The 133,220-nt window shown below is 40.2% G+C and overlaps 2 protein-coding genes across 12 annotated transcripts; both read left to right on the top strand.

Annotated features, from left to right (window-relative positions):
• Positions 1-12,961: 12,961 nt before the first annotated feature.
• Positions 12,962-91,005, top strand: FAM107A (family with sequence similarity 107 member A). 10 transcript variants are annotated; one of them, XM_087923559.1, is made up of 5 exons: positions 12,962-13,222; positions 37,532-37,595; positions 75,581-75,755; positions 84,081-84,231; positions 89,146-91,005. In XM_087923559.1, exons 1-5 carry the CDS (start codon positions 13,199-13,201, stop codon positions 89,242-89,244), a joined length of 513 nt encoding a protein of 170 aa, XP_087779685.1. In that variant the 5' UTR covers positions 12,962-13,198; the 3' UTR covers positions 89,245-91,005. The 10 variants fall into 10 exon arrangements, with proteins under 10 accessions (XP_087779685.1, XP_087779691.1, XP_087779686.1 ...); XM_087923564.1 differs by lacking the exons at positions 12,962-13,222; positions 37,532-37,595 and adding exons at positions 41,437-41,548; positions 41,738-41,840; XM_087923562.1 differs by lacking the exons at positions 12,962-13,222; positions 37,532-37,595 and adding exons at positions 41,459-41,548; positions 54,016-54,112.
• Positions 91,006-99,659: 8,654 nt separating this feature from the next.
• Positions 99,660-130,091, top strand: ACOX2 (acyl-CoA oxidase 2). Of its 2 annotated transcripts, XM_087923554.1 has the most exons (16): positions 99,713-99,823; positions 100,644-100,714; positions 105,587-105,764; positions 107,604-107,766; positions 108,576-108,727; positions 111,257-111,364; positions 112,559-112,678; positions 114,180-114,295; positions 115,448-115,620; positions 117,753-117,915; positions 119,470-119,660; positions 120,559-120,720; positions 123,116-123,221; positions 124,708-124,925; positions 127,197-127,329; positions 129,943-130,091. In XM_087923554.1, the coding sequence occupies exons 3-16, from the start codon at positions 105,605-105,607 to the stop codon at positions 130,003-130,005; spliced, it is 2,028 nt and encodes a 675-aa protein (XP_087779680.1). In that variant the 5' UTR covers positions 99,713-99,823; positions 100,644-100,714; positions 105,587-105,604; the 3' UTR covers positions 130,006-130,091. The 2 variants fall into 2 exon arrangements, with proteins under 2 accessions (XP_026577434.2, XP_087779680.1); XM_026721649.2 differs by lacking the exon at positions 100,644-100,714 and having other exon boundaries at positions 99,660-99,823.
• The last annotated feature ends 3,129 nt before the right edge of the window (positions 130,092-133,220 follow it).

Raw genomic sequence — 133,220 nt, 5'->3', positions numbered from 1 at the left:
TCATTTTTTACCGGGCCACAAAGAAGTGGGCACCAGCATCTTGTTTCAACAGCGCTTGAGAAAGTGCTTCCCGGTAAGCTTGGGTGAGTTTGTCAGTCGTCGGTTGGAAAGCGGCGTTTGGGCGCTGAAGGAATCCTCGCGCCTTAGTTTCATCAGGGGGGTGGCTTCAAACGAAGAGCCGTCCCAATGGTGATGGAGTCTCGCATTAGAGGAGATTAAGAAAGAGCCCGAAAAGCCATCGACAAAGGTACAAAGGAGGAGTTGAAGGTGGCGGGGAGAAGCGGGGGACGGCTGGCTGGCCAGTCGCTCAGCTTGCCTTGCCTTGCCTTGGTCGTGCGTGCTGATGCCGGTACCGGGCCGTGGATCATTTTGTGATGCCAGTACCAGGCCGTGGGACAAAAATGGTTGGGGGCTACTATTTTAGGTAGTCACTCCAATTCTTCCCCCCACATCAATTATTTAAAATGCTGTTGCTCCTGATAGAATCTAAAATCTCATCCTTCTAGTACTTCTTGCTCACAGAACTGTTTTGTCTCCTCTTTTTAGGTAGGGAGGGGATAGAAAATTTCCTGCTACTTCTGCTTTCTTGGTTCTCATGAAGATACCTGGCTGAATTTGCCTAACAAAATAATAGATCCTGCCAGTCTTGTCCAGCCAGTTTGACTGCCACAAATCTCTTCTATTCTGAGTCTAGTTTGTTCAGTCATAAAATCTTAGCCTTGGAAGGTATTTGAAAGGCCTCCTGTCATTTTTTAAAATTTATTTCTTTTATCAGATTTGCAGAGCTGCCCAAATCGATCAACTCTGGTTGGTTTACTAAGCAACTTAAAAAAATATGTTAGATAGCGTGACTGAAACAAAATAAATAAAAACTCACAAAGTTAATACAAGACAACTATAGAACATAGAACATAGAATAACAGAGTTGGAAGGGACCTTGGAGGTCTTCTAGTCCAACCCCCTGTTCAAGCAGGAGACCCTATACCACTCCAGCAAGTGGCTGTCCAGTCTCTTTTTGAAAGCCTTCAGTGATAGAGCACCCACAACTTCTGAAAGCAAGCTGTTCTATTGCCTGATTGCTCTCACCATTAGGAAATTTCTCCTTAGTTCTATATTGCTTCTCTCCTTGGTTAATTTCCACCCATTGTTTCTCATCTTGCCTTTTGGTGCTTTGGTAAAGAAGTTTGACCCCCTCATCATGGCCTGAGGAAAGGACTAACTTCAAGGAAGACAGGGCCAAAGTAACATAAAACACTGAGTGAAAAAATATGAATATAATTTTGAAGAAGGAATGCAAGAACCATTAAATAAGTTAAATAAGTGGAAGCACTATCACAGGGGCGTCAAACTGAGGAGGTCCAGATCTGGTCCATGGGGTGCTTAGATCTGGCCCAAGGGGCTATCCTGGAAACAACAAAAGACTACCCCATGGTGCCTCTGGCAGCAAAAATGGAGCTCAGGAGGACCATGCTCCATTTTCACTGGTAGAGGGTTGCAGGACACAATTGCAGCTGAAAATGGAGCTCACAAGGGCCGCAGGTGGTCCTCCCAAGCTCCGCTGGCAGAGGGTTGCACTCAAAAATGCAGCTTGGGAGTATCTTTTCACTGGCAGAGCGCCTGGGCTACCACAGGTACCCCCGACACGAGTGAAATTGAGTTGACCATGCCCACTCTGGCCCCCCGAAGTCAAACAGAACCCTAATACGGCCCTCAATGAAATCAACTTTGACACCCCTGCTATCATGATTTTCCAGATATCCACAGACTAAAGCTTGAAATAGCTCACTTGTGATTCTAGCCTATCGCTTTGTTTAATATTTGGGGGGTAAAATATAATAAACCTTCTTTGTATCCCTACCCATTGCTTCAGAGGTAAATATTTCTACATGCTCTTCTAATTTCTCCATGGATAAAGCAACAAGTTACAATTTCATATTGTAACCAGCAGGTGGAAATCTTTCCTTAGGAAGAAATAGAAAGAAAGCAAATGTTGAAACTTTATTTTAACTTTACAGGCTGATTTCTTTAAATCCAGGGACCTCTTTTCAAAATGATGCAATCTGAAGGGACATAGAAGTTGTAGCCCAACTGAGGCTCTTTCATGCCCCAATCATTTAAATATGCAATAATACAGTTCATGAAAAAAAAATTGCACCAAAACAAATTCCTTGTGTGTCCAATCAAACTTGGCCAATAAAGAATTCTATTCTATTAAAATCAGTGCATTTAATTTAAATTTCTGTTTATAGCATATTTAGATGTTGCATTTCAGTCCCATATGTGGCAAATAGAATATCATCAGGTTAATTTGCCCAATTTTTGACATGACTCACCATTATCCCTCTCACCTGAAACCCTTCCTCTACCACAATATCCATTAACACACTCCCCTAATTCTTCTATCAGGACATTTTCCTTGGATCAACTCCACTGCCTTTCCTCCTAGCATATATTTTTCAGAAAAATCTTCCAATGTTCATTTCAGGACATAATTCATCACCATTTTCTCCTTTATCAACACCTAATTCTGCTTTATTTTCAATAGTATGGACTGTGGTACTAGAAACTTTTAAGGAGAGGGATAGAATCAAAGCTTCAGAAAGCAAGACTTTATCAGAATGGTACATCCTTTAAATTTTGCAAAGAGGAAGATGTTACATTAAGTCATGCTTGAGCCTTTACACAACTTCATGAGGACATGGCTTAAGATGTACCACTCTGACATGTGATACAACTTCAAGGTTACATGAATCATCCTTTTAGATAACAGGGAAACTTCCCTATTTTTATATATTGTATATCCTATATAATGGTTTTTGTTATACCAATCCTTTTTTAAAAATTTTTATTAGTTTTTAAAAACAAACATAAACAAACGAAACATAAAAACATCAAGCTATCTTCCATATGTGTACATACAGTGTGCCGGTTGGTTTACAAATTGTTTTGTGCTTCCATTTCGTAGTCTTCAATTACAATTACATTGCATATAATCTCATATTTTCAATCAAAAATTAAGTACCTTGGTATCATTATTAATCAATCATTTGACTATACTTTAATTCATTCATGTTTTACAAGATAATCATAATTTAATTTATTTTATAAAAGTTCATATTATCACCCCAAATCTACCCTAAAATCATTTTGTAGATATAATAAGAAAGAAGTACATCTTTATATATTTATTATTTTCTAAAAGTCTACAATATTTCATTACTGTATTTTATTGTCTAACCATTGATAGAAAAGATCCCAAATTTTATAAAATTGTTTATCCTCTTGTTCTCTAATTTCAAATGTCAATCTACTCATTTCAGCACATTCCAATATTTTCTTAATGATTTCCTCCTGTGATGGTATTTTCTCATTTTTCCAGTTTTTAGCAAATACAATCCTAGCCGCTGTCAACACGTTTACAATCAGGTATTTCAAGTCTTACAATCAGGTATTTCAGGTAAAATTCCCAATAAAAATATCTCTGATTTCAAATCTATATATTTTTTTGTCACTTTTTCCAACCACATGTGGATTTTAGTCCAGTATTTTTTAGCATCCGCACAAGTCCACCACATATGGTAATATGAGCCAGGTGTCTGATGACATTTCCAACATTTTCGGATTTATTCTTGAACATTCTTGCTATTCTTGTTGGGGGAAAATGCCACCTGTAAAACATCTTATACAATTTTTCTTTATATGCTGTTGACATTGTCATTTTATAATTTTGAGACCACAATTTTTGCCATGTCTCTAAATCAATCCCATATCCAAAATTCTTCCCCCAAGCAATCATAGTTTCTTTAACTTGTTCTTCTAATTTAATTTCTAATAAATATCCATATAGTTTTTTAATCACCTTTTCATCAGTACCTGTCAAAATCTTATCTAAATCAGTCAATTTATCATAGAAACCTTCCATTTTAGAATCTTTATCATACCTTGAATGTATTTGCGCATATGAAAACCAATTCATCTTTATACCTTGTTCCTCTAGTTTTTGTATAGATTTGAGTTCACCCTTTTCATTCAATATTTCACCATATCTAACTGTTTGTTCCTTTTTGTACATTATAGGATAAGAAAATGCTTCAATAGTTGATAACCAGACTGGAATTTTCAAATAACATTGTCTTTTAATCTTCTCCCAGTTTAACCAAAGAGACTCCCATATATAATGTCTTCTAAAATACCCCTGTATTTTGGTTCCTTTATACCATAAAAAAGCATGCCACCCCAACAACAAATCATGTTCTTCTAATGTCAACAATCTAGTGTTTCTTAGTGTTATCCATTCCTTAACCCACATCAGATTTGTAGCTTGATAGTACAACTCCCAATCAGGCAAACCAAATCCTCCTCTAATTCTAGCATCTTGCAAAAGTTTTAATTTTATTCTCGCTTTCTTACCTTGCCATATATATTTCAACACAATTTTATTTAGATCTTCAAAGTAATCTTTTCCAAGCCTAATTGGAATTGTTTGAAACAAATATAAAATTCTGGGTAATATATTCATCTTGATTGTTGAAATTCTCCCTATTAGTGACAGTTGTAAATTTTCCCATTTCGCCAGAACTAGCGCTATCTGCTGTTTAAGTTTGATATAATTATTCTCTTTTAATGTACTACACCTTGCTGTCAAATATTTCCCCAAGTACTTGATCTTATTCATGATCTGAATTTTCAATAGATCTGCCAGTTCTTCCTTTTGTCTTAATAGCATATTCTTTGTCAAGATCTTTGTTTTATCTTTATTTATTTTCAAACCAGCCACCTTTCCATATGTCTCTATCTTTTCTACCAATTTTGATGCTGTTTCTAAAGGGTCTTCTAAGATAAAAACCAGATCATCTGCAAATGCTTGCAGCTTAAATTCTTCCTTTTTGATTTTCATTCTTTTTATATTCTTTTCATCTCTAATATTTCTGTTTAGCATTTCCAAACAAACAACAAAGGTGATAGTGGGCACCCTTGTCTTGTTCCTTTTCTTATATTGGTAGAGTCTGTCAGTTCTCCCTCTATCATTACCTTTGCCGTCTGCTTATAGTATATAGCTTCTATTGCTTGAATAAATTTTCTAGCAAAGCCCATCTGTTCCAACAGTAATAACATAAATCACCAATTCACATTATCAAATGCCTTCTGTGCATCTAGAAATATCAGAGCCATTTGTTTTTCAGAATGTGCCTCGTAGTATTCCAAGGTGTCCAAGATTACTCTCATATTGTCTTTAATTTGCCTCTTTGGCAGAAATCCATTTTGATCAGGATGGATAAAATTATTTAAATATTTTTTAAGTCTTTCTGACAATATTGAAGCAAAAATTTTATAATCTGCGTTTAGTAGATAAATGGGTCTATAGTTCTTAATTTGTAATGGGTCAGCCTCCTCTTTTGGAATAAGTGTAATATAGGCTTCTGACCATGATTTAGGTATCTTCTTCTTTAACTTAACTTCATTCATAACTTCTAGCAATGGAAGATTCAACGATTCTTGTAATGTTTTATAAAATTCTGCTGGAAGTCCATCTGGGCCTGGTGCCTTTCCATTATTTTGCTTCTTGAGTGCTTCAGTTAACTCCATCATCATTATATTGCTTTCTAACATTTTTTCAGTCTCTTTAGGTATCTGAAGTAAATTAGCATTTTGTAAATACTGTTTAACTCTTTCCTCATCAATATTTTCTTGCATATATAATTTCCCATAGAAGTCTCGAGTGATTTCCTTCTTCTTTCCTACCATGGCAAACTTGGCCTTGATCATCTATTAATTGCAATATTTTCCTTGATTCTTTCTCCTTTCTCAATTTGTATGCTAACCATCTACCTGGTTTGTTTGCGTCTTCAAAATAATTCTGTTTATCACCTCTAATTTTCTGTGCTAATTCTTCTTTTTCTATTTGACCCATTTTATGTTTAATTATATCCATTTTTAGCTTGACGTCCTTTTTCTGTGGCATTTTCTGTAGCTCTTTTTCAAGTCTTTTATGCTCATCCTCTAGGGCCTTAGAGGCTAGTCTTTTCATAGTATTCCTTTTCCTTGTATGGTCTATTATCAAGCCTCTAACATATGCCTTCATTGTATCCCATACATTCTGAATTGATGTATCTTCTTTTTTGTTTTCTCTAAAGAAAAAAGCCAATTCTTTCTCCATCCACTGTGTGAACTCTTTTTCCTTTAAAATAGTATTATTTAACGTCCATCTAGATCAGGCTTGTCCAACCTTTCAATTTCCCTGGGCTACATTAGAAGATGAAAATTTAGTTTGGGCCTCACATAAAATAAAATAACAGTAACGATACCTGATCATCCAAAAAAAACCATAGAAAACATTTTTTTCATAAGATATCATAAAAAATAGTCAACCAGGGAGAAAGGAATGCGGGGGGGGGAGAAAGCTCGCCCGCTTCGCGCCTACCTCTCCTCCTGCAAATGGCCCAGCTGGATGCGGCAGGACTGGAAGGTGAGGACGGGGAGGCTCGGTGCAGCAGCAGCAGCAGTGGCGGGGGCGGCGGGGGCAGAAGCTGCTACAACAGCTCTGGCGGCAGCAGCGGCGGCGGCAGTGGCAGCAACAGCAGGAGGTGGCAGAGCAGGACTCTTGGGCTGCGGCTGCCTCGGCACGAGGAGCGCTCTGATGGCGCCCGCCTTTTCTGTTGCTGCTTGGCGTGGCGCTCACCTAACCCCGCCTCACGCCTGCCTCTCCTCCTCCTCCTCTCTGGCTCGTCCTCTTGCACGAAGGTTGGGGTGGGCACTGGGCCACTTTACGAGCCGACCTGGGCCGCATGCGGCCTGTGGGCCACAGGTTGGACAAGCCTGATCTAGATCTTCTTTTTTGTCCTTTCCATTTAATTGTCATTGGATTGTGATCTGCCCAAGTACTTGTTTCAATATTTATTTCTTGAATATTAGTTATTAATTCTGTTGACATCCATATCATATCTATTCTGGACCATGATAAGTGTCTATTTGAATAGAAGGTGTATTGTTTAGTTTTAGCATTTTTTTCTCTCCATGTATCTTTTAACTTTATTTCATCTACCATTTTAAAAAAAGACTTAGGGGGAGTCTTTCTGTTTTGCTTTATTGTTTTCTGTGCTGTATAGTTCAATATATTGTCTACAATTCCATTAAAATCTCCCATCATAACTATATTAGCATACTCCAATTCGATTATTTTCATATGTAATTTTTTGTAGAATTCTTCTTGTCATTCAAAGCATAAATTGCAAACAGGAGTGTTTTCATATTATTGTCCATTATTTCCACCATTAGTATTCTTCCATCATCATCGGTATAAATCAATTTTGCTGGGATGGTCTCTTTAATATATAAAACCACTCCTCTTTTCTTACATTGGGTCAAGGAAGTAAATATTTTCCCTAATTTTGGCTGTACCAACAATTGTTCATATTGTTTTTTAATATGTACTTCTTGTAGACAAATTATACCAAATTTTAATTTCTCTAATTAGTGAAAGGTTTTCCTTCTTTTAACGGCTGAGTTAAGTCCATTTATATTAATTGTAATCAATTTTTTCTCTCCCATGGTTATATTTTATAGTTAGGTTTAGCAGCTCTCGTAGATCTTAGTTCACGTTGTTCTTTGGCTTCCACCTTTCCACCTACTGCACCTTCTTCTTTTTCAGTTGCCATTTGGCAGTCCTCTTAGAATTCAATTGGTGAGATCTCTTTTTCTGCCTCTTCCTCTTTCCCTCCAAAAAATTCTGTATAAAATAATTCCGCTTTCTCAATTGAGTCAATTCTATGTCTCTGTTCTTGCCATGTAAACATTAAACTTTCTGGAATCAGCCATCTATAATTCACCTCTTTTTTAAGTAGCATTTTAGTCAGGAATCGGTATTCTCTTCTCATCTCTCTCATTCTTCTGGGTATTTGTTTCAAGACCAAAATCTCCTTGTCTTTATATTTCAATGTTTTCTCTTTTGCCACTTGCAATATTTGCATTTTAATGGCTTTCTTTGTAAATCTAATGTGAACTTCTCTTGGTAAACTATTTCTCATCGCATATCTTGTGAAAACTCAATAAACCTCATCTATTTCATCCATCATCTTCTCTTGAGTTATTTCCAAAACTTCAGCCAGTATTTCTATCATTATATCAGCTAAGTTTTGTCCTTTTTCTTCCTCTACATTTTGGAATCTAAGATAGAATTCTGATCTATCCATCTCCCATTTCAACATACTACTTTTATCTTGTTCAACCACCGTTAATCTATTATCAATATCTCCAATCTTCTTATCTCTTTGTTTATCTTCTTCAATTTTTGGGAATCTCTCATCATACTTCAACATCATTTGTTGGATGTTCTCCACTTTTTCATCGGTTTTCCCTGTTCTTTGTTCAATGTTCTCTGTTCTTTGTTCAATGTTCTCTGTTTTTTGTTCAATGTTCTCTATTCTCTTTTCAATATTCTCTGATCTTGCTTGAATATTTTGAATTCCTTGCATAATCATCTGCAGAGTCACTTTTTCTTGTTCTTTTTCTTGCTTTAACATTGTCTGTATTGAACATTGTCCTCCAAATGGTGGAGAGGAAGAAGTAGAAGTTGAAGAACCAGGAGCTGTAAATTTCCTACTCATTTTAAGCAATTCAAATCTTCAGGTTCTTCTAAACATTAATCTAATTGTGAAATGACCAATTATAGTTCGAAATAAAAATAGTAGAAAAAAGAAGCCCAGTAATAATGATAAAAAGAAAAAGAAAAAAAAGGGGAGGACAAAATTTCTTCAAGTTCTTGTATACCTTAATCCAATCAATAGTAGGATAAAGAAAAAGAGCTTAAAAAGAAAAAGAAAAAAAAGAAAAGGGAAAAATTCTTCAGGTTCTTCAACACCCTAATCCAATTGAAAGGTCTCAAATAGAAAAGAGTGCATGAGAATAAACCAGAAAGGTAGATGAAAAAATAAAAATACCAGGAAAAGGGCGGGGGGGGGGGAGGCTTTTAAGGCTTTCCCTTTAAAATAAAAAGCAAACATAGAGATTGGACTTCCAAAGAAAAAAAGAAAAACAAAGACAAGCTCCAACAAAACCAAAAACCCATACAGTTATTACAAGAAAAAAAGATAAAATGAAATACAATAAAGCTGGTGAGGAGGGATAGCACAACTTAGAAAAAGTAAAAAGGGCACATTACACTTTGTTTAATTATCCAAGCCTCTTATTATAGCTCTCTTCTCCAAAATCTTATCACCTTTTTTTCCCTCTAGGTTTCAACACCAGACTCCAGCTGTTGATAGAAACCCAGAAGAGCACCTGCAATAATACTCTCCCATGCTCTTCCCTCTATCTTATCAAATAGCAAGGTCCTTGAAAAAGAGTCTCAGTTCTTTCTTTCTCAGCTTTGTCTGGTCACAGGGAAATAGAATATTTTCAAGCCTCTAGTTGGCAGTGTTACAAAGTTTCTTTGCTCTCACTTTCCTCCTCCTTTTCCGAGCAAGATATAATAAGAATTAATTAAAAAAGAAAGAAAAAGATATTTTTTAAAAAAGAAATAACTAAAGGGAGCCTCTAGCCTAAAATATTACTAAATCAAAAAGGAGAAATAAAAAAAATAGATGTAAACAAAAAAACCAGTCCAGTTTCAAAATACAAGATCGTATATAGAAAATCCAGCAATGAGAGAAAAAAAAAACATTACTTTGACATTCCTGTTTAAAATCGCCGCTTAATCACTTCTGTCAAAACTTTTACAGATTCTTTCTTTTCCTTAGGGTGTCCTTTCAGATCTTAGAATTAAAAAAAGTTCTCACCAAACCGGCACACTCTCTCTTTCTGCTCTCTTCCATTTCGGAGCTGTCCCAACTTCAGCAGCTTTAATGGATGCCTCTTTGCCGCTGGCAAGAAGAGCTTCTCCTGGATCTACCAGGGACTTTGCAGTATCCCTGGGATTGAGAGGATGCGCTCTTCACTTTCACTGTCTCTTCAAGATGGTTTAGATCCGATAGGACCGTCCAGGAGCAAAGATATCAGCAGCGATCTCAGACCTCCAAGATCACATGCCATATCGTCGCGACGCCAGCTCCGCCCTCCAGGTTTTTGTTATACCAATCCTGAAGAGGCAATCTGACAATTTCCAGTAAGGAATAAAAATTGTCACATAGTACTTTCTAGCAGTCAATATATGGAAAGGGCAGAGGGAATAGCCTTGAAGGACAGGTAGAAGAGTCTCTACCAAGGCAATGGTTAGATAAGAGGGATTTGAGCCATGGCCAAGAAAGCATATTGAAAAAACGTCTCATACAAGGATGTCCCTATTTCGCATGAAGATAAAAAGAAGGGAAGAAACATATTCAGAATTTTAAGAGTCTTACTATAGCTGTTACAGTGAAAGTAATCCCGACCTACAGAATGTGGCACTGGGTTCTTAATCTGGTCTAGCTTTTAGGGTTGACAATACAATAGGAAAACAAGAATATCAGTAGAAATTGATAGATACTGGGAACCAGGGAAAGGGGAAACCTAGATCTATGCACAGATGAACCAAAGAGGCACTTAACTTGCTCAACTGCTCCTCTAGATCCACCGATTGAAGACACAAATTATTTGCAGTTACGCTAAGGCTCGGTGCAATTGATTCAAAGTCCTCCACCCTTCCAAATCTGCTGAAAATATAAAGATGCCCAGGAGATACCAGATGTAGCTACTCAGTACCATACTAATTGGTTCCTGGTACATCCCAAAGGTGCTTTTTCAGGAGGCAACTGGCCTTTCATGTTTTTTCCTTTCAAAGACATTTCACTTCTTCAGCTCTGATAGGATGGTGGGGAATGGAAGGATTTATATTCCTTGCAGACAGCTAGTCATTTGCATCCTTTTAGAGGGTTGTTGAAGCACTTGGAGCTTTATCTGTGTCCTCAGGGTCACAGGGCTGAGACTGGGAATCTTTACAGACTTCCTGGTGGGTGTTTCCATGAAGTCAAGGCCTTTTCTTAGAAGAGTATTTCAGATAGTCTCCAGGTAAAGGGACTTCTTGCCAGATGGTTGTCTTCTAAAAGGATTAAAGAGCTGACATCGATCTATTTTCTCGCCTTAAATATTATTTCATGTTCTCAAAACTGCTATAAAACTAGCATTGCATTCTTTGGCAAATCTAGCCTTTCCACATTCTTGTTCCTATGTTGAGTCCTTCCAGAAATCCAACATTTTGAAAGTATATCCAGTGCCTTGGATGCTGAAAAGTGTCGGAGATTTGTAAAGTTGTTGGAATAAAACAACAAATGTGACCTTGTTCTGCAGTGACCAATTGGCCATTGGTGGTAAATGACAGTTTTGGGAAGGATTGCTGCCATGGTTCCAAGCACTGCCTATAAGCATCTTCTTCTGTCAATCTATCCATTTACAGTTTGTCAGATCGATAGGGTTTGATGCCAGGGAGGGACAATAATGAATTGATCCAATAGTGGAATTCAAAAAATTTTTACTACCAGTTCTACGGGCGTTGCTTGGTGGGCATGGCAGGGGAAGGATACTGTAAAATCTCCAGTCAGAGGTGGTATTTGCCGGTTCTCCAAACTATTCAAAATTTCCACTACCGGTTCTCCAGAACTGGTCAGCACCTGCTGAAGACCACCTCTGAATTGATCAAATGATGTGGAGGTGGAAAGAGCCCTCTTTTCTTCCCTCTTTAATTTGAGCTATGGTTGTAATAATGGCTGTGATTGTTCCCAAAGGTGCTTTTTCGAATAAGCAACCGGACTTTCTAGTTTTTCTTTGAAGACGTTTCGCTTCTCATCCAAGAAGCTTCTTCAGAGTACAAGATGAAGAGTACAAGATTGAAACGTCTTCAAAGAAAAACCAGAAGTCCATTGTTTTTATCCATTACACTACAAAAATCATTATCACATATCCCAGACAGGTAGATGAAATTTTATAAACAGGAAGCAATAAGAGGAATGAGTTTGTATCAAACTACATGCAGCAGACCAGAGGTATGGTATTCAGCGGGTTCTGACCATTTCTGGAGAACCGGTAGTGGAAATTTTGAGTAGTTCAGAGAAATGGCAAGTACCACTTCTGGCCCCGCCCCCACCTCTTCCCTGCCTCCCGAGTCCCAGCTGATTGGCTGGGTCTTCTTTTGTGGCCCTGCACAGGAGAACGGAGCTGGAAAGCAGGCTAGTGGGGTGGGGAGGGAAGGGGATTTTGCCTTCCCCCAGGAGTGAGGAGAAAATGGAGATTTTGCAGTGTCCTTCCCCTGCCACGCTCACCAAGCCACACCACGCCCACCAAGCCACGCCCACAGAACCCATAGTAAAAAAAAAAAATTGAATCTCACCACTGCAGCAAAACCTTGCCCTGACCCTCCTTGTGGCTGTTTGCTTCACTGTGATGTTTTGCTACATTTCTATTGAGCAAGGCCACGTTTTGGGCCCTTCTTTGAAAAAGGCTGGGGCAGTTGGAGTTTGAAAGTCAGGAAGGAGCATACAGGATGCTTAGACAGCCAGAGTCCATCCAGATTCCCTCCTCCTCTTTCTTCTTAAAGCAGCTCTTGGGGCTTTGATTTCCTTGCTGTTGTTTTTTTTCCGCCCCAAGGCTGCACTGAAGTGAGGAGCAAATTGGGGGCAGAGGGAGGGGAGAGGAGGAGGAGGGAAGGGTGGCACAAATCCTTGGTCAAGAAAAAGGGCTCCCACTGCTGAGGCCCAGCTGTGTGGCACAGGTTGGGTTCTTCCTCTGATCAGCTCTGCTCCCAGCGACATCTTGCTGTGTCAAGTCTGATTAATCTAATCTTCAAGAGGCTTTCACACACACACACACACACACACACACACACACACAAAGAGAGCCATCCACAGCATGAAAGCTGCCTTTGTATGTAGCCCCGGGCAGCATGCAAACCAGTTGTTAGGTATATTCAAAAAATGAATTCTTTACATGCCAGGATCAGCAATCAAGGGGAAACTGCTTTGCTCGTCCCCTTGAACCTCTGGCTGCTATTTTCTGTCCCTTCTTACGCGATGAGTAAATGGGAGTGCAAGGAGCTGCATAACATCAGTCTCTGCAAGACCGAAAACCAGAGGCATCTCTCTGGGGAAAGCGCCCTGGACTTTTTGAACCTGGCAGAATAAGACGGCAGCTCCATATAGGGCTGGTGTTCTGGCTTTCTCACTCATCCACATGCAAGAAAACCCTGGAGGGAAATTCAAACTGCTGCAGGGGGAAGAAGTGAACTACTAAAGTCATGGGTGCAGCTCAAGGGAAAAAGGTAAAGATTTTCTGTTTTGCCTTTGGAGTTGGGTATGAAGACACCACGTAGCCAGCAAGGTGGGGGGGATTGGGGTTATTTCATTCACTGAAAAGGGTCAACTCATGATAGAACAAATATTTCTGTTTAATCAAAAGGGGAAGGAAACAGATCGTTGGGCTGGAAGGAAAGTTTCATAAAACAATGAAGGGGACACAGTAAGAATTACTGGAGTATTGGACATCATTGGGGATCCATTTTGAAAAGCTCCTTAGAGATATTCCTAATGAATGCCTGCTAAGAAAATTACTTTGCTCCCAATAAGATACCCAACTAACATAGTAATATGCGCTTTAATGAACTGGAAGCCTGTAAGATTTTTATCTTATTCTCTATGGATAAATATGGGAGGAAATGGGAGAATCTGGGGAAGCGAATATTATCCACTAAACTTAAGCTTCCCTAACATATCCCAGTATGATTCTGAAAATTAATTTTAATACATTTACACTGGCAATTCATAATTATACTGTACAAGAAGGGGAAAGGGAGGAGTAGAAAGAGGAAGGTGAACTCAAGTGCACCTCCTAAGAGTACTTCAGTGGGCTGTTCTAGGAGAGGAAAAAGTCAAGTGGCACTTAGTCCCACTTCTCCCTCCATTGGAATCTGGTCAAGTGGCTGCTGATGGAAAGAGTCCTTGGAAGGGAGGAGTTGCCAGCTGCTTTTTTCCAACCCAATCTGTGATTCTACCCAATCTGAAGCTTCAAATATCATATTAATTGGGCCACATCTCCACTTCTCAAAATTGGAAGGAGTTGCAGGAGGAAGCTCTAATTGGTTTTCTTTGAAAGAGAAATCACTCAAACCATCACATTCGCCTTATTCGGTATTCTGATTATCACAAAGGGGTCATTTCATTCAATAAACCCTGAACATTCCCACACCTCTATGAATTCTTCCCTCTTCCCTATTTTCATTTTAGCTTTCTTCTTGATTGGCCTGCCCGTCCTCTCATCCTTGGCTCTTCTAACATCACAAGGTTGAAATTGAGAGAGCGAGACAGTATTTCCCAGATGAACTACTCTAAAATTGAAATAACCACCTGCCTTGTCCTAGGAATTGTAGGGTTGGGTTGAGTGGAAGGCTTGACCTGAGCACCAAGGTGTTCTGATATGAAGCTGTGGCAAAGACATGTTCCATATTTTATAATGCAGTATAGGACAGTGGTTTCAACCCCTAAAAGATAGGAAAGGGTTGCAACATTTAATGAAACATACCTTGCAGTCCCCAAAAAATCAAATTATTCCTCATTATCCTGAGAATTGACATTTGGAAATGGCCTTCAAACTGTCCCTATAGTCCAGACTGATGCATTCTGACCTGCAACAATCCTCCAGATTCTAAAGCAGATAGTTTCCCACCAGGCTTTTAAAATTAAAAGTACAAGAGTTTGAATCAATACAAAGAAAAAGTTCTGGGATTAAGGTATGGCCTCTTCCCTCCTATTTGGATGTTAAAATGCCTTCTTGCTCCCCAACAATCCTGCCAAGGGTACTAGGGCACCTTGGAGACACAGTAAGTGAGGTGAATTTTATTTCACAAAATCTTATACCTTGCTTATGTGATTCATGGAAGCCTCTGCTGTTTTCCAGCAAGAGCTGTTCTCTCTCTCTTATGGATAACAAAGCAAGTTTCCTAAAAACTATTCCAGTTCTGATTTCTCCTTTAAATTTTTCCCTTTTGCCCTTTCCCTTCATCCAGTCCCCCTCTCTCCTATCTGAGGGAGAGAGTTATTTTAAACCAAAGCCTATTAGTTTGGCCAGGTTGCCTCCTAATCTAATCTAATCCATTGTCTGGTGTCTTCCTTCTTGTTTACAATTCTTGACTGTCAAAGGCCTAAGGCATCAAAAGCCCAGAATTGGTTCAACCTCTGTGGTGCATCCCAAAAAGCATAGGTGGACAACCTTTTAGCAAGGATCACATTTTACTTCAAGGGAGAGAAAAGTGCAACATTGCTTGTGATGATGTGGGCAGGGCCACAGAGCTGGAATATTCTTTGTGGGATGCTGACCTTTTTGCCTTCATTCGTAATGTTTCTTTATTAACTATATAAAGCCACAAAAGCTGTTTTAGATTGTACAGGATGTCTGCTATATTTCCAACCTTGAAATGGAAGAAAATTATACCCTACCTTTTGGGGCAACTAAGGTATTTGAGAGACCCTGATAAATGCCCAGGAATAAAGTGTTCTAAGTGGGTATTTATATGAAAGTGCAGAAAATTGAATCCATTTTTTTGCAGTTGGCACTGCAATTTATAATGAGGCTCTAAAAAGGATGCCTCTACTAAAAATATATTTAACATCATATACATTTGTTTAAAGTAGTGTGAAGGAATAAAAATAGATCTCTTAAAATAAAAGTCAGACTCAGAGTTAAATTCATTTTAATCACATTTATCTTACTCTAAGTACTCAAACAAGTTCTAGCTCATTTGTCTAGATATGCTTTTATTTGTGTTAGAGTAGAGTTTTATCCTGAGCTCGGTGTACCTTATTACAAAAGGGATCAAATGCCAAAATATTGACCTGGAATGACATGATCCTATATTATTTGAAGGTCAAAATATTACTATGAATTGGGACTGGAAACAGATTGATAATCAGTGCAAATGTAATAAATTAGAGTAACTTGCATTGTACAAAAATATCAGGGAATTAATTGACTGCTACTTTTGGACGGATTATTTGTAGGCCTTTTAAAATTGGAGTAATTCTTCAAAGGCAAACTTAGGATAGAATAGAATAGAATAGAATAGAATAGAATAGAATAGAATAGAATAGAATAGAATAGAATAGAATATTCTTTATTGGCCAAGTGTGATTGGACACAGAAGGAATTTGTCTCTGGTACATAAGATCTCAGAGTACATACAGACAGCAAAGTAATATAATCAGAAGATACCAGTAAAAGAAGGTAAGAGGAAAGATTAGAAGGATGGTAGTAATACAACACTACTAATGGGTACATATCCTTAGACATAAGACAATGCTGTGGAAATTAGGTGTTCAGCAGAGTGTTGGCATGAGGGAAAAAACTATCTCTGTATCTAGTTATTTTGGCATATATAAAGCACATGATTCTATCTGTTCTCATGCCCTCTGGTGAGCACCAACCTTTAAAGCCTCATATTAATATTCCATCTGCTTCTGATTCTTGATCTAATTCTGGGAAGGTCATATCCAATAGGGATATATGGCCTTGTCTACATTTGGTAAGAAATCTAAAATATTTGTCCCTCAAGCATCAAACTGCCACCTGTAGAATTTAAGAAACAATCTAACTCCAAATCGCACAAAAATGTTAACACTCCTACATGAGATCAGGTTTTAGCAATCTCATGCAAGACCTTCAGGTCTCATTTGAGATCATGCTGGATCTCAGGGAGGAGACTGACAGAATCTCATGAGATTTTGCTTACATGTCTGAAAAAGGTTGCCCAGAATTCCTGGGGATGAATCAAACTATTTCTAGTTTTTCAGTCGTACCTTTTCCATTGCAATTTCCTCTGAGATATTTATTCCATATTCTTTTTGCTTCTTCTTGATGTACTGTATCCTTTTATCAAGGGAGCTTGGAGAAAAAGATAGAGGGGCAGAATTAATGCAAGCAAGCAGAACACAACATATGATGCCAGCGGAACAGAGGAAAGATTTATAAGGAAAGGCCTCTTTCCATTCCAAGGAGCGGGTTAACGGTAATGTCCAATGTTCCCAGGGGCGAGCATATTAGGCAGGCCACTTAAGACACTTCAGCCATATATTTTCTGCCAGAGAAATGGGAAAGATGCCCTAATTAAAAACTAGACTCCTCCATTCCTCTTGCTTTTATCTATTCCTCTTCTTCAAGGCAAAGGTTGACCCTGAAAATAATGTCTCCCCCCCCACCCCCCCATAACTGAGATGGCAAGGTAGGTTCATTCATTATTAATTTCCAGCTAGGGTAGAAGAGTTTGGCTCTCCCTGGTTGAGCATTTAACACAATGCAAATATTATTTCCGTGGCCTAGCAACAGGTAAGGCCAGCAGCAGCAGCTGGGCAACCTGGCAGATGCCCAGACTTATTAGGCTGTGAAGAGGCCTGTTCCAGCAGCCACTGCCAGCCAAGGGGAACCCAGAGAGGGCTACGTTTTGTCCTTTTCTTTGGGTTTTTAATTGCAGGAGGAGAAAAGCATTCATTGCTGGCTTCTTGAAGCATAAGGGCTTTGGATAGCCCTGAATGCAGGATGCTGGCAAGAAAAATATTGGATGCTGGCAAGCAAAACCAGGGGCAGCAAGATACTAAGCCCTACTAGTGACAATAGCCTTTCTGTTCTGTATTTGTATTTGCATTCTTGTAACCCTGTGTTCTGATTGGCTAAAACGCACAGCATTCGGATTGGTCGAGTGTGCAGCACTGATTGGCCGTTATGAAGCAACCGCGATTGGCCGAGCCGATCGCGGGTGATTCGAACGGCTGTCATTGGCTGCAGCACCCTGTGCGAGTTCAGTATAAGCAGCCACTGCTCCAAGCCAGCAAGCAGATCTAACTTGAAATAAAAAGAGCTTTTAAAAAGTCACTGCTTCGCGTCTCTTCTTGGGACCGATCGACCGACTTAACACTTTCAATATGGGGCTACAGAAGAGACCAAGTGTGCCCAAATCAGTACTGTGAACAAAGGAATGAGATGGAGAAACTGAGAAGCTCTATCCAAGCAACCTATATGGCCTCATCATTAGAAATAAGGAAGGTGGGTGGGGATCATTCTTCTTGCTTCACCATCTCTATCATTTGATGGAGGTTGGATAGTTCTACAGGTGTAAGAGTTAGAATCCACTCCCTCCAGGATATGGGGAAACTACACGTACAATGGAGGCTCATCCACATGGCTGTGTCAATGGACCTTCTTCCCATCCTTAACAGTTGGGAGGAAAATAAGTCAACATGTTGATCCCACAACTACTTCATACTAGCAAGAAGAGTAGGCAATGCTGCAATTCCATGTTGTCCCTTTTCCTTCAACCCCAAAATCACATACTTAAGGTTAAAAATAACAACCACCAGCCCACCTTCTAAATGACAGAGGGATTCCAGGTACTTTTTACATCTTCCTCTCATGGTCCTCTTGTACTCCATCAGCCAGCCACTTGAAATAGTACTATTATTATTATTATTTATTCTCCTTCTCTTTCTCCTTCTCCTTCTTCTCCTCCTCCTCTTTCTCCTCCTCCTCTTTCTTCTTCTCCTTCTCATTTTCTCTTCCTCCTCATTTCCTCTCTCTCTCCATGAAAGGGTCTATAGGTCAGTGCTGATTGATTGATGAATTGATTGTTTGTCACATGGTTTCTGTCTTCTGGAAAGATAGAAGATGAAAGTCAATATTGACATGGTAAAAATATGTATTTTTCACAGCTATTGCACCAAAGAATATTTCTGGTTTATAATCTATATGTTGGTGTTTTCTAACCCCACCCACAAGAAAGCCCCATTGAAGATCTGTCAATCTATTTAAATCTGAAATATCATGATCTGCCAAGAGATCAAAAGACATACTTCCTGGTATGTCTCAAAAGCATCATACCTCAAAAAGGCAGTGTAAAGAATCACAGAAGTTACCTGGGAGAAACTGTGGAGAACATGTACATTTGCTTTAAGCCCAAGAAAAAGAAATGACTGGGAAAAAACTCAGTCTCATGCTGCCATAACTCCCTTGGATACAAAACGGAAAGGAAAACCCCACTGGGCTTTCAAGATTCTGTTGTTGTAGCTTATATTGATAAATACAGTTGCAGTCAAACTGACTCCATAGTCAGTTTCCTGGTTTGGCCCACCTCCAATAGCTGACGGTTTGATTTAGTATTAATATAAAACTATTAGTTGGGGTACTGATGTGTTGATCACCCGCCAATTATTTTATCTCTGTCCGAATCAAAATAAAGTGGAAATTCTGTCATACAGTAGGGCTCAGTGTCTTCGAACAAGTCCTCTCCAGGTTTGTCATCCCAGATTATTTGGATGGCAAGCTTGGCGTACTGAGAAAAATGAAAGTCTTGCTTCCACACTGGAACTAGTACAGCCAATTCTGGGTGGTCTCAGCAATGTTTCGAAGTCAAGATGGAGATGTTGTCATGAGGTTGTAGCCTTCAGAAACCGGTAGTGGGGCATCTTCTTGCTGTGGCGAGCATGACACAAATATGAGCCTTAGGCTGGCTAATAATGTACTTAAATTGAGGAAGAAAATGCCCCAATTAGTATAAACTGTGGATTGCTCTCAGCCCTATGTGAGATCAGAAACCAGATCAGGAAACTGAGTTCAAAAGAAGAGTAGATCTATCTTCATTGAAATAGGCTATCGTAGTAGAATCCAGTTATTCCACCTGTGTTTTCCTTTTCCTCCATCTTACTCCTGTCTTAGTCCTGTTTTTTTCTCATAAGTTCCACTTTTCCTGGAGGGCTTACTGAATAATTCTTCTGACCTGATTGTCCTCATGGTGTTTAGATTGCCTTCTACAAGGTCATCTACATGGCTCCCTACAATTGCCTTAAGGTTGCACATTACATTTATTACATACAGGAATATACGCTTAAAAATGAATGAAACAGAATTATATGACATATATGAATGTCATGTGGAAATTTGAAACCGGTGATGTGTTTTCTTTCTCCATTTGGTATCTGGGCAACTAGTTTGCTTGCTAGGTTTTTTTCCAAAATCTTGATTGGCGGGGAATATAATATGCTATTATACGAACCCTTATACTCTTTCTCTACTTTCTTTGCAAGGAGACATTACTAGATATTTCACTGGATAAACATTGCTTCGTAATGAAATAGTGGATCTAGGTTGTTTTTCTTTCCTGTCATTTACTGAAAGTCCAAATATGGTAGCTCTAGTCTATATTTTTAATCCTTTGATTTTGAAGTCAATGATCTAGTAAGTTAGAAATTCAGAATTATATTTTAACTCATTGTTTTTTATATTTAGAACTATAATTAACTATAATTTTACACTTAAAATTACATGTTAATTGATCAGATAAAAAGTATCAACTCATCGGACATCTTAAAATATCAAACTACATTTTGAATGGGATCACTCTCTGTATTTGTAGAGCCCAGAGGCACTGTCTCCCACCAAAATGACAGCAACTTTGTTTGCATCTCTGTTACCATATCACAACTGAAAGTTAGACGGAAGTTAAAGGATACTATACTTTGCTATTGAGGAAATTATTTTTCTCTATTCTCTTTTAATTTTAGATTTGGGGTGTATAAGCTTCAAAGAGAGGATAATAAGTTCCCCACTCAAATATCTATGGAGATTCTCATCCAGGTCACAGTTGTCCCAAAGGTGCTTTTATAAAAGGCAACTGGATTTCCTGGTTTTTCTTTGAAGATGTTTCGCTTCTCATCCAAGAAGCTTCTTCAGCTCTGACTGGGTGGTGAGGAATGGAAGGAAGGATATCGACCATCCAGTCAGAACTGAAGAAGCTTCTTAAAGGAGAAGAGAAATGTCTTCAAAGAAACAAACAGGAAGTCCAGTTGCTTCTTGAAAAAGAACTCCACTCAAATACTTGACCCCCTAGTTTCTAGGACAAGCAGCAGAAAGGATAAGAATAAAATGTTTAGGATTTCTCAGAAAGAAGCTCCTCCCTTCCTACAATAGGTTTATGTGGCTGCTTACAATTCAGTAAAAAAATAAATTAAAAAAATGCTTTCCCACAGAAATTCTGCTAAACTTTTGCATTAATTGAATGGGGAAGAAGTCTTGGAGCAGTCACAATATGTAACTGTACATTTAATTCTATTTTATCTTGCTTTTCCCCTTGAAATGCACTCAAGGCTAGATTGAAATATGCACACCAACACACAATGCATTGATTCGATAGATCAGTCAGAAGTACAAGACCTTGCTAGAAGGTCAGTGAAATTCCAAGCAGGAAAAGCTAAAAAGAGCCAAGTCTTCACCTTACACCTGACAACTGGAAATGTTGGTAGCTATGGATGCCACAGAATCGGAGTAACCATAAGAAAGGCCTGGTTCCTTGTAAATACAAGTTGATTCTTAGAGAAGAGGAAGACTCAGAAGGAAGCCTTTCTGGCCGTTCTTATAGACTTGACCAAAAAGAAATAAAATCCCGAGCACAGAATGAGCTTGAATTTGAGATCTTTAGCATGCCAAACATGTTTTACTACTAAGCAACAGGCTTTTCCTCAAGTACTTCTCCTCATTGTTCCTATTAGGAGGGAGCTCTTGTACATTCTGAAATTGTACCTTTCATATGCAAAGAAGTCCTTCCATTCTGAAGAACACATCTCAGATTTGGTTTCTTAAACTTCCATCAGACCACCCTCTCTCCATTCTTCCAGCAGTTCCCCATTTCTGTGGAACAGCTTTTCAGTGGTCATGAGGATTAGTGAGGAGGGGGGGAGAAAAAAAGCCAAAAAAAAGTTGGTTTATCCACATTCAACCTGTTATCCAACCCAGAGAGCATCAGTTATGTTTAACAATTTACTTAGAATTATATAATGTTACTGTAACACTGGTGGCATCTCTTGGACGGCTAATGAATGATTGACAAGTAAGAAATAAATGCATAAAACCTCACTGCTATGTTTTCAATGTCACCTTGACATTGACGGCTACAAACAAAAGGCACTTTAGCTTAAACGACTTCCTTGTTTGCTAAGTGCTTAAACGACTTCTCTGTTTGCTAAAATATAACATGAAAACAAAATGATAGTCTTCCTAACTCAAGTCCTGTGAATTCATTCACATTTACTATTTCCAATGGGGAATGTGCACTGGCACTAGCAATTTTAGTAGGCATTTGGCAATTCCAGTGGCAACAAGGGTAGGAGCAAAAGCTTCAGACTTTCTTTCATTTTTGAGTAGCAAGTATAGGAAATCAGAAGAGTAGAGTAGAATGTAGAGTAGAGTAGAGTAGAGTAGAGTAGAGTAGAGTAGAGTAGAGTAGAATAGAATAGAATAGAATAGAATAGAATAGAATAGAATAGAATAGAATAGAATAGAATAGAATAGAATAGAATAGAATAGAATAGTTCTTTACTGAACAAATGTGATTGGTCACACAAGGAATTTGTCTGCAGTGCATAAGCTCTCAGTGTACAGGCAAGCAGCAAATTAATATAATCATAAGATACCAATAGGAGAAGGTGGTACAAAAGATGAGAAGGATAGTAACACAGCCATACTACATGGATAAATATCTTCAGAGATAAGACAGTACTGTCTTAAATCAGGAGAATGGTACAGACAAAACAGCAACACTCCCTTGTTCCATTATATGATCCCAATCCATCCCACTTCTTGTGCTAGCTCGGGGATGTCAAATTCAAGGCCCACGGGCCGGATCTGTCCCATGGGGTGCTTAAATTTGGCCCAGAGGTCTAGCCTGGAAATAGCAAAGGATCAGCCCATGGTGTGTGCGCCTCTGGCAGCCAAAACAGGGTGCTGTGTGAGCCCCCCCCCCCGTGCCCCATTTTGGTTGGCAGGGTGCTGCAGGAGGCGTTCATCCCATCTACCCGCCCCCTCCAGCTGGTCTGCTGAGAACTACAATGCTGATCTGCCCCTTGAAGAAATCCAGTTTGACACCTTTGTGCTAGCTAGCAATAGCATTAGCAGTAGTAATTAGATTTACAGTATGTATTGCCCCATAGTGCTTTACAGTACTCTCTGGGCAGTTTACAATGTAAGCATTATTTACATATTGCCCCCAACAATCTGGGTCCTCATTTTACTGACCTTGGAAGGATGGGAGGCTGAGTCACCCTTCAGCCCCATCAGGATCTAACTTCAGTATTTGCTTGCAATACTACGTTCCTTCTACACATCAAGGAAATTGTGAGGTTGCAAGGGCAAGCTTTGCCTTAACCATATTTCTTCCACTGTTCCTGGGTTTGAAAGATAGAAAAGTCCAGCTGTGAACAGGGTAAGGCAGCTTGTCATCCTTCTGAAGGTTGAGGCTTTCGTTGCTATCAGCCTTGGCCAGTGTGATCAAAGATAAGAGAGTTTGTCCTTTGCCAGATGTCAGTATAGTAATCAAGTACTTGGGCAATTGGTTCCTTTGGATGCAGAGACAATAATAAGCATACCATTAAATAAATGGATTTTAAGCTGTACTATTAGCTCAAGCAAACGGAGTTAAAGCCAAAGGTGGTATTCAGCCCGTTCTGAATGGAGTGGAAATTTTGGAGTGGAAATTTTGAGTAGTTCAGAAAACTGGCAAATACCACCTCTAATTGGCCCCAACCTCCATCTATTCTCTGCCTCCTGAGTCCCAGCTGATTGGCTGGGCCTTCTTTTGTTGCCCTGCACAGGAGAACGGAGCTAGAAAGCCGGTTAGTGGGGTGGGGAGGGAATGGGGATTTTAAAGTATCCTTCCCCTGCCACGCCCACCAAGCCATGTCCACCAAGTCACACCATGCCCATCAAGCCACACCCACAGAACCGGTAGTAAAAAAAAAAATGAATACCACCACTGGTTAAAGAATAACATTAAAAACCATACATACCAAGCAAGATGTCACCCAAATCTCTTATAAGCTGCCAGGAATTCCTTAATAACAACAACAGAGATACCCCATGGGTGGCCAGTACCTAATGCTAGATTTTGGCCACAGTACCTAATGCAAGATTTTGTGCAGAAACTCCCCCACTAATAACAACAATCCCACAATTTGTATCAAAACCTCTCACCATAACTTCATGATCCTGGTATGGTCAGGAGATTGCAATATCTGACCTTGAAAGGTTGGCATATGATTCTGGGCTGGGAATTAAAAGTCTGAGACCTCACAGTGGGAAAAAAAACAACTTTGAAACTACATTAAGATTCCTTCCCCTTCTCCTTTGTTCAGCAAGCAAAGTGAAAAACAAGCAAGGTAGCTCAGACTGAGCTCTAAACTTCTAGACTTTTCTTAATATGGAGGAAAAATCAAAATCTGTCACTAGCTCCTCACAATAGCAATGGTCCTCCTCATTGCCACTACGTATGGGAGTTGTGGTTCAAAACTTCTGAAAGACACCAAATTGCCTACTCATGCATGTTAGACACATCTTCTACATCAAGGGTTCTTAATCTGTTGTCCGTGGATCCCTGCTGGACCTTGATGTTGCCGCAGGAGGTCCATGAAGACTTGAAGGAATGTTATGATTTAAATCTTGAGTTAATTCTTGGGGCTCCTTGGCCACAAAGGTTATTTAAGAGGGTCTGTTGTGAACCACTGGTCTACATTCTTTCAGGTGGTAGAAGAGGGTCTTATCCTTGAATAGGTAGATTTGCCCTGGATCATTCTATTTCAAACTTCAATAGGGAACTCACAGGAGTAAATGTGAATAAAAAGAGATGGGGGAAAACTCACACTGCCAACTCAAAGGGAGAAATGTTCTGTGTTAATCTTACTCCTACCATGCTACAATTTTCTAAGTTGATACTTACTGGCATGTTTATGGGAGTCTTGAGCCAAATTCAGCAGCTTACTAAGAGAATATTCCACTTTTTTTCCCAATGGAATGCGTTAATCTGGCAGCTTTCCAGAAATGATAATTTTAGGACAGGAAAGTGGTTTATATATAATCCCAGAGTGATGCTCATTCTCATGTGTGCATGCATATATAAAAATAGCCAGAAGCACACACATTCATTGAGTCCTTAAAATAAGATCAAAGACCATATTATAATACACAATCATTTTTAGAAATTGTCAGAACGCCACAGGAATGCCAATTCTTCATGCAATTAATTTTATTCAAGTTTTGCCAAACCAGTATGCGTATGGTTTGCATTCTTCATTGCTCATTTTTTACACCATGGAAACAGAAGCCTATGATAATATCCATATTAATGAGCAGTGTGACTGATGTTGATGCAAAATCTTAATTTAAAAACTCATCATTATTGTTATGGTCACTCAGAATGTAATTCTACATAAATATTCCCACTCTACTTTCTGGAACTCTTTCTTTCCAGCATGGAAATCATGCTAAGTTTTTCCTCTAAAAATTAAAAAATCCATAATGGGGGCAAGTGACAAATCACAAGCACTCATCCCCCTTAAGATGTAATGTGATATCTACTGGAACCAACTGTGCTGAGGGCAAGGAACAAAGGTAATCTAATAGTTGTGTATTGTTTTAAAACATAAGCCAATATCTTGCCTATCATTTGTCCAAGGAACAGGGAGGACAAGTAGAAAAATTCATAGCATATGAGAATGAATTGAATATTAAAGCATCATTGTGAGGAAAGCTAAGACCATGGCCAAATTCACTCATCATTCGCAGCCCAAACTATTGGAGTTGAGTGTGCTCCATTGATGAGGCCATAGTGAAGCAAACCATGGCTCATTGAACTAAACCACAATTGGATGGAACCCCATAACATGCTGAGACATTGGCTAGGATTTAGAATTTACAATATCTAGATTCAGTCTACACAATATCTAGTCTAGTGAAGAGAAGGACCAGGGGAGACATGATAGCAGTCTTCCAATATTTGAGGGGCTGCCACAGAGAGGAAGGGGTCAAGCTATTTTCCAAGGCACCCAAAGGCCAGACAAGGAACAATGAATGGAAACTGAACAAGGAAAGATTTAACCTGGAAGTAAGAAGAAACTTTCTGACAGTGAGAACAATCAACCAATGGAACAGCTTGCCCTCAGAAGCTGTGGGAAGCGCCATCACTTGAGACTTTCAAGAAGAGATTGGACTTTCATCTGTCAGAAATGGTGTAGGGTCTCCTGCTTGGGCAGGGGGTTGTACTAGATCAGTGGTCGCCAACCTTTTGGACCTCAGGGACCACCAAACTCATAATTTTAAATCCCATGGACCACTAATATGAATTTTGACTTACGGTGGCTTGCTGACATTGGTGGGAAAGTCCAGAGCTGCAGGCCGGTGCTACAGTCCATGGCAGGCCAGTGCATCTGGGTGGAGGAGCAGCTTCTCTGGGATGACCAAAGGGCCAGATCTGGGACTACTGCAGCTCTGGAATATGGGACCGACTTTCCCACCAACGTCAGCAAGCCACCCTGGGGCAGATTTCCTTCCCTTGCCATTGGTCTTACCTTCCAGTTCCAGCTCGCATGGCTCTACTCAAGGCAAGGTTTGCGCTCCGCCAAAGGGTTGAGGCCAGTGGATGGATGGGCCATGTGGGTGGTGCAGCCTTCTGTTCCCGCACAGCCTGGATTAATTGCTTTGGGGAGGGGGACATTTCTCTGCGGATCACCAAAATTTTCTCATGGACCACCAAGGTCCCCATCCCACCAGTTAGCGACCACTGGACTAGATGACCTATAGGTCCCTTCCAACTCTGATTATCTGTTATCTGTTATCAGATAGTTTATTATTCCTGCAACACTATGGTTTTCAATCTCAAACCAAAAGTAGTTTAAAGCTGACTAGCAATCATCTTCATTAAAACTGACCTCAGAGTAGATTTAATTAGCAACTTGCTTCCTTTGGTGATTTCTCCCAACAACTGGATGGGTGTTTGGTACCATATCTTTCCTGCAAAAATCCAGATGACCTGCAAAGGGTCTGCAGAAACATCCAACATTTCACCCCAAGAAGTAAATTGGAGTAGTGGTTAAAAGAACCAGGCTAGAAACCAGAGTAATATGAATTTTAATTTTAATTCGTGCCTTAGGCACGAAGCCAACTGAATGACCTTGAGCAAGTGTCTCTCTCTTCATCCTGAGAAGGAGGTGGGGCAAATTGTTTCTGAAAATCTTGCCAAGAAAACTGCAGACATTTATCAAGGCAGTAAGTCACCTCAAATGCACATCAAAGCACTATAGCCCTACTGAGTGGCTATGACAAGAGAAGCTGTAGAAATATCACTGCCATCTCCTTCAGCAGTATTTAAAAATTATATTTAAGAACCTGTGAATCTTCCAATAGGGGGAAAATGTCTCAAGCCCAGGAAATAAGGAGGTGAGAAAGTTCCCACCGAAGAAAAAACAGGCCACCTTCAATCTTTGCAGAGCTTCAGTTGGGCTATCATTTTAAGGGCCATCCTGGATACTTACAAAGCCAGAAAATAAACGGGCTTATCTGCCAAACATTAACAATGCCACAATCAGTCATCTGGTTTTCGAGTAGTGCAGTTTTCTTAAGTCAAAAATCAAAAATTGTTGTTGTTAGTTGCCAAATTGTGTCTGACCCATCGCAACCCCATGGACAAAGTTCCTTCAGGCCTCTACCATCTTCTGGAGTCCATTTAAGTTCACGCCGACTGCTTCAGTGGCTCCATCCAGCCACCTCATTCTCTGTCATCCCATTCTTCTTTTGCCCTCAATTTTTCCCAGCAAAATTCTCTTCTCCAGTGAGTCCTTCCTTCTCATTAGGTGGCCAAAGTATTTGAGTTTTATCTTCAGGATATGGCCTTCTAAAGAGCAGTCAGGGTTGATCTCCTCTAGGACTGACCGGTTGGATGGCCTTGCAGTCCAAGGCCATCCAAGGCCATCCAAGGGACTCGGAGGAATCTTCTCCAGCACAATAGTTCAAAGGCTTCAATTCTTTGGCGCTCAGCTTTTCTTATGGTCCAACTTTCACAGCCATACATTGCAACTGGGAAAACCATAGCCTTGACAAACCTTTGTTGACAGGGTGATGTCTTTGCTTTTTAGTATGCTGTCTAGAATAAACTGTATTAAACGATCTGGATAAACCCAGCCAATGCCTTTAGGGAGAAGCTATTTTATAAAGCTAAGTTACAATCTGATAAGTTAGAATAAACTTCTAAAATAATATTTTTTAAAAAAACTTTATTTAGTGTAAACGAATTGCCAAACTGTTTCTCTATTTCTTGTGTTAAGGTTTGGATTATATGGAGAAGAGGATGGTTTATCTCAGTTTTATTTAGATTCTTGGGCGAGAAGATTCAGAGAGTTTAAGATGAAAAGGAAGGGGATGAAAGGGACAGAAATGGGGACATTAGACATTAGACAAGGATTATAAGATTTGATGATGAATGGAGGAGACAAAACATGATATGAATTGGCATCTCCGACGGATATTGACTTGGGATGCTAGAATTAAGTCCTGGATTCACATATCACATAAACTATTAAGTGGCTTGACTTATACATTAAGCTAAAACAGTAAACCTGTGGCTCAGGTTTGTATTTCACACATGCACCCCATCTAGGGGGTCACATATGCACCTCATTTATGGACCCTAGGAGATGACATTTCCTGACCCTGGCGGAGGCAAGCTGAGGGTGGACTGAAAGGGTAAGAAGGGATGCCCTCAGAGCTGCCAAGAGGCCAATCTCCAAACAGAGCTGGAAAGATTTCTCTGTCCTCTAAGCTGCTGCCAGTCATCAAGAACTCAATGGATCAGTGAGCTGGATCAAAATAATGGAGCTTCCTTGTTCCGTGAATAGCAGGAGCCTTGATCAAATGTCAAAGAGCATCTCAATGTCACCCAACTCAATGGCATTCTCTTCCCTCGGGAAATCTGAGTATGGTTGAGATTTCTGACAGAATTAGTCACCAGAATTATTTGGGGAGGATAATGGAAACCTTCCTCTGCTGCTCTACAATCATAATAATGGTTTGATTCATCAAGGTGAGTGGAATATCACAAGAACACCAGTCAGTGGAAGAGGGGAAAGGGGCATTAGAATAATATCCGAAGGTTGGTGAAGAAGAGGCATTGAAACTAGTACACCATGAAGGCTTATTGGGTACTGCAGAGACCAAACCGGCCTATGAGAAAGACAATGAAGAACAGAAAAGAGATGTGGCCAGGCAAAGTATTACATGCCCCATTTACCAATAAACTAGATAAGAACAAGACCAGGCAATGGCTCAGAGCAGGAAAGTTGAAGAGACAGAGGGGCTAATTCCAATGCATACTCAGTCAGTAAATGCTCTCTTTGCAAAGAAGCTGAGGAAACAGAGGATCGCTTAATCAATTTATTTGATTTATTTGATTTGTCAATCGCTTACAAGATAACAGATATAAATATAAACATGAGTACAGGAAATAGGTACGAATAAATGAGGACAATAGGACAGGGACAGGAGGCACAATTGTGCACTTATGCATGCCCCTTATAGACCTCTTAGGAATGGGGTGAGGTCAATAGTGGATAGTTTAAGGTTAAAGGAGTGGGGCTTAGAGGATGTAACAACAGAATCAGGTAGTGCATTTCAGGCATTGACCACTCTGTTGCTGAAGTCTTACTTTCTGCAATCAAGTTTGGAGCTTGATTGCAGAAAGTACATAAAATGCTGTAAGATCACACATACTGACCACAAAGGGCAGCCTAACAAAGCAGCAACAATGGTGCAGTGCAACATCTGCAAGAAATACCATTTACCTACAAGCAAGAATTGATGGGTCCCCCAAATAGACAAAATGATAGAAAATGAAGAAGCGCAGTGCTCTGGAGCCTTAGAATTCCGACAAACAAGTACCCGACACATTACTCCCTAGACTTAACCATTGTTGATATGAAAGACAAAAAGGGTCTGGATATTGGATGTTGTAGTATCTGGAGTCAGCAGACCAAATCAGAAACAACTGGAGAAAATCAGATAATACAAAAACCTGCAAAGAGAAGGACAATGGCAAAAAAAAAGCAAAGATAGCAGCTCTAGCAATAGGTGCCTTGGCTGCACCAATTTTATTCTAAGGACATAACTAGCATTTCATCTTTTTTTTTTAAAAAAGTGACCAGCATCTTGAACTGAGGCTGGAAAGAAACTGGAAACTCTGATGTTGAACAAATGTCTACCCCAATAAAAAAAAATGTCTGCTTGATCTGTGTTGTTTGGTACTGATTAAATGAGTCCATCGTTCAGGGCGAAAGCAGGGATGTCTAATACCTGCTCCAAATAATAATATGCTTTTCATTTCCTTTTTCTGCTTTTAACAGGAAATATACATGATGACCACATATAGAACTGATCCTGGGAGTTTATTGTATTACATTCTATGTGAATTAACTTGCTCCCAAGAGTGTTCCCAACCGAATGTCATTTGGAGCGTTATTTTCAGCAAAATGGCTCAGTGGTGTCATGCCACCTTATGTCATGCTGTACCACTCTGCAAAGGAAATTTGAAATGTCAATTTTCTGAGAAAAACAAGGTTACAAGGTAGTGATGATAGAAAGGAATAATAAAATGGTTGGATGGCCTCCCACACAGCTTGTATTTCTTCCGGCTTTATATTTTATTAATTTCATCATATTTTAGCCCTTGCAATTTAGAACTGAGTGGTTTTTTAAAAGCTACCTTTTGACTTTTGAAAGAAAGAACCAGCCCCAAAGTAGTCTATGGAATTAAAAAAACAACAGAAAATGTTTCTTAACAAAAGGGTGGTCAGATCTTTTTTTTAAAAAAATAACAAAAGGTTTAGAACAATAAAGCTGTCTCTGTTCAAGAGTATTTTGCTTTTCTCTTACTGTACTCCTCTGTGCATAAGAAATTTAGATTTTCAGGTCTTTAACACAGGAGCCTCAAACATTTAAGGCACAAAAAGAAGCCACAATTAAACTTTTTGAGATCAAGAACAATGTTTCTATGTTTTAAAAACTAACTTCTTGGCTAAACAAGGATTAGTTTAATTTCATCCCATATGTGACCTGAAATGATAAATGTGCTTTATGTGTCATCTTCATTATCCTTTTGTTCAGTATCCTTTTGCTTAGATGTTTAGTAAACATACAACATTGCTAAAAGCATTACATAAAGTCTGAGTTATTATATTCTAAGACTAGACAAGGCCCTTGGGCTTTGTCATATCACTTGATGTGTTTTTAAAAATCCCAAATACCATGTTCAGCAACTGTCCACTTATAAGTTAAAACAGGGTCAAAATGGCTGAGATTTTAAGTCCAAATATATAATAATGTCTACAAATTTTTCTTGGTGGATGGAGATTTTCTGCAAGTTTTTTAAGAGGAGCATTTTGTCAAGGTTCCAAGTAATATGCCTGTAGCAAGCAGAACTCTGAGGCAAGTAGGTTTCTCAAAGAACAGGTTTATTGGACATATCATATTGGCACAGATTGGTGAAAACCAACTCTAAAGGTCCCTACAGTTTTCACCTAATTAAAAGTAAAACTTATTCCCACTTTCTCAAATAATAACTCACATGGTCCAGTCAAGGTGCTGTCCAGTTGCTTGGAAACTTCACTCCTCCTTTTTCCGTCACCTGTGGGAATGACCTTGGTTCTCAGGGGAAACTATTTTGTTTTGGCTACAAAACACCAGCTATCTCTATTCCCTCCTCCCTATCCCTCAGCACCATTGTGGCAATACTAAAGCCTCCAAGATGGCCTCGGTCAGGCCAGCTTCCGAGTTGACACATTTCCTCTTAACGGTTATAGAAGTACCATTACCAATAGGATAAAATCCATCGACTGTGTTGCACCATAGTATTTATCCATGAAATTCAACAGAAGACTCAGAAGCCAAGGAAAATGTAGATTGTTGAATGAATGAATGAATTCTTTATTGGCCATGTGTGATTAGACACACAAGGAATTTGTCTTGGTGCATATACTCTCATTGTACATAAAAAGAAAAGGTACCTTCATCAAGAATCATAAGGAACAACACTTAATAATAGCCATAGGATACAAATATCAGTCAATATAAATCATAAGTATACAAGCAACAAAGTTACAGTCATACAGTCACAAGTGGAAGGGGATGGGTGATAAGGAATGATGAGAAGATTAATAGTAATAGTAGTGCAGACTTTGTAAATAGTTGGACAGTGTTGAGGGAAGTATTTGTTTAGCAGAGTGATGGCTTTCGGGGGAAAAACTGTTGTTGTGTCTCATTGTTCTGGTGTGCAGTGCTCTATAGCATCGTTTTGAGGGAAGGAGTTGAAACAGTTTATGTCCAGGATGTGAGGGGTCTGTAAATATTTTCACAGCCCTCTTTTTGACTCATGCAAGAATCACTGAGTCGTTGAAGAAATGGCTATCAAGAACTGAGCATTCTCACCCATATCTCTTGGCAGTCTCATAACTAAATAAGTATAACAGTACAATGATATATGAAAACATATGAAGAATGGTTGCAGGAATTGGGTATGGCTGATCTGGAGAAAAGGAGGACTAGGGGTGACGTGACAGCATCATTCCAGTATCTGAGGGGCTGCCACAAAGAAGAGGGGGTCAATTTATTTTCCAAAGCACCAGAAGGCAAGACAAGAAATAATGGATTGAAACTCACCAAGGAGAGAAGCAACCTGGAATTAAGAAGAAATTTCATACTAACAGTGAGGACAATTGGTCAGTGGAATTGGCCAGAAGTTGTAATAGATTTTTAAGAAATACTGAACAGTCATTTGTTTGAAATGGTATAGGATCTCCTGACTGAGGAGATGATTGAACTAGAAGGTCACCAAGGCAGAGGTGGTATTCAGCCAGTTCTGACAGGTTCTGGTAAGGGAAATTTTGAGTAGTTTGGAGAACCAGCAAATACCACCTCTGGCTAGCCCCACCCCCATCTATTCTCTGCCTCCCGAGTCCCAGCTGATCGGCTGTGTCTTCTTTTGCTGCCCTGCACAGAGAAGGGAGCTGGAAAGCAGGTTAGTGGGGTGGGGAAGGAATGGGCATTTTACAGTATCCTTCCCCTCAAGTGGAGTGGGAATGGGGATTTTACAGTATCCTTCCCCTGCCATGCCCACCAAGCCACGCCCACCAAGCCACACCAGGCCCACCAAGCTCACCAAGCCACGCTCACAGAACCAGTAGTAAAAAAAATTTTTTGAATACCACCACTGCTCCAAGGTCCTTTCCAGCTCTATTCTGATTGACTGACTGATTGATTGATTGATTCCTCCCTAGGACAATTTCTCTAAAGTTCTTCTGTGAAAATTTTCTTAATCAAATTCTCTTTCATCAAACTGAATAACAGCAGATAGGGAAACAAAGAAACAAGAGAATTTTACTGCTGGCCATTAGCGGCTCTAACCTTTATCAAACTTCATCAAATAACAAGCTATTACATGTTATAAAGATGAGATTTGGACATCTGGATAGATCAATATCCACCTGTTGCTTAAAGTTCAACCCTTTTATAGCCTTAATTGTAGGATTCACTTGGTACTTGACTAGAATAAAATTGCATCAAATAGGTTAATAATTGGAAAAAAAAAGCTTCCTCTGACACTCACCCACCAACCATATGCCCTCCCATCTTCATCTCCCCACCATACATATGCTGAGCCTCTCCATCGATGTTGGCTGAGAATTCAAGAATTATGAGTACCAGTTCATCTGGGGAATGCCAAGATGGGAAAGACGAGGAAAAATAAATGGAGGGAAGAACATCCCTCTTCTCAGAGAAATGAACTGGGCCTTATACAGAACTTCCCAAGATATCAGAGCTAGTATTCGTTTTAGCTCTAATACTAGCTCTAATATCTTGGGAAGTTCTGTATAAAGCCCAGTTCAATTATCATATTGGATGATAATCCCATCCCATATAATGTTGATTTCCAGGATTCTTCTGACTTGAAAGAAACTTTTGAGGGGGAACATACCATGCCTGGTAAGTCCAAAGGGAGTTAAAATGCTGCAAAAATTGATTTTGGAGATGAGATGTGTGCAAATGTCAGCATCTCAAGGGTGTCAAGTCCAGGAATTTCACTTTTGTAAGTACAGTTGTGGGAGGAAAGTCTTCTTTTTAACCATGAGACACAATGTCCAAAGGAACAGCTCCAGATAACCATCACCTAGCAACCAGCTGTACTGACATGCGGTAACCTTCAGGGAACCATGAAGAAAGACAAAGCCTTTTTTGTTCAGAAATCTGTTAGAGGTTGGGACTGTTTCTTAATTCAGATGCCAAGTTAAAGCCTAAACCAAATAACTTTTGAAAAACTGGATCTTGATGTGAAAATCATCCCATTATTTGGTGCCCAAGACTGAAGTGGCCAGGAGTATCTCATTTCTTCCAACATGGTTATTTTGTGCAAACTAGTGGAATCTGATATATCTGATATGTACATGCCAATTTGTCCACTTCTCATGATACCTGGTTTGACAAGAATAACCCCAGATACTTGACTGAATTAGACGTAGAAAAGACTTTAGTTATACAGGGAGATACCGTTTGCTGCCATCTTTTTCAAGGCCACAATAAGCCTATTCAACAAGACTCTTTTAGACTGCTGACATGTTTTCCAGATACTTGGAAGATCAAGTCACATTTGCATTTAGCCATTATTTGCACAGGGTTAAATAAGATGACTAGGACAACAACATAAAAAGTCATCTGTGGAGTCTCCAGAATGACTCTCAATAGCAATAGCCAAACCTTTGAAATGAATCCACACTCTGCACAGCTTCTCCAGACAGCCATTACGTGACCGTGTAATTGGAGAAGATGTACCAACCATTTGCTTGATGCACCTTCTGCTGAAGAGGACTTCTCTTGGTCCAACTGTATTAGACAGTTTTCTGCTAACCTACCATCTCTTCTCTGAGCAGGTTATAGGGGCAAAATTCAGAAGATGATAATGAAGCACAGCTTCCTACCTAAAAGTAGATTATCTGGATTTGTTTCAGATCTGGAAAACAGACTGAAACAGCACTAGTGGATGACTTTCATGGCCCCTAGATGGAACAAGTCCTATTATGTTCTAGTCCTATTAAACCTCTCGGCCATATTTGATACCACCAACAATTAAGGCAATGGTAAAATCATCACTTAGTGAAATTGTGCTGCCATCCTCCTTAAAAGTGGAAATGGTATAACCACTTCATCACTTGACCCAAATATGCCTCCATCCTTCCATTTTGAATTTGGCTAGATTTTTGCTACACAGTGCGTGCCACATATTCTTTAATTGTTGCTATTGTATTTTCTGCTGTATTAATCCAGGTTACAGAGTGGGAATTAGATACATAATTGAAATTGACTGTAAGATCTCTAAAATTGAGTGAGTAAATGTATGTTTTGGAGCTCTTGCAAAGGTTGAGATTGGGAGAGACTATTTTATGTTAGTTCCACTCTTTATTGGGCATTTCCAATCAATAGTTAATGAAGAAAAACAGTAAACCTCTAGCTTCTTGATTGTGAATTCTATAGGTGTCAAGGTTCCAGGTAATACATCCCATTCAATAAGAACTCCAAGGCAGCCATATTTCTCAAAGAACATTTTTACTGGGACATATCAAATTGGCATATTCTTGGTGGAAAACCAGCTCTAAGTTCCCGATGGTTTTACACCCAATTAAAAGTAAAACTTTGTCACTTCCCCCCAGAGTCACCAATCAGCATGTAATCCAGTTGCTAGGTGACTTCAGTCTCCACCTTTCGGACACCTGCACCAACATCCCTGATTCCCAGGATATTATTTTGACTACAACACCCCAGCTATCTCTATACCCTCTTTCCTGGACCCTTTGCTCCAGGCTGTGTCAACCCTGAAGCAGTGAAAACTCCCTAGAGAAAAGCGACAAAAAGAAAATGGCCACAGTTCAGCCATCTTCAGGGCTCACAATAGGACTCAGAATCTCAGATTTTTTCCCCCATTGTGTGACTTAAATGCTCAGACCTCTGAATGCTCATTGCTTTAAAAGTTGTTGCTCTCGTTGTTGGTCTAAGAATTCACTCCCACTTTCATGCAATTTAGCATCTACAGTACAAGAAATTGCTATGTGATGTTATGCATGGATTGGGGGGAGGTATTAGCAATATACTGATGATACCCAAGTATACACTGTAATCGTGAGCTCAACCGGAGATGCAATGGAGGTCTTTACTGGGATCTGGAGGCTATGAAACTAAGATTGGGTACAGTTTTTACATAACCGTTTTGGCTTGATCCTGGGTCCATGGCTGATTCTGGATGGGATCATACTCACCCAGAAGGAGGACTGTAAATTGGGGGGGGGCTCTCAGATTTATGGCCATAATTCCTCAAGAGGTGAAAGCAACAGGCAGACTGGTATACTAGTCGTAGCCCTTGCTGGAACAGCAAGACCTAACAATTCACTCCTCTACTCATTGCAGAATACCTTATGCCACCAGACTTGAAATTCTAGACCTAGAACTACGCTGCCTTCGGTCCGATCTAAGTATAGTATATAAAAACATACATTGCAATGTCCTACCTGTCAATGAATACTTCAGTTTCAACCATAACAATACAAGAGCAAACAATAGATACAAACTCATGGTTAATCACACCAAACTTGATTGCAGGAAATATGACTTCAGCAACAGAGTGATCAATGTCTGGAATACTCTACCTGACTCTGTGGTTTCTTCCCAAAACCCCAAAAACTTTAACCTTAAACTGTCTACTATTGACCTCACCCCTTTCCTAAGGGGTCTGCAGGGGGCGTGGATAAGCGCACCAACGTGCCTACCGTCCCTGTCCTATTGTTTCTTTTATTTTTCTTATATGTATCCATGTATTCATAACTATGTTTTTACTTATACCTATTATCTTGTAAGCAATTGACAAACCAAATAAAATAAAAATAAATAAAATAAAACAATGGTAACTCATATCCTTGTCACCTCAAAGATAGACTACTGCAGGGTGTCAAATTCAATTTCAAACTTGTTTGACCTCAGAGGGCTGGGGGTGGGAGGGTGGCTGGTTTGGGCGTGGCCATGGTGGGCATTTGACAGAGACTCAAGCCAACCATGGGCCACTCAGAGGCCACACAAGGCCCCCACATGGTCCCTTTTTTGCCTCCCCGGCCTCCAGCAGCACCCTGTCAGACAAAAACGGGACACACAGAGGCCACAGGAAGCCCCAGGAAGCCTCCGTGTGGCCTGTTTTTTGACTGACAGGGTGCTGCTGGAGGGCGGGGAGGCAAAAAATGGAACGTGTAGAGGCCTCGAGTGGAGGCCAAAAATGGGCCACACAGGGACCGCATGCGGCTCCCCCATGGCCCCTTTTGGCCGTCAGAGGCACCACAGGCCAGTGGTTTGATATTTCAGAGCCAGCCCCCTGGGCCAGATTTAAGCCTTGAGTTTGACACCCCTGGACTACTGCAACACACTTGCACTCATCTTTGAAGACTACCTAAAAGCCAAAAGTGGCACAAAAAAATGCAACTGTGGGGTGAGTGAGAGATGCTTTATCCAAATAATACCTTTCTCTTGGCTGTTGCATTGGTTACACAATGCAAGGCTGAAGCTCATACCATGATATAACGAAGAGAAAAAATGGTATTCAAGTTGGTAAAATAACCTCTATCTTTTAGAAAAACATTAGGAATTAAAATAATGATAACTTGAATTCATGGCCTTTTCTCTTTCCCACTCTTTTCCCTAGAAAGAATTCTCTCCTCGGTCCAACTGTCGCCAGAAAAATAGAAAACATGTTAGCTGTCACACAGGTGAGTATCTGACATTATACAAATCCTAATAAGGAAGACTGTAACAATATTCAGGCTGAAATTCTTTTATGATTTTGGATTTTGGCAGCAGAAAAATATGAGGTACAAATAAATATTTTTTCCTAGATGTCTCCCAAAGAAGAACCATATTCTCTTCTCTTTCCCTCTCAATTTCAATCAACTTTAAGTAGCGGTAATTGGGGATTCCATGCTTGAAGTCTATTAATTTTGATGCTTTGTGGGGTCCTTGGTGTTCTCTGAGCTTGCTTGTTTTCTTGATGGCATTTCATTACCCAGCTAGGTAACATCATCAATGCTAGAAGGGAGAGGGGTTTTTCTCATTTTATATACTAGTGGCTTGCCCTATCAGTGTTGGTGGGAGTGGTCTTGGTGGTTCCTTGACTAAGCTATTGTTCATTATTATCTTGTTGGTGTTGGTAGTGGTGTTAAATCTATATTCATCTGGGTGTTGATTATTGCCGAAGAGATGTTTCCCTTTTGGCTTTTTGGTTGTCTCATTTAAATTTAGACATTTTGCAAAGCATAAGTGGCATATGATAAGATCAGCTTTGCTTTTGGTCCTACAACTGGGTTTGATTCAAAATATAGTGACTATAATTAGGATCTTCCCAGATATGATGCCTGATTGTGGAATTCTCCTTGCAGAGAAACATAACTGGATCTCCCACTATTTAATCCAAAACGGCATTAGATGTGTTTATTCAGCCAGAAATTGACAGTCACATGATGACCAATGTTCCAGGAACAGACTGCTTGTTAAATAAACATTCTTTTGAACTGTTGTACAATTAAACACTGTATTTCTATTGTTTTATCACATACTTGGGTCTTCTCTGGGAGGGAGGGAGAGACAGATTACAGATAATCAGAGTTGGAAGGGACCTTGTAGGTCATCTAGTCCAACCCGCCACCCAAGTGGGAGACCCTACACCATTTCTGACAAATGGCAGTCCAATCTCTTCTTGAAAGTCTCAAGTGATGGCGCTCCCACAACTTCCAAGGGCAAGCTGATCCATTGGTTTATTGTTCTCACTGTCAGAAAGTTTCTCCTTGTTTCCAGGTTAAATCTCTCTTTGTTCAGTTTCCATCCATTATTCCTTGTCTGGCCTACAGGAGCTTTAGAAAATAGCTTGACCCCTTTCTCTCTGTGGCAGCCCCTCAAATATTGGAAGACCGCTATCATGTCTCCCCTGGTCCTTCTCTTTGCTAGAATAGCCATGCCCAGTTCCTGCAACCATTCGTTGTATGTTTTAGCCTCCAGTCCCCTAATCATCCTGGTTGCTCTTCTCTGTACTTTTTCTAGAGTCTCAACATCTTTTTTATAATGTGGTGACCAAAACTGGATGCAGTACTCTTGGTGTGGTCTTACTAAGGCTTATAGAGTGGTATTAGTACCTCACGTGATCTTGATTGTATCCCTCTGTTAATACAATTTAGGATTGCATTAGCCTTTTTGGCGGTGGCTGCACACTGCTTGCTCCTATTTAGCTGGTTGTCCACTAGGACTCTAAGATCCCTCTCACAGTTACTGCTATATGTGTACTTTTGGTTTTTCTTGCCTAAGTGTAGGACTTTACTTTTCTCTATATTGAATTTCATTTTATTAGATATGGCCCAGTGTTCTAGTGTGTCAAGATCCATCTGGATCCTGAGCCTATCTTCTTGGGTGTTGGCTATTCCTGCCAGCTTAGTATCATCTGCAAATTTGGTAAGTTCCCCTTCTATTCCCTCATCTAAGTCGTTAATGAAGATATTGAAGAGTACTGGGCCTAAGACGGAACCTTGTGGCACCCCACTGCTTAGTTCCCTCCATGTAGACTTAGACCCATTAAGGACTACTCGTTGAGTACAGTTTGCCAGCCAGTTGCGAATCCATCTTAGTGGTGGTGATATCTATTCCACTTTTTCCTAGCTTACTAAGAAGTAGGTTGTGGTCTACTTTATCAAATCCCTTGCTGAAATCTAAGTATATTATGTCCATAGTATTTTGCTGGTCTACTAATTTAGTCACTGTGTTGAAGAATGAAATAAGATTGGTTTGGCATGATCTGTTTTTAACAAACCTGTGCTGACTGCTAGTTATTACTTTACTTGTTTCTAGATGTTGGCAGATCTGCTTTTTTATTATCTTTTCCAGTATCTTCCTGGGTATTGATGTTAGGCTGATTGGTCTATAGTTTCCTGGGTCTGTTTTTTTCCCTTTTTTGAAGATGGGAACCACATCAGCTTTTTTCCAGTCCTCTGGTAGTTCCTTGGTGCCCCAAGATTTTTGAAAGATATGGTGCAGTGGTTCTGAGATGACCTCTGCCAGCTCCTTTAAAACTCTGGGATGTAATCCATCAGGCCCCGGCGATTTCTTTTCATCAAGATCAGATAGGTATCAGACAGGTGTTCTCTTACTATTTTTTTTTTTTTTGCTGATTTTAACTTTTATTTCTGGTCTGTCTTTTACAGTTATGTTTTTGGTGGGTTGAGCTATAGTTTCTTTTTGTGTGAAGACAGATGTAAAGAATGAGTTAAGCAGTTCTGCTTTCTCTCTGTTGCCTGTTATTTCCTTGCCATCTTCTCTCTTTAGTGGACTGGCTGTTTCCTTGATTTTTTTCTTGTTATTTACATGTTGGAAGAAACTTTTTTTATTATCTGTGACTTTTGTTGCAAGTCTTTGTTCGTTCTGAGTTTTTGCTATCCTGACTTCGTCTTTGCAAATTCTGGCTATCTGCTGATATTCTGCCTTAGTTGTATGTCTTTCTTTCCATTTTTTGTACTTGTCCTTTTTTTCTTTTAATTTGCCAGGGAGATCTTCGCGTAGCCATGCTGGTTTCTTCTTGGATGTCTTGTTTTTCTTTCTCAGTGGTATTGTGCTGGTCTGGGCTTCTATGATCATACTTTTTAGTTTCTCAACATTCTTGAGTTGTTTTCCCCTTTAGGATTTTCATCCATGGAATCTTTCCCAAGTTCTCTCTGAGTTTATTGAAATCAGCTCTTTTAAAATCCAAGGCTCTGGTGTCCTTATGTTCTGTTGCTTGTGTTTGTGTTATAGTCACATAGTCACTCTCACCCAAGGTTCCTGCAGTTTTAACTCCCTCTATCACTTCTTCTCTGTTTGTAAGAATTAAGTCCAGTATGGCTGTCCCTCTAGTTTCACCCTCTACCTTTTGGACAACAAAGTTGTCAGCGAGGTTGGTTAGGAACTTATTTGATTTCTCACTTGGTGCAGAATTAGTTTTCCAATTGATATCAGGATAATTGAAGTCTCCCATTACTATAGTTGTGTGTTTCCTGCATATGTTTGTTAGTTGGCTGGAAAAAAGGATATCTATTTTTTCTGCTTGAAGGGTGGCCTATAATATACGCCAATGACCATGTTATTCTTTTTTTTCTTTTATATTGATCCATATGCATTCTAGGTGGTTTCATGCATTTCTATAGCAATACAGAAGTCCTTTACATACAGTGCAACTCCACCTCCTCTTTTATGGAGTCTGTTTTTGGTTGTTTTTTTTAATAGTTTGTATCCTTCTACCAGTATATTCCAGTCATGGGTTTCATCCCACCACGTTTCTGTTATTCCAACTATATCATATTTACCTTCATGTATTCATAGTTCAAGTTCACCCTGCCTGTTCCCCAGACTTTGTGCATTTGTATATAGGCACTTGAGATCTTTTTGTCTGACACTGTGTTTACTATCTACATAAACTTTCTTGCCATCTGTTTGATTAGTGCACATGATATGGCACTCACCATTAAATGCTTGGTTTTGGTTGGCATCAAGGTTGATAATCTTACCTGCACAAACATCTATTTTGCATGCACTGGTATCCTTATTAGTTTTAGGTTGCTGGGTACAGAGATGTTCTGAGTCTATTAATTCTCTGTCCCCGCTGTTCAGTTTAAATGTTTGTCCAGGAAATCTGTGAATTTAATGCCAGGTAACTCAGTCCCTTTCTTTGATGGATGCAAACCATCTCTTTTGTACAGACTGAGATGGAGGGAGGGAGGGGGAGGGGGAGGAGGGGGAGTGGGAGGAGGAACATCTGTGGAGATTCTCAGTCATGCAGGTCATGGTTGTCCCAAAGACGCTTTTTCAAAAGGCATCTGGGCTTTGTTTTTTTTTGAAGGTGTTTCACTTGTCATTCAAGAAGCATCCCCAGTTTTGACTGAACTCTGGGGAATGGAAGGATTTATATTGCTTGCAGCCATCTGGTTGTTACTACTTTGAAGGTGGGTCATTAGCACTTTGAGAGTCATTGAGGCCTCTTGGGAATTTATTTATGTCTTCAGGGTCACCTGAATCAGAAGGTGAGTGGGTGTGGACTCTTCTTGGAACTGCTGAAAGGACTTTGTTGTAAACAGATGATAGGTGGTGTTGTAACCTTCCACCGTTGAGAGAGGGCTGTTCAATCTTAATGTAGATGGCCTCTTTGACCCCTCTTTCAAACCAGTGGTTCTCTCCATCCAAAATGTGCACTTTGCTATCTTCAAAAGAGCGGACTTCGTCTTTTAAATGCAGGCGGGCTGCTGAATGTAGTCCTGATGGAGTTCTTTTCTCCTATGTTGTGCCATGCGTTTATGAAGTGGTTGTTTCGTTTCCCCGATGTACAGATCCGCACATGTCTTAGATTGTCCTGTTGAGTGTTAAAATTGTATTTTTCTCTCTCCTTATTTTAACATTGTTCAAGAGCAGTTTGAAGATATGAATAAAAGGCTTTGCAGCCGTAATTTAAGATTCTTCAAAAGGAAGTTTCTGGTAGTATTCCCCATCCACCAATGATCTGGGGTATCTTTTCCTCCATTTTGTGAGTTAATTTCCCATGTTTGTGTTTGCCTAATTCACACAGTGTATTAATACTTGGTAACCTTATATTCTGTGACTTTGACATACAAGAGATTGTCAATAAATGGTGCTAGAACAGTTCTGTGAGATCCACAGAGAAAGGCTGAATCCCAAGACGGGAGATGATATTGGGTGGTTAATCATCCAGAAGCACGGGTGTCAAACTCGCAGCATCACTCACATTGCTGTCACATGACGTTTCGTGACATTTTCTCCAATCGCAGAGCAGGGGTGGGCGTGGCCTGCGTGTGATGCATCTGGTCCATGGGCTGTCAGTTTGACACCCCTGATCTAGATAGAAGATACATTACTAAGATTATTCTGAGAGAGTGAACGGAAAGAAACCAATATTTTTCTCTCCCAGTGAATTTTGCCCAACATAGCCTTTTGACATGACCATTTAGAACCCTTCTCAAACCTGTCGACTCCAAGACTTGTGTACTTCAACTCCCAGAATTCCCCAGCCAGCATGTAAGAGTTGAAGTCCACATTCCTTAGAGTTGCCAAGGTTGAGAGGTGCTAATTCAGAACCCTTGCAAGCTTGGTGTCAAATATTTGGATAACCATCACTTTCAGGATAAAATTAATCATCTTAATCATGCCTCATTGTGTAGTATTGGCAGTTCATCTAAAGTACGTCTAGGACACCTGCTAATCAGATGTGTTTTGGTTAACTTTCAGATTAGTTTTAATAGAGTTCAGCCATCTGCCTGTTTACTCAATCTTTCTCTTCTTGGCTTTATGACAGAGATGTTCACCTTGATAAAGGAGCTTATAAATGGCTCCTTTAAAAAAATGATCTCATTTTCATTAAAGGCAATCATAATGTGGACAGTTTGGAACATAACATACTTGGACAGAGAAGTTCTGAATATGTATAAGCTTCTGCTCAGTGTTCCTTTCCTGGGGGACAAAATGTTCAAACAAGTGGCGGCTAATTAGAACCAGATATCTTGGATGAAGATAAAATCAGGTGCAACTCACCTAACCGCTGTGGGAAGAAATATCCATCTGGTTCAGTTCCAAGCTGGGAGAAAAACACTGGAGACAAAATGGAAGCTGGAGGCTGATTGGAAAGAGGGTCCATTTACTGATGAACAGAGCCACTTGTGGTTCTGGTGCAGTTGACCACATGGAGAGGATTTCTTTTATACCATCTTTGGGCTTTGCACTTGAACTTCCTGTTCCTGTGCAAGAACGTGTATTCTATTGGCTGTTGTAGGGCTTATGTAGGGGTCATAGCTGGCTCTATAGGTTGTCTGAGCTCCCAGGTTTGGTTGAAGTTTGGACTGCTGAGATGATGCAATGAAGAGGTTTGTGCTCTAAAAGGGTGTTGGGCAGGGGTGTCAAACTCATGTTACAGCAGCAGCATGTGACATATCGGGACTTTTTTCCCCTTCGCTAAACCATGACGCATCCAGCCAATGGGCCAGGAGTTTGACAGCCCTGATGTTGGGCAATTCCTATTATGGCTTAGTGCTTTTTCCTGTGTTGGATCTTGGGTGAGGGTATTTGCTTAGGAATAGAGATATCTCTCTCTTTATCTCTTAAGTGCTAACATCTGCTGTGGGCTATTAAGAAAAAATGGCGGCTGCTTTCTCCCTCTTAAAAAAACACGTTTCTCCATTTCTCATCCAGGAAAATATAATATTTTTAATATTTCTCAAAATATTTCATTCTTCTAGGAGATGGGTGGGTGCTAACTTTCTACATCAGTTTAAAAACAGATATTCTGGTCCCAATTGTGGTTGTAAGTCAAGGAGTAGACTCCATTGGCTCCCAGTTCATTTCCAGTCCCCATTAAAAGGGCTGACATGACTTCCGGTTTGAAGGGCTTCGGCAACAGACAGAAATCCGCGATGGTGCGTGGTTTCTGTCCGGGCTCGCCGCTGGAGCGCCCTTAGCTGGCTGGTTTCGGGGCTAAGCCACCCCGTAGAGGTGGTGAAGAGTGGGGAGACCACCAGCAGGGTTGAGGAGAGCTTCATCTCTCCTCCTCAGCTGGCCATTACTCCCTTTCCTGAAGGCAGTTGCAGCGGTGGTCAGAAATGGCCACCACAAAGGAGAACTCGACTGGAAAAGAATGTGCAGGAGGAAGATAAGAAGTGAAAGTTTTGGCTGACTGGGTTAAATTGTAAAAGCAACAACAAAGGTACCCTGGAATTTAAACTTACAAAAAATAACATCACTCCCAAAGAAGAGTCAGAAGCAGTGAAGGAAAGTGAAAAGGGTAAGGTTTGGCTTTTTTTTTCTTCTCTCTCCTTCCCTATACTGACAACTAAGAGACTTAAATAAGAAATCAGAAAAATCCGCTTTGACATCAATAGGCAATTAAGCTGAAAATAAAACAAAATGCCAAAGGCATAATAAAGATTTCTGGACATTAAAAAATTTCTTTTTCATAAGCAGGAAGGGACAGAAAAAGAATAAGGGCAGGATCTGGAAGAGGGAGGAGACTGCCTGGAATTAAAAAGAATCTACAGTAAAACTTCAACAAGACTTCTAAAAGATACATTTTAACTGAAACTTTGCAACTAAATAGTAACCCCAGGAAGAGAAAGTGAAAAAAAAGAGCAAAAAAGAAACAGCTTGTGTGTATTTGGATTATTTGGTGATCTTTGGATTCTTGGTTATTATATTTGAATGATTAAAATCAATTGGGTGGTTGTTTAAAAATTCATACAATGGCACCACCTCTGGATGAATTGAAAATGGAACTTAAAAAGTACAAAGAAGATGCACAAGAAGGGAAGGGTTCTTTCGGCTTCATTTTTCAATTCTTAGAAATGGAGATTTGGAGCTATGAGAAACAACAAGAAACGTCTGCAAAACAAGAAGACTGGGACAAAGAAGAAGCCATCTTTAATGAACAAGCAATTTTATGTGGGGAAGAAAAAGGAAAGGTGTGGAAGAGAATGGAGAATTTAAGACTTAAAAAAACAACCAAAGAAAAGAAAAATAATTCAAAAAATAAGTATAATACTGGAAAGCAACAGAAAAGGGAAAAACAGAAGAGAGAAATAGAGGTAGAGAGACAAGGGGGTAAAAAGGAGAGAGAGAAGAAGAGAGGGAAGAAGGAAAGGAAAAGAAGTTACAAAGGACCAGGGCAAGATATAGAGGAACAGGACCTATTTAGAGATAATGGGTGAAAATCTAACTGAAAAAGGGATTCTGTAAAGGTACATAAGATTTTATTGTTATATTAGTAATAGAAATAACTTTAGAAAATTCGAAACAACGTATGATTAAAATGAGGGATAAAATAGTGTAATTTAGTGAAATGTTTGTGAATAAAATAAGTGAAATAAAATAAATGAGAAAATTGAATTAGGAGGGAACCGGAACATTTTAATTAGTTAATGTTTTATAAAATATAAGTGAAGAGGGGGGGAATTAACTATGGAAAGCTTATAACTGTTCCCATAGAAGTATGATATTTAATTGAAAAGTAATGTTAAAGATGTTAAGACTTTAATGAATATTAATATTAATGATAGAATTGAGTTGGAATGGAATGTTGTTTTAATTATATACATTTATAATTTTTTCTTTTTTTAGGAATACAGTGTGTATTTTAAGAATGTACCAAGCAGAATCCGAGTGGAAGTTATGTATTATATTGAGTGTTATAACTTTAGGGGAAAGATATAAAGGTGTCATACTCCAATCAGTAACTACAGGAGAAATTCTGTTTAATGAGAAAAGATAATAGACAATTGAAACAGGACAGACAAAAAATATAAACATAATGATTTGAATTGAGATGAAATAAAAAAAATAAAATTGAGGAAATTAAAAGAGTGGAGAAGCCATGTAGAAAATGTAAAACAGTAATAAGATATGGAATAGAATATAAAAATGAGCATGAACCTGAATTTGTGTCTGTACAAGAAATGTAACCCGGGATTATGCTTTCAAAAAAGATGTTTTATTTGTATTTTTTTTCTCTTTGGGAAAACTCAAATAAAATTTACAAAAAAGGGCTGACACTGATATAAAAACATCCTTGGAAATCATACGTAATATCTGAAGAAATGTTTCTTCTTCTACCATGAAATCTTGATTTATTTGTTTGGCTTGTTTGTTAATTAGATTGATGGATTGTCCATCTTGTCCATTTAATGGACTAATTGGGGAAGGAAGAAGCCAATATTCTTGATTGTCTTGTTAAAAGCTGCATGCACATTGCTCACGGGGGATACGATTTGTGCAAATGACATAATCGCCAAGTGCACATTAGCCCAAATAGCATCGTTACACAAATGACACAAAACGCACCGCGTTTTCCTCCTCCTCTTCTTAAATTCACCGCACCGAGTTCCATTTAAAAAAAAAAAAATCTAAAATTTCCTCCTTGCGTTTCCTTACTCATAGCTTGCGATCTTTGCTGGAGGCTTACACCATTCTTTTAAGATCTATATGAGTCATATCAGCGGGCCTGGGGCTCTGTCAACCTTAGGAGCGAGCCGAAAGGAAACAACCGCCAAGGAACAAAATCTCTGCAACTGAACTTTCCACACGTTTGGCTCCGCGTTTTGACTGAATCCTGCCTGCGACGCGTTAGCCCGACCGCCGATTGCAGGTTTATTCAATCAGTAAGGAGTTAAGAAAACCACGGAGGAACGGGACTCCAAAGAAAAATCCTTTCCGATGCGCTTAAAAGGTCTTGGGTTTTGCTGAGCATTAAAACAGTCTGTGGAGATTCTCAGTCCTCCAGGTTGTCCCAAAGGGCCTCCCCCCGCCCCAGGAGGCATCTGGACTTTCTTGGTTTATTTGTTTTTCTTTTGAAGACGTTTCGCTTCTCATCCCAGAAGCTTCTTCAACTCTGACAGGATGGCAGACAGCAGGTCATCTGCATCCTTTTAGACTCCAAAAAGTAGAGTCTAGATTAAATTTTAGACTCTGCAATTTATATTAGAGGGTTGTTGAAGCACTTGGAGGTTTATCTGTGTCCTCGGGGGTCACCCGGGTGCTGCTAAGCGTGTGTGGTGTTTTTTTTTTTTTGGGGGGGGGGGGTTGCAAGTATTTCTTAAACGGCGCTGCAAACCTGAGCGCCAAAGAGGACATGACGCCGGCTTTGATTTGGCGCCTGCCGTTCGCAGCGTAGGAGTTGCGCAGCAAATGTTCCTTGCCTGCCTTTCATTCCCGTTTCGCCCAACGGCCACGCTCAGCTCGTCGGAGGCCGCCTTTCTATAGGTCTCTCTTTTCTCCTCGAAGCGCTGCCTAACTGCTAACATTGGATGAGGGGGGGAGCGGATTGTGGGGGATGGGGGGGCGGGAGATCTCCCAGAAAGCAGCACACCAACCTTCCTTCTCCATACCGAAAGTTGCACGCAAAGCGCCCTTTTGTCACCAAAGTTCCCAGCAGGAGCGAGCAAAAAGCCTACCACAAAAGCGTCTGCAAGCCTCCCAAAACAACCCCCCCTCCCCACTCTTTCCTTCCCCAAAGTGTGAGCTTTGCACAGCGACTCATGCCACGTTACAGGATCCGAGGGCGGGGAGGGGGGAGTAAAAAGGTTTCGTGGGAGCGGGGAGGGGAGGCGGGGAGGCGGCGGCTGTCCAGAACCACCGCGGGCGCCTTTCACGTGACTCGCCTCCTGTGAAAAGATCCGTGCGGGAGCCGCCAGGGCTTCTCCGCCGATTGCCCCAAAAGTCATGCCCGTTTAGAAACCTGCCGAAATAAGGGAAAGAGGGCAACAGAGAGAGAGAGAGAAAAGAAAGAAAAGAGGAGGCTTGGCGCGGCCGGAGTCGAGTTAGACAACCCACCAAGAGAGCCACCTGCCGGCGCGATGACCCAGAGGAGTGGGGACCAGGTGAGAATCCCACCTGGGGCGACTGGCTTGTACAGAGCGGTGCTAGTCAAATCAGGTAAGGACGCAGCCTGGGGGTGGGGTTGACTGAACAGCAGGCGAAACCAATGCTGGGTTTGCAAGGTGGAGTTTGCCCACCTACTCCAACGTGGTGCGCCCCTTTGCTTTGCAGATGTGTGTCCGTGTGCGTATGGGAGTGTGTGCTCTTTCCCTTGCATTTCCAGTGAACCCTTGAGCTTTGCCTGCTGAGTTTCCCAATACTCCCTCCTTCCTTTCCGTCCTTCTACCCCTTCTTTCCTTCCTTCCTTCCTTCCTAGACTGTGTTGTTTCTCTGTCATATAATATATATATATGGGGGACATGCACAATTTTCTATTTATTTTGTCATGTTTGTGTAGGTAGTGTATATTGGAGGTGATGATCTTTTGAGAGATGTATGCTGCAAAATTTCATTTTAATGTATGCCGATTAGTGTACATTCAAGGTGACAATAAGGTCTATTCTATTCTATTCTATTCTATTCTATTCTATTCTATTCTCCCTCCCTCCCTTCCTTCCTTCCGGAGATGGCCAAATCTGAAAGCTGTGAAATGAGTTGTGCTGAGCTTTGCAAGACATTTTTCGGTGGAAAAGCAGCCAAGACGTTAACCCACATTTTGACATTTGTCTCACATTGCAAACTGTGTAACTGGGGAAGGAGGAGGAGGAGGAGGCCTGTTTTATGATAAGTTTGTGGGTCATGATAACCTAATAATGAAATAAAGAGGCAGAGGATTAAAGATGGATGATGATAACATGATTTCACAGCACTTATCAATGTTTAAACTTATTAGGATTTTATTTAGAAAATATAATAAGTATGTACCCCATTATTGGATTCCCACTAAGAATTTTACAGCTGGGGAGGATCAGTATTGTTATTCCTTTCCCCTCCCCCAATAATTGTTAGAAAGGTAATTTGTTACTGGAGTAATGAACTGTACCATGCCTAACCCTTCAGCATGGCATTTTAATTGATAGTTTTAATTGATATAGTTTACTAGGAAGAGGAATAAATGATACTTACTTGGTTGCAACCTTTTGAAATTCAGTTTCATTTGGGAGCAGGGCATGCTTGCCACTAAGTAAATAGAAAATTGAGTTGAGCCTCTGTATTAATTTCCAGGTAGGTTATTATGTGCATGATCAGGCATGAGTCTTTGTAGCAAAAAGAGTCATTGGGGAGCTGCATAAGCCATAGACTTTCATGTAAATTGACTCCAGAAATCTGAGGAAAAAGTTTGATAACCCAAGGTGAAACCAGCTTCCAGATGCCTTGCTGTATTATAAATACAAAGCCAAATTGTGTTATTTGATGATATATTTGGAAATATCGTCGCAAAACAAAAGGGTCTTTTGGAGATTTCATACTTGGAAAGGTGCATGAGGTTGCGTGACAAACAAAAAAATACCTAAAGTTATGCTATGCTTGACTGGCAGGCAGAGTCCTGGTGTTGAAATTGTCACATGAGCCAAAGGTTTGAAGCAAAAATACCACAGATAAAGGAATCGCACCCTATCCCAGGCTCTTAAAGAGACAACTCTATGGAACGGGGTTTGCTAAAGTTTGGCTAGACAATCAATTGTTATGATAGTTGTTGCTGAGAAAGAATTGTGCCTAGTTCTGGAGTCAACCTAATCCTGATCTAATGAGAACTCCAACACCTGTGAATTGCAGTCCCAACCCATCTTTAACACATAACAGATTAACAGAATTGGAAGGGACCTTGTGGGGAGGATGGGATGCTACCGAGTCTGCCCAGCTCTATAGAATTGGTAGCTCTGAAGAACAAAAGACACAGAACTGGTTCTGTGTTTGATGCTGTTTGGCCCACCCACCCACCTGGGCTCTTACCTGACCTTTATTTCCTGCTTTTTCATCCTTAGCTGCTTTGCGCAGCACAGCTGATTTTGAAAAAGCAGTAAAAAAGTGGCTTTTCAAATGCTGCACACCCATGTGCAGCACACCCATGTGCAGTGCTTATCAGCTGTCCGGGTGGCACAGCTTAAGGTGTATTACACACGCAATGCACGTCTGGCGCAAAATGTAATCACCGAATCGGTAGTAACACAGGTTGAATCCCACCCCTGCTTGTAGGTCTTCTAGTTCAACTCCCCCTCCCCAGCAGAAGACCCTACACCATTTCTGGACAAATGGCAGTCCAATCTCTTCCCACAATCTTGAAGGTGCCAAGAGTTGCTGCAATATTGACACTATTAGGAGTAATGCAGATGTTTGCAGGAAGCTGTCTTGCCTGAAAAGCTTCTGGGAAATTCACAAGACGAGAGGATTCTGTACTGAATTCAAGTCTTCATGGTTCGTTTCACAAAAATAAGCTACCTGACAGAACAAATCTCCTAGGAATCCAGCTTATACCATTGTTGTTAGCAAGTCTTTTAACCAGTCTGTTTTCCAAAAAAACCACAAAAAATAGATATGTCAAACTCCAGCAGGCAGAGCATGTTTATCCCACCTATTCTTTATTGTTCTCCTGTTGGTGCAGTAGTTTAAAAAGAACAAACGGGGTTGTTTCTCTTGGCTACTAGCTCCATTTTTTAAGCAATATTAAACATACTGCAATTTCATGGTTACATAACCACTCAAGAAGCTTACCACACTTAAGCCAAGGTACAGTATATAAAACATAATACCATCAATACAATTGAAATTTAACATCAAGTGTTGGTTGAAAGCTTGGGAGAGTGGAAGCTGCACAGAAGCAAATTGTTTCCTGTGTGGTCTATAAGCAAGCTTCTGGTTACAGGAACATCTTTAAAAATGGTCTCCTTTGCTGATCTAAGTTACCAAACAGGTTTGTAATGAAAAAGGTGGTCCCTTGGATAGATTACAGATTAGCAGAATGGGAAGGGACCTTGTAGGTCATCTAGTCCAACCCCCCACCCAAGCAGGAGACCCTACACCATTTCTGACAGATGGCAGTCCAGTCTCTTCTTGAAAGCTTCCAGTGATGAAGCTCCCACAACTTCTGAAGGCAACTTCTGTTGCATTGGTTAATTGCTGTTACTATCAGAAAATTTCTGCTTGTTTCCAGGTTGACTCTCTCCTTGATCAGTTTCCATCCATTATTCCTTGTCTGGGATAGTCAAATCCTAAACCATTAGGGCTTGAAGGATCAATACCAGGTCCTTAAATTGTGTCCAAGAGGTAATGGGCAGGTAGGATCAATTATTCCATTCAGTCATGAAGTCAGATGTACAGTTTTAACTGTTTGACAAGAGTAGTCATATTACCCTACATAACTCATGACGGTGGTTTGAGTGGATAGAATTGGCTCCTTTTCAGTGATGTGTGACAATTGTCAGGTTAGTAACTTGCAAGTATCCAAATTAAGTTGTGCTATAGCCAGTAGATGGGGCGTTAGCTATGAGCAAAGGTTGAGGATTGATGATGGTCAAAGCAGTACAGTAGCCCTAAATGCACCACCACAATTGAGCTCAATATTTCTATGGTTAAGCAAGAATAATTAAATGAGTTTTGTCCCATATTAAGATCTTACTTGCCACGGTTGTTAAGTGAATCATTGCAGTTGTTAAGTTAGTAGCATGGTTGCTAAGTGAATCTGGCTTCCTTATTGAATCTGCTTGTCAGAACGTTCCAGGTGATCACGTGACCCCGGGACTGCAACCTTCATAAACACATGCCAGTTACCAAACATCTGAACGTTGATCACATGACTGTGGGGATGCTGCCAATGGTCATGTGAAGGATGTCACTAAGTCACTTGTTTCAATGCTGTTGTAACTTTGAATGGTCACTAAATGAATTGTTGTAAGTTGAGGACTACCTGCGCAGGAAACAAAATATGGAAAGAACTTGGCGATCACCATTCCTAAGCCAAGTTCTGGACACAGAAGTCTTCTCTGAGAAAGAACAAGAGATTTTTGCACCAACTATTCAAAGCCCTGAAGAATTTTCAGAGGAGCAATAGATCTTCAAGGAGATTGGGAGATCTTATTGTTCTCTCCCTTGGTAATCTCTTTGACATCATTAGAGGTGGTCCTTGACTTATGCATTCAACATTTCTTTCACAGCTTCTTGTCAGCAAAAATATGAGTGCTGCCTCTCACTTCTCCTTTTACTGTTTTACTGCCATCAACAACTGCGTGTTCCTGCAGTAGGCCTTCCTTGGAAACATGCTCAATTAATTGGATGGATTGTGCTGTGATCCCACAGTAGCTTGCATGGTCGTAATATTTTGAATAAAATTGTCCACAAGAGTTTTGCAACGTTTTATGTAAGTGAGCCTAGAAGTCAAAACCATATCCAACAAGGATGCAACTGGAGGTACAAGATCTCCACAAGATTTAAATGCCTGCAGTTGTATTGCAAAGGCACCATAAATCTGAACTAGGACTATTCTGATTGTGAGGAAGTTTAGATTCTTGTCTGTGGTTGAACATTTGCTAGTTTTCCATCTGAGACAGTGAGACCCAACTATTAAAACTTCCGATCCTGGAACAGCATAGTGTCAGATCTTCCCTGTTATGAAACCCTTAAGATATGTTGGAGCTGCCATTCACCAAATTCAGCACTGGAGAGATTCAGTTTAAGTGGGCAATATTTAAGGGGTTTTGGAACCTGCAACTCAGCTGTCTGATTTTTCCAACAATTACAGAAGGCAATCCAGTTATATAGCACTGGCAGAACAAGGGAGACAAGTTTTCTTTCATTCCTTTGCGTGGCAATTTAGGGGGTGAGTGTTTAGTGTGGCTTATGGGAAGAAAAGTTTTTTTAATGGGAAACTAACCTCATTTTCACCCTTAGCCCACCCTTTTTAAAAAGTATGAAAAAAAAATCCATATTCCTGTAACAACATTGCACCTATCTCTGCATTTGACTCATCGGTGACTATGTGGAAATAAATAACCAACACATTTGTTTCAGAGTCTCAAATACTTGTTAGCACTCTTAACACTTATAATTTGTTGAGCATTCATAGAAGCTTATCCAAGCATAGCTTTTTAATTAAATCAGTCAAAGCAGACTCTGAAGCATTCTACGTAGAACAAATCTTTGAAATGAGTTGTCCAGATTTGATAATCATAATTACCCAAGTCAAGTACCCATATATAAAACAGCACAAGATCTACAGAAATTTATCCAAGGCTTCCCTCTAACCTCATGTTTAGTCATTGACGTAGACTTGTTGTGTGTGGTTGTCCAACTAGAATTATGGGGATAGAAGGAATCATAAAGGTCACCTGGTCCACTCCCAGCAACCCAACAAGCTCCCCAAAAGTCTGTATCTAGCTAGGGGTAGCTTAGTCCTACCCATATCTTCTCTACTAAGGTCAGGTAGGAACACTTTTCAAATGTCCACCTTATTCCTGTTGTTAAATAAACTCAAGCTTCTGTTGAAATGTTGACAATGTTCTCTTTTTTTTTTTCTGAATCTTATTTTAGCAATATAAAAGTAGCCTTCTTTTGAGTTGGAACATCTAGTCTGTAGTCTGACTGACAATTACTTCCAGACAGGAAATTTCCTATTTTTACTTGATGATGTCAGTGATTGTACCTAGAGTTTCTTATCAAAATCTATGCCCTCTGCTCTATGTTCCGTTCTCTAATCATTCATTAAAGAAAAACCACATGATTTTGTATATATGAACAGGGATGCAAGAACAGCCTCATGCTAAAAATACTGCTAAGAGCTGGTGTTTGATTTCTTACTCTATTTTTTTTAACTCTCTGCAGATTTAGATGGCCAAGGACAATGCTTTGTGATGTAGCTCTTCTTTTACAAAGCAAGAAAAGCCATTTGTGATCCTATTCCTTCTTCAAAAAACTAAAGGTAGCAGTTTTCATCTTTAGGACAATTTCCCCCTGCTCAAACCCATCCTACAGATAGGCTGACAGGGACTGTCACAAATCATCCAAAATAGGTAGGAATTAGTATATTGGACCAGGACGTCTCAGTTTTAACTCCATATTCAGTCAGAAATTGATGGGATGATATTGAGCCTTCCATCTTTCTCACCTCAAGGTGATTTTAGATTAAAAAAAATTAGAGGACAGAATACTTTCAACTCAAGTATTAAAAGTGGAAGAATGTATGGAAAGGCAATGATTTCCCTGTTTTAGGAAAGAATTGGACCAGGTACCTTTGTCCAGGATATTCTAAATAATAAACAAGAATGGTCAATGGTCAATCAAACCCCGACAGCTTCTAGTTACTTGGTAAACCAAGCCCAGATAGCACCAAGCACTCCACGGTTCAACCCTGAACTACATATATTCTCTTCTATTGAAGTTTTATCTTGTGATCAGGGCTTTGGGAAGAGACAAGAGTCCATGTAAGGCAGAGGTTTCAGGACTAAAATAATATATTTATTTTTAAAAGAGCTAGCACAATATCAAACTTAGGGGTTTCCTAGATGCCCTCCTTGTATTATAGTACATATCTTGGCATAGTAAGACAATGATGGTAAGGTTACTAGTTATTCAGAGAATAAGTTGAAATTTTCTGTGGGTTCTGTGGAACATTGAGACCGAGAGACTCCAATTTTCAATGGTAGAGGAAGGAGAAATCCTAAATATCCTGGAAGAAACTCGTCACAAGAGTCTTCTGTCAGGGTTAACCTTCCTTTTCCTTCTCTGTGTAGTTTTTATTGCCTGAGGATAAGTGTGTTTTTGGGTTTGATGAAATGTATACTCTGCATTGTATAACATAAATATACTAACTATGACTTCCTTCACTTAAGTGTCCTAAGAGGAATCTAGTTAGAAATGTCTAATTCCTGCATTAGAAGTTTGGAAGTTTTGTTTCTTTGCTTGTTTTCATTTATCAAATTTTGAAACCGCCCGTCTCCCTCACCAAAGGATTTCTCAGTTTTCCATGTTGAGGAGCAATTCATGCTCATGGGACATAGAGAATCAGTGTGGTGTAATGATGCTGGAGTAGGATTGGGGACACACAGTCCTTTCTTAGGCATGGAAATCAGCTGAGTGACCTTGGTCCAGTCATTCCCTCTCAACCCAAACTCAGCATCAGGAGTGTGACCAGCTGATGGAAAATAAAGCCCTTATCTGCACCTTGAATTGCTGTTAGGCTGCAATTAGTAAAGTTCTAAATTCTAGCAGTCATAGCTTATGTCAGTGGTGGCTAACCTTTTTGGGCTCCCGTGCCAAAAATTGTGTGTGTCGCATGCCACGTGCTCGCATGCCAGCACCCAGAAGGCAATGCGCCCTGCCTCCCCCCCATGCAAGCGCACAACAGCCCTCCACCCCCTTACGCGCACGCATGTGCCTCCCAGCTGATTTTCGGCCTATGTTTGAGGCCTTTTTCGGCCTCTCTGAGTCTTGAGGGAAACCTCTGCAGCCTTGGGAGGCCAAAAAACAGGCTTTCTGAAAATACAGGAAGTGCCTGTTTTCAGCCCCCAGGGGTTCTCTGGAGCCAGGGGTGGCTGTTTTCACTCTCCCGGGGGCTTAAGGGAAGCCTCTGCAGCCTTTGGAGGCCGAAAAATGGGCCTGTTTCGGCACTTCCCATTTTTTTACTCCAAAGGCTGCAGAGGCTTCCCTCAAGCCCCCAGGAGGATGCAAATGATCTTCCCAGGCTCCAGAGGCCCTCTTGAGGCTGAAAACAGGCACTTCCGGTATTTCTGGAAGGCCCGTTTTCAGCCTCCTGAGGCTGCAGAGGCTTCCCTCGAGCCTCAGGGAGGCCAAAAAAGGCCTCAAATGGGCCAAAAATCAGTTGGTAAGTTTGTCTGGGGCTCGCATGCCCACACAAATGGCTCCATGTGCCACCTATGGCATATGTGCCATAGATTCACCATCACGGGCTTATGTCATAATGCTTTGGGGAAGGAATTCTTGACTTACTGCTTACAAGAGAAATTGGCTATTTTTGTACTTATCAGAAAGATGCCTTACTCATGCTGGTATGTTTTGCAAACCACCCCTTTCAAATGCTTCCTAGCAGTTAGGCAAGAAAACAGCATTAAAATTAGTGAAAGATGCATTATCTATCTTTTTTACTTAACTCACACAATCTGGTTACTTGGGTAATCTATTTTTCTGGATTTGTGCAATATCCTAATCATAAATTAATCCAGTTGGGTTAATACAACGTGCTGTATCAAATATGCCCAAAACAAAGGTTAAAACTAATAAAACTTCACACACTCTCTTCCAGATAAGCTTACTGCATTGTACAGACATAGCCATCATCTCACAGAAATGGTTTATACGTGAGAAGCATTCAAATTGCAATAACTATTATTTATAAAGCAATGAGGAAGGGTGTGCTTCTGCTAAAGCTAGGAGGACAAAAGATTTTAGAGTCGGATGTACAAGACTGAATAATCCACAAGTTTTTTGAAGCATTTGAAGATTAAATGTTAGGGCAAAATTGCATTAAAAATTGCTGACGGGATTATGTGATTCTTACATTTATTTCACTTGTCATGTGGAGTAGTAAAATATTCTTATGAGACATCAATTTGCATAATTTTGGAGGAAATGGATATGTTGGAAAAAGAAGGGAATTCCTTAGCTCTGGTAACTCTAGGAATCATACTTAAATTTAGTCATAAACTCTTATGATGATTAAGCCTAAGATTCTTTCAAACAGCCTATAACTATAAAACATATAGTTTAAAATATTTAACCTGTTACAAATTGCTATATTATGAATATGTACCATTTCTTCCAGAAATGACTTTGCAGCTCAGAAAGTTCCATTAAATTGGCTGGACTGAGCATCCAAGACACTGTTTATCCCCTTTCCTAAATATTCTCATTATCTATCATTAACAATGTTTATTTGTTATCTTCTTTCTCTGCTTCTGCTACCTCAACTGTTTCTTCTAAAGCATTTGACGTGCAGTTTGTCCTTCATCTAAACCTAAAAATCTCTCCCATATATGTGCTTAAGTCCGGTTTTGCACATAGACCAGCTATTTTCAAATAATTTGACCCTGCAGTTCCTCTATAGAGATTTTCCACCATACAGATGATCGTTTTTAGATATTATTTTATTCCCAACTTGCTGTGTTAATTTGAAGGAATAATTTGTTGTATCATGTTGAGGATTTTGTAATGTTATAAATTCTATAAGTCGTTATATCTTTAACTAAGCCAGTTAAGCATGCTCTTGAATGCCATAAAAAGTATCAAACAACAGTGAAGTCAGGGATTGTAGGTAGTCTGGTGGGCACCAAGGAAAACGTCCATGGACATTATGTGCCCTTAGACCTCACAATATTTAGGCTGGGCCTATAAAATTAACTAAGTAGACAATTAATATGCCATAGTGCAGTGGTGGTGAACCTATGGCATGCATGCCACAGGTGGCATGGAGAGCCCTTTTGGTGGACATGCAGGCCATCTCCCCAACTCAGCTCTGCTGCGCATGTGCATGCGCCTCCCACCGGCCAGCTGGTCTTTGGGTCTCTGTCACGCATGCGTGGAGAGCAGGGTGCCTGCGCGGGGTGCCTGCACGGAGCAGGGCACCTGCACGGGACACATGTGTGCGCAGGAAACACGCACATATTGCATTCTAGGCATTCACATTCACTTTGTGCACTCAGTGCCAAAAAAGTTAGCCATCACTGCCATAGTGGGTAGATATTGCTCCTCAGTTAAGTTGATATTTTTTCAAAGACCCGATGGCAACATAAATATAGCCCTTACTGCAATATTCTCAAGATAATTCTATAAACCAGGGGTGTCCAACCTTGGCAACTTTAAGACCTGTAGATTTCAACTCCCAGAATTCTCCAGCCAGCCCTACCAACTGAGCCAAGGTTGAACACCCCTGCTATATTCTGAGAAACTAGTTCTTTTTCAAAGCTGTTGGTAGCAAAAGAAGTTTGAATCATCCATATTTCTAGAGCTTTCTACCAGATCTGTAAATGTGGAGGCGATAAAGCTTTTAAACCAATTAGTCTACACAATGGGATCACAACATCAACCTGTTGCAACATCAGAAGAATAAATCGGTCTTCCTAATAGTTAATTGGGCTGGATTTTAGAAGGCTTTTAAAATAGTGAGGTCCTCCTCAAACGCCTTCACATTTTACCTCAGCAATCTCCATGGTGCCTACTTTTAGTGTTAGTTTAGAATTAGATGAGGAATTTTGTTTTATTTTGTTGGTGCCCTCATCTTATCAAGTCAAATGGTTAAAAAAATATGTTTCTTTCACTATATCCCTCCTAACCTAAGAGGAAATCTACATGAAAGATAGGTGTCCATTTTTAAAAGGCTTAGTTTTGTGTGGAATTTCGTTTTTAAATATTTTTATTAGCCTTCCCCTCCCCACTAATCAACTTCCTGTTACACAAGAGTTTGCCAAAGATCAGACTTGGGAATGAAATCTTACAAGAGAGAAACTGAGTTGATATGGCAACCCTTTTTTGTATTTGATATTTGTACTTGGCAAGCAAAATGATAAGCTTTGTTTAATGGACCATGCTAATGTCAGCTTCCCGGATGTAGCAACTGCATGAGTAAAGGTAGCAAAATATGAGAAAATGCTACTTTTCCAAGGGACGTTTTATACTTGCTCATTGAAATAAAGTATAATTTTTGAGCGGAGAATGAATGTGAGAACCTTTATAGGATGATGGGGTCTTTAATGGCACAAGGTCAGAAGATAAAGATATATATATATATATACACACACACACACACACACACACACACATATATATATGTACACACACACACACACACACACACAGTATATATATGTATATGTGTATATGTATGCATGTGTGTATGGTATTCAGCTTTGTTCGGGTATTTTCCCACGTCATTATACTTGTGCTTTTAAAGTTGTAGCAACGTTTCGGCAGAATCTCATCTGCCATCATCAGGCTTCTGTATTGTGTTCGTCTGTGAGTCAGACTTTCACAGACTTTCACTAATCTACAAAAAAACAGATGGCACACTAGGACACACCATATACTAAAAGAAAATACACACCAACCGCTACCTCAATGCCCAATCCTACTACCACCCAGCACAGATAAACTCCGTGGCCAAAACACTAATTGCCAGAACCAAACGCCTGGCAGACAAGACACACATAAAGACTGAACTATGCAACCTGACTAAAGTACTGACAGCTAACGGCTTCCACAAAAGCAAAATCGCCGGCTTGATCCACAAAAACACACTGAGACATAATGGAGACCTAGAAGATGAACAGACCTATGGAACAGCTGTCCTGCCCTACATAAGAGGTACTACAGACAAAATCAGTAAGATACTACACAGGCATCACAACAAGACTGCCTTCAAAACAGACAGAAAAATAGCAGCCATCCTAAGAAACCCCAAAGATAAAATTGACCTGGAAAACCAAGGCATATATGAAGTCCCCTGTGCATCATGCCCTGCCACATACATTGGACAGACCAATAGAAGAATAAGTACCCGCCTGGATGAACACAAAAATGCAGTAAAAAAGCTGGAACACACTTCCTCACTAGTCCAACACATGAAAGCAACAGGTAATAGCATTGACTTCAATGGCACCGAAACCCTAGCCACTGTAGAAAACCCCAGCCACAGAATTATCAGAGAAGCCATAGAGATTGAAAAAAGACCTGAAAGCATGAATAGAAGAGATGATTCCACCAGACTGTCAATTATTTGGAAGCCTGCACTCACAAACAAAAAGATCTCCACACCACAAGCCAGGCAAACACCTGGGCACAGATCTCCCCGATACCTCCAGCTCAAATACACCCCAACCAGGCACCCAGATGAAACCTAGCTTCCTAATAAATGATAGCCATCGGAGCCAAGCTGCACTAAAAGCCTCCGATACAGGAACACAATGTTGCCAGCCAATCAAGACAAAAAAAGCCACAAAACAGAAGATATTAGAAACACCAATCAAGCAGAACACAGCAAACTCCAAGACCAATAAACACAGACCAAGACTCCCAACCAATCAGGATGAAAAAAAAACCATTCTGGCACAGCAGTAGGCTAGCTCCAAATTTAAAACTGAAACAACTGTGAAAGTCTGACTCACAGATGAACACAATACAGAAGCCTGATGATGGCAGATGAGATTCTGCCAAAACGTTGCTACAATTTTAAAAAGCACAACTATAATGATGTGGGAAAATACCCGAACAAAGCTGAATACTATACATACATACATACATACATACATACATACATACATACATACATAAGTTTGGCGCGCAAGGAAGGAGAGGCATAGGCTGGTGGAAAGGTTAATAGGCTTTATTGGCCACAGTGTAACCCAGCCGGGCATACTGCCGCTAACTCAGCAGCTGGCTGATGGGCGACAGCTGAGCCTGTTTGACAGCTCCCTTTTATAGCAAGCTGTCAAGAGGGCTCAGCCAATCAGTGATGGCTCTGGTTCCCGCTTAAGCAGCGGACCAGAGTGAAGACTGTCGCTGGATATAATATGTGTGTGTGTGTGTGTGTCTAAGTGCTAGTGCTGTTACATAAAACACTGCAGTGGTCAGTCTGTGTGGTTCAGGGAATATGTATGAAATATTTATCTGTGGTTCTCAAGTAGTCTATGTATATAATGTAAATTCAGGAGGATAAATTACGACCACCTTTACAAAGCCGTTGCATTCACTCTCTTTCTCACGCCTCACACTTCAGAAAGCATCCTAACCTGTTTGAATGAACTCTTTCTTTCAACATGAGAGGCGGTGTGTGTCTCTGTGTGTGGAAACTGAGTATGCAGAGTGAATGGTGAGACTAAATCTTCAAGTCCTTCAGAAGGTCATGAGGATGGGAAGACACACAGATAATCCTCAATGTATGACTATAATTGAACCTGGCAATTATGATAATCAGTCATGGTGGTTGTACAGCAGGTCATCACATGACTGGTCTGGCCCAAAGGTTCTTTTTTGGGAGGCAGTTGGACTTCCTTGATTTTTCTTTTAAAGACGTTTCGCTTCTCATCCAAGAAGCTTCCTCAGCTCTGACAGGATGGTGGGGAATGGAAGGATTCATATTCCTTGGAGACAGCTGGTCATTTGCATTCTTTCAGAGCAGGGGTACTTAAATCAGGCCTGCAGGATTGGCCTGGAAATATCAAAGGACTGGCCCTCGATGCCTCTGCCGGCCAAAACGAGCTGTGCGGGGAGGCATGTGGAGGGGCCCCCATGGCTCATTTTCAGCCTCCGCGATCTCTTGCAGCACTCTGCTGGCCAAAAACAAGCCCTGCAGAGGTCCCGCAAGGCCTTCGCATTGCCTGTTTTTGGCCTCCAGAGCCTCCACCCGGACTCTGCTGGAGGACTGCAGTTAGCATTTTGAGGGTATCCCAGTGTCAGATTAAGGCAGCAGAGAGGGGGAAACACCCTACATGGAGAAAAATGACACCAGGAATCTGACCTTTATTAATCTTATCGTCTGCATGCAAGTTTCCTGCCTGCCAGTTAGTTGTAAGTTAGTTTTAATTCAAGTTTTTAACTTGTTGGGCTTTGTCTCTTGCCTGAATCCTTAAAAAGAAAAAGCCTTTGGGATTAGCTTTTCCCTACAGATCCTTTGACTCCTTCCTTCACCTTCCTCCTTTCCCACAGTGTCGGCCCGAGACTCTCACCGGCAGAATCTTAAGCAACATGAAAAATATTGGGAGAATTTCCTTTGCAAGAGGGAAACTCGGCTAATTAATACTGGAAACACAAAGCAATATGAGTGTGTTTGTCTGTTTTTTTTCTAAAGAAGAAATAAAAAAGCAGCCACAATCTACCACAGCCCCCTAAAACACAATCTATCATAGCCTCCCAAAACTGCCCCTGGAGAAGACAGATGCAGCACCTCTCATACCTGCCAGCTGGCGGCGGGCTCTAGGTTGGGGAGTGTCTGGTGGAAGCGCTTTATTTTTGTTCTAATCTTCAGCTGGGGAGGGGTACAGGGGATGTGACTATCAAGTGGCACTCTTGCACCTCCTCTGCCCACCATAGCCACATCCACCATGGCCACACCCACCCACCCACCCAAACACACATGCCCCCCTGAAGATCAAACACAACCCTGATGCAGCCTTCAATGAAATCGAGTTTGACACCTATGTTTTAGAGAATCATTGAGGCCATTTGGAGCAGGTGTGGGATTCTACAGGTTTGCATCTTTTTGCTAGAACCGGTTGTTAACATTCTAAGCAATTCGGAGAACCAGTTGTTAGAAGAAATTACTGGCCTAATCCTGTACGGAAGGCAGGAAGGAAACATTCTGGGGTTGCTTACAGAAACTGCCTCTCCGTTAACCCTTATTACATTCTTGGCAGGGCTAAACTTCCTGTCTCTGGAACTTCTTTGGAGTTTTTTCCCCCTTTTTGCTGGTACTTTGCTTGTGTAGAGTGACCATTCAAAGTTACAATGGCACTGAAAAAAGTGACTTATGACCATTTTTCACACTTACGACTGTTGCAACATCCCCACAGTCATGAGAGACCAGGCAAGGAGATGCGTGCCTCGATGTGAGTGATATTGAGTTGGCCACACACAGCCAATAACGTGATCACCAAGCCATGACCACCAAGCCACGCCCACCAACTAAGCCACACCCACAGAACCAGTTGTTAAAAAATTTGAATCCCACCACTGACTTGGAGGGTCACCTGAGTAGTGCATATAGGTGTGGAGTTTTCTTGGCTGGGCTTCAGTAGTTCCCCCCCCACACACACACAACATTTAAATCATGAGTCTCTAGCCAGATTTTCAAAGCTTAAAGATTTATTAGGAGTAGACATGCCAGTGCTGCCTGGGTGTAGCCGACTCTGAGACACATCATTCATGGTCACCCTTGACCCTGGTTTTTCCCCCACCCCCTGGGTGTATCATAATTCATATTCTCCAATGGGACACATTCATAGCCAAGAGTCATCAATCATACTCTCCAGTTAGAATTTTGCATGCAGAAACTTCGGTCCCCTGGAAACTTCGGTCTATGAAAACATTTATGGAATGCAGTTTCACTTTTGCAAGCTGCTACACTACTCTTCCTCCCTTTCAGTTGGTAACTCTAAAAGACCAGAGAAATATTTTATGAGTTGACACAGGATGTTTTCTGCCCTGTTGAAGATAGGTTCAGGCTGTTGGGGATGAGTCTATGTTGTCTGCATCTCAAATTGAAGCGCAAATGATTCATCTAGTCTGCAATTTTTCTGGAAATGCATTCATGCTCCCACACCATTCAAGGGGTGTTCATCCCAAGTGCTAAAAGTCTTTGGAGATTCTCAGTCATCCAGGTCATGCTTATCCGAAAGCTGCTTTTTTAGAAGGCAACTGGACTTTCTTGTTTTTTTCTTTTGAAGACATTTCGCTTCTCATCCAAGAAGCTTCTTTAGCTCTGACTGGATGATGACGATAACTGATATGGGGGGTGTTGTTGTTTTTGCAGAGGTTGTTAAGCAAACGCCAAGATTGTTAAGCATTGTTTCTTATGAGCATTTTTTTCCTGGAAATCAGAAGTAAATTCTGAAAATCGGAAGTAATTTTCAGCAAAGATGTTGTAAATTGCAGTTACGTGAGCATACATGCAAACAGCTGTAAAAATGTGGGACAGTTGCTGCACGCCCAAACTGCAGTCATGTGAACTTTGAAACCTGGTATCAAAAGTATCTTTTGGGGAGTCCATCATAACTTTAAATGGCCACTAAGCAACTGGTCATTAAGTCAAGGACTACCTGGAACTGGGAGCCACTGTTTAGATCTTCAGGTCCAAAGCTTTGCTCAATGGAGAAATCCAAATTAAATAATCCTAACAGATAGATGGCTGGGCTCCAATTGAACACATCCAGTTAAGGAGAGGCTATCAGCTCCCTCAGTCATTCTCCTATCAAACTGTTTCACTGTCAGAAAGAATTTGTTGAACATTTATTTGAAAACATTTATCTGTCTTCCCATAACTTAAATCCATGTTCTTTGAAATGAGAGAGAAGAGGTCCTGAACTACTCTTGCCTATTTGTCTCACACTGCTGACTCATACTCAATTTGTAATTTACTATTATGAGACATTTCACAAGTACAAGCAGGGTCTCACCATACTTACGTATTTTCACAAGCACAGGTCTCAGCATTCTTATGTGCTTCACTTCTTTTTCCCAAGGGAAGGAACATTGGAGTAATTTCTGTAAAATCGGACTCTTGTTCGTTTCAGTCCATAATATCCTAACTTATCAAAAGATTCTGAATTTTATTTCTATTTTCTAGTCCTATGATAGCTATCCCTCCAAATTTTATGTCATTTGCAAACTTCATAAGCATTCCCTCCATCTTTCCCTCCAAGCTATAAACATAAATGTTGAAATGTTCGGGGTCCAAAATTGAAATCAATAAGTACTTCTCTGCATCTCTCCTCCAGTTAATGAATACTTCTGAGCACAATTTTCAACCAGCAATATAGTCACTTCCTTCTCGTGCTACGTAACCACAGCCAAGTAGCCTGAAAATCCAAATGCCATGGGGCACTGCATCAAACTCATTTGTAAAATCAAGATATATTACATCAGCATTTCCACAATCTATAATGGAAGCACTTTGGATCAAGAGATGTCAGGCAAGGGGTACTGTTGACATGAGAGCTTTTCATGATTTAAAAAGTGTTCACAGGAGAAAGTGCTTATGATTTGCATTATGGGTGGTCTTCAGTTAGCAACTGCCTCAGACAGTGAGTGTTTGCAGTAACAATGATAAAGAAGTAACTTTGCAAACAATGCCCGCCTTTGCAACTTCTCTCATGTTCACACTTACAGTTAGTACCATTGTCCTGTGCCTGGCCCAAGCATATTCCCCCTCCTTTTTTTTCCCTCTTCACAGAGTAAAAAGTTCTCTTCCTAACCTGTTTTTCTCCACCTCAGGTTAAGAAAAATTAACAACCTGAGCTCTGTGGTCTTAATTGATTAGAAATGACCCTAAACAGTTTCGCACTAAAGGCCTTTTCCTCCTAAGAGGCTAGCAGCAAGCACATTAGACAAACAGCCAGTGCTGTTGCATTGCCTTTAATGTATATTTCCCCACTGTGTGTCTGCTTACTCTCTTGCAATCTCTTTCTCTTCAATGAATGTAAATACAAAAGTCAATTCTTTTTTCGCTCATTATCTCAGCGCTCAGATCAGCATTCCAAAGGGCGGGGAGAGTGTGGGAAAAAGGAGCTATAAGATTTGCCCTTTTACCTGGTTCTCTCTACATATGAGTTCTAGAACCCTTCTCAACCATGTGGGCTTTCCCAGCTGTTGGAGTCATATAGTTCCCCCCTCTCCCAATTGGGCTGCCAAGCCACAAAGTTTGGAGACCACAGTTTTACAGCCCCCTCTAAGCAGTTTACAGAGTCAGAATATTTCCCTCAACAATCATATTTCCCTCATTTTACTGATCTTGAAAGAATGGAAGGCTGAGTCAACCTCAAGCCCACCAGGATCAAACTTCAGACTGTGGATAGAGTTACCCTGCAATACTGCATTCCAACCACTGTGCCACCACCATGCACCGATTGGTCTGGAGAAATTGTTTATAAAGACAACGGTGAGATGCATGAACTTTGAAACAGAGCAGATGCATGCCAGCAAAAGGCTGTGATGCCCCACCTTCAATTCAAGAGTAAATAATTGTTGAATATTTGCTCAAATTGTTTAATCACAGTGAACTTTTAGTGATCTGGTCAATTTTTCAAGAAATTGTTCAAGTAATTTTAGCGTCAAGATTCTGTCCTTTTTCAATCTTTTAGTAGTACTTTAATATACTGCTAAAAAAAATAAAGGGAACACAAAAATAAGACATCCTAGATCTGAATGAATGAAATATTCTTATTAAATACTTTGTTCATTACATAGTTGAATGTGCTGACAACAAAATCACACAAAAATCATCAATGGAAATCAAATTTAGCAACCCATAGAGGTCTGGATTTGGAGTTACACTCAAAATTAAAGTGAAAAAAAAACACTACAGGCTGATCCAACTTTGATTTAATGTCCTTAAAACAAGTCAAAATGATGCTCAGTAGTGTGTGTGGCCTCCATGTGCCTGTATGACCTCCCTACAATGCCTGGACATGCTCCTGATGAGGTGGCAGATGGTCTCCTGAGAGATCTCCTCCCACACTTGGACTAAAGCATCCCCCAACTCCTGGACAGTCTGTGGTGCAATGTGGGGTTGGTGGATGGAGCGAGACATGATGTCCCAGATGCGCTCAATTGGATTCAGGTCTGGGGAACGGGCAGGCCAGTCCATAGCATCAGTGCCTTCATCTTGCAGGAACTGCTGACACATTCCAGCCACATGAGGTCTAGCGATGTCTTGCATTAGGAGGAACCCAGGGCCAACTGCACCAGCATATGGTCTCACAAGGGGTCTGAGGATCTCATCTCTGTACCTAATGGCAGTCAGGCTACCTCTGGCGAGCACATGGAGGGCTGTGCGGCCCCCCAAAGAAATGCCACCCCACACCATTACTGACCCACTGCCAAACCGGTCATGCTGGAGGATGCTGCAGGCAGCAGAATGTTCTCCATGGCGTCTCCAGATCCTGTCACGTCTGTCACATGTGCTCAGTGTGAACCTGCTTTCATCTGTGAAGAGCACAGGGCACCAGTGGTGAATTTGCCAAACTTGGTGTTCTCTGGCAAATGCCAAACGTCCTGCACGGTGTGGGGCTGTAAGCACAACCCCCACCTGTGGACGTCGGGCCCTCATATCACCCTCATGGAGTCTTTTTCTGACAGTTTGAGCAGCCACATGCACATTTGTGGCCTGCTGGAAGTCATTTTGCAGGGCTCTGGCAGTGCTCCTCCTGTCCCTTCTTGCACAAAGGCGGAGGTAGCGGTCCTGATGCTGGGTTGTTGCCCTCCTATGGCCTCCTCCACATCTCCTGATGTACTGGCCTGTCTCCTGGTAGCGCCTCCATGCTCTGGACACTACGCCAACAGACACAGCAAACCTTCTTGCCACAGATCACACTGATGTGCCATCCTGGATGAGCTGCACTACCTGAGCCATTTGTGTGGGTTGTAGACTCTGTCTCATGCTACCACTAGAGTGAAAGCATCGCCAGTATTCAAAAGTGACCAAACCATCAGCCAGAAAGCATAGGAACTGAGAAGTGGTCTGTGGTCACCACCTGCAGAACCACTCCTTTATTGGGGATGTCTTGCTAACTGCCTATGCTTTCCACCTGTTGTCTGTTCCATTTGCACAACAGCATGTGCAATTTATTGTCAATCAGTGTTGCTACCTAAGTGGACAGTTTGATTTCACAGTAGTGTGATTGACTTGGAGTTACATTGTGTTGTTTACATGTTCCCTTTATTTTTTTTTTGAGCAGTGTAGTATTTTGACATACTCTGGCCTTTGCAAATAATGATTATCTATTTGCATTGCTGACAGTACTCCCCTAAGGCCCTTGTGTAACGCTCAAGTTCTGATGGTTTTGCCTGAAATCACAAAGGAAACACATGGATGAATCAAAACATTTATAAAGCTCTAATGTATTTTTGGTTGGCTAGTTCCCAGAAATCCCCCCAAAAATCTATTGATCTACTGACCATCAGGGTACAGGGATAATGTCAAAGAGCCAGTTTGGTCTAGTGGTCAAGACACCAGGCTATAAAGTGAGAGACTCTTCAAGTCCTGCCTTAGTCATGGAAAGTTAGAGTTTTTGATGTGGAAAATAAGAATGCTGGATATGTTTGCTGTCTTGAGTTTTTTAAAAAAAATAATAAAAGTGTGGGATACAAATAAATAAACACAAGCTAAATCAGTCAGATAGGTGGCAGATGTCCTAAATTAACCAACTCCAAACCAATAAACTCCGAGACATACAGTTCCTCAAAGTTCCATTTTATTAGAGTTGTTATATTGGCACATCTGGGAAAACCCGAATCTGAGAATTCCAGGTTTTCCCTTCCCAAAAGAGAAATCAAAGATCCATCCCCGCACCCATCAGTCCATCACAAAACGTTCCAACTAGAGACGTACTTCCAGACACTCGTCTCCAGGTGCAGGGCAATATGTCCTTGACTCTCTGAGAAAGAACGTTGTTGTGTCTAGTCTTCTATCCCACTATAAAATCCCCCTCCCAAATTCCCAGGCATTGAATGTGGCAGCCTCAAAGCTTCCAAGTAAAAAATGGCTTCCAAGGCTGATTTATAGTTCAGCAAGATATAGATAACCATAAGTTCTGATTATCTACTGTAAATATTCATCTTGACGCATGAACTGCCATATCCATAGAGATTTCATAGCTTTTAATGCAGCCATGTTTTATTTCTTAGGACCTGGGGAATTGATGCTATCATATGAAGCCTTAATGCATAGAAACTTTTAATTTGAAATGGGTATTCAAGCCCTAAAGCCAAGCTGCATTTCTTTTTGAGAAACCATAAATTCAGAGATATTTTCAAGTGGAAAAGCTGAGAAGTTCATGTTCCTTCTGTGTCTGAAGCAGTGCAAGGAAGTAAAAGCCATTTTTCTAACTAGTAGTTGAGTTTTTGGTATTCTGTAAAAGTCTTACCTTCAAGTGAATTGTGAGCATTAAAATTTGTTCCTTTACATAATAAAACATGAAATATAATATTATACCGATGTAATAGGATTCGTAATGTATTTCCTGCTCTTTGGAACATGAATAATGAGCAAGGAAACATGCATAATATGTGGTGCAGAACTCATACAATCAATTGCAGTAAGTAGGACAGCAGAAAGGGATTTTGTATAAAAATAAGATCAGGCCTACCATTAAGCAAAATGAGCAGTAGATGCCATGGTATGGGAAGTAACAGTAGTCTGGGTTTTTCTTATCAGCTACATAATTGTTCTCTCAGAAAAAGTAAAATCAAAACTCGAATTGAATACAGGAACTAGGGCAGCTCTCAGACTACAATTTTATAGGATTTATCTGAAACTTTCAATCTGCAAAATACCAGAATGAAAATGGGGCAGAGTACAATGTAAAGCTCATAATGTTCTAAGGCTCAAGTGTCTATCAATTTCCTCTGCTTCTTCTGTTACCTCTTTTATGGCAGTATTTAAATTAAGCCTACAAACCTTCCCTCAAGAAGGATCCTATTTTAAGAAGATTCCTGCTTCAGCTAAACCTACTTACATCAACCGGTACTTCTGTATTGCTGAAGACACAAAATAGCTGAGAAAAGCTGGGAAGGTAGGTCTGTTGGTGGCAGATCTTGTCTCACCGTATCAAAAAATGCCAACAGAATTTAAGGATGATTCCATATAAGGTGTGCCCATCAAGAACTCTCATCTGTACATGTGGGAATGGGCAGGTGGTGGGGATCAGAATACATCAAAATAGGAAATCCAGAGTAGGACTACGTCAGAGACAAATGAAATGGTGTCATGCCCCTGTCGGAATCTGATTCCGAGGGGGAGGCCAAGCAGCTGACAGGGAGTGGGAATGTAGCTCCAGTGGCTGTGAAAGAAACTGGCGAAGAGCAAAGTCTGGCTGGGCAAAGCAGGGGAGAGGTAGAGCAAGGCAGAGGGAATTCAGAGGAAGATCCAGGTTCACCCCCTCTTCATCCTAGGGCACGCAGGGAGGAACAGAGAAGGGAGCAACGTGAGTTGCATGGCTTATGGGGGAGCCAAGGGCCCTGATTCCCTTCATTAGCTGCAGCTGGGAACACAGTGTTTAAAAAGGGAGTTTGCACACAGCAACTTGTTGGAAGCAAATCGTGTATTATCTTGTTTTGTTGAGCTTATCTGGGCTCCTGGTATCTTCCCAACTGTGTGTGTTTTGTTGGCCTTTGAAGTCTGCAATTTCTTATCCTGCCCTGTCCAGTTAATTGCTGTAGCGTGGTTTGTGTGGATTTTTATTTACAGTTTATATGTACTTTGTTTACGGACTGAATTTCTTCCACTTAAAAACTGTTTTGGGGAGAGTTTTTTTTTCCAGCCGAAGGTAACTGGACATTGGAGGCAAAGTTGAAAGTATTAAAGGGATTTTTCTTACTTATGTGACTGTGTTGCCTTTATGCCACGCCCTGGGTCATCACAAGTGGTGTAAGAAGGTGGGCAAATTCTAGATCAGAGGTGTCAAACTCAACATCGTCACGTTGTAGTCACATGACATATTGTGACCTTTTCCCCCCTTCACTAAAACCGGGGTGGGCATGGCTAGCGTGTGATGCATCCAGGCCACAAGTTTTACACCCCTGTTCTACATCAAGAAAATTAGGCAGGGTTGCATAACAATTTCTTTCCCAGATAAATTGATCAGAATTCTGAGGAAAGTAAGGCATGAGGCAGTATTTCTCAACCTTGACCACTTTAAGCATGCTCGCTGGGGAATTCTGGGAGTTGGAAGTCCACACATGTTAAATTTGCCAAGTTTGAGAAACACTTTGTATGGGCCTCATTTGGGATTTTGGGTCACTTGATTCCCACTAAAATGACTAGCGGGATTTCTTCTCCCAGCACTGTTGGGATAACAAAGCTCCCCAAAATCTGTTCCTGAATACCAGGAATACAGCCCATAACCTACTTACTCCTGGCCTTGCTACCAGGTTCTCTGGTTGAACCCCAAGGTTATCAACCAGAGCTGAAAGATGAGACATCTCTATTATTAAAATAAAAATTGTTTCATTCGGCTTCAAATTAGCAAGCAGTAATTTCACTGAGCAAAGGAGCTGCAGATGGCAGCCCTGAATTTCTCTCATGTGCCCTTATGCCATGTGATTTTAAGGTTCTGGGCAAGTAACAAACCAAGTCAGCCTCTTTTTGCAAAAATTACTTCTCTTATCTGAGGAACAAAATGGTCACAGAAGAGGTCCTCATTGTAGTATCAGTGATACGTTAATGAAATTCTTTGTTCTTGTGATGAAGGGGGAAGTCATCTTTTTATATATCCCTTTTTATTTTTTACTCTTTTATACTTTTCTGGTTTATATTTGTTTTTATCTTTGTAACTCTAAACTTTAATAAAAAGTTTTTATAAAAAGTTTACAGAAGAGTGGTCTGAATTATTCCTTTCTTCTCCTGCCAAGGTGATTAGGAATTTTGTCTTTCGTTACCTCTCATTTTACAAGAAAAGTCTTCATAGAAATTCTTAGTTATCTCAAGCAACAAGGGAACAGGAAAACATTCTTCAGCTCTGTCACTTTGCTTTTTATCTCATGTTTACAAAAAGGGACATAATGTTACACACATGCATGCACAAAGAGAGAGAAAGAGAAAAAAACATCACAATCCCTGTTGAAGACTGTTTCCATCTATAGCAGTATCTGGTCTGAAACAACCATAGGACTTACATAATTCAAGAACAAACAGTTCATTATCAGAAAGATGGCTTCCTTTGCCAAAGGCACTTTTGTGTAAAAGAGGGAAGGCAGGAGATGTTAATCACAGCATGACATTAAGCCCAGAAGATACAAATCTCCAGGCATGAGGCTGCCTGAATACCTGGTACTGCATCTCAATCCAATTTACCTTTCGGAGCAGAGATGAAGAACGAGGGTGAAGCATAAGAATGATTGGACTGGAGGCTGAAACATATGAAGAATGGTTGCAGAAACTGGGTATGTCTAGTCTAATGAAAAGAAGGGCTAGTGGAGACATGATAGCAGTGTCCCAATATCTCAGGAGCTGCCAGAGGGAGTTGAACTATTCTCCAAAGCACCTGAGGGCAGGACAAGAAGCAATGGATGGAAACTAATGAAGGGAAGAAGCGATCTAGAACTAAGGAGAACTTTCCTGACAACAATTAATCAGTGGAACAACTTGCCTCCAGAAGCTGTGAAGTCTCCAACACTGGTAGTTTTTAAAAATATGTTGGGTAACCATTTGAAGTGGTGAAGGGTTTCCTGCCTAGGCAGAGGGTTGGACTAGAAGACCTCCAAGTTCCCTTCCAACTCTGTTATTCTATTCTATCCTAAACGTTATTTCTTGTAGAAAGGCTGGAGTGAATATTTTGAAATTGGGAAAGAAGAAACAGATTGCCGGTTCAGGGAGATCATCTAATGTAAGTTACAGAAGAAAAGGCCCCTTTCAGTGCGCTTGAGGGACTCCGCCTCAAAAGTCTCTGATAACATACTGTAGTTCTATGGCTTATCTGGTCCAACTGTTTATGGTGATTTATGATGTTGGCAGGAGCTCTCTAAGATGTCTGAAAGTGACATTTCAAAGGTGAGATACTTTATTATAATCCATCTAGAGCCGCCTCTTAACACAAGATGGGCTGCATATAGGTTTAATAAATAAATAAAAATACTGGGAACTAAAATGGAATCTTTCATGGGCAAGCAGTGGGGTCTATCACTGAGTTACATCCCTCCCCTAATTACAAGTAGTCCTCGGCTTACAACTATTTGTTTAGTGACCGTTTGAAGTTACAATGGCACTGAAAAAAGTGACTTACAACCGTTTCTCATACTTATGACTGCTGCAGCATCCCTATGGTCATGTGATCAAAATTGGGATGCTTGGCAAATAGTTCATACTTATGACGATTGCAGTGTCCTGGTGTCTCCTTTTGCAACCTTCTGGCAAGCAAACTCAAGGGGAACCCAGATTCGTTTAATAATCTTGTTACTATGTGAGTCACTTAACAACTGCAGCAAGAAAGGTCAGAGAGTGGGGCAAAACTCACCTAACATATGTTTCACTTAACAACAGAAATTTGGGCTCAATTGTGGTCAGACCCTCACAGATGTTTTTCTGTTGTCCGTACATGAATCCTTTTTCTTCTTGAAGAATGGTGCAATGACCACAGTTACCCAGAAGTGAGAATGATGAGAGTCATGTTATTTCAAAGTTGCAAGAGCCTCTTGGGCATTTGGGCCTCTGCCTCCGTTTTGTTACATGTCTGATCCAAGAAAGGAATCTCACCCTTTTTTTTTTTTCATCAAGAAGATATGGATGGCTGAATAACATTTTTCCATTGTTGGAAAATGAATACAGTGTACAATCTATCTCTAACATGGCACCCTCTCATACAGATCCAAGGCCTCTGGAGGTTACCAGATTCTGATAGGCAACATTTCATCTTCTGCTTTTGCTTTTGCTACAAACTGTGGCTTGTTATGCCACCATTGCACATTACTGCCGTGATTTGATATACCTCATAAATGGCACTCAGTTCTGCTTTTCTTCACCTTTCTATTGACTTGAGCCTGGGAGTTACATATTCATTTTAGTATAATGAATCTTGTCTCCTCCATATTACCCTTGCAAACTTCCCCTGTTCCTTGTTCCAAGCTCATGGTTTTTAAAATGTCAGGTATTGCAACATCTTGAAAACAACCGTCTGCCCGAAGAAGCAAATAAAACACATTCCTTAGACAAACATTTCTACATCTTGAATTGGTAGCACACAGGACAGCCACCCTGCTTCCTGAGTTTTATTAATGGGTTTGTTTTTACTAGGCAAAATTCTGATTTTAATCATTTTAAAACTTGAGAGTCCAATGCTATTCCCAAGTATTGGCAGCACAAGAAGATTTGATGTTTTCTTCAGTCATTGTGCTATAATTCTCCAGGGACTGTATTAGTCTCAGCTACCCACCCCTATAGTTTGTGGACTCCCAAATCATGTTGAGCTTTCCAAGTTACAGAAATTGTCTGCATCATTTCAAAGCATAAGTAGACAAATCTTTCTTGAAAAAAAGGAGTGAGATAAGCAAGCAACCTCCCTTGTGGCTTTCCACACCATTTGCCATTTCCTTGGACCAAAATGGTAATAAAACCCGCTCATACTTGGTGAAAAGAGTCACAAGACCCCCTTATTCCTCCTGTGGTGCTTAATTGTAGCACTGAACTTTTCACCCCAATTATAGTGATGTAATCCATGGCCGGTTGGCTTTGCTTGGGTCTTTTCCATAGCCATCAGAGACCTGTCGCTGTACCAAAACAGGAGGGAGCCACTGTAGTGGTGTGAATTCAGTCATTTTCTCCTTTTACAGAAGAAGAAAAAAAGATGAATGTTTTCTGTTTTTCAGTACTTAATGTCCCCTTCTCCCTTTCAGCTTCCTATTGGACTTTGGGGGTGTTGATAAAAGTAGAAGTCCAGCAATCAGAAAGGAAGGGGATCAAATGCTGCTTTAGCTCTGTATAGTTTTTCAAAATAAACATTCCTTGAATATTCTCCTCCTCTCTCTTCCTCTCTCTCCCCCACTCCACTCCTACAAGTTGCGTCTCCTCTATTGAATGCCTCCCAGTCATCCCATGGCCATGTCAACCAGATGTCTATGGCTATCTGAAGTACATTTTTCCAGCATTGTTCCTTCAGGTGACAGACAATTCAAGCTTTTAAATTAAATTCAGGAAGACTCGGATCTATGTCCACTTTCAGCCATAGATTGACTGAAGTTGCTATCTTGCAGCGTTTGGTCCACCCCATGATGTGGTTACAGTTATGGGAGACTGATGAAAAAGGACAGGCAGTGAAGAGGAAATGGAAATGTTTTGGAGGCTGTGAATTTGATCACAGGAATTCCAGATGAACTCTTGAAAAAGGAATATATTTTGGGATCGGGCCCAAACATTTGTTTTTACTGGCACTCCTTCTGCCTCTTGTTTGTTCAATTTTATGTATAAACTCTCAGAGGAAAGGTGGGGCTTAAATCTTATCACAAAAATCTCACATATCAGATAACAACATAAACAGATGAGGATACCAACCATTGGTCACGCTGGTCAAGGATTCTAGTTGTTGTCATTCCAACTTATGAAGGAAGCTAGTGTGGCTTTTTGATGAGCATACAAACATTTGTGTATAATGTATAATGTGTATAATGATCCTGAGCTAGTCAGGATCTGCTTCCAAGCTGAATAAATCATTTACAGGTAGATATGGCTCTGAGCAGTGACTAGGGAAGGGGAGAAATTTGTTTAGCATACATTTGAAGGAAAGCAATTCCAAATTTGTATTTTTTTAACCAATGTGCAAACCAAAGAATTCTCATTCAATTTAGGATTACTATTATTCATTTCTGACTATTTACAGTGAGAAAGCTTAGGCATGGAAGAGATTGATTTACTTTGATTACTAAAATATTAACAAAAATTAGAAAGTGAGAGAAACTGATATTGATTGCTTCTCCAAAATTCTAGTAGTAATACAGTGTCACTGCACACCTACACATCTGTACTAATCCAAACCACAGGGGTTCGAATGGTATTTACTTAATTAGTCTTCTGGGCCTAAATAATTCTAAATCAGAATGTAAGATTTTCAATATAAATGAGTGACTTTCTTCAGAGATCGCAATCTAACATTTGACATCTTTGAGTTTGATGTATGCCTGATTTCTGAGAATTTTTTTTCAGTTATTGTGATGCATTGTTTGATGTCTCTTCCTCCACCAGCATCTATGTATTCAGACATACCACCAGAGCGGCCTGATATTGGGAATATCATGACTCATCCTGATTATCTTGATGGAAACCCGGATCTTATCAAACCTAAAAAGCTGCACAATCCTGTCAGAGCCTCAAAAAGCCACCAAGAACTTCACCGGGAACTACTTATGAATCACAGAAGGTGAGCAAGGGTTGAAGTCATAGGCTTCCTCAGGAGGGGTGGAGTGAGTATTGTATTATGTGTGCTGTGACATCTGTGGTTTTGTCTATGACATTCTAGAAAAATAATGTTGAAGAAGTGGGATAGAATATTGACACCTTGATCAATACTTTGGCATTGGAGATAACTCCTGAGTATATAGCAGGGGAGTCAAAAGAAATTAATCCAATGCATCATAGAACAGGTCAACACAGAATTCTCACTTGAAACTCAAATATCCAGGCTCAAATTATTATATTACAAAGAAAACAACCAGCAGCAATTAAAACAATGATGGATCCACTTTTGGAAGTCCTGAAAGACCACATTGGTGATAAATTGTCCTGCAGAAAATCTGTCCACACATGGTGTCTAAAAATTAATACTGACCTGATGACACATATTCAATTGATGAGGTACAAAAAATCTTGCAGATTTGCAAAACAGGTTACATTTATTGGGGGCAGCTGTGTTCTATGTTGTTTTTGAATACCTGCGTTGCAGGATATTTCTAGGGAAATTGATTAGAGAATTATCTTTCTATTCTTTTAGGTTCAAAGAAGTATTTTTATATTTTGATTCTCGGAGCCCTGCCTTTACACCTTGAATAGATGTGGTCTAATGAATTTGCCTTCTGTAAAATGGAAGCTGATGGCCAGCCCTCATACACAGCATTTCAGAACAAGCATGTTGTGAATGAAAAACATACATGGGTTTCAAACATACATGGGTTTCAAACATATCTACCATTCTTCAGGTGCAACCTGAAGAATTGAGAACGACTGTTTAGAAAACAAGCCATTCCTCAGGCATAAAAACAGCTTTCCCTCTACACTGTAGAAACTTTGGCAGAAAAAAGATCCAGGCAAAACTGCATATAAATGTATTTGTGCATTTATCCAATTTGTATACCAACTGCTCCCAGCAAAGCTAGAACCATGGTCACTGTAATACATGAATATCTTTATTTTTGTCCCTAAGGGCTGTTGGATCATTAATAGATGATAGAAAAGTTGAGCTGACATATGCTGGGGTTTGTCAGGGTGTCACTTTGATCCACAAACTTGCCAGCTACATTTTAGCCTAGTATGATGTGTAAGGTTTGAATCATACGATTGGAAGGGACTTCAGAGATCTTATAGTCCAACCCTCTGCACAAGACAGGAGTCTGTAGCATCCCGGTCAAATTCTATTTTTGAAAACCTCCAGTGATGGAAAATCCACAACCCCAGGAGGCAAGATATTCCTTTGTTTGATTGCTCTCACTGCCAGAAAATTTCTCCTAACTTCTAAATTGTATCTCTCTTTGACAAGGTTCCATCCATTACTTCTTGTCCTGCCCTCCGGTGCTTTGGAGAATAAAACAATCTCCTGTTCTTTGTGTCAGCCCCTTAAGTACTGGAATACAACTATCATGTTGTTGTCCCCCCCATCCTTCTCTTTGATAGGCCAGAAAAACTTAGATCCCTCAACTGTTCATCATATGATTTAGCCTCCAGGCTCTTTTGCGAACCTCAAAAATTGGATTGAGAAAAGCATAATTCAGCTAATCATGGAAAGGCAGCATTTGTTACAATATAAGATACATAGGCCAACAATTGTGTGAACTATATATCTGTGATGATATTGTCTAGCTCCACATAAAACTTTGATGAAGTTTTTTAAAAATTAAAAATCGTACATATGTTGTTAATTCTGTTGTTCCTGGAAAAAATGCTCTCTCATGATTCAGATAACATTTTGTCCTCCTCTGGTTCCCTGAAACATCAAAGAATACCAAAGATAAGTTGAGATTTCCCAAAACCTCATAGAAATGTACATATTGTATATCTGTAGATGAAAGGCAAATGACGGACGCATCAAGAGCTATCTAGATGAAAAGAGGGAGAAGTTCGGGCCAATATCCTGTTAGATTCTTAGCCATATCCGCTAGCATTATTTGTTTTTATGAAACACAACTTTCCTTTGCAAAAAGTAGACAAGTAGGAAATGGAGTGAGTCATCCAAACCTAATAAAGAAGGCCTGATGTGATGGGAGTTTGATTAAAAAATAAAATCTCAAAATGCATTCTGACATTAAAAGGAGGGCTGCTGATCTATATCTTCTTAATAACAGTTGTAACTTTAACAACAACTACTACTGTGTTTCTCCAACAATACGGCCCCCCATAGGAAGACCCAGCATGTTTTCTAGGCATAAAATGAAATTAAGCCCCTCTCCCCAAATTTAGGCCTAGTTTAAAACATGCGAAATTGGGGGGGAGGCGGGGGAGAACTTGCCATTAGGAGTGCCCAGCGGGCAGCTACGCCTCACCATCAGCCGCTCCTAACACCATGGTAGAGCACAGAGGGCTCCTTTACCCGGGTCAGCAGGCAGGTGGCGTCGACGTGGATGTCCAGCAGCATTTCAACCACTTCTCAGGTCTCCATAGCTTCCACGGTTCCCACCGGTGCTGGCACCTCTCTCATCAGCACCATCTCCAGCAACAGCGTCTGAATCTCTCCCGCTTTTCCCCCATCCCCGTAACAACAGGAAAAAAAAACATTTTGAGGTGCCTGTGTTTTGATTTAATCCCGAGTGGCTGGGTGGGCGTGAGAAGAGCCGAGCGAGCGTCTCTGCTGCTGCTACACTTGGTGCTCCAGCCTCGGGCTCAGCAAGTTTGCAAAAGTCCCGGTGCACAGCCCGTTCCTGCATTCCAAGCACCCAGGCCGAGTGCAGCTGTCACTCTCTTGCCAGCGCCATCTCCAATAACAGCGGCAGCAGCGGCGGGAACCATGGAAGCATTTCAGCCGCTTCTTGGGTGGGGGAGCCACCTCCGTAACTTCCACGGTTCCCGCCGCTGCTGCCGCTGTTACACGCCCAGCCAGCTGCTGGGATTAAACCAAAACGCAGCGCGCGACACTTCCAGGTACCTCAAAAGGTTCTTTTTTCCTGTTGTTATGGGGACGGGGGGAAAGCGGGAGTGACTCAGGTGCTGTTGTTGGAGACGGCGCTGGTGCGCGGGGAGGGGAGAAATTAACTCACCCCCCAAAAGACGTCCTAGCCATTTTGGGGGGGGACTGAAAAAAAAAAGGCCCGGTCTTATTTTGTGAGAAACACGGTATTTTAATACTTAGCACCTCTTCAAGAAGGCAGCTTACAGCATTTTGAAACACAAAAATCTGCAAAATTTAGATACAACATTGAAAAATAATAGTGTATGGAGCATATCGTGCACTATAAATACAGGCTGAAGGAATTTGGGTTATTCAGTCTTATGAAAAGAAGAGTTAGGGGGGACATGATTGGAATATAGCTGCCCATCTCACAAAAAACTGGACAGTGTAGAATATCTGAACCCCTCTATTGGTTTACTACTTACTTAACCTTACTGTAATAACCACAAAGTTGTTTGTTTGTTTTCCATATTTATAAGCCATCCATTTTTAACCAACCGAGGTGGTAAACACAATAAATCAAAACAAGCATCAGTAAAAGTCAACATCTTAAGCTTTTCAGTATTAAATCCTTACATTAGCTCAATTCTCAAAGCTATGCTACAGTATGAAATGTGAGACTTCTGTGTTAAAAGACAAACATTCTATGGAAGGAAAGCTTGAGTGTGATATTGAGCCTTCAGTCTCCTCTTGAATTCAGCCAGGAAGGGATTAGACTGCACTTTGCAAGAAAGGAACTCCATAAAGCAGGTGCTCCATAAGTAAGTTCTTGTCCTAGTTGGTTCCCTCAGAGTCCCTGCTGGTTACATAATATAACCCACAAGAAATTGTCCTTTGAGAATAATAGGTTGATGTTTTCAAAAAATTCAGCTAGTTTGTTACAGCTGCCTGTGCACTGAAGGGACATTGTAATTGGAAGATTAGGGGTGGGATTTCAGAAATCTGCCCTGCGCATGCCTAGATCGATCTAAAAGAGATTGGAAAAAGTGTTTGACAGTGGAATTATAAGTAGAATCCCTCCTTTGCTATCCATCAAATCATCAAGCACTGAGCTTGAGAACTTTGAAAGAGTTAAGCCAGCAATTGATAGTGAAATGTCCCACATGGAACACAATCCAAAGAGATACCGTTTGTCTTAGTTGTCCAATTTGCAAGACTGACCCCTCGGAATATGGAAACCAGTTAAGAAAACCAACTAAAGCCAGCAATGTGAAAGCCCATTAATTCACTGCACTTCTAACAGATACTGTAGTGAAAGATCTTCTCTGGTGGAAACCAGACTAGAACTTCTAATGATAAATTCCAACATAAGATTGTTGGTTAAATTCCTCCCCCTGCTGGAAAAGGGGGGGAAACGATAAGCTTTTTTTTTTTTGGTCTTGTTTCTTTTAATTAATTCTAAGAAACAATATATTTTTGAAATCTAAGTACTTTCTTCTCTGCCTGGGCTTGTCTTGCAGTTTTTCAGGTTGTATTTATGCATAAACATTCAGCAGGTTATGCATTTGCCTGAAATGGGAACAAGGAAACACTATCCTGCCAAGTTTTCACTCTTTCACATGACGATGTGCTCAGACCTTTAGCAATCTTATTTTAAACTATCAGTTTATTAGAAATGTTTAGGTGCTATACTTTACATGAACTTTTAGTCAAGCTTAAAGGGTAAAAACAAATAACGCAATTGAGATTACAGCTCATGTAAATCAGTAAACCCAAACATTGACCAACATTAATAACAATTCAGTCAGAGGATGATATAACCATTTGTTAAGCACAGGTTGTGTTTTTAGAAATGTGTTTTTGGCACCTGCAGTACTGCTTCAATATAGTTTGCTGGGATCTATAGTTTTAACACACTGTTTCTAAACCTTGACAACTTTAAGACCTGCGGATGTCAATTCCCAGAATTCCCCATCCATCTGGCTAGGGAATTCTGGGAGTTAAAGTCCACACATATTAAAGTTGCCAAGGTTGAGAAACCCTGTTCTAATGTAACAGGATCATAAGAGAGTCTCAAGGATTAAGCATAACTGCCTCAACCACAAACCAGACAACATAACTAGGTCAACATGCAAGGAAAAATCTGAAGAAATTCCTAATATAGAGTAGATGGAGAAGTCAAAAATTCAACTCTTCCAAGGTTAGTTCCTAAATGATGTTGAAATCCAGATAGGCATCAGACTGAAGGCTTCTTTGCTTCACACTATGTTGAAGACTAGTTTTTACTAGTTAGAAAGCTAGAAAGAGGATGAGTTTTCATCATGGACAAAACACTTCCTATTTTCTGTTTTCTGACATTGGCCTTTCAAAACATTTTATGTGAAGCTTCAGTTGTCTTTGCTTTCTCTCCATGGAGTGTTACTGTGGGCCCCTGCTTGTTATATTTTACCAAGTCAGTCTTGCCTTGTCTAGTGTTATGATCTGACTCAAAATGGTTTAAAGTAGGGCTTTTCAATATTCGCTTCTATAGAACTCTATGAGTTCTTTAATTCTGTTTTTATTGTTTTAGAAATACTTATCGTTAGGATTTTAATGCTGTAAACCACCCAGAGTAATTTCGATGTCGGCAGCAAATAAATTTAATAAATAAAATTTCATGGGAACCTGATGGGGTTCTGTGAAAGACTTAAGGGAGAAAAATCACTTGAATGCAGCCAGAGGCATCAATAATGATTTTTCTAAAAGGTGAAAGGGTGCAAATTATGACTATGAGTCTTACCTAAGAAAATGTGAGTAAAAAGATCATAAGCCTTATGTCAGGATTCCGGCAGTTGCCCTGATTATATCATGAGCCTCAAGCCAAACTTCAAAACCTATAATGAATCTATTAGAAGCGAACATGTCAGCAGGACCTGGTTGAAGCCGATTCTGAGACACGTAATTCACTGTCACTCTTGACCCTGGTTTCCCTCCACCCCTTTGGGTGCATCATAATTCATATTCTCCAATGAAACACGTCCATAGCCAAGAGTCATCAATCATGTTCTCCAATTAGATTTGCGGGGCAGAAACTCCAATCACCTAGTTACAATCTTTGCAAGTTATTAATGGAATGCACTTTCTATGCCGAACTGCTACACTGCTTTTTCAAACTCCTTTCCCCCCTCCCTTCTGTTGGCAACAATAAAAGAGGCATAGAAATATTTTATGAGTTGACACCTTATTTTGCTATGCTTCCTACAAAGTCATCCTACCCCAGCTCAGCCTTCTTGTACTAATCCCAAGTAGGTGAGGAAAGCAGGAACATTCTTCAGGTAGCAATTTCTAATGGCCTTTTTGTAAGGTCAGGCAGCAAGTGGCAGTTAGTACAAATTTCGTTTTATTGCCATGTTTCCTTTACTAGAGCTGTGCCACTTGTTCAGAAATTCCAAGGTGTTTTTTTTTAAAGGTTCTGCTGCTTGCAAAAGTTTTAAAACCCCTGTTGCGCAGTATGTTAATTTACAGAATATTTAATATCATTTAAAGGATGAGAGCAATCCTTTAATTATCACTGCATCAACACTGCATCAGGCAGTATTATCAATTCTATACCTTAATCAAACTGGTGGGCCACTGTGCATTTTTATTTATCTGTATTTAGTTTCATATTTTATTTTATTTTGCTTTTAAGGTGAAAATGAGGTTTAATAAAAGTGACACGTTAATTTACACGTTAACATTTTCTTCTAGTGCTCTGATACCCATTTTGATTATGCTTTTTGCAATTAATTTTCAAGCTTAAATGGGGGGAAAAATATTTGGAGACTTTTGGACATTCCACCCTAAGGGGATGGAAAAATGAAACAGTTTTAGGAAGATGAAAAGAAATTATCTTTTAACGAAGCATCCTGAGTAAACTTTGTTATTTTATAACCAACTATAAGAAGTTTGTTATTTTATCTTAGCAGTTTTTCATGTGTGCCCTTTGACTTTACACATTCTGATGTTTGCTTTCATGGAAGTTCCAAATGAACCTCAACTTCCATGTTGGATTCTGCTGTCAGTTCTTAGAAACAGATAATTTTTCTCTAGACATAGATAAATTTTCTACACATAAATACATTTTCTCTCGAATGACCTGTCCTCAACTTGGCCTGTTCAGACTTTCAGTTCTACATTCATTGCTTTGTAATTCATCCATTTTTCTACTGGATCTTTTCATAATCTGTCCAAAATATGATTATTTGACCTTGGTTATTTGTTTCTCAAGTGAGGACTCTGAATTGATTTGGAAAAAAAGGGCCATTACCTTTTGGAAAAGTACTTTTGAGACAACTATGACCTGGATGATACACAGACATTGATCCATTTGATGGTTTTCTGGGTTATCCATGGCACTCTCAAATGTCTTCTCCAATACAAAAGCATATTCTTTCTATCCTACTTCTGCAAAATCCAGTCTAGGCTTCCATAGAGTGTCACAGAGAATATCTTGCATGAGTATTATTTTTGTAGGTATAGATACAACCCTGTATCTGAATAATTTCCAAGGACTTCATGGCTACTTTATAAATGCTAGTCTGTGTTGTATTTCTTTACTGCTTGTAGCATTACTGTTAATTGTTGATCTTAAATGCACAAGCTATCCACCACTTTAATATCCTCATTGTCAATTCTAAGGCTAGTTGTTGCACCTGTTGTCATTTCTTGAGTCTTCTTTATATTCAGTTGTGTATGTCTTTTCATTCACTTCCTTTTTCACTTTTTTGCCTGGAGTATCACCAAAAACTGACCTGCCAATGGGTGACATGCAGCATGACCCCCCCAAAAAAGATACAGACAGAGTGTTGAGCTTTCCATGCCCCTTATATTCCATATTCCCACTATAATTCTATTTTTTAAGCTTCAGGGTTTTTTTTCTCCAGCATGCTTACATTAGCAGCCATCTGGAAAGCTTTATTTAGCAGTGTCATAACACCATTAGCATTCTGAAAGATCTTAAACTTAGACTGTTGAGTTGCCCCCAACTTGAGAGGTCTATATCAACATTTACCACATTTTGACTACCCATTTGGTTTTCTCAATCAAATGGTTTCCCATGCTTTCTCTTGTGCAGTATGAAATGACGCCTTTGTGGTTGCCACTAAAATGAACACCCACCTGCAACATCTGTTTGTTTGAATTGAGAAGCTGGGGTGTGAAGTATGTGCACTTGGCATTCATTCCCACTGCAGTTTGCTCATTTCTCCAAGGAACATCTCCCCAGCACTATGAGGCAGCATGGCAGGACTGGGGTGGGTAAGGGACAGAAACCAATCTAGAAAGTAAAATTTATTTTACCGGAGAAAGACATACATAGATTATTACCCTGCCAGGTTATTTTACTGCAGTATTTACCTTTTTGGCATTCAAGTTCAATCTCAGTCTTTCACTGTGTACCTTATCTTTTAGAGGAGTTGAGAGTAAACCAGAACTGCAAAGAGTCCTGGAACATCGCCGCCGAAACCAGCTGTTGAAACAGAGGAAAGAAGAAGATGAAGCAAAAAAATTCAAATCTCCATTTGAACAGGAGCTCTTGAAAAGGCAACAGAAGCTTGATGAGGTAGAAATAATTGTGGATTCTACTATGTATGTTAAACCCCTTTAAAAGATACAGAAATTTTCCAATACAGGTAGTTTTTGACTTAACAACCGTTTGTTTAGCAGTGAAAAAAAGGGACTTGTGACCATTGTTCACATTCACAATTGTTGCAACAACCCCATGGTCATGTGATAAAAATTCAGATGCTTGGCAAACTGGTTCCTATTTATGACAGTTATAGTATCCTGGGGTCATGGGATCGTCCTTTGCGACCGTCTGACAAGCAAAGTCAATGGGGAAGCCAGATTTAACCATGTTACCATCTGAACAATTGCAGTGATTCACTTAATAACAGCAACAAGAAAGGTTGTAAAATGGGGCAAAACTCACTTCACAACTATCTCCCTTAGCAACAGAAATCTCGGGTTCAGTTGTGGTCATAAGTCGATAACTACTTGAAGTGTAGAGAATGTGGCTTTGAAGGAAACAGTCAGAAAGTCTTCTGTAGTAAGCAAGGAGGACTAAAGTGTTGTAGAACAGTGGCCCCCAACCTTTTTTGTGCCGCGGCCCAGTACCGGCATCACAAAATGATCCACGGCCCGGTACCGGCATCAGCACGCATGATAAGGCAAGCCGAGCGACCGGCCAGCCAGCCATCGCCCGCTTCTCCCCACCACCTTCAACTCCACCTTTATATCTTTTGTCGATGGGCTTCGCTTTGGGACGGCTTCGGGACGGTCACTCAGCTCGCCTTGCCTTGGGTGCTGAAAGAATCCTCGCACCTTAGTTTCATTCAAAGACCCCCTCCCTTCAATGAAACTAAGGCACAAGGATTCCTTCAGGACCCAAACGCCACTTTCCAACCAGAAAAGCTCACCTGGAAGCACTTTCTCATCAAACAAGATGGCGGCACCCAGCAAACCAGCGGCCCGGTAGGAAATGTTCCACGGACCGGGACCAGTCCGTGGCCCAGTGGTTGGGGACCCCTGTTGTAGAAGACCTCCAAGGTCCCTTCCAGCCCATGATTCTATGTTTCTATTTCCCTGGTGTCTATTGATGATAAGCTGCTCCATCTTGGAAAGGTTGGATGTGAGCTTGTTTTGCAGTATCCCAACCCTCAAAGCCTATAGGATTTTGGCTTAGCCAAAGTTTGATGATAACAATAGCACTTAGACTTATATACTGCTTCACAGTGCTTTATAGCTCTCTCTCAGCAGTTTACAGAGTCAGCCTATTACCCCCAACAATTTGGGTCCTCATTTTACCCACCTTGGAAGGATGGAAGACTGAGTCTACCTTGAGCCTGGTGGGATTTAAACTGCCAAATTTGCAGAAATCGGGCTCAGAAGCCCCCTTCTTTTAGGTGTTCTGTTGGGGGAATCAAGAAGCCTCGACAGTTCAGAAGGTAACCACTTGATTTTTCTAAAGCGGCTCAGCGGCAGGGCTTCACGATGCCAAGTCAATCTGAGTGGCTTTCGCAATGTCAAGTCTTTGTGAGCTGCTTACAATCGCTACGGAAGCGGCTGAGCGCTCCCTGGGGAGCCGATCTGTGTTCTGATGGCAGTATTTGCCAATTTGCCATCAGAATAATGGGTCTTTAGAAAGCAGAGTCTATAAGTAGCCTGCGGAACTGCACTCTAATCATTGCGCTACCGTGGCTCATGATATAGTAATAGCACTTAGACATGTACTTCCCTGTAGTGCTGCTTTGCACACTCTGGGTGGTTTACAATGTCAGCATATTGCCCCCAACAATCTGGGTTCTCATTTTATCGATATCAGAAGGATGGAAGGTTGTGAGTCAACCTCAAGCCCCATCAGGATTGAACTCCAGGCTGTGGGCAGAATTTGCCTGCAATACTACATTCTAACCACTGCGCCACATTGGGTAGAATTAGTATTTAACAGTTAGAATGCAGTATCATGACTATATTGATAATATCTCTTCACAAAGCACTGAATATCCTCTTCTGATAATTTCAAATAAATGTTAAAATAACAGGACAGAGAGCACCAAACCTGTGGCATCCCACACTGACTTTGCTAAAATTTTGGGCAATGCACTTCCGCCCCCCTAGGATAAATGACTAACAGGCTCAATAGCAGTAACTATGAGAGGGATCTTGGAGTCTTAGTGGACAACCAGCTAAATATGAGCCAGCAGTGTGCAGCAGCAGCCAAAAAAGCTAATGCTATCCTAAGTTGTATTAACAGAGGGATACAATCAAGATCAAGTGAGGTACTAATACCACTCTATAAAGCCTTAGTAAGACCACACCTAGAGTACTGCATCCACTTTTGTTTACCACATTATAAAAAAGAAGTTGAGACTCTAGAAAAAGTACAGAGAAGAGCAACCAGGATGATTAGGGGACTGGAGGCTAAAACATTCAATGAACAGTTGTAGGAATTGGGCTTGGCTACTCTAGTGGAGAGAAGGACCAGGGGAAACATGATAGCGGTCTTCCAATATTTGAGGGCCTGCCACAGAGAGGAAGAGGTCAAGCTATTTTCTAAAGCGCCTGTAGGCCAAACAAGGAATAATGGATGGAAACTGAACAAGGAGAGATTTAACCTGGAAATAAGGAGAAACTTTCTGACAGAACAATCAACCAATGGAACAGCTTGCCCTCAGAAGCTGTGGGAAGCGCCATCACTTGACACTTTCAAGAAGAGATTGGATTGCCATTTGTCAGAAATAGTGTAAGGTCTCCTGCTTGGGCGGGGGGTTGGACTAGATGACCTACAAGGTCTCTTCCAACTCTGATTATCTGAAACCTAACAATCCACACTGAAATAAGAGTAGAACCACTATAAAACATTACCCCCCACAACTCCCAACCTTGTAGGGGCCCCAGAAGTATACAGTATAAATACAAGTATAAAAGTATAAATTCACCATTTATTTCCCCACAATTGGTTTTGTAGATTTAAGTATCTTTATCCTCAAACTGCCAACAGACACAAAACTGGCCATTTTGAGGGAGGATTCTCATTAATATGTTGATACTAAAGCCTGCGCTCAAGTCTGAAAGAGGAGAGAGAACCATATAAAAATTATCTGATCTCCTATGGAAAATTGTTAAAAGGAAGTGATGGAAAAAATATTATATATTTAAAGCAGGCAGTGCAACAGCCCAATGACCTACAATTCCAGTCATTTCCATTTGATACACAGAGAGATTTTGGGCTTAAGGGACTTGTGTGAATCTTCACTTCATTACATTAGAAGGCAAAGCTTCAAAACAGGCCAAAAATTAAGGACTGTTCAGAACTTGGGAACTACAAAACCAGAGGGATAATATGTCAGAATAAAGTTTCTCTTTCAATTGGCAAAAAGCATGAAATTAAACTATTATGAGTTTCCACATACTAAATTCTTTGTCTAATGTTCTCTTTGGTCTTAAACAAGCCACGCCTCAAATTTCAGCTTCTTTTAATCAACAAAAGTGAACATTCTGGAGGTTGCGTAACCCACAAGACCGTTATCATGTCACAAAACAAACCAACTGTAACTTTCTCAGGTCCAGATGCTTCCATAACAGGGTTTTCTTCCCCTTGTCCTTATGTTCATTGTTTACAATAATTTGTAACATTTTGAAAACAAAATATTTAACAACATGTTTAAATTTAAGTTGGTTAAAAGCTATATCTGCCCAGATAGGAAGATAGAAAGAGTCCATTTGGTAATTTGGTGGTTAAGACACCAGACTAGAAAGTGGGGGACCATCAGGGTTGATATTCAGCAGGTTCTGACCAGTTCTGTAGAACTGGTAGTGGAAATTTTGAGCAGTTCAGAGAACCAGCAAACACCACCTCTGACTGGAGATTTTACAGTATCCTTCCCCTGTCACGCCCACCAAGCCACGCCCACAGAACCGGTAGAAAAAAAATTGAATCCCACCACTGGGGACCATGAGTTCTAGTCCTACTTTAGCTATGAAAGCTAACCAGGTGACTTTGGGCCAATCACAAGAAGATTGTGAGTTCTAGTCCCATTTTAGCCATGAAAGCCAGCTGGATGATTTTGAGACAGTCTTTCTTTCTCAGCCCAAACTTCACATGTTGTTATTGTGGAGAATACAGGAAGAGGAAAGTGTGCTGGATATTTAATGATCATGAGTTATTTATAAAAATAATAAAGGCAGAATACAAAGTGGGGGGAGGAGAGAGAGAGGGAGAGATGATGAGAGTCGATGGTGAAAGAAAGAAAGAGATTTAGATTGATAGAGAGAGATGAGAGATGGGTAGGTAGGTAGGTAGGTAGGTAGATAAAGATGATTGATAGATAGATAGACAGACAGGCAGAGACAGACAGACATAGAGACAGATGATAGATTATATCTTTGACTAGGAGCTGTAGATGAAATAGCTGAGAAAAGAGGAAAAAAGAAGCAACATTTTCCTATGCAACAAACCCAAATTGAGTTAATTTAATACATGTCTGGAAGGAAAAGAATTAAACACTAGCAAAGAATTGATTTTTTTAAAAGAAAGTTTTAAGCATGCACACAGGAGGATCGTTTATTACTGAATCTTATTATTGAGCACAATTAGAGACACATTTTGAATGATGACATCCATTTTCCAGCAGTTACTGCATCAAGAAAATAGAAGTGACCTTAAGGCATCCATTGGACTGAAAACTGCTGATGAGTTGATAAGCTATTAGTTGCCTGATATAGGGCTGAGAATTCAGATAACCCTTTAGGTTCTAAACTGTGATTAAGAAAAACAAATGTTGGTTCGGTGGCTGGATGCAGATGGTGACACTTAAGGCTAGTTGTCTACAGCCTCAACAAGTCACACATCACATAGCCTATTAACTTCCCTTAAAAGTTTTGTCTGGTCTCCCATTTCCTATAACTGATAGATGTTGCTGGGATTATTTTTAAAAAAATCATCTATTTATTTCTTCTGCCTTTTTTTAATCAGCTGGAAAGGGAAGATGAGAAGCAAGAAGAGAATGCACCAGAATTTATTAAAGTCAAAGAAAATCTGAGGAGAACGTCTACACTACCTGGGGCAGAGTAAAGCATCAGCTAAGACCAAAATAGATTAAGACCTTCTGCTTTGAATACCTACATGCTGACATTTTGGTAAACAGTGGACATTCAAAGTTTTGTCTTGGTGGCTACTTACTGTTCATTAATGTTTGCTCCAAATTAAAAAAAAAATGATTGGGGCATTTTCACATCTAGGAAAAGAAGAACATCAAAACAAAGTGGCTTTTTGTTCACAAGGGTCCTCAGATGAGGAAAAAGATAGGGAAGGTAATAGAGACCTCACCTTCCTTTCAAGTACTGAGATAATACGGTGCCCTTTCCCATCACTAACCCTTGGCTAATCCTTTGAGATTCAGCAGGACAGGCGCACGTGTGGAATGGGAGATGTAGTCTGAAGAGAGATTGCTAAACATTTGAGATTCAGATGTTTATATAGCAGAGCAGTTCCGTTGCTGGTTTTGAAACCTTCAGTTTAACTAAATTAATGCTTGAGGGAGCAAGTTGGGAAACTAAAAAAGATGGTAAAAAGGGAAGTTACGGTCAATAAGAAAGTACTAGCTAAGATTTAGAGCACATCAACCTAGGCTGGCACCTTAGGTGCTGGTGCTGTATCCCATCAACAATAACCAGTAAAAAATATGTGTGTGTTTCCTCGTTCTTGGGATTTAGCAAATATGAAATGTTTAAGATTCTTGTCACAAATCAACATCCGTGATAGTTGGATAGTCAAGTTTACTATGACAAATAGATTCTGAGTTATTTCCAAAGAGTGGGATTGTCCACCAGTCTTTCAGCATCTAATTCTGATGTCCAGAATGAGAAGCAGAAATAAGATAAGATACTTCCTGGAAAAAAAATCCTTAAGAACTGCAGAAAAAGTAGGAGAAAGTGCAGTCCTCTGAATGTGTAAAAAAAAGCGACACAAAAAGCATACATCTATGTGTGTGTCTCAAAAAAGCAAGTGACAAGTCCACAAAAAGGGATTTGCGCGGGAAATGACAAAGAATTCTAGGGAGAAAGTCGAAGAACAATACCTGATGTAGGGTCTTCTGAATTTTGCACAAATATAATACATTAAACTAAGATTCTTTTTTAAAAATATATAATAAAGTTGAAGATTATTTATAGATTATAGCTATATGAAGTCTACTCTTCCCAGGTGCCCTTTCCTGTTTTAAAAACCCTAAATATGCTTACTATCCAGATATTGACTGTAATACAGACTGTTTTAGATGGATTTTAAAATATATGATAGCAGGAGGGCAAAAAGATGAGTTGCCAATCCCTCTTCAGCTCTGCTTTCTGGATGTGGGGTCAGGAATAGCTCACATGCCCATCCAAGGAAGTACCACTCATTTTTGGTTTTCAAAAGGATAGCTGTGTTTTTTTACACCAAAAACAAGAGACTTCATCTAAAGACTTCTTAAATTTCTTTGTTATTCGTTTATTATTCATTTAGTCTTGAACCGAAGATAAACATAACCAAAAGCCACAATTGGGTTTTTTTCTTAGTTTCGCAATTTATAGTACAGATTACGGTCAGCTTTTCTGGTAGGATGGACCCTCTGAGATGCAGATTACCACCAGGGAAGTACCAGCCAAAATAATACATAACACATATTATCTATATGTATCATCTAGAATTCATATATGATTTGATTGTAACCACAGATTTTGGGGTGGGGGGAAAGCTTATTAATAAAGAGCAGTTGTATATTTTGTGAAGTTTACATTCTGTGAATTAAAGGAGGCAACAACCAAATAAACTTAATTTTACTGTTTAAAATGAGTAAAATTGATGGATTTGTGATTTTCTATTAAAAAAAACCAAGAAGTTACATCTTCAGAGGTATCAAGAGGAACAAGTTTGTTTTCTCGTGCCTTCCGTGTTGCTTTTGAGATGCATGGAGATGTGTTGGGACCTCAACATCATGCCAAGAAGACAGCTGATCATGGTAGGATATAAAGATTGGAGCACCATTTATCAAATGGGATTATAGAGGGAGATGGGTGCCAGAGAGAAGAAAACAAGCAGAACACAACAAGAAGGAATTTCTGGATTTTCAAGTTTCCACAACAAAGCTGCCAGGCTTGAAGTCAGCTAAAACCTCACAGACGTGATGTGGCAGAGTTAGGAAAGGATCTTGATTGGATACTGCAGTGAAGCTGTATAAAAGAACACAGAGTAGTCTATATCAGAACGTTGCTGTGTATTTCTCCTTCTGTTCTAGAGTATTTCAGGCCTAGTGCCTCATGGGCTCAAAACTCAGTAGTTGATTAACTATTGATTAAACTGTCAAGCGTGCCCTGAGATTTGCTGGCTTTAGATTTGCCCCTCCTACCTATCCAAAGCTATTCTCTGTGTGTATAAAACAGCCTTTGCATTGCGTGGATGGGTTCATGCATGATTTTCTTACACGTTTTTTTAATAAGCCATAATTAGCCAGGTTATTCACTTAGCAAATACTCAGCAAAACACAATCGATAAACTTCTAACTTCCTAGCCTTACTGTATCTGGACTACTAAAAATACGGACTTTTGATTTTTGCAAATATGATAGATCTATGAATCACACCAAGCCATAATATGATTTTTTATTTTTAGCAGGGCACAATCAGTGGTGGTATTCTATTGGTTTGGCCTGGTTCTGCCGAACTGATAGAATATCACCAGTTCTCTCCGCCGCTCTGCTGTGGGGCCCACCCACCTGCCCGGGCTTCCATACTCACCTTTATCCTCTGCTTTTGAAGCACAGCTGCTTTGCGCGGCACAGCACAGTGCTGTGCGGCAGCTGCTGAAGCAACTGAGAGTGCAGGCTTGCAGGAAGTGAGTTGGAACACCTCTGCACTTGCACCTTTGCACCTGCGCAAAGTGCACATTTGGCACACACGCGCGCACAAAGTGTGTGCATGCACACAAAGTGCGCCCACCAAGCCACGCCCACTGAACCAGTGGTAAAACTTTTTGGTTCCCACCTCTGAGCACGAGGTAGAGGGTCAAGCTTCCAAAACCATTTTCAGTGTAAAAGGGACAAAATCACAATGCTCTTTAAATAACTGGAAGCAAGTACAGGCTAGCTGGGTGACATACGTATTGGGCTATTAAATCCCATCTTAATGAATTCAGTATGTAAGCAGGAGTGCATAGAAATATGATACAGATGCACCAACATTCCCGCTGTCGTGGGTAGTTTAGCATTTTGGAAATGTTTGGGGGAAGGAAGTAACACGAGCTTTGCATTCTTCAGGGCAATGTTTCTCAACCTCAGTGAACTTAAGATGTGTATTGAGCATGGAAACAGCACAGCTGGAACGAAGGCTTAACTCCCTTTTATTTCTCCAACTTTCCCCAAAAAGTCCCATCGTTCACTACAAGTCCAGGAGTCAATTACTAAACATGCATCTCCAATAGTTCCCAGCTGCTATTAGTCCAGAGGAGCAGCACAGTTCTGAGAGCAGCCACAATTCAGGGCATTGGGTTCCAAGGAAGAGTTCACTGGGACTGCAGCACTGTGTCACTGCAAACTCACACATAGCCAGGCCAGGCAAGCAGGGCAAGGCACAGCAAAGGATCCAGATATCAGTAACCACACATGAAACGAAAAGGCAACACTTGTTCCCAACAAGTGTCCCTCCCAATGGCATCTCTTTAAATCTCATTCCCAAGGTGAGCCTTGTGAAGGGGGGCAGGGAGCCCTCCTCCCGAGTTGTTGGGTTGCCCTGCACTGATTCCACTTCCTCTCCATTCTCCATCAGGAGTGGTATTCTACCGGTTCTGTCCAGTTCTATAGAACCGGTTGTTACAGTTCCTGGTAGTTCAGAGAACCGGTAAAATGGGCACCTGGCTGGCCCCGCCCCTCTCATCCGCTTCTCCGCTCACTGCCCAGTCAGTCCTTATGGCTTCTCTGTTTTTTCTGTTGTTGAAGTGTTCGTTTTGGTGATAGTTCTGGTATTTTTAAAGCAATCTCATGTCCTGTGGCTTTGAGGTGTTGGACCAGGAAAGAGGTCGGTTCTTCTTTTTTGATTGAGTTCTTGTGTTCTTCAATGTGTGTACTTAATTCTTCTGTTAGTTTGTCCGATGTATGTGGTGGGACAGGTGGTGCAAGATCCTCCAAAAACACAACATTAAGACAGCATTCTACACAAACAGAAAAATATCCACCATCCTAAGAAATCCTAAAGACAGAATCGAGTTAGAAAATCAAGGAGTATACGAAATCCCATGCACCGTCTGCCCCAACACATACATCGGACAAACCAACAGAAGAATTAGTGCACACATTGAAGAACACAAGAACTCAATCAAAAAAGAAGAACTGACCTCTTCCCTGGTCCAGCACCTCAAGAAGCAGATGAGAGGGGCGGGGCCAGCCAGGGGCCCATTTTACCAGTTCTCCGAACTACCAGGAACTGTAACAACCAGTTCTATAGAACTGGACAGAACTGGTAGAATACCACTCCTGTTGGAGAATGGAGAGGAGGTGGAATCAGTGCAGGGCACCTCAAAGCCACAGGACATGAGATTGACTTTAAAAATACCAGGACTATCGCCAAAACCAAACACTTCAACAACAGAATAATCAGAGAAGCCATAGAGATAGAAAAACACCCACACAGCATGAATAAACGAGATGATACCTCCCGCCTATCAGCCATTTGGAAACCCGCCCTCATTAACAAACGAGTACCTAACATGAAGAATGACACCAGACCCACACCCACGAAGGCCACACAAGATGCTACCACCATACTTCCACATAGAAAGCAGATTCACACCCACACAGATGATGAGACACGACCACGGACCAGAAGCCGTACCGCAGCTGCATCACTACCCGCTTCAAACCCCTCCAACCCATACATGAAGCAAACTGACGCCCAACATGAAGATGTGGCACGACCATGAACGCGAAGCCAAACAACAGGATCACAGCTCACCAGCTCAAATCCCCCGACAACTAAGACTAACCTGAACACAGCCAAGCCCCCACCTGAACAAAACACACCCCCAGCCAATCAGAACACAGCCAACCCCCCAACCAATCAGATCACAGCCTGGCTCCCAACCAATGAGAACACACCCCCACCCAATCAGAACACAGCCAAGCCCCCACCCAGTCAAGCCGCACTCGCACTGGCAGTTAAAAGAAAAAAACAGCTGCAAGCTCACATTACTCCAAGAAGCACAAAGCCAAAGACACAAGCCTGAAGATGACGAATGAGATTTCGTTGAAACGTCACCAAAATACTTCCAATTTTACACGGGAAAAAACCTGGATAACCAAAGATCCACATACAAATACCCGCGAAAACCTCAGAAAACAAATATATATATATATATATATATATACCGTGTTTCTCATATAATAAGGCTGGGTCTTTTTTTTTTTTTGAGCCCCGAAAAAACAGCTAGGCCGTCTTTTCGGGGGTGACTTAATTCCCCCCCTTACATCTTAGGGCAGGCGGCGACGGCTTGGATGTTGACCTTGGCGTTGGTGGGGCACTTTGTATCAGGGTCAACGCAGGCAGCACCATATCCGGGTATGCAACAAAAGTACTTCCTAACAGCAAGCCCCCCCGCCATTTCCCCCCCATTTCGCATGTTTTAATATAGGCCTTAATTTGGGGGGAGGGGCTTCATTTTATTTCATGCCTATAAAACATGCTGGGACTTCCTATTGGGGGAGGCCGTATTGTTGGAGAAACAGGGTGTATGTATGTGTATGTATGTATGTATGTATGTATGTATGTATGTATGTAAGAATTAGACATACCCTGTTTCCCTGAAAATACGGCCTACTCTGAAAGTTCTAGCTTGATTTTTACATGCGTACCCAATATTAGCCCTACCCCCCAAAAAATAAGCCCTAATTAAAATCCCGCTGACTCCAGAGTGCACAGGTAAAAATTAAAGTAGAGTGGGGATGGAGGTGGTAGAGCTGCCCGCACACCCCAACACCTGCCTTGCCGGCCCATTTCTTCTGCAGCCAGCAAGGCTGGCAAGGTTTTCCTGAAAGCCTCTGTAACTGATAACAAAGCTCCGGATCAATCTGGAGCTCTGTTATTGGCTGCAGAGACCTTCAGGAAAGCCTTGCCGGCCACAGAAGAAGAAGTTCCTGAAGGCCTCTGACAGTGAAAAGGAGGCCAGGGGCAACACGCACAAGTAAGGTTAGTCAGTGGATGTCATCCCTTGTAAATAAGACCTGGTGCCTATTTTGGTGGCAAAAAATTATAAGACAGGTTTTTATTTTCAGGGAAACACAGTAGTAGATCACTACATATACCTTGGCCAATGGATCTCAATGGAAGGTGATTGAATGGTGTGTTAAATGTGGTTGGCAGGCATTCGGCAAGCTAAGCATAATTTTCAAGAACAACCCCCCACCTATGCCTCAAGAGAAAAGGTTTTGATCAGTGTGTCCTACCTGCTCTAAATATGCCAGTGAAACATAGACAATCAAGCTCACAATCAATACAAAAGCTACAAGTGGCACAAGAGTCATGAAAAGATACATGCTTGGCATCACCAGACAAGTTAGAAAGACCTGCACATTGATTAGACACAAATAAAAGTATACAATATTATCAAGAGAGTAAAAAGAATTGAAATGGAAATGGGCTGGTCAAATAGCAAGAAGAACTGATGGCAGGTGGACCAAGGCAGACGTAGAATGGATCCCACTTGATAAAAAGAGTCTGTGAAAGAGACCTAAAAGAAGATGGATTGACGACATCAGCAAGTATTGCGGGCCCAATTGTCACAAGAAAACTCAGGACCATATGAGTTGGAAACATACAGAAGAGGCCTTCATTCTGCAGTAGATAGACAATGGCTAAAATGATGATAATGATGATGAGTTCAGTAGAGTGTATAAAAATCAAATTGACTATATTATTGTGAAAATGAATTGGTGGAGCTCAATAACAGCACCAAAGACTCGGGCAGGTGCTAACTGTGGAATAGATCACGAACTGCTGACATGCAGGCTCCAAGTTAAGTTAAAGAAGAAAGCCAAACAGTTTCTAAAGTATTATTTTGAGCATACACCAACCATTTTGAAAAAGAACATCAGGAATCACTTTTAGGTCCTGTACCACACTGATAAGAAAACCAGAGGAATTATGGAATTAATTTAAAGAAGTTGTTAAGGTTGAATGGGAAGAGAGACTACCAAAAATGAAGAAAGAAAAGAAAGCAAACTGATTGTCGGAGGGGAAAAAACCTGTGGAGAGAACCAAAACCAAGAAAAACAAAAATCCCAGAAAGGAACTTAGCACAGAATTTCAAAGAGCTGTAAGAAGAGACAAGAAGCAGAATTACAGTATCATCTGTAAAGACTTTGAAGATGGATATAGACATGGCAAAACAAGGAAAGTCTTTCGAAAGATCACTGAACACAGAAGGAAGCTCCAGCGTCAACTTGGCATGCTAAAGGATGTGAATGGACAGATAGAAATTGATAAAAAGGTATCAAAGGAAGATGGAAGGCAAATACTGAAGCACTATACAGTAGAGGTGCCAACATCCTAGATACTTCAGAAAATATTCCTTTAGAACCTGTATTACTAGAATATGAAGCTATATTAGTATTCTGATCCTTACCAGGTTGGAAGTTCGCAGGAACTGATGGACTATTCACTGAAATATGGCAAGGAAAGAAGAATCACTCAAGGTTTTAATCAAACTATCCAGCAAATCTGAAGAATGACACTGTCAGGTTTCCAGCAAACATATTCAATGAAATCAAAACTCCAAGGCAGGCATATTCCTCAAAGCATAGATTTATTAGGCATGTCATCTTGGCACATCTGGGGAAAACCCAACTCTGAAGGACCTGAGGCTTCTGCCACCCAAATCACAACCCCAAAGTTCTTTCATTCTGGCTGGCTTTAGTTCACACTTCTCCAACACCTAGTAGGACGTCCTTGGCTCCCACGGGAAAGAATGTTGTTTTGGCTATAAATCCCCAGCTATCTCTATCTCCCCCACCTCACATCCCCACAGCTCCAACTGGCCTTGCTGTGGCCGCCCTGAAGATGCTCCCAAAATGGCTTCAGCCCAAAATGGCTTCAGGGCTGATAAAGTGGCCAACAGATTGGAAGGGGTCAATTTACACTCCTATATTTAAAAAAAAGGAGATTTAACAGAGCACACAAACTGTTGTACAATATCCTTAATTTCACACGCTAGCAAATTAATGCTTAAGATCTCCCAATGCAGATTAGAGTCCTACATGGAAAAAGTAAATTCCTGACATACAAAGTGGTTTTAGAAAAGGCCAAAATATTGATATGCACCATGTATTATTTGGAACATAAAAAGAGAGAAGAAATTGTGTTTCTTGGAGAAAATCTATGTGATCCCTAGGAATCAAAAATGACTTGACAGCACATAATAATAATAAATACACCGTGTCCTCAAATTCTAAATCTGTAGAGTACTATTTGAAAGAATCAGTTCTGTGGGAAATTATATAGTAATCTTGCTTTTAATGTGTACATTCTTTATTGCTTAATCTCTCAGTACACTTGCTTATCTTCAGAGCCATAATATTTCAAAGGAATTATGCTAATCACTGTTTTATTTTCCAACAATGGGAGTTACCAGTATATCAACGTGTGAGAAACTCCAAAGACCTAACTTGCTTAATCATGATATGCTGAATAAATCCTAATTGGCTCTTTCTCACTGAGATACAAAGCCATAATGGTTTTACCACAACGGGCAGAGTCACAACCCCAAACTAAACAAATCACACATTACTTATAATGTACTTATATGTACAGTAGGGATGTGTGTGCGTGTGTATATATATGTATGTGTAGAATTCTAGTAGCAGTTGGACATCACTGGAATACTTTGGTTTAATTGGTTGGAAATCTCTTTCTATGCAATCTGTACAACAGGTCTATATAATTTGTGAATTTCCAGGATTATGCAATGTTTATCTTTAACAAATAGGTATATCCTCTAATGTTACATACTTGACATCACAGACCATAACATTTTACCTGGGGGATTCTGGACTTCAACTCCCCAAATTCCCAAACTAGCATGGGAGTTGAAGTCCACACATTTCAAAGTTGCCAAGGTTGAGAAACGCTGGGCTAAGATATGCTGGGCTTAAATTTGGGACTCTCCAGTCCCCGTCCAAGCTTGATTGAATCTTGCTGGATGATGTAATTTTCCCAGGTACCATATGGTGAGATGGGTAGAGCACTAATCCTATCATGTCCTGAGGGCATGTCTTAATCCCATCACCCTGGAGCTGAAGGGGTGGACAGGGAGCTGCAGGAAGCTGCTTGGTCTTTAAAAACATGTTTCTCCTTTTCTCATCCAGGGAAATATAACCAGGGGTGGGTTTCTGTCAGTTCTGTCCACCTCTGTAGAACTGGTAGCTCTGAAGAGCAGCAGACATAGAACCGGTTCTATGTCTGCTGATGTTTTTGCCCACCCGCCCAACCGGGCTCTTATCTTAACCCTGTCGTATCCCACCCCTGAATATAACATTCTGCCTTTTTAATATTTCCTAGAATATTCCGTTCTTCTAGGAGAGGAGTGGATGCTAACTTTCTACACTTCCTTCCTTCCTTCCTTCCTTCCTTCCTTCCTTCCATCCATTCCATCCATCCTTCCTTGCTTCATTTGATTTGTTAATCGCTTACAAGATTCCTTCCTTCCTCCTTCCTTCCCCTTTTAAAAGCCTACACCTTTTAAATAAAATGTATTAGTCTTAAAAGGTATTACCAGACTCCTCCTAATTTTTGCCTGTGTAGTAGTGACTGCAACATTTTATTTTAATCCTTTTCTATGTAAGGCACCCACTAAACTATCTGCTAAACCAATCTTTCTTTCTTTCTTTTCTCTTTTTCTTTCCTTCCTTCCTTCCCCCTCCCCTCCTCTCTCACCTGCCTTCGAAAAAAACTGCTCTCCTTTCTTCCCTCCTGCACCTGATTTTTTTTCTTATTCGTATCAATTTCATGTATTCATAACTATGTTTATTTATTTAATAATTGCTTGACAATATGTATGTATGTATGTATGTATGTATGTATGTATGTATGTATGTATGTATATTTATGGTATTCAGCTTTGTTCGGGTATTTTCCCGAACAAAGAAACAGCTGTGAAAGTCTGACTCACAGACAAACACTATATAGAAGCCTGATGATGGCAGATGAGATTCTGCCTAAACTTTCCTACAACTTTAAAAGCACAACTACAATGACGTGGGAAAATACCCAAACAAAGCTGAGTACCATACATGAAAGTACCCACGAAAACTTAAGAAAATGTGTGTGTGTGTATGTATGTATGTATGTATGTATGTATGTATGTATACATACACACACACACATCTCTCTCTCTCTCTCTCTCTCCCTCTCTCTCTCTCTCCAAACTAGTTACTGTAACTTGCATTCCCTCCAGAAGGAAGCAGTACCGGCCCCGCCAAAGAGAAAAAAAAGGAGAAAGCGGGGAATCATAGAGATTAAAGGGCAGAGAAGAGAAGGAAGTCTGAAAGGGTTACTCTAGCGTAGAAGTTCGAGCGAGGGCAGCGCGCTGGGATTTCTTTTTTGAAACGCCGGCAGGGTCGGTCGGGTCCGAGGTGAGCATTCAAGCCGAGGCAAAACGGGGGACGGGTCTCTTGTTGCCGTTCACTGATCGAAAGGAATGGAAATCATTTATTTTCTTCTTCCCTGAAAGTTTCTGCGAGGGATACTGCTGACTTTCCAAGTTGACTCTTTTTTTTTCTGACGTTTCTGGGTGGGCTGCCTTGGTTTGTAAGGTTAGGGATGAGGTTGAAAACTTGAAATGAGTTTTCACGCAGATATGAAAACGGATCTGCTTTTGCAGAGCTGTCAGCTCGCTGGCCGGAGTTTGACCGACACAAGGTTGACAACACTTTGCAAGGCATAAAGCTGTGAAAAAAAGGCTTTCTGGCTTCAAGGGAGGAAATTCTACCAGGATTGCGATTCGAGGCACACTTCCCTGATAGTTTGTATCTTTGGAGAGTCTGTGCTGAGACAACGCAATTTTTTTGCGTGCTAAGACGTAAGACCAGTTAACTTGATGGGATTTATTTAGAGAAAAACTCCTGTAAGTTTTCATTCGAATTATGCCTCTAAAACTTCCCATGAATTTGTGGCTGAGCTACCAACATCATAACTGAACCTCCCATAGGTTGCCTGCGATCTTCATTTCTTTGACGACTTTTAATTCTTTTTGACTCTTCAATTTTGTTTTACTGTAATAAATTTATTACTGTAATACATTTCTTTTCTACTAAGTTGAAAGATGGCCTTTTTCTCCTCTCTGGGCTTAAAACTTCATTTCTGTAAGTAAGCCCCATTCAATTCTGTGGGTGTCTTCTAAGGTATTTGAGATAAGTGACACACTCCTTGACTTATGCATTTCTCTCTTTTGAGGTTGTCATGTTGGAATAAGTTGTACTTTCTTTTCCCTAACTATGCAGAAGTTTGAACAGCAAATGTAAGAGGTAACTGGCAAATTGCCTTGACACGGTTGTGTAATGATCGGGATTGAATGTAGTTTAAAAAGTCAAAATGGTGGTTATAGTAGCTTCGGCTCTTTTTTGTGTGTGTTGCATGGGAGACATATATTAAACATTGATAGAGCTTTGATCACTCTGTCAGGATACTGATTAAAGCCTTAGGCTAGAAATTGAACATCTCCATTCATTCGTTCTTTCCGTTTTTCCCTAACTTTACAATTTCACAGAAGGCTGTTAAAAGGAAGGATTTTGAAGTTCCTGTGAAGGATAGGTGGAGTGTAAATTAAACAATACACAATTAAATTATCAGTTGTAGTTAGATGAATTATCATTTTAATAGAGACCTTACATTTTTTTAAAAATAGATTTTGTTGCTGAAGTCATATAATGATGAAAATTTAAAATAAAGTATGTCTTAGGATGTAGAGTGGGTGATATCATTATTTTAGCCATTGTCTATCCACTGCAGGTTGAGGGCCTCTTCCACATATTTCCAACCAATATGGTCCTGAGCTTTCTTTTGCCAATTGGGCCTGCAATACTTGTTGATGTCCTCCATCCATTTTGTTTTAGGTCTCTTTCATGGACACTTTTTATCAAGTGGCATCCATTTTACGACTGCCTTAGTCCACCTGCCATCAGTTCTTCTTGCTATGTGATCAGCCCATCTCCATTCCCATTCTTTTACTTTCTTGATCATGTCACATAGTTTTGTTTCTTCTCTAATGCAGGTCTTTCTATCTTGTCTTATGATGCCGAGCATATATCTTTCCATGGCTCTTTGCGCCACTCGTAGCTTTTGTATGGATTGTGAGGTTAGTGTCCATGTTTCACTGGCATATGTTAGAGCAGGAGGTGATATCCAAAAGGCTTTATTTTTCTTCTTTCACCTTGAATATTTGTCTTTCTTATAGTGATCTATTAATGTGTTGCATATAGCACGGTGCAAAGGTTAACTTGTGCAGTGCAATGCTTGTCAGGTGGTATGAGATGGCTGACAAAAAAAAGTAGCAAGCATTTAAAGATGACAGTTTTTTTTCAGTGGCTATGCTTCACAATACTGTCTTTCTGGTAGTCTTTAATAGGAAATAATATTTTCCACTCAGATGTCACAGAAAACATGAGCTGAAGTGTTTTTCTAAAATTATACAGGTTATCAGACAGTATTGTGAGGGTGTGAACATGTATTTTAGGAAGCTTCCTAAAAAAAGGAATAGAATAGAATAGAATAGAATACTTTATTGGCCATGTGTGATTGGACACACAAGGAATTTGTCTTGGTGTAAATACTCTCAGTATACATAAAGAAAAGGTGCATTCGTTAAGAATCAAGTGCCAATGTGTAATCATATAAAGATTCCTAAAGGCAAATAATAAGCCGGAGTTTGATTAATAATGATTTGTTAAATAATCCACAATTAAACAAATCCACATAGAATGCCAAGCCAAAATAGAAATTTTTTAAAGCTGGAGATTAGTTTAGTTTAGATACATAGAAGATTAAGCTAAAAACACATTTGAGCCAGGCTACAGATTATGTTATAGTTTAGAAACAAAAATCATTTGAAGATGGCAGGATTTCAATATTTCCAACACATAAAGAAATAGAACATGTGATGAACTTCTGATGACAGTTTTTGGAGGCAAACATACGGAAAGGAAGAAATTGCAATGGAATAAGCAATGGAAATACACATTGAAAGCAATGCTGTGGTAGCCATGAGCATGACATGCAAACAACTAGTGTATTCCACAGTATGATTTTGCTTAATCTCTTGTAATCCCTTCCTTTCCAATCTTTCCATCCAATGAGTGAAAAAAAGAGGGAATGAATTACCTGTAGAAATTTGCAAACCCTAGGAAGCTTTGTAGCTGTCTGCAGGTGCTAGGAGGCTACCAGCCTAGGATGGCTTGTAATTTGGCTGGGTCCATCCCTCATTTGACACTCGGTAGCCCAGGTAGTCTAGCTAATTCACATTTTGACAGCTTGATATGTGGTCTGTTCTTGGTCTCAGTGTAGATGAGGATGTGGTCCAGGTAGACAAGGACCTCCTTATAGAGGTGCTCATGTAGCACCTTGTTTATTAACTGCATGGACAAATAAATTCACTCACACAAAGGAGATACAGAAATTCAGGATCTTGTGCAGTAAAGATAGTCCTCTGCTATTAACCATTCATTCAGTGTCTGTTTGAATTTACAATGGCAAGTGAACAAGGACATCTATGACCAGTCCTGGAAGTTGTGGCCATTGAAGTGTCCCTGTGGTCATGTGAATCAACATTTGCAACCTTCCCTGCCAAGGAAGTTGGCAGGAGGTCGCAAATGTTCAATGGGGAAGCCAGCAGGAGGTTGCAAATGGCAACCATGTGATGTCACCACCCCCATCCTTGCAAAGCAGAGCAATATAGAACAGGACTAGTTCATTCATTTGCCATAAGTTGGCATAATCAGTGATTCATGCTTTACAATTAGTTGACTTAGTCAACTGCCACTGTTAACCGAGGACAATTGAGGACATTGTGTAATGAATTATATGATGAAAAACACAGCATACTCAGAGTGTATGTTAAGTTATAATATCGTTATTGGTCACAGTTTGATAGATAGAATACTTTATTGGCCAAGTGTGATTGGGCACACAAGGAATTTGTCTTGGTGTAAATACTCTCAGTATATATAAAAGAAAAGATACATTCGTCAAGAGTCGAGAATCATAAGGTATGATACTTATGATAGTCATAGGGTACAATAAGCAATCAAATCATACTAGGAAACAGTCAATATAAATCGTAAGTATACAAGTGACAAAGTTACAGTCATACAGTCCCAAGTGGGAGGGGATGGGTGATAAGGAGTGATTGGAAGATTTAACAGTAATAGTAGTGCAGACTTTGTAATAGTTGAACAGGGTTGAGGGGATTATTTGTTTAGCAGAGTGATGAGGCAATTATTTGTTTAGCAGAGTTACGGTGTTTGGGAAAAAACTGTTCTTGTGTCTAGTTGTTCTGGTGTGCAATGCTCTATAGCATCGTTTAGAGGGAAAGAGTTGAAACAGTGTATGTCCGGGATGTGAGGGGTCTGTAAATATTTTCGCACCCCTCTTTTTGACTCGTGCTTAAACATTATGCACTCAAACATTTTTGTTTACTCACTCTGAATTAGCCCTGTTGGCAAAGGGTTAGGGACAGTTGAGATGTCAACATGCTTGAATGGTGAAGTTTCTCAACATGAGGTCTCTTACAGTTTTGCTTTTAATCTCTTGCCAACAATATCAGAATAACAGAGTTGGAAGGGACCTTGGAGGCCTTGTAGTCCAACTCCCTGCTCAGGCAGGAAGCCCTATACCATTTCAGACAAGTAGTTATCCAATCTCTGCTTTAAAAAGTCCAGTGTTGGAGGAACACCTCCCTTTCCATGACACATCATAATATATCAGTTTTCCATTGACCATTACTGACTGTAGGAGATGAGAAGCTGAGCCTGGGGGCAGGGTTAAACATGTCATCATTTTGGAATTACTACATTCCCTTAAGAAACCCAAATCCAGCTCCCTTCCCCTTGAATTCAGTTGACCATAGGCAAAAGTTGCCAATTTGACTTGACCATTAGTAGATCGTTTTCTTGTGTATAGGTAGCATGTAATAAACATTTAGTGCTTTGAAATCTGTTCCTGTTCCTTGTTACTTTGCCAGACACTGGTCAGCTGCATAATAGTTGTTATCTCTGGTATCTGGTATCCTGACTTGCTCATGCTTTCACTGATGTGACATCTACATTTTTCCTTGGGTTCAAATTCTATTCATCTGTTTCCCCTACTATGTCAGTTCTTGAACGTTTTGGAGACGTTTCTGATCTGTGATTGAATAAAGCAGAATACCTCATAAAAGCACTGCAGTTATAAATACAACATCAATTCTTTGATGAGCTCGGGTTATTTTGGGCACATAAAAAGTGGACCGTTTCAAGGCTTTGTTCAAGGACTGTGCAAATCACTCAATTTTGCAAACTGAGTGCAGCCTCCCCCCACCCCACCCCGAACCTGTTGATTGAAGCATTGAGATGGCTGTACCTTTTGAAACTTGCCTTGGCCATTTCAGGTCCTCGCCACATCATCTAAAGCATACAAAGAATCTCTTCAGCAGCTTTATCTGAGAGGAACCGCCTTCTGTGCCTGCAGAGGTTTGCTCAGAAGTAATGGAGAGAGTCCTAAAATGGCGGCTCCAAACCTTCAAGAGTTTTGGCTTTCTGAAATCTTCAGGTAGTAGATTTGGTGAGATGCTTTGGTTGCTTCACAAAGCATCTCACCAAAGGATTGGTACAGATGGAGCTACAAAAGTGTATAGATCTTTCGCACAAAATTTATCAGACCCTTTAACACCTTCCTATTCGCACAGTATAAACTTGGTGGCAAGTTATTGCATCCTTGATCTGTCTGCAGTTTCCTGCAATGTTTGGAAACAATTCTAAGGCTGAGATCACTATAATCCTGACCATTTAAAAATTATTGATTTATAGCATATAGAAATGTCATGGCTGATTTGGCAACTGTGGCTCCATATTGCCAACAGAACATAATAATGCTATCGGTTATCACAATGAACAAGCTCATTCCTGGGAGTTAAGTAAAATATATCAAGTCAAATAGACCCTTGCACTGATAGCACAATCTAGAGAATGATTGTTCAGAATAAATCCCACTGTGTTTGAAATTAGTTATACCCAGATAAAATTGTTTTGACACTCTCCTAGACCCATTTCTAAGAAAGCCTCCTTTCTATACTCAAATTGTTGATTAGGTACATATTTTTAAGAGATCTCAGAATCTAGATAACTAATTTTGGTTGCTTTTCACAGGTTCTAAAGTATTCAAAAATGGAAGCAAAGAAAGCAAATATATTTTCACCAAATTCTCTGGGACAAAATGTGAACCCTGATCTGGACATTGAACGAAAAAACATCTCTTTCTCCATTGAGCGCCTTACTAATATACTGGATGGCGGAGCAAACAACACCAAGCTCCGGAGGGAAGTTGGTTAGTACATAACTCAAAAGAATTTGTGAGAAATTAAATTTTTATTTTGTTTTTTTTATTTGACACCCTACATCTCAGTGTCTCTCTGTATCCTATGTCTTTCTTTCTCTCTATCCTATGGACATCTTCCATCATTGCAATACTGCATAAGTTTGTTTGTATGAATGTTTGTTTTAAGATTGGAGTCATCTCTTTGAGTTTAAGCTACAGCAGCCAAAAGAAGCAGCAAACAAAACAAAAAAACAGGCTAACTGCATTCTAGATAGTCTTTGGAATTTAGTTTATGAAATTATCCTTTTTAAAAGAGGAAAAAAATAAGTCCCTTGATCAAGGAGAAAACCACACACACAAAAAAGTATGCATTCAGGACACAAAAAGAAACTGTATCTTGATTAGAATTGAGGGAAGAATTTTTATGTTTCTGTGGCTGAAAATAAAAATATGTGGTTCAGCATTAGAAAATATATTTTACATTCAGAAGATTCCAAGTTCAGTCTAATCCAGGAAGACTTTGTTCTGAAATTCTGAGCATACATAATTATGAGACCTAAATTACTTAGGTTAATTCAGCATTTCTTAGAAAATCTATGAGTTTTGCAACAAATTATCATTACACATATTATTTTTATATTTTCAAGGAGATATATAATATCACAGCATTCTTAGTGGTAATAGTTATTTCTTTGCCCTATGATACAAAATATAATCCGAAATCTAATAGTTACAAATTTCTTCGGTCTGCTATTTGTCCTTCTCAGACCAAGGCTGAAGAATAGATCATTGGCTGTGACATATAGATGAAATAAGGTCCTTTTTAATTATGTTGTTACTTGATGAAAACTTGTGTAACCTTTTGCAATACAGTAATTGGCTTGGCTCTTACATATCATTGTGCACTATGGTAATTTATTCTTTAGTGAGCCAGGTTATTGTAATAACTTCATAGTTTATCCTTTAGTAAGCCACTGCAACTATCATTTTAAAAATAAATTAAGTCAATCTTTTTGATACATCTCTCAAATTAAAAAAAAAAAAAGAACATTCATCCTTAGAAAATTGTGTATGTTGAAGTTAGAGCTCACAAACTACATTACAAATAGGGGTCTCCAGTCTTGGCAACTTTAAGACTTATGGCGAATTCTGGGAGTTGAAGCCCCCAAATCTTAACACTGCCAAAGTTGGAGTCCCCTGCATCTGCCTCTTTCCCTCCCTCTCTTTCACTCCCTCCTCTGTGTGTGTGTTTAACTCTGAGTCAGTTTTGTCTCCTGGAAACTGTCTGGACAAGTCCCTCACTTTACTTGGCAAGATTTTTGACAATAGTTTGCCCTTACCTTCTTATTAGGGCTGAAAGAGAGTAACTGGCCCAAGGTCACCCACTAGCTTCAGCCTCAGGCAGGACTAGAACTCAAGATCTCCAATGCCTCAACCATTACACCCAACAGGATATCATTAAAGTCAAAGATATTATAACGTAATTTTTAGCTGTAGTTTACGTCTTCTTCACTGGTTTACTCTTGGCATTAAGTAGTGCATCCTAAATAAACTTGGCCAAACTGTGTTTCATCTTTTTTGTGATTTCTTTGCCATCATATTGGACTTTTTTCCATTCAAAAGTACTTACTGATCAACATACAAACATTATCTGTAGAGGCATCTGTTTTGGAAGTAGCAGCTAAGCTTTCCTCCAGTTTAAAATTGCAAAAACAACCAGAAGTTCCTACAGCTTTTGCAATGCTCCTGGGAATTCTTTATGGCAGAATATGAGGAAACTAACTGAAAGATGTCGTCATGTTCTTCCCAGGTCACCATGTGTTGAAATAATGCTTATGTATTCAACAGAGGCTGTGCTTGAGGCTGATCCAGAGTTTAGCCAAGAAAACCAGTATTTCCAGAGCCAAAATGAAAGATATGAAAGTGCTGTCAGAAAAACTGTTTACCTCTCCCAAAAGATGGCTAAAATGGGATGGATTGAAGATGGCCCGGAACAGCTCTACTGCTATAAGTAATTTTAATTCGGTGGTATATTTTTTTTTCTAAATCAGTTGGTTCAGAAACACATGTGTATTCCTTAACTGATTTGGAGAATTGCAGTTGTCACCTCATGTTACAACCCACGTGACCTACTGAAAGTAGTAGAGTTTACATGCCTAGGATTGCAATGTAAAACTAATTATATTACTGGAAGCAATTAGGAATTAATTTTGCTTTCTGCTCTGAGTATTTTCTTCGAGCCTGTGTGCAGAGATGATGAGAGGGACAGATGCGGCTTTCGAAAAGGGTTAGCAAGATTTATCCAGTGGTTTGGGTTATGATTTTTAGAAAGGAGAAAACAACATCTAGAAATAGATCTCACTTATGGAACAGAGTGGTATTCAGCAGGTTCTGACCAGTTCTGGAGAACCGGTAGCGGGAATTTTGATTAGTTCGGAGAACCAGCAAATACCACCTCTTGACTGGCCCTGCCCACATCTATTCTTCGCCTCCCGAGTCCCAGCTGTTTGGCTGGGTCTTCTTTTGTTGCCCTGCACAGGAGAACGGAGCTGGAAAGCAGGTTAGTGGGGTGGGGAGGGAATGGGATTTTGTGGTAACCTTCCCCCAGGAGTGGGGAGGGAATGGAGATTTTACAGTATCCTTCCCCTGCCACGCCTACAAGCCACGCCCACCAAGCCATGCCCACAGAACCAGTAGCAAAAAAAATTGAATCCCACTGAACATCTAGCCCTCTCACTGTCTCACTGTAATGAATTGTATATTGAATATGCGTTTATGAGTCATTGTCAGGGGATGTAATGGCATCTGTGTTTTTTGCAGGTTTCTTGCTGAGGATTTGGCATTTAACATACATGTGGTCTTTATGAAGAGTATTTTGGCTTTAGGCACTGATGAACAGATCAACAAATGGATTCCTTTAGCAAAAAAGTTTTTTATCATAGGGACCTATGCCCAGACTGAATTGGGACATGGTAAGCATCGTGATCCAGATATCTGATTTCATAAACTCTAAGCCAAAGATTCATCATGTGCCATTACTTGATATGAACTAATTTACACACACACACACACACCACTTAACACCCAGGAAGGCTGAAAGAAGCTGGATTTTTTTTTCTCAGTAGGACTTCTATTGGTCCTATTGAATAACAAGAGACAGGAGAAATTGCTCCATTTTGTGGCATCTTCAGTTGAGTGCTTTTTCTTGTTTTCACATACACAATGAGGTTGCATTAAGAGGATGACCTAAATGCAAATCAAGTGCTCTAATATTCAAGTTGTTTACTGAAATGTTGTGGAGGAGGGTCTAAGTCTAACGCTTAGTGATTCTGTAGTGGACAGTACGAGAGCAGCAGCCAAAGAAATGGTTTTGGTTTGCTCAATGGTGGCAAGATATATGGAGATATATGGAGTTCAACCCCATATTCTGTAAGATATATGGAGTTCAACCCCAGAATTCACCAGCCAGCAATGTTGGGAGTTGAAATCCTCACATCTTAAGGTTACCAAGGTTTTACTGAAAGTGTTAAAGATGGACCTGGAGGTGGGATCCATTTCCTTGGGGCTGAGTAAACCTTTAAAAAGAATAGCAACAATTTCGCCCCATCATCTCTATCACATTTCCTTCATTTCTGACTTGCAGTATGCTGTAAAACCTGTTTTTGCCTATTTTCAGCATGCCGTAGTTCCACTGGTCAAGATAAATCTGATTCTTAAGAGGGCCTACTGGTTGGTGCTTGTGATGTCACATTTCTACTACATAATCTTCATAGCAAATCTTGCCTCGGATTTTTATATTATTATTTAAACATTATACAGCAGACAATATAGGTACATAAATCTGACTCTGTGCACTTTTTGTTGTTGTTTTAAATGAAGCAGAAATGTATTTATGCTTGCTTAACTGATTCAACAAGCCTCACTCACCCTTTGTGTGAGAGTAATAACTAACAAGAACAGTAGTAAAGCCCATGATAGTATGACCGTTAGTAGAATGTTACCTCTTGATTAATCTTCAGTAGCTACAGAAATCTCTCGATCTGATTTTTTTAACCTAGTTTTTACCACTTATTACACAGATTTAAATATAGAAACATGAAAAAACTGACAGCATAAAAAGACACCACAGTCCATCAAATCTGCCTTGAGTTTCATTTTTTTAAAGAAAAGCTCTTGTTAATACAACTATTTTTCATTGGTTATTGTTTGTGGTTATATTTTGGATTTGCAGAAGCTCTTGTTAACATGAACATTTTTCATTGGTTTTCATTTATGATTTTCTCCATTGTTGCATGGCCACTTCCCTTGTCAAATAGTATCCCATCATCATCATTCTTCACAATCAATTGCAATGCAAATTGTGTACAGAAAAATAGTTATACAAATAGAATCTAACTCCAACCCTAAAGAAATAAATATTCATAATCTCCATGTCTTCCAGTCAGCTGGCTGTAAGCACTTGAGAGTAACCCAATGCTAAAGAAATAAATATTCATAACCTCCAGGTTGTCTAGCCAATTGGGCATAAATACTTGAGAATAACCTAATGCTTAGGTAAAGAGGCCTAGCAATTGATCACACCAAAACAATACAATGTATTGTATGTATATATATAAAGTAGTTCTACATTCTGGATACTGTCAGAGCAGACTTTTTGCTTAGTTAACTTTTAATACAAAGTTCTTCAGTTCAATTGTCCTTTAAAGTCACTGAGCAGTATGAGGCAATGTCTGTCAACAGAAATTGGAGCAGAGTCCTTTCTCCAACTATCTATTATGTCTGGTCCCTAAGTAATTTTATAAGTCCACCTGGATAGGCACCCAGCCTTCCAGCCTGTAACTAGAGAATAGGTGCAGAATGTTGCTAATTTTGTAACAGGTTCAAACCAATCTTTTAGGCCAAAGCTGTGGTCTCTGAAGGATGGAGTAGAAAAATTTATCATAGTAAGCTGTTAAACAAATTAAATCAGCCAGTGATTTTATGATTTTGTATAGATGTTTTAGAAACCTCATATTTATTGATGTGCATTTGCATGTGCATGTGTTTTAAGAATTGAACTAGAAGTCCAGACAAAATGAGATTGTCATTCAATGAGTTCTTATCCCAAACTCAGCTCTACTCCCAAAATTATGTTAGGAAATATTAAACATAGAATAGAATAGAATTCTTTATTGGCCAAGTGTGTTTGGACACACTAAACATGTCTAAAATATTACAACCTTACTTTTAACGGAGATCTTTGCAAGGTTGGAATTAGTTCACAACAAGAGAAACTTTGCACAAATTTCATTCCTGGAGAAGACCAGCTAAGATTGCCAAATCTTGCTAGCAAAGGTCTATGGAGATTCTTAATCATCCAAGTCATGGTTGTCCCAAAAGTGCTTTTTCAAAAGGCAACTGGACTTTGAAAAGGCACTTTTGGGAATAGTTGGCAAATATTCAATCTTCTGCTAGTTGTCGGGTATGCAGAAAATGGTCTCTTTTATCTTTTTGTTGCAAAGGATCTAATCTTCGGGGCTTGGAGACCACAGCCACGTTTGATGTGGCTACTCAGGAGTTTATCCTAAACACGCCAACCTTCTCTGCCATGAAATGGTGGCCAGGAGACTGTAAGTATCAAGCATGCCGATGAATTGGAACTAAATGGAAGGAATTGCTAGATTCATTTCTTCTTTTGTATAAGGTTCTGCCTCGCCAGTCTTCTGAAGAAAACAGAACTCTTGAAACAAAAGCCGTTTCAAAAGGAACTTTTATTGGAAAATAGTAATAGCAAGAAGGTATAGGCAGGAACTAAGGTTTTCCCGCTCAAACTGTTGTATTAAACCATTGCAAACAGAGCCCCTCCTAAAGTCCAGTCCATCATCAAGCCAATCCCAAGGTATGAAGATTTATGAGAAACTCAGGCCGAGAAGGTGATAAATGCCTATTCCCAAAGTAACACTGCCATTCTCCTCCAGAGATGAGATAAGGCAGATAGCTCGAGGCCAGAGGTGCTATTCAGCAGGATCTGACCTGTTCTGGAGAACTGGCAGCAGAAATTTTGAGTAATTCAGAGAACTGGCAAATACCACTTCTGACTGGCCCCACCCCCATTTATTCGCTGCCTACCAAGTCCCAGCTGATCAGCTGGCTCTTCTTTTGTTGTCCTGCACAGGAGAACAGAGCTGGAAAGCAGGTTAGTGGGATGGGGATGGAACGGGGATTTTGCAGTAACTTTCCCCCAGGAGTGGGGAGGGAATGGACATTTTACAGTATCCTTCCACTGGAGTAGGGTGGGAATGGAGATTTTGCAGTAACCTTCCCCTGCCATGCCCAACAAGCCACACCATGCCCAACAAGCCATGCCCACAGAACTGGTAGTAAAATTTTTGAATCCCATCACTGCTTGAGGTACAATCCTTTCCCCCCTGCCAAGGTCCCAAAAGTTACAGCAAGGCAAAGCAAGGAATAAAAACAGAGACCCCATACAAAGATCCCCCCCAAGCCTTCCCTCTCCCATCAGAATGACAGTGTCCCTATAGGAATCTATGGGACCCGCCATTTTATTTCTCTGCAGCCTTTATGAATGTGAAGGCTAGAACTTCCCTGGTAGAATCATTGTTCATTGAACACATTCCAAAATGAGTGAGGATGAAGCAGTGAACTTTTCAAGTCAATTTCAAGTGTTTGGGTCTTGTCTTCTTTATGACAACTTTAACAATTAATTTGAATAGTTAGTGAGGTTATATAGTAAGATATTCTGAATATTCTGGACCATTGTTTTTAACCAGATGATAACTTCTTTTCTTCCCATCTTCTTGCAGTGGGACGGACTGCAACTCATGCTGTGGTTTTTGCTCAACTTTATCTGAAAGGACATTGTTATGGCATGCATCCATTCATCGTACAAATCCGCAGCCTCAGAGACCATTCTCCAAGTCAAGGTGATGTTTTTATGAAGCTCTTGAGAAGAGTAAGCTAGGAGTCTTTCCATTCTCCCAGACACCGAAAGAAGAAGCCACCCTCAACCAAAGAATGCTAAACTCTCTTTTTGATATATCTAGAATCTTCTTAGCTAGCAATGTAAGACTAGTCTGTAATTTCCTAGGTCTTCGTTTTTCCCTTTTCCGAAGACAGAGTCAAGATGGGCTCTCCTTCAGACATCTTGCATTTCACCATTTCTCCTGGATTATTTATGGGTTTGGCCATACCATTGATTAATTCCTTCGTTACCCTAAAGTGTAATTCATCCCATCTTGGAGATTTAAATGAAGAGGTACATCCTACCATGTTTCTAGCAATTTGAAAGAATCAATGTTGCCTCAACACATTGATGTTTTTGGTTCCCTGATGAATGCCTTTAGTTGAGAAAAACTAAACCCATGTAAGAATTAAATAGCTCTGGCTGAGGTTTCTTTTTTGGTTTCCCCTTATTTTGAATGTATGTAAAAAAAAGCCCTTTTTGCTCTTCATAGCATCTTTTGCTAACCTCAGTTCATTCTGTGCTTTTGCTTTTCCGAAACCATCTCTATTATTCTCGGTTATATGCTGGACAGGTAGTCAGTGGTGATATGCTACCAGTTCAGATCGGTTCCACTGAACCGGTAGTAAAAAAAAAGCTGACGATCAGCTGAGAGGAGGAAAAAAGATCTATCCTCTCAGCTGATTGGTGCTGCAACTCTCAGCTGGTATGAGGAAAGCTGCGCGCGGTGTTAGGCAAAGCATGCCCACCAAGCCATGCCCACCGAACTGGTGGTAAAACAATTTGAATCCCACCACTGAGTTACAACCATTATGAAGCTTGCCCATTACAGTTGTAAGTCATAATGGTCGTAAAACAAGTTGGTCATGTGACCAATCTGATTTTATGAACTTTTTTGCAGCAGTCATTAAACAAACTCCATTGTTCACTATGGCATAGTTTGGCTAAAACTTGAAACTGCCAATTTTGGGCAAAACTGTCATAAAATGAGACCATGTGACTACAGGATGCTGCAAACAGCCATGAATGCGGCCATGTTCCTGAGCGCCCAAAGTGCGGTCACGTGTTTTTGTGGGGGGCAACGTTGAAACTTTGGATCTGGCTCATCAATTCCCTTTTTTGGGTCTAACTTCAAATGGTTGCTAAGCAACTGGTCATATATTGAGGATTACCCACACTTTTCCTTTTTCTCATATAGATTCTTTCCATACCTAAAGAAAAATGAAGGAATGCAAGAAAAGGAAGCTTATTTCAAACATTTTCTCTTTTTCTCTCTCCAAACCACCTAACTTCTTGCTCAACTTTTCCAGTGGTGGTTTTTAATGTTTTCCCCACAAAGCCTTCCAATACTTTCCCCCTTTTGCATTTCTTTTAACAGATTAGTTTTGTATTGCAATTGTGCAAAGGAAGATTTCCATTTTATGAAATCATGTTACTCATTGCTTTTTTTTTTTATTCCTCAGGAATAACTTTAGGGGATATAGGTCCCAAAATGGGCTTTGAGAATGTTGACAATGGCTTTCTCATCCTGAAGAATGTCCGTGTTCCAAGAGAAAACATGTTGGCCAAATTCTCTCAGGTATAGATAGATAATTCTCATGTATTCCAATCAGTTCCAAAGTAGCAAAGATCATAGAATTCTGATACCTGGTTCAGAATTTTGACATAGTAAATCTTCCCTTCCCTTCCCCTATTTGTGTAGTAGTAGTAGTAACCAGGGCTACAGAAGGTTAAAATGTAAAAAGTTGAGCCCTGCAAACCCTACCTACTATTACTACTAGTATGGTTTGCACAGTCAGCCATATGTTTGGACTGGTTTGGCATCTTTATCGAGCTATCTAGTCCTTCCCAAGGATCTGTGCAAGGCATGTTTTTAGAGTTAAAGGCATTGTTTCAGGAGTAAGCTGTTCCCAGCAAAGCTGCCTTTTGCAATTGACTGGTGGTGATTTTGTCAATGACAAAAGTGTTCAAGCAGTACTCCAAAGGTTTTGGGGATTTCCACCCAAGGAACCTATTATTAGTGGTACTACCTTTGCTTTCTCTTGCCACAGTCATTCTACTTCTACTTACAGGTCTTTGCATTTTGTTATTTTCTCCAATTATTTCTGAAGTCAATCATCAAATAAATATATGACAATATCACATTCAATTTAGACAGCATTTGTCAGCCTAGAAATATTTTGTCAAATAACTAGTTTTGATTTTCCTTTTAAGCATAAAGTAAAAAAGGAACATCAAATCATCCAGCTCTTGTAATGAATTTACCTTTTTAGTGTTACTTTGGGGAGGAGTGCCCCAAAGATGCTTTTTCAAAAAGCAGCTAGACTTGGTTTCTCCAGAAGCTTCTTGGATGAGAAGTAAAACGTCTTCAAGGAAAAACAAAGTCCATTTTCTTTTGAAAAAGCACCTTTGGCACAACCATGACCTGGATAGTTGAGGATCTCCACAGACATTTGGGTGTGGGGGAGAGCTGTTACTCTCTAGCCAAAGTACACTTTGGTTCACATTAAATTACCACAGTTCACCCATAATTTTCATATAGGATGAAGAAGCAAAATTGGTCTGTATCTACTTCTCAGCCGCAGTCCCCACTGGCAATGTTGCACTTTCTTTCTCATACTCACAAAATATGCAGGATTGTAAGAATAAATTTTGAAAATTATTTTAAGTTTTTCTTAATGCCTATCAGCTCTGTTCCCCAATACCTTTGCCTTTAAATCTGATCTTCCAGGTTCTACCAGATGGTCAGTATAAGAAACAAGGATCTGAGAAAATCAACTATTTGACTATGATTGTGGTTCGGGTGAACATACTTCAGAGTTCAATTATTCCCTGTCTGATGAAGGCTTGTACTATTGCTATCCGATACTCCGTGGTGCGTCGGCAATCTGAGCTAAAGCCAGGGTATGATATGAAAGGAGAGAAATGCTTCTGTCTGAATGCTTAATTTCCCATAGTTACACATACACATAACACTAATCTCTTTTTACAATATCGTTTTAGATTTTGGGCAGGGATAGGAAATTGGTACTGTTCTGTATGTTGCTAGACTATTTCAGCACTTATTCTGAACCCTAGTGCCTAGAATTGTTATAGAAGCATTATTCTTCTGCTCAAGCATGAGAAAATGGTTTTAGAAATATTTGGGGGAATCCAGATGCCATACAATCTGATTTTCCCATAATCACAATTCAACTCTCCCAACTTCAATCCATGTTGCTATCAAAGAAATGTTTTCCACAATATATTACCATAAATCCAGGAAATCACTCAGCATTGATAACTTAATTTATTTAATTCAATCAACATTGGTGGGTTCTGTTGTTGAACCCACCAGGCACTAATTTTTGATATGATTCTTTCTGACTGAAACAAAGCAGTCACTTTTATTTTTAAACGGATCAAAATCAATGAACCATGGAAATATAAATACAGTACAATTTGCTGTCAATCATGGGAATAGCAGCTTCAATTTTTTTCTTAGAAAGAGATGTATTCACTGATGCTTAGGCAGCATTTGGAGAAAATTGCTCAATCCTAAATCATTGTTTACACTCTTACAATTCATAAAATATACTAAGAAGCCTTAAAGGTTTTCTTTCCTTTCTTTCTTTTTTCTTTTTTTTTCTTTTGTAGCCTTCGTGGAATTGAATGCAACATTTGATTTTTTTTTAATTGCTATGGATGTTATGATAGAAATTGGAGAATCTACTGATAAATGGCTGCTTTATCTTATTATTCATGTCCTTTGTAGCATATCCTGTTTTGGTTCAGATTTGGCTATGCTGGAACCCAGTTTGCTATTTCTGTCACTATAGGGAGTTAGGTAAAAATGTGTTTTCCTAGTTTTTAATTGGCATTTATATGCTTACATAGATTTGCCAAAAATTTGACAAGAAAAATTATGTTTAGGTGCATGAAAATAATGTAGTCATTGTATCTTGTTTTAGACCTGGAATTAAGCTCTTTACTAACTAAATGTTCTTATTGCAACAGCAATTTGTCATAGATCAGTTATGGCTGTTAAAGAATTTAGTCCTTAAGAAGAGGTTTACTCCACAAAAGCTGTTACTGGATGATCAAATATTAAAGCAAACATTACCTAAATTTGGCAATAGACAGTTTTGGGGAAGATAAAGGATGTATTTATTTATATCCCATTTTTATTATATTGATCAATAATTTGAGGCAGTGAAGATATTAATACTTCTTCCTCCTCCTATTTTTCCCCACAATAATAACACTGGGAAGTGAGTTGGACTCGACTATGGGTGTCAAACACGATCACATCATGTGACAACTTGGGATATATCACAGTTTTTTCCTTTTGCGGAACTGGTATGTGTATGATACATTCACATGGATGATACAGTCTAAGAGCCTTTGTGGCACAGTGGTTAGAGTGCAGTACTGCAAGCTACCTCTGCAGCTAGCTGCCTACAATTTGGCAGTTCAAATCCCACCAGGCTCAAGGTTGACTCAGCCTTCCATCTTTCCGAGGTGGATAAAATGAGGACCCAAATTGTTGGGGGCAATATGCTGACCATGTAAACTGCTTAGAGAGGGCTATAAAGCACTATAAATCGATATATAAGTCTAAGTACTCTTGCTATTCAGCCTGCGGGCCACCGGTTTGACAGGCCTGGAGGGAGTGACTGGTCATCCAGTTGATTTTGCATGCCTAGGAACTAGAATTCACAGTCTCGTTTCTGATGACTTAACCAGTACCCCAACCTGACTATCTGGGATGAGGGAATTCTATTGGAGGACTACACTGTATCACCCATGGCCAGCATGTCTCATGCTAATCTGCAGGTGAAATAAAGAAATGCAACTTCACTGTAACTGAAATGCTCAATCTTTCCAATTTCTTATTTTGAAAAAGAAAGCTGAGATTTTGTGGTTTTCACTAACTTTGCTATTGAAGGCCAAAAGTGTAATCAAGTGAAAATAGAAAGCTCCTTCTGTTGTGAAGATAGTTTGGAGATATGTGGGCAAGCCTGCCATTCATCACCTTCAATATTTCTTTTCCTCAGTGATCCAGAGGTTAAGATTTTGGACTATCAGACTCAGCAACAGAAGCTTTTTCCTCAGCTGGCCACTGCCTATGCCTTTCATTTTACTTGCAACTATCTGCTGGAGACTTTCCACAGATGCTACAACCAGACCCAAGAAGGAAAATTTGACTTGCTTCCAGAGGTAATGTGAAAGAGAAATATAGCATCTTCTTGTGTAGAAAACTTTTGGCTCATTTCATCAATCAGCAAAATTGCTCTTTGCATATTCACTCAGAAAAAAAAATTCATGGTCTTCAGTAAAAATTACTCCCAAGTCAGTTGAATTGGAATGTGATCTATGTCCTACGTCTTGAGAATCCAAATAAGGATGCTTAAGGATGCTTAAAATATTGTATATCTATAAAATAGGAAAGCCCATATATTTTAAACCCTTATGCAGGCACTGTAGTCAGACTTGGTAGCAATTCTTGTTGTTAAGAATAGTTTTAAGATACATGCTCTTTATAAATTTTATAGATATCATATCTAAAAATGAAAAGATGGAGCAATATGATGTATTTAACAGATGTAGGCTTAGGCATTAATTTTGTATCATTATTATTATATGGATCCCTTTTTTTCTTTTGGTTTCTTTTTAATTTAGTGCATACATGTTATCAACAGTACATCTAGACAATCTTGGCAACTTTAAGATATGACTGGGAAATCTGGGGACTTGAAGTCCACATGTCTTAAAGTTGCCAAGTTTAAGCAGCATTGATTTAGATGTTTTAATTCAAATGTCATTGTTTATTGTTTTCTGTACTTCACTAATAAAATGAATTTTAAAAGCAATGCAAAGGGATAGTTTCAGGAAGAATGTGATTGGAGCTTTTTCCTTGTTTGAAACAGAAGACTTTGGTTCGATGGACAGTTGTGGTTTCAAGAGATATTTGTGCATTGGCTTGTTTTACAACCACAAAACAAAGGCTTCGGACATGGTCCAAGTAATGTTAAGAGCTTTTTAAATTTGCTGTCCAGTATGGATGCTATTATTAATAGGAGTAATGCTTTTTTAATAGATGCAATATTGATTTAAGAAGGTAGAAAGTGTTTTAAGGGTCTCTCCAGTTTGAATCAGTGGGACTTGATCCAATGACTGGTAAGCATTTCTAGTCTACCTTTGAGCAAATAAAACATTTTCCAAGCTGATATCCTAAGGGTCATTCCAATAGGAGGTTCTCAGATTTACTACACAAGACTTTTGAAAGCTAGAGAAGATTAACCTAAAGAAGTTTTATTTATTTACATTGTACGTGTTCCCTTCCTCAAATCCCTGGTCTGAATTTACCATATGAAGTGTAAATATAAAATAGAAACAGATGTAAACCCTCATAAATGTACTTGGGAAAATGAAAGGGTGCTTCTTTAAACATTCATTTTTATATTCTCTATGGAAGTATTGGAGTTATGTATCTTTTTTTAAAAAATGCCTTTGAGTCAGTGTTTGCTCCTGGAAACTTCATGGGCAAGTCCCTGCAGTTTTAAGGTGGCAAGCCACTTCCAAAATCTTGCCTTTTGGAAGTAGCTTGCCACTGCCTCCTCTTTAAGGCTGGGAGAGAGAGATACTGGCTCAAGGTCAGCCAGATGGCTTTGTGCCCAAGTATGACTCAAAATCTTCCAGTTCTAGTCTGATGAATTCACTGCTACCTCAAACCCGATCTATCTTACCATTTAAATTTCTTACATTTCACAGCTTCACGCCCTGGCAGCAGGCATAAAAGTGATTACTACCGACTACTGCTCAGCTGGAGTTGAGGTGTGTCGAAGGGCTTGTGGGGGACATGGCTACTCTCTTCTCAGTGGCCTGCCTTCCATTTATGTGAAAGTGGTCCCGTCGTGTACTTATGAGGGAGAAAATACTGTCCTCCTGCTGCAAACAGCCAGGTAACATCAGTGAAAAAATGTTACTTTTCATCTCTGAAGCCTTGCTAGAAACATCCTAGAACTAAGGAGAAATTTTCTGACTGTTAGAACAATTAATCAGTGGAACAACTTGCCTCCTGAAGTTGTGAATGCTCCAATACTGAAAGTTTTTAAGAAGAGATTGGACAACCATTTGTCTGAAATGTTATAGGATTTCCTGCCTAAGCAGGGGGTTGGACTACTAGATGACCTCCAAGGTCCCTTCCAACTCTGTTATTCTATTTCTGTTTCTATTTCTATTCAATTCTATTCTGAAAAGCTTTTCCAGAATACGTTTTACAAGCACTTTTGCAGGTTTTTTATAAAATGAATGGTCTCTAGGAGTCCAGGTTATTTTTTTATTTTCCAGCACTTCCATATTATGAAAGGGATTCCAAAATGCTACAGGGAAAATGTTCACGTTTGCATTTTCCGCCTCTATGTGTGTATATTCCTTTACTTAAAGAAGGGGAGCTATTACTGCTGATTGGCTCCAGATATCTTATGGAACAGAATATTCACGAACATTCCAACTACTTAAGAGACAAAGCTGCAAGAATACTTGAATTACAACTTTTGTGAGAAAGGGGAAAAATTGGCTGGACTGAGTGTCTCTCCCATGTTCCAGAAAATAATACATTTTCCTTTCTTTTTATTGTTGTGGTTATATTTAGTCCATGGCTGGACTAAAGAGTTCAGGAAATATAGTGGTGTAACATTCATAAGGAAACAGGGCCTACATGGTAAATATCTTTTCTGTATTCTAATGTCCAAAAGCAATCTTTTTTTGCATCCCTATTGTTTATCTCTGAAAATAATTGCCATCATTCAGCTCGTCTTAGAATGTGTCTTGGTTTTCATTTTTCTTCTTTATTTTTAGATTTCTTGTAAAATGCTATGGAATGGCACAAATGGGCCAGCCACTTCCTTCATCAGTTGCCTACTTTTCTTCAGTGAATTTTGGAAAATGTCAAGCCCAGGAAGAAAAGGATTTCCTAAATCCTGATATATACACAGATGCCTATAAGCATCGAGCCTTCAGGTTGGTATAAAGAAACTGGAATAGATGTTTTTTCCAGATGGAGCACACTGCTTCTGCTTTTGCCTTTCAGCCCCAATCCAGGAGCCTTCGCAGGCAGTTGCTTTCGCAAAAAACTATTTTTGTGTTGAATTTATGTTTTACCAACAAAGATTTGTCAGTAAACATAAATTCAACACAGAACTGGAATAGATAGTCTTTGACTTACAACAACTGAGATCAGAATGTCTATTGCTAAGGGAATTTCACTTGCTTTGATGGCTTTTTTAACACAGCCGTTAAGCAAGTCACTGCAGTTGTTAAGTAAATCATGCAGTCATTAAGCAAATTTGGCCTCCCCCATTGACTTCGCTTGTCAGAAACCAGCTGGGAAAGTCACAAATGGTGTAGCCCTTATGCACCTGGCATGTTGCAACTGTTGTAAATAAATTTCAAATAACAAGCACCTGAATTTTGATCACATGATCTTAGGGATGCTATGATGCTCATTCAGTGCAAAGACCCAGTTATAAAACACTTTTTTTTAGTGCTGTTGTAACTTCAAACAGCCACTAAATGAATATTGCAAGTTGAGGACTACATGCCAATCCAAGTTGAGGACTACATTGGTATCGCAAGTCAAGGACTACATTGGTATTATATGCCAATCCAAAGGTTGGATGGTAAAAGATCAGATAAAATTAAAGATGACGCAGAAGACTTTAGCCTAAGGTCATGTCTTAATATAAGCTTCTTCCCAGAATTCATATGTTCTTCAGTTGGCTCCCCTAATTCTCAGGATTAAACAAATTGATCATACAAATATAACAATAGTGGGAGAAAATATGTGTTGTCACTAAGAATTGATACCAACTAATGATGCATCATCATTAAAAAAAAACCTTCTCATTCAGTACTGCATTTACCCAAGGAAGATGATTCTTCATCTTCAAAGGAAGAATAAACAGTGGGGGTGGGGGGGATTAAAAAACAGAAATCTAGTGTAAAATTCAGTTTCCTACCTCGTCCATTCAAAGATGCCAATTGCAGCTGAAACCATACTGAAGATATTTCATGCATGCTTTTGTCCACTGCCCCGTTAAAGTCAAATGTTAACTATTGACTAAAATGAACTCCTTGTAAATTAAGATCCCCCTTTATAAAATGAAGTGATTTACCCCATCATTCATCGCTTTACCTCATAAACAAGAATGCACACATATTATCATGGCAATGTATGTGGTTTCTTTTCTCCTTCTAATAAAAGTGCCAAAAGAAAAACAAAATAGAGATGGGATGAGGGACAGGGGTAGGAGAGAGACCTGGATGGGGGGGAGGGGGAAGAGATGGAGGAGGAGATGGAGATGATGGTTTTAACAAACAGATTCCATGCAAGCCTGCTTTCCCAGCCAAGTAAACAGAATAAAAGGGTCCAGATTTGTTAGCAGGACTGTTCATAGTCAATTTTGTCTCCTGCTGATCCTTTTGTTTCTAGCAGCTTCTATTTTCAAAATGATGCCTCCATCTCATTCATAAATAATTGGTTGGAAGAGGATTCTATTGATCTTTTTGGGAAGGCCACTGGATAAAATATCTGTAGATCCCATGACTTTGTCTTCAGGATTGCTGATGAAACACCTCAACTGATAAATTTTACCCCATAGCATCACAATCACCTCCACTGATTAACACTTGGACCAAATACTCACACAGTCAGAACTTTACACACATGGTACAGATAAACAATTTAGATTGAAATGTAACCATTTTATAAACATCAAGCAGAACCTGAGATTGCCATGTATCGTAATGGGAAAGTTGCAAAGTTGTGACATAGATAGATAGATAGAATTCTTTATTGGCCAAGTATGATTGGACACACAAGGAATTTGTCTTGGTGCATATGTTCTCAGTGTACATAAAAGAAAAGATACATTTGTCAAGAGTCAAGAATCATAAGGTACAGCACTTAGTAATAGTCATAGGGTACAATAAGCAATCAAATCATACTAGGAAACAGTCAATAAAAATCGTTAGGATACAAGCAACAAGGTTACAGTCATAAGTGGGAGGTGAAAAAAAGGCTGAGAGGATTAATAGTAATAGTAATAATAATGCAGACTTAGTAAATAGTTTGACAATGTTGAGGGAATTATTTGTTTAGCAGAGTGACATGGTCTTTGGTTGGTGTATTGAATTGTTTCTGATTTGTAGTGAGAGTTATTTTCTGGATCACAGTGTTCAGAAAACTCTTTTATTTGCAATTCTTCATTTCAAAATTCCACCCTCCCATGTCACTGCTAGATCAGTCCCCATCTTCTGCCATTAAGAAAAAATTTTTTTAGATATGAGGTAATGAGTTTTAAATTAGTTGAACATTTTGACATGTTAATATTTGTTTGTATTCTTCTCTTCTCAGATTGATAAGAAATGCAGCGATGAAGCTTCAGCAGTTGGTTCAGGCAGGAAAAACACAACATGAAGCCTGGAACCAATGCACTGTGCAGCTAACAAGAGCTGCAATGGTTAGTAATTACATTGGGCTTTTCCCCGATCAATTATTTTGGCAGGAACTGAGAATCCACCAATTAAATTAGGGTCAGGCAATGAACCCAAGGAAAATAAGTCCCTTCACACTTTGCAAAGCCACCTTTTGTATAGGAAGAATGGAAGGGAAAGATGGCATTGACATTTTAAGCTTAAAGGTGTGCCAGGTTTTTTTCTAATCATGCATGTCTTCTCCCTATTTTAAAAAGGAACTTTTTTGACCCAAAATATGCCATCCAAAATTAGATATATATTAGTTGAGTCAGGTTCTATGCAGTTAGTAGGCTTTGGACTTACAACATTTGCTTCAGTTCTACCTACTCTTCATCCTATTACTTGCATTCACATACAATTTAAATATATATATATCTACAATTCCCTAATTCATCTAGAGGCACAAACATGAAGCAGGAATATGATTCAAGAGCTGGATAGCTGAAATGTTTGTCTCCAGCAAGGACTAAAAGCACACAAGTTAACAAAATATATCTGGAGCCAGCTGGCTGCTTTTACTCATACCTTGCTTAGCAAGAAGCCGCATTGAAGAACATAGTTCTGCTTACTTCCGTATGTGCCTAAACCTGGGACTTTGGGGGTTGTGCCTCATCATGTGACTGCTCCAGCTGAACAGGAGATGCTTGTGACTGTCCAGATTCCACTGAATCCTGGTTCACTGATTTCTGATGCTGACAATCCTGAAGCATAGGCTCAGCTGGAGTAGCATTGTCATATTCTAGTGTGAATCATGACTTCTAACAGGAGTATCAAATTCACGTGGTCACGGCGTCGTCACATGACTTTCGGGACTTCCCCCCCCCTTTGCTAAATTGGGCATGGGCCTGGCCAGCATGTATGAGTTTGACAGTTCTGACTTATAACAATTGTCATTTTTGGGGGGGGGGGGTGTTGTTAGAAGAACAGAGTACTACCTTACAAAAAGCAGTTGTTGGGGCCAACTGTTTCCTGCATGGTCCACCAATTCGTTCTTTCTTATGTTTTCTGTTGGCTTTTCTTTTTTGTAGTGATCTCTCAGGCCATGCATTTTGTTCTGTTGTATTTTCTCTGAGAAGTTGGATGAGTGTAAATTCAAAATGGTGGACACAAACGATTACTTAGGTTAATGCTGCTAACAGGCCAACTAATAAAAACATGAGGGTTTGTCTAGAGACACCCACCTCCAACTGACCAAATATGGAGGAACATTAACCAGTTTGGAGAAACATCCCTTTCAGATGTACCTCCCAGATATGTGAAAATCTTTCCAGACAAATTTTCTGATCTCAGTTCCTGAAATCACTTTGAGCAGCTATTGAAGATATTGAAATAGAAACCCTACTGTGTAGAAGTAGAACCTCTCCAATGGATCTCTTTCCAACCATCTTTTTGACATACAAACTTTTAATATATGTTCAAGTTTATGATAACAAAGATCTGGGATATGACTTTCTCTGTTAATTTTTTCAGGCTCATAGCCATTACATTGTGGTACAAAAATTTACTGAAGAGTTGAAGAATCATGCAAAAGAATCTGCCATCCAGAGAGTCCTCAAAAATCTCTGTGACCTCTTTGCTCTACATGGGATTTTCTCTAATGCTGGAGATTTTATGCAGGATGCGTATTTTTCTACGGAGCAAATTGACAGGGTGACTGAAACATACCTGGATCTCTTGGCAGTCATTCGGTGAGGTGATTTTCTTCTCTCCACAAAAATGACTGAATTCCGTAAATTTTATTTATTTTTTATTTGGGGGGGGGGGCTGCTCTTGCAAATCTAACAAACTGCCTAATCTTTGGATAAACAAAAAGGAAGGCTGGCACATTTCAGGGATCCTTCAGAGAAGCACTGATATCACTTTATTTTTCTCCATAAACCTACTTTGCATCTGCTTCTCTATCAAGATTAACCGTATCATGTGACATTTCTATGTGAGTGAATGAATATGAAAATGGAGTTAATGTTTACTCACAGTATGAGCAAAAGTCAATTTTCCCAAGAAATGTCTTTTTTAATACGTTTTAATTGTATCCTTCTGTTATATTTTCTCTGAGAAGTTGGATGAATGTAAATTTGAAATGGTTGACAAAAATGATTACTTAGGTTAATTCTGCAGCTACTACTACTAATAAAAACATGGGGATTTGTCTAGAGATACCCATCTCCAACTGACCAAATATGGAGGAACATTAACCACTTTGGAGAAACACCCCTTTCAGATGTACCTCCCAGATATGTGAAAATCTTTCCAGACAAATTTTCTGATCTTAGTTCCTGAAATCACTTTGAGCAGCAATTGAAGATATTGAAAGGGAAACCCTACCGTGTAGAAGTAGAACCTCTCCAATGGATCTCTTTCCAACCATGCAGCTGGTCAGACTAAATTTTTGCTCTAACCTGCCCAATACTTTTTATATTAGGTCAAGGATAGTTTATGCTGCACTACTGTTTATTAATATAATTAACTTATATTGTTAATTATATTAATAAATGGGAATTGTATTGTGAACAAAATTAACTCCTTATATTATCAAAGGCTTATACAAATTGTTGACCAAAGTACCATTTTTCATTCTTGCTCATATGCATAACTTCTATGCTCAGTTAGAGATCCTTGGCACTTGCTTCTGAATTCCTGTTGTTCTACATCAGGGCTGCCAAACTTGCGGCCTTTGGGCCGGATGTGTCACATGCTGGCCATGCTCACGGCTGGTCTAGCGAAGGGGTAAAAGTCGGGATACATCACATGATGCCACCATGATGATACGAGTTTGAAACATTCAAGATTTTACAAACTTAAAGGGACACGTGCTTCTGTACAGACAAAAGTCTGGAACCTAAATTACTACTTGCAGAAACTTCAGGCCAGGGCCAATGGTAAGAGATACTGAAAACTGTAGTTCTGCAGTATTTGGGACAACCACAGGTTACCTCTCTAGGGGCTTCTATCCCAATGGTGATCCATCCATTTCCTGCCCATAGGTCACATATTTTACTAGTGCTTGACTTTTCAAACTTGTTTACTTTGATGCTTAAAAATTGCTGCTACCTCAGTACCTTCAGTTCTTATGTTTCTAACCTGATTTCAGTCAATGTTGATGTCTATATGAAAACTTCTGTTGGATACTTGGGTTGTACTTTGAGTACTTTATGGCAGTGGTTGCCAACCAGTGGGCTGGGGACCACTGGTGGTCTGTGAGAAAATTTTGGTGGTCCACAGAGAAATGTCACGCCCAAAGCAATTGATCCAGGCTGCACAGGAACACAAGGCTACGCGACCCACATGGCCCTTGGGAACACAAGGCTTGAGCCGCTTGCATTGTGAACAACACGAGGTAGTGAGGAGAGGGGGAAAAAGAGCAGAGGGAGGGAACTCACCCCATGTGCCTCTCCTGGCCACCGGGATGCTTCTTTCCGCTTCTTTCTTCTTTTGCTTTTGGCTGCACACAAGGAAAGCAGCAAAAACCTTTCTTTCTCTCCCCGAAACTCTGCCAGAAATGAGTCTTTGGGACCCTGCAAGGCATTCTGCTCCAAGAGCCTGCGCCATTCTGGTGGAGTTTGGGTGAGAGAAAAAAGACTTCTGCTGCTTTCCTTGCACAAAGTCAAAAGTCTCTCTCCCTCTTTCTCTCTCTCTCCCCCTGAGAATGGAGCTGGAGACAGTATCCTGCGATACCAAATAAAGATTGATCGATCGGTATGAAAATGGGGTGGGGAATTTTCCTGCAGACTTTTGGGGGGATTTTCCCAGGATCTCTGCTGCTTTCTGCAGAGACCCTGGGAAAATGTCAGCAAGCCACTGTCAGTCAAAATTCAAATTAGTGGTCCACAGGATTTAAAATTATGAGTTTGGTGGTCCCTGAGGTCCAAAAGGTTGGCGACCCCTGCCTTATAGGGTAGAATTTATTACTCATCAAATAATAAATTATGACTCATCAAATATTTTCCGTGCTCTTTCAGGAGAGATGCTGTGCCATTGGTGGATGCCTTTGACTTTTCTGATGCATGTTTAAATTCAGCCCTAGGAAGCTATGATGGCCATGTCTATCAGAGGCTTTATGAGTGGGCCAAAAAGTCCCCAACCAATCACCAGGTGAGAAGAATTAGTGGAATAGCAATAACAATAGAATTAGCACTTAGACTTGTCTAAGCGGTTTACAGAGTCAGCATATTGCCCCCAACAATCTGGGTCCTGATGGAATGGAATACCAGGTTTGCATTAAGAGGCAGTATTTAACGGGAAATAGTTGCTTTCTCAGCATCAGATGAAGACAAAATCTATTTTGCAGGCTGAACATGCATTATGAAAAATGTATTATTTGTGTGATTTCCCCATAACCTGGTTAATCCTATATAAATATGTAAAATATATACGCATCTGTACATAAGAAGTGATAAAAGAGAACTAACTGTAACATAAGGGTTTATTATTACCAGAGCTCGAAACAAACAGAAAAGGTTAAATTTGAAATGATTTGGGACACCCCTTGGAAGGAGAAAAAAGGGGATTTGAGGGCTGATTTGGAAGAGAGAAAAAGCATGTTAACAGCCAAAGAAAAAGGCAGCTCTGCAAACAGCGAGAGAGGCAGGATATCAGCAAAAAAATGTCATCGCAAGAATATAGATTACCTGGTACAAAGAGAGATGGAAATTGATGCAGTCATCCTGAACATTAGTGGGTTTAGACCTGGTTAATGCTGAATGGGAAAGCTCAAGCAACAAGCAGGATTAGTGGTTACTCTGAGAAGGTGGGGAGATATTTTTCTAACCTTGTTTTTTTTTTCCTCCTGAGTGGAAAATTAGAATGAATTAAGTGCTCAAAATACAGATCAAATTGGATGGAGGCATACATCAACATAACCTATTTTAAATAGCTATGAAGGCATTACAAAAGTCAATGGAACATTAAATGGGACAGAATTTTGCATTTCATTAAGTTCTTCCTTCCCATGTCCCAAATAATCTGAGCAGCAACAGAAAATCAGAAGACAAGAGAAAATACCTGTATAACTGCTTAATCAGCATTCTGTCTACCATTGCCTGAAGGCTGCCTGCCTGGCTATCTTGAGGTTTTTAAGTTGCCCAGAAAAATACATGTTCTCTGCTTATTGACAAAATGTTGGTGCTTCCATTCCTGTTATGCACTTCTGTTCCACTATAAAGTGACTGGCATGAGTATAATGATAGGAAGGGAAGCAAGTAATCTCAGTTTTCTACTCAGACAAGCAAGTCATCTAGGTTTCTGACTCAAATAACCCAATGAACACAGCTTGTAGCTGCCAGCAAGCTGCAGAAAGAGAAGAAAAGAAAAAAACACTAGGCAGTTTCATAAATCAAGGATGGAGACTTGGCATAGGAAAGCTCTGAAATAGTGGGCAAGGCCTGCATTGCCACATTATAAGTATGTGTATCCTTAACTAATCACCTTTCTTTGAGTGACCATTCAAAGTTACACCATCACTGAAAAAAAGTAACTTGCAATATTTGCACCTACAACTCTTGCAGCATCCCTACAGTCATGATTAAAATTTTGGGCACTTGGCAACTGGCCTGTATTTATAAGAGTTGAGTTCCCTGGGATCATGTGATCATCATTTGTGACCATGTGACCTTCTGACAAGCAAAGCCAATGGGGAAGCACGATTGTATGATTTACTTAACAGCAATGATGCACTTAACAACAGTGGCAAAAAAGGTCATAAAATCAGGTGCGACTCATTTAATAACTGCCTTGCTCAGCAACAGAAATGCTGGCCTCAGTTGTGGTCGTAAACTGAGGACTAACTGCAATGGATTGCCGTCCATCCTTGCGACCTCTGATCATCAGGTGCAATTTGTGACAGTATGCAATCATTCTGAAGTTCTGAGCATACAACCTGGGCTTGCAACATTCCCCTTTTTGTCCATTTTCAAATGTTTGATGAGGAATCTTTCACTCAAGCCCTAATTCCCTTGCTGTAGTGGCCATAAGGAATGGCCTTGAAGGACAAGAAGAAGTACTGCAAGCAAAGCAATGGTCAGATAAGTGGGTTTGTGTCCATTCCAAAAAGTAATTTGAAAAAGCATCTCACACACCCCTTCCCAGTTCACGCAGATAAAACGAGGGAGGGGGAAAGCACATACAGACTCGTGGGATTCCATTACTGTTACAATGAAAGCAGTCTTGACCTATATGGCATTGGTTTCTTAGTCTTAAGTTTCTTAAGGACTATTTGCAGATCGCTATTTTGTTCTGGATAAGAACTTGGCCGAGCTGGGCTTATCAACTGGAAGGTTGGCAGTTCGAGACCCAATGACTGCATGACGAGGTGGCTCCTAAGAGTTTGAAAGCATGTAAATGCAAGTAGATAAATAGGTACCACTTCAATGAGAAGGTAATAGCATTCCAGGAACCCCGGCGTATAGTCATGCTGGCCGTATACCCACGGAAGCATCTTCAGACAATACTCTTTGACTTTGAATTGGAATAGTGAATTGATGGTGGATTGGAAAAGTACAGCTCCCTAGAGTTGGACACAATTCTACTTTCTATTAGGAGCCCTGGTTTCCCTACATTTAGTTTAACACAGTGAAAATATAAAAATGGACAGTTAGTTATATGAGGCTGTAATGAGAAAATCAAGCTATTATGAAAATCAAGCTTGTCTTTGCCACCAAGTCGTATGCCTAATACTTTCCCTTCCCTTTCTCTTTTGCTTTCCAACAGGACGATCGGGTCTTCAAGACATACTTAAAACCACTTTTCCAGAATGCTCTCTCCAAATTGTGAAGAAGGGTCTGGCACAGGGAAACTCTTTTCCAAACTCTCTTCCAAGCAACACTGTCAGTTTTCCTTAATAAGCACATGAAATGTAATTGCTGACTGCCTTTAAGCTGGATAACAACAGACTCAATTCTCCCAAAGGTGCTTTTTCCAAAAGTCAACAGGACTTTTTGGATTGGTTTTTTTTTCCCCCTTTGAAAATGTTTTGTTTCTCATCCAAGAGGCGTCTTTAGAATTGAAGAAGTTTCTTGGACGAGAAGCAAAATATTTTCAAAGGGACACCCTCCCGCCATGGAAAAAGCACCATTGGGACAACCATGACCTGGATGATTGAGAATCTCTATAAAATAGCAGCCTTCTTTTGTCATACAAAAGGCGGGCAGCTGATTCACAAAGAACATATGATGGTGGGATTGTTCGCAAGATGGCTCACCACCGGATAGTGATCCTACATTGGTTTTCCATTCACAGATTTCACATACAATCAAATGAAGAGTCTCTACAAAGTCCATCCAGTTAAAATTAGGAAAAAGTCAAGCATATTCCCCCAAAGAACCTTATCCATCCTGATGCCCTTCAGATATGCTAGACTGCAACTATCCACAGAGAAGTTGTAGTCCAAGTCATTTGGGAAGCAGTAAGCTAGGAATGGATGCCCTAAAGCAGAGAGGCCACAACCTTTTGGGCCCCAGGGACCAGTCCCATGGAGAGAGATTTTTCCATGGACCGGAGGGCGCGTGGTTTCGCATGCTGCCTGCATCCCACAGATGGGGCTTCACTTTTGTTTGCATGGACCAGTTTCTGGCATGCCATGGACTGATGCCGGTCCACAGACCAGGTGTTGGGGACCCCTGCCTTAAAATAGTGATGATGGGATGCTAATAGGAAAGGGTTCGCAGAATTGGGTTGGTGGTGGTGCTTTTGAGTCAGTGTTGATTTCTAGCTATTGCCTAGATTAGTCCTTGCAGTTGGGATAATATTATTCATAATAATAATAATAATAGTAACAGAGTTGGAAGGGACCTTGGAGGTCTTCTAGTCCAACCCGCTGCTCAGATAGGAAATCTTACACCATTTCAGTCAAATGGTTGTCCAATCTCTTCTTAAACATTTAGTGTTGGAGAATTCACTTCTGAAGGTAAGTTGTTTCACTGGTTAATTGATCTGTCAGGAAATTTCTTCTTAGTTCTAGGTTGCTTCTCTCAGTGAGAGGGAGGGACTGGCCCCCAAGGTCACCCAGTTGGATTTATGCCTACATTGGCATTATAACTCACTGTCTCCCAGATTCTAGCCTGGTGCTTTTAATCATTACACTAAAATGGTTCTCATGAAAGTTTTAGGGCTTATTTAATTTTTGAAAACGTTCTTAGTGAAACTCCCATTGGAGGCTTACTAGAGTTACGGACCAAATCAATTTCACAAAATGACCTTGAGATAGCATCACTGGGGGGCAGTTAGAAAATTACACCAGCTGCCCTTACTGATTGAATACATGCTGACCTCAAATCTGATTTGGCTTAACTTATGTGCATTCTCAGAACCGAACACATCATATACGCTGCTCAAAAAAATAAAGGGAACACAAAAATAAGACATCCTAGATCTGAATGAATGAAATATTCTTATTAAATACTTTGTTCATTACATAGTTGAATGTGCTGACAACAAAATCACACAAAAATTATCAATGGAAATCAAATTTAGCAACCCATGGAGGTCTGGATTTAGAGTTACACTCAAAATTAAAGTGGAAAAAAACACTACAGGCTCATCCAACTTTGATGTAATATCCTTAAAACAAGTCAAAATGAGGCTCAGTAGTGTGTGTGGCCTCCACATGCCTGTATGACCTCCCTACAATGCCTGGGCATGCTCCTGATGAGGTGGCAGATGGTCTCCTGAGGGATCTCCTCCCACACCTGAACTAAAGCATCCCCAACTCCTGGACAGTCTGTGGTGTAACATGGCATTGATGGATGGAGCGAGACATGATATCCCAGATGTACTCAATTGGATTCAGGTCTGGGGAATGGGCAGGCCAGTCCAGAGCATCAATGCCTTCGTCTTGCAGGAACTGCTGACACACTCCAGTCACATGAGGTCTAGCATTGTCTTGCATTAGGAGGAACCCAGGGCCAACCGCACCAGCATATGGTCTCACAAGGGGTCTGAGGATCTCATCTCGGTACCTAATGGCAGTCAGGCTACCTCTGGCGAACACATGGAGGGCTGTGCGGCCCCCTAAAGAAATGCCACCCCATACCATTACTGACCCACTGCCAAACCGGTCATGCTGGAGGATGTTGCAGGCAGCAGAACGTTCTCCATGGCATCTCCAGAGCCTGTCACATCTGTCACATGTGCTTAGTGTGAATCTGCTTTCATCTGTGAAGAGCACAGGGCGCCAGTGGCGAATTTGCCAAACTTGTTTTCTGGCAAATGCCAAACGTCCTGCATGGTGTTGGGCTGTAAGCCCAACCCCCACCTGTGGATGTCGAGCCCCCATACCACCCACATGGAGTCTGTTTCTGACAGTTTGAGCAGCCACATCACATTTATGGCCCGCTGGAGGTCATTTTGCAGGGCTCTGGCAGTGCTCCTCCTGTCCCTCCTTGCACAAAGGTGGAGGTAGCGATCCTGATGCTGGGTTGTTGCCCTCCTACGGCTGCCTCCACATCTCCTGATGTACTGGCCTGTCTCTTGGTAGCGCCTCCATGCTCTGGACACTATGCTGACAGACACAGCAAACCTTCTTGTCACAGCTCGCATGGATGTGCCATCCTGGATGAGCTGCACTACTTGAGCCACTTGTGTGGATTGTAGACTCCGTTTCATGCCACCACTAGAGTGACAGCACTGCCAGCATTCAAAAGTGACCAAACCATCAGCCAGAAAGCATAGGAACTGAGAAGTGGTCTGTGGTCACCACCTGCAGAATCACTCCTTTATTGGGGATGTCTTGCTAACTGCCTATGCTTTCCACCTGTTGTCTATTCCATTAGCACAATAGCATGTGAAATTGATTGACAATCAGTGTTGCTACCTAAGTGGACAGTTTGATTTTACAGATGCGTGATTGACTTAAGACTTACATTGTGTTGTTTAAGTGTTCCCTTTATTTTTTTGAGCAGTGTATATTGTGCTGCCTCCCCCTTCTAAAATCTCAAAACTTGGGGATGTTTTTTCTTACTGCGCATATTACAAATGATTGCCGTTTTATC

Source organism: Pseudonaja textilis, chromosome 2 (assembly GCF_049901715.1).
Source record: "Pseudonaja textilis isolate UNSWEBS1 chromosome 2, rPseTex1.2, whole genome shotgun sequence".
Classification (NCBI taxonomy): domain Eukaryota; kingdom Metazoa; phylum Chordata; class Lepidosauria; order Squamata; family Elapidae; genus Pseudonaja; species Pseudonaja textilis.
Note: the sequence above shows the minus strand (reverse complement) of the source record. Positions and strands in the feature narration are given on the sequence as shown.

Coding starts and splice junctions, on each gene's coding strand:
- FAM107A (XM_087923559.1), top strand. CDS start 13,199: ATGGGTGCAGCTCAAGGGAAAAAG. Junction 37,596..75,580: donor ACATGTTAGCTGTCACACAG/GTGAGTATCTGA, acceptor TTCCTCCACCAG/CATCTATGTATTCAGACATA. Junction 84,232..89,145: donor GGCAACAGAAGCTTGATGAG/GTAGAAATAATT, acceptor TTTTTTAATCAG/CTGGAAAGGGAAGATGAGAA.
- ACOX2 (XM_026721649.2), top strand. CDS start 105,605: ATGGAAGCAAAGAAAGCAAATATATTTTCACCAAATTCTCTGGGACAA. Junction 107,767..108,575: donor GAACAGCTCTACTGCTATAA/GTAATTTTAATT, acceptor TGTTTTTTGCAG/GTTTCTTGCTGAGGATTTGG. Junction 120,721..123,115: donor TATAAGCATCGAGCCTTCAG/GTTGGTATAAAG, acceptor TTCTCTTCTCAG/ATTGATAAGAAATGCAGCGA.